Source organism: Chiloscyllium plagiosum, unplaced genomic scaffold (genome assembly GCF_037043375.1).
Source record: "Chiloscyllium plagiosum isolate Xiang-an unplaced genomic scaffold, Cpla_swu_hap1 HiC_scaffold_31, whole genome shotgun sequence".
NCBI classification, from domain to species: domain Eukaryota; kingdom Metazoa; phylum Chordata; class Chondrichthyes; order Orectolobiformes; family Hemiscylliidae; genus Chiloscyllium; species Chiloscyllium plagiosum.
The window spans coordinates 22,996,217-23,119,030 of record NW_028270169.1 but is presented as its reverse complement, the minus strand read 5'-3'; the positions used below and the strand labels follow the sequence as shown (position 1 = coordinate 23,119,030).

At 41.3% G+C, this 122,814-nt stretch overlaps 1 protein-coding gene across 1 annotated transcript; it reads left to right on the top strand.

Moving 5' to 3' along the window:
• Positions 1 to 4,241: 4,241 nt before the first annotated feature.
• blmh (bleomycin hydrolase) lies at positions 4,242 to 97,502 on the top strand. Its single transcript, XM_043718428.2, has 12 exons — positions 4,242 to 4,401; positions 7,804 to 8,001; positions 15,527 to 15,636; positions 16,831 to 16,984; positions 20,786 to 20,874; positions 25,799 to 25,891; positions 51,416 to 51,571; positions 52,478 to 52,636; positions 59,779 to 59,846; positions 69,411 to 69,528; positions 73,381 to 73,450; positions 94,308 to 97,502. The coding sequence occupies exons 1-12, from the start codon at positions 4,392 to 4,394 to the stop codon at positions 94,454 to 94,456; spliced, it is 1,374 nt and encodes a 457-aa protein (XP_043574363.1). The 5' UTR covers positions 4,242 to 4,391; the 3' UTR covers positions 94,457 to 97,502.
• Positions 97,503 to 122,814: the final 25,312 nt, after the last annotated feature.

The following is a 122,814-nucleotide window of genomic DNA, read 5'->3' as shown; positions in this document are numbered from 1 at the left end:
GGTCAGTGTGGACTTGTCGGGCCAAAGGGCCTGTTTCCATACTGTAGGGATTCTGTGAATTCCCTCCCTGAACCTCTCTACTTCTTGATTTGTTTTCTTCATTAAGAGGATCTTTTAAACTTACCTTTTTATGCACATTCTTTAATGCCTCCTTTTGTGAACTGATGTCTAATTTTGCTTGATAACATCCTGTCAAGCACATTGGGAAGTTTTGCTTTGTTAATGCAAATGCAAGTTGTTATTAATTGCAGATATAGAATAAAACATATATTCCTCCAATCCACGAATGGCTGCTTTAACAACTTGCTGGATTTTCTTGGACAAATGTACACTGGTGATCACAGCTCCCAAATGAAGCAAACAAGACCCTTATAAATGTATTTAAATCCAATCGATGATGTAGTGACATCATGTCATAGGGAAAATTTACCATTCTCAAGTCTTGCTAGTCAAACAAGCAAAGATTTTTATTCAAGCATATGCAAGGGAGGAGATCTCAGTCACCAGAAAAACTCCCCAGTGATACAAGAGGACAGTAGATACTTATAGTTCATAACTTCATAGTTTTGCTACAGTGTTTTACAATAGCTATTTACCATGGACCAAGTTATTCCAGCACATACATCACATGATGAATTTTACAACCTCGATCTGTCAACTGAGCTTTGCAGATCCAGCACATGATTGCTGTTACCTCAACTTTCATCTTGCTAATTCCAATGGATCAATCATCTTTTTTGACCTTTAGTTCCACTTATCTCCTTCTGCTGTGTAACAATTAATAACAAGTTTATGCTGGCTGTTATAAAACTATTATTGTTACATCTGTTGAGTTAGTACCACTGGACCACTCTTGGTCAGGTATTTGATCATGGACAAAGAGGCTCATATAACAACAGTACTTAAAATGTTAAAACATTTTAATATTAATCTTCCCTTATATCTGTACTTCAAACATAATTTATAAATTAATTTGCATGTAGCTACTTCCTACTTCATGTACCAAAAACAGGCCTTATACAAATCCTAAAGAAGCCAGTTCAAACATTGGTGCTTTCAAGCACCATCAGACCCAATGCCCAATTTTTCCTGTTAGTCAGTGACCATCCACATCCACAAGAACCTTTTTTGATGATATTTTTTCCCCAATAACATCTCCATGCCAAATCTAAAAACCATGGCCCGACATGAAATCTGTTCACCCTCAGGCATCTTCCTGCAGTCATAGAGTCATAGAGATATACAACATGGAAACAGACTCTTCAGTCCAACCTGTACATGCCGACCAGCTATCCCAACCCAATCTAGTCCCACCTGCCAACATCCAGCCCATATCCCTCCAAACCCTTCTTATTCATATACCCATCCAAATGCCTTTTAAATGTTGCAATTGTACCAGCCTCCACCACATCCTCTGGCAGCTCATTCCATACACGTACCACCCTCTGCGTGAAAACGTTGCCCCTTAGGTCTCTTTTATATCATTCCCCTCTCACCCTAAACCTATGCCCTCTAGTTCTGGACTCCCCGACCTCAGGGAAAAAACTTTGTCTATTTATCCTACTCATGCCCCTCATAATTTTGTAAACCTCTATAAGGTCATCCCTCAGCCTCCGATGCTCCAGGGAAAACAGCCCCAGCCTGTTCAGCCTCTCTCTGTAGCTCAAATCCTCCAACCCTGGCATCATCCTTGCAAATCTTTCTGAACCTTTTCAAGTTTCACGACATCTTTCCGATAGGAAGGATACCAGAATTGCACGCAATATTCCAACAGTGGCCTAACCAATGTCCTGTACAGCCACAACATGACCTCCCAACTCCTGTACTCAATACTCTGACCAATAAAGGAAAGCATACCAAACGCCTTTTTCACTATCCTATCTACCTGCGACTCCACTTTCAAGGAGCTATGAACCTCCACTCTAAGGTCTCTTTGTTCAGCAACACTCCCTAGGACCCTACCATTAAGTGTATATGTCCTGCTAAGATTTGCTTTCCCAAAATGCAGCATCTCACATTTATCTGAATTAAACTCCATCTGCCACTTCTCAGCCCATTGGCCCACCTGGTCCAGATCCTGATGTAATCTGAGATAACCCTCTTCGCTGTCCACTACACCTCCAATTTTGGTGTCATCTGCAAACTTACTAACTGTACCTCTTATGTTTGCATCCAAATCATTTATGTAAATGACAAAAAGTAGAGGACCCAACACCAATCCTTGTGGCACTCCACCAGTCACAGGCCTCCAGTCTGAAAAACAACCCTCCACCACCACCCTCTGTCTTCTACCTTTGAGCCAGTTCTGTATCCAAATGGCTAGTTCTCCCTGTATTCCATGAGATCTAACCTTGCTAATCAGTCTACCATGGGGAACCTTGTCGAACACCTTACTGAAGTCCATATAGATCACATCTACTGCTCTGCCCTCATCATGTTGACTATCCCTAATCAGTCCTTGCCTTTCCAAATACATGTACATCCTGTCCCTCAGGATTTCCTCCAACAACTTGCCCACCACTGAGGTTGGGCTCACTGGTCTATAATTCCCTGGCTTGTCTTTACCGCCCTTCTTAATCAGGGGAACCTCCAGTCTTCCGGCACCTCACCTGTGACTATTGATGATACAATTGCTGGCCCAGTAATCACTTCTCTAGCTTCCTACAGTTCTCAGGTACGCCTGATCAGGTCCTGGGGATTTATCTACCTTTAACTGTTTCAAGACATTCAGCACTTCCTCCTCTGTAATCTGGACATTTTGCAAGATGTCACCATCTATTTTCCTACAGTCTATATCTTCCATATCCTTTTCCACAGTAAATACTGATGCAAAATGTGGGCGGCACGGTGGCACAGTGGTTAGCACTGCTGCCTCACAGCGCCAGAGACCCGGGTTTAATTCCTGCCTCAGGAGACTGACTGTGTGGGTTTCCTCTGGGTACTCCAGTTCCTCCCACAGTCCAAAAATGTGCAGGTTAGGTGAATTGACTATGCTAAATTGCCCGTAGTGTTAGGTGAAAGGGTAAATGTAGGGGAATGGGTCTGGGTGGGTTGCGCTTCGGCGGGTCGGTGTGGACTTGTTGGGCCGAAGGGCCTGTTTCCACACTGTAAGTAATCTAAAAAAAAATTCATTTAGTATCTCCCCCATTTTCTGTGGCTCCACACAAAGGCCACCTTGCTGATCTTTGAGGGGCCCTATTTTCTCCCTAGTTACCCTTTTATCCTTCATGGGTGGGTTGCTCTTCGGAGGGTCGGTGTGGACGTGTTGGACTGAAGGGTCTGCTTCCACGCTGTAAGTAATCTAATCTAAGAACAATGTAGTATCAGGCACAACAAGTCACAGAGTATTTATTAGCTCTGAGTTGGGTGAAATCATCATTGATTGACTGTAAATCTGATGTTCCTGGAAAGGTAAGCAGCCTTTGTTTAGTCCCAGCAACAATTGCAGGGTCTTTCTTTGCTCTTTCTTCAGTTTTCCCATGGTTAATATTAACATTTATTATACAGCTACATAAGCTTTACAGCAAGTGATACCCCCATGGGAAGATGTTGTGCTACACTGGGTGTTAGGGAAGGAGCAGTGACGCTCAGTATGGATAACCTCCATAGCTTCATGCTTGTAGCTGCAGTTACAGTAATAGTCAGTCCGACTGGCGATGATGCAAATTGTTAATGTATTTATGAATGTGAGTCGAGTTCCAATTACTACTTTGTGGCCTTAGCTTTTCCTTTCCCCTCCTACTACCTGCACTGTGAAGGGTTGTTCCTGGTCGCCAGTGTTCGACCTAATACTCAGCTGGGTTTGAAATATGCTTTCCATGGAATGGAAATGATCCTTGGAAAATTTTGAAATTTTGGAAGCTCCAGTACATGCGAATGAATGGAAGTACTTTCCGCCCTTCCTATTATGGGAGTATCCTTCAAAAGCATTCAAAATGATCAAATAAATGCCTACTTTTTGTCGATTCTTGCAATTAGTTATGGATAAAGGTTTATTTGTGTTAAAGTAACACTGAATTGTTAAAGTTTTATGTTATCTCCCGCAGGCAAAGTGCATGCAGCCTCTACACAAACAGAATACATTCTGTCGTGAGGGTGTGCCACAGTGTTGGGTATTTTCAGTCTTTGCCATTTCAGCGAAATGATAGGAGCTCCATTTCCAAAGTAAAGGCGGTGTAGGTGGTCCCCACCCCGCAGTTAAATAGACTCCGGGGCTCAACCAGCTCCTGACAGATACCAGGCTGCACTCAAACCTCTCCAGTGCCTCAAGTTGTCTCAGTTTCCTGTTTCCGGTTATTCCTGTAAAACGCTGCAGCCGTTCGGACTCCTTAAAGTTGAGGAAATCAGCGTCTCCTGCAAGAAGGGATCTTTTGAGTTGCTCTCGTTATAGGATGCCGGCAGGTGAACCCCTTCTCCGAGCCCAAGTGGCAGTCCCTGTCCGCAGCCCGTCTGTGTTAGACAGCAGGAACTGAGGCACCCCTTTGTGTCATCCCTGATCCTGCTCCCTGTCTCTGTGTCTGTCTCTATCTCTGTGTGTGTCTCTATATGTGTGTCTGTCTGTGTGTGTGCGGAGATGTGCTTGTGTCAATGGCAGCTCCTGCTGCAAATGTTGCTTTCCTTTACCCCGGCAGACCGGCTGCTTCTGTTGCAAATGGAGCTCGGCAAATGCTGAGTCAGAATTAAGGCCTGCAGGCAGTAATAAGCATTTCTCAGACTTGTCGGGGGATACAGCATTTTCTTTGTATTGAATTCCCGGAGCACTGTTGCTTCTCGAACCTGCATCGCTCTCATTTTTTTTTTGCAACGGCCAGTGGCGTTAGCTTTCAAAGGGATAACGCTGGGGGGGAAGAGCAAAAAATTAGAGCACTAAAGAGAGGTGGGGGTATGGAACAAGTTAGTTTTCGGCAGTGCTTCCTTTCAGCTGGTCAATTTGCAACTCTGTTATCAGGGTCTTTTGAAGTTGGGAGGGGGAGTGGAAGTGTTCTGATCTGGGATCATCTGAGGACAGAAAGAATAGGAGCGAGGAACATTCTCTTTAGGATGTGGTTCTCCATGTGATGCATAATGGGTCAGACCAGATTTAGAATTAACAGCGAGGCAACAGCATTCAGTGCAGACGTGAGGAAGTTGCTTTCAATCAGCGACACTGTGAAGTTATGCTTGAACAGGAATCTCTGCGGGCCCGGTGTTCTGATACATTGAGAGTATGAAGGTGTTGTACACTCATAGATCTTGGCGTTCCGAGAGGTTTGAAAGAATCCCACTTTCAGAAACAAAATGCTGGAGCTTTCTTCAGACGTGTTTCCGAGATTTCCCCATGTGCTGTACCTGACTCGCTGAGTAATGAATGATGTGGGATTCTGGTTAGACATACTCGTTTCCAACTTTTAAGAATTTACCAGCTTCTCTTAATCCCTTAAATTTGTCAGAACAAGTTACAGCCTGCTTCTTCCCGTGCAAGCAAACATTTAACCGTGTGATAAATCTTAATTATTGCCAAGCAACGTCTGCAAACACTGAGAATAACTTCCGGATGTGTGGAGTTTGTTTCTTTTAATTTATAAAGTTTAGAGGTACTTTTCCTTTTTTTTTATCTGCTTCGTAATCCCATTTTTTTTTCCTTTTTTGTTCTCCGTATATAATTTGACATTGAATTAAATGTCGTAATATTAACTTTCTGCTCCAGACTGCAATGCATATTGATACTTTTGTCAGTCTGATCAGTTAAGGGGATAGACACTTGCATGCCTGTTTACACCTCATTGTAGGGAGTATCACATCAATCTCAAATCGCAGTGTTACAATCTGGTTGTCAAATGGCAATGCATGCTCGCAGTTTAACATTGGTGTAGTCCTTATAAACTATTATGTGACCTTTGAATAAAATAAAAATATATACTCGTAGCAACTAGTTTTTTTTAAAAAAAACTAGTTTACTTACCTCTTAATTCCCAGATATTCCTTGCACAACAATCTTAGTAATGAATTAATTATATAAAAAACTTTAATGTCTCATCATGCTACTTGATAAATAACTTTTTTTTTTGCAGTTGAATATTTCCAAACTATGACTGACTTATTATTAGATTACCTGAGATCATAGTGACCTGCTGGCCACGCTCTTCATATGATGTTTCAGATCATTTGATTTTGAGTCATTTATTTTGTTAGATGTAAAAATGTAGTCTAATAAAATTTGATATGTCTCCCGCACTTCCTTCCCCAACCATTGATCATTTCCAAAATGTGGAGGAATTCTCAGTGTGCTAAGAAATGCAGTCATTTGTTTATTTGGCTTTGCAGAAGACACCACCTTTCTATAGAATTCATGTCAGACACATGGACAATTGAATGTATTTATAGTGCACTGACAGATGAGTGTTGTCTTAGTGGGAGAGGCAGCACTGAGGCTACGTTTATGAATGTGCATCAACAGTTTGCAAGGCACTGTTCCTGATAAAGCAGTCCTGGGGGAGATTGTGGCCCAAGATAAGGCTATAGGGCTGATTCTGGAACCTTCTGTTTCCATCTAGCAACATTGCAAGCATTGCAAATTTTTCCTTTGTATATTGTGATGGTTCTTGTAAGGTGTTGCTCATTCCAAAATTTGTTGCTAATTAAATCCAAAGTTTTCTGACAACAAATATTTTTGTTTTATTTAGAACTAGGTATTTATTTTATAACTCTTGGGGTAGAGGAGTCCAGAACTACAGGGCATAGGTTTAACATGAGAGGGGAAATATTTAAAAGGGACCTTACGGGCAACCTTTTCATGCAGAGTGTGGTGCGTGTATGGAATGAGCTACCAGAGGAAATGATGGTGGGTGGTACAATTACAACATTTGAAAGGCATCTGGATTGGTATATGAATAGGAAGAGATTAGAGTTTAGATATGGGACAAGTGCTGGCAAATGGGACTAGATTAATTTAGGATAGTGTATCTGGTTGGCAAGGACGAGTTGGCCCGAAGGGTCAATTCCTGTGTTGTACATCTCTATGACTATAAAAAAACTTGAAACATCATGTGAAGTTTATGGTCAGCAGTAAGTCATTGCAGGTCACTGTGCTTTCAGGTGACCTAGCAATAAAAGGCAGACCCTGGAAATATATATCAGCTACATCATGAAAAAAAGTAGTCTATTGAGATGCTAATGAAAGATATTTACAAGTAAATGTAATTTTTTCAGTCATTTGGTACCAGCCTTTTTAAAATCTGAATGAATGGTTAAAGTTAAATCGGATCTAAATGTTGTTGCATTTGGTTATTATATGTGAGTTGTTAGAAGCTAGCTACAGTTGATCTATCTATAGATCCAAATACGTTCACATTGGGATAGAATTATGTCAGCATATAGTGGAAATTTTGGTACAGGTAGAAAATCTTACACAGGCAACCTCTTGATCCAAACTTCCAAATGTAAATTTATTTCAAAGAACCGTGATGAGATTTGAAATGTTAGCTCTGTTTCTCTCCCCACAGATGCTTCAAAACCTGTTGAATTTCTCAAGCACTTTGTTTCACAGTATGCCATCCTGGTAGACCTAGGTCTGTACTAAATGCTTAAAATTGCAAAAGAATTGCCCATCCATTTCAAGAAACTTAATCTGGTTTGCATCATTCCAAGATCCAAAACCATTGTGCAGTCTTAGCATGACATTCAGAGCATAGTTCCATGCTTGCTATAGTTAAGTGATAGAATATAACCAATAAATCCAATGCTTGTTAACTAGTGTTGGAAAGAACTTTATGCATTTTTCTGCAAGACATCTAACCTGACTGTCATTTTTGATACTTTTCATAGGTCTTTGTCCAGAGAAGTTGGTGGCTTTCACCAAAAACTTCAATGATGTGCCACATTATAACCTCGCGCAGAATATTGCAACCAGCGGTGATCTTTTGCAAGCTTACCTTCAGAGAAAAGTTGTTCAGGAAACATTGCAAGTGTTCAAACATGTCATTCCTGCTGAAGGAAAGCCAGTTACAAACCAGAAAAATACAGGTAACTATCATTTAATTAATTATTCTGCAATAGGTAGACACAGAGACCTGAACCTTTTACTTGGAATATTTAAGTTTATGTCCAATAAATGCTTTGTGATAATAATGAGTTGATATTTATTGTAAGTATATCCTAAATCATACTAATTATGCAACACAAGTATGCTGAGAAGTGGCAGATGGAGGTTAGTTCATATAAATGGGAGGTGCTCCATTTTGGGAAAGCAATCTTAGCAGGACATATAACTTAATGGTAAGGTCCTAGGGAGTGTTGCTGAACAAAGAGACCTTGGAGTGCAGGTTCATAGCTCCTTGAAAGTAGAGTCGCAGATAGATAAGATAGTGAAGAAGGTGTTTGGTATGCTTTCCTTTATTGGTCAGAGTATTGAGTACTGGAGTTGGGAGGTCATGTTGCGGCTGTACAGGACATTGGTTAGGCCACTGTTGGAATATTACGTGCAATTCTGGTCTCCTTCCTATCGGAAAGATGTTGTGAAACTTGAAAGGGTTCAGAAAAAATTTAAAAAGATGTTGCCAGGGTTAAAGGTTTTGAGCTCGAGGGAGAGGCTGAACAGGCTGGGGCTGTTTTCCCTGGAGCATCGGCGGCTGAGGATTGATCTCATAGAGGTTTACAAAATTGAGGGGCATGGATGGGATAAATAGACAAAGTCTTTTCCCTGGAGTGAGGGAGTCCAGAACTAGAGGGCATAGGTTTAGGGTGAGAGGGGAAAGATATAAAAGAGACCTAAGGGGCAACGTTTTCACGCAGAGGGTGGTACATGTGTGGAATGAGCTGCCAGAGGAAGTGTGGAAGCTGGTACAATTGCAACATTTAAAAGACATTTGGATGGGTATATAAATAGGAAGGGTTTGGAGGGATATGTGCCGAGTTCTGGCAGGTGAGACTAGATTGGGTTGGGATATCTGGTCGGCATGAACGGATTGGACCGAAGGGTCTGTTTCCGTGCTGTACATCTCTATGACTCTGATCCTACTTGTACTGCTGAACGTCTTTCCAACACTTGTAGATCTCTAGTTCCCTATTGCTGTTTACTGTCTGGGAAAGAATTCTAAAGTCAATATGTTGATTTTAAGTAACATAGACCTCCCCAGCCACTGACAAATGGTTCGCAATGAGTGCTGAAGTCAGCTGTGGCCTTGGTTTATATAAGTGTTCTGGGAGAAAAGATTATACCTCTGTGTCCAATGTTATCAAAAGGAGGTGTCTATATTTGCCAACTGCACCTAATGTGAGGTTCTTGACCTGGAAAGTTAACTTTTAGTTTCTGTCTGTAGTTACTGCTGGTATTTCCAGAATCTCCTGTTATTTCAGTATTTCAGCAGCATTTGACTTTTAATGTAAGAATGACTATTTGCCTCCTTTATGAAATATTCTTAAAATGTAGTGAACTCTGTTCAACCCCATCTGAATCTGGTACAAAATGCTTGTGCTGAAGCTGTACAGGGCTTTGTCACATCTTCAATTAGCTCAGCCTTCAACAATTTGTCATCTCTTAATATCCAGGCTTTTTTTTTCCTACAACCCCAAAAAAAATCAAGATATCAAGGAATATGGAGATAGTCTGGGAAAATGCTTTGTGGTAGAAGAGCAACCATGATCTGTTGAATGGCAGAGCAAGTTCAATGGGTCGAACGTTCCCCTGCACCCCCGGCTCTTTTTTTCCTATGTTCCCATTATTTTTAGCTTCAGTTGCAAATATTCTTGATGCTAAACACAAAACATTATTGTAACTTACTTAGGGAACTTGGCCTTTTTTTTTGAATCAGCGTGATTACAAACCTCCAGAGTCAATGCTCCAGTTGTAGGAATAAGGACAGGATTGTGTGAGGGGTGAAGCGTTTTGCAGATATTTCTATGTTTCCCTTTTTATTCAGTAATGGGATGTGGCCATTGCTGGCTGGGCAGCATTTATTATCCATCCCTAGTTGCTCTTGAGAAGATGATCGGATGCTGCCTTCTTGAACTGCTGCAGTCCATGTGCTGTTGTAGACCCATGCTATTGTGGAGGGAATTCCAGGATTTTGATCCAGCAACACTGAGGGGATGGTGATATATTTCCAGGTCAGGATGGTGACCAATAAAATGAGTAATTAGTAATTAATCTCAGTTCTGCCCACCAAAGCTATGCAAACTTGTGTTTGGTTAGTGAAAGCACAAGCAAGGTAGTGTCACTTCATTTGCTCTGGACTTGTGCAACACCTCTGTATGTTTACAGAAACAATGGAGAAAATGCGCAATAGGTTATAAAATGTGTACTCACAATGCGAGCTTTCATATATTAGAACGCCTTAACACTGGAAGTGACAAGGAAAGCATTGAGATCTTTAAGGGCTATGTTATGGCAGATAATAGAAGATAATCACATTGGTCAACAAGCTGATAATAAAGGCTGCAAACCTGTACACTCGCTGAGGAATTAAATGGGAGAGATTAGATAAAGTCTTTCCTACCGGATGATGAGATTGCAAAGTACAATGCCACATGCCATTGTTAGCACGGGGGCAATTAATATTTTTGAAAGGTAATTAACTGGAATATTCCAGGAAACTAGAAGTGTGCGAAATAGAGAGTTGATACTAAATGGTGCATGTGAAGAAAATAATGGTATAAATTTGATAGGTTATGAACTCTGTTTCTGTGGAGTTAGTATACTGTGACATCACATAGGAAGCAGTGGCCATTTTCATTCCCATGTCATTTTTCAGGTGATGGGGCTAATTGTAGCTCTGTTATTGTCATTTGAGAGCAGCTACCTCAACACATTTTGCTGGTCACACTGATTAGACTTCCTAAGCGATGGGAGGAGGGTGTTGGCTGAAAGTAGCCAATACAGTGGTTGGGCTACCATTTACTGCTATCTATTGGCACAATGTTTTCCTAACTGCCTTTCAGCAACTAATCTTGAGGTCTCTATTGGGTTTCATTTTATGGTGTGAGGTCATTTTAAGACTTCTGCTCAGGTGCTAGAGCATTGACGTCTTGTGATTTTTGATAAAGGGTAATAATTCATCAGCAAAGCTTTAATTTACCATTTAAGGATCACCTTGCATGCTGGTAGACAAATTAATAAGCGTCAGATCTAATGCTGACAATAATTCACTAAATTTGTTCTTCAAATCCAGCACTTTAACTTACCCGTCAATTTGAAGTTTTCACCATTAGTTACAGACAGTGTCGACAGGCAGGAGGCTGGAAGAACACAGCAAGCCAGGCAGCATCAAGAGGTGGAGAAGTCAACATTTCAGGTGTAACCCTTCTTCAGCACTGGGGGAGGGTGTGGGGGGAGCTGCAGATAAAAGGAGTATGGGGGTGGAGTGTTGAAGCGGGAATAGGTGAAGACAGGTCGATGGTATGACCTGGTCGGTCATTGGGAGGAATGAATCCGATTGGTGGAAGGGAGGGGGAGAGGCTAGGAAGGGAGTCGGAAAATGAGAAGGGAATTTGAAGTTGAAGAACTCAATATTGAGTCCTCCGGGCTACAGGCTGCCCAGGCAGAAGATGAGGTGGTGTTCCTCTAATTTGCGGTGTGCTTCATTGTAGCAATGGAGCACACCTCCAGTTCTGAAAAAGGATTACACCTGAAACATTGGCATCTCCATCTCCTGATGCTGCCTGGCTTACTGTTCTTCCAGTCTCCTGTCTGTCTATTTTGGATTCCAGCATCTGCAGTTTTTTTGTCCCTAACCCAGTTACAGACAATGAGCATTTACTAATTGAATCACTTGGTTGAATGGTATATGTTTTGTTAAAACTGATTTTAATTACCCAAGTTACAGCTCATCAGAATTTGTTATTTGAGATTTTTGTATTAGAAATGCTCAGCAAACATATTGTCTGTGTGGATTTAGCCTTTTACCCTGTTATCTCAACATAGGGACTGGCCTGTGATTTTCTGTCTCTAACCTTAGTCACTGTGATGACTACGGTAGCCATGTTCATGTTGGCATTGTTCAAATCGAAGTTCCACTTCAAGCATTATCCTTATGCTGGGCACACATTATGCCAAACAGGCGAGTGAAGCTTGAAGGATTTTGAGTTACCTGAACTTGTTGCCTTGTCAAGTCCTTAAAAAGCAAAGATCCTATGGCAGCACTCATAGCTTTTCTGAGGATGTGACATTGTGGATTATGAGCAGAAAAGTTTGCTATGTGATCTGTGTGAATCAGCTAAAGTGTCTCATGAACTTGTTATGCATGTGAGTCCGTCAGGAATGCACTTTGGGTTATTTGAAGAATGAGACAGGTATTCACCACTGAAATAAGGGAGTGAAATCTGCTAGCGCTTTTGTTTCTCAGATAGTAAACTAACAGCTCACGGGGGTGAATACTCTCTATAAAGTTACAGAACACAAAAGACTTGTTCAATTGATTCTTCTCCCTCCCCAAATTGAATGCAATAACATTTTTAATAAGGGTCAGTTACAACTTATGGGACTGTTATGGACCGTATCAGAACCTCCCAAAATATACAAAGAAGGTAGCCTCGACCCTAACTTTTTTCTTATTTTAAAGACAAACATGAAGTGTCTGTTCCCGATGCGATGTGACTGGTCAAACTACTCTGTTAAGCAAACCACAATTTATGTAGTTAAAATACAACCAAAGAAAGGAATTTAGAATAACTTAACTCTGTTGGAAACTTAAGAGAATAATAGATATATACTAACTAACTGTGCCAATGTAATAACATCCTGTAAACACACCTCTTGGCCAAAAAAATGGAAAATTCAGAGTCCCATTCTCACTTGCAATTCTGCAATCTAGGAAGAAGAAACATCAAGGGAAAATTCAGAGAGAGTAGCAGCTAGGAGACATTCACTGAAGCTCCCGATATCTTCTGTTGGTATGTGAGAGCTGGCCACACCCAGGCTGCTTCCATTGCTCCATCTTTTTTAAAAAAAACCGTACGCAAGACCTCAGAAGCTGTTTAGTTTCTTAGAGAAACTAAAGTTGTCTCTGCCCTACAACCTGTCTTCAAAAGAAACTAGGACAAAATAACTTCTTGAAAACCTCAGTATTGTCACAAATAAAAAGTACAGTAGTGAAATGGATCTGAGATTTGCTGAGTGACAGGAAGGTGGTCAGTGAATGGTGTATGACTGGAGGAAGGTCGATAGTGAAGTTCCTCAAGGTTGGTGTTTTAATCTTACTGATGTCGATACCCAGTTTACACCATTTCAAAACTTGTGAATGATATGAAATTTGGAAGCAATGTGAACAGTGAGGAAGATGGTGTAGAACTTCAAAAGAACATTGGATAGGTTGGCAGAGTGGGCAAGCAAGTGCAGATAAAATTTAATGCAAAGACTTGTGAAGAACATGGCAAAACAATTTTTTTATAAAAGTGATACGGTTCTAAAGAGGGTTCAGGAATAGAATGACCTAGGTATGAGTACATAAGTCATTAAATATGGCTGAGTATGATTATAAAGCAAACTGTATCCTATTTTAAGAAGGGCATGTAGTACAAATGCAAGGCGGTTAAGTTGACTTTGTATGGAACTTTGGCTTGGCCTCTTGGCAGATTGTGCAGTTTCCAGCACTACATTTTCTTTAAAGATGACAAGACACTTGGGAATGTCCAGAAAGGAGTCACAAGAAGTTTCATTGAGACAGATTGGAGAAGTGTTTATACAGAAAGCGATTGGAATCTTGAAATCATTCCCTGAGAGCATGTCTGAAGCAGGTTCATTCAAGGCAATTGGCTATGTCTGAAAGTCGAAGAGGAACCGTCCTTGGTGGGATGAAGGGCTCTATGGTCAGCTTGGGGGTACCGCCACCGGTCAGTCAGGGAGTTCATCTGACTCCAGTTCAGTGAGTTTGCCACATTCAGTCAGGGGCTTAGTCTCACCAGAGTCTGGGGATCTGTGCCCTTGCCATCTGAGGATTGGGCCATGGTCAATCTTGCAAGCCAAGTGCTACCAGACCAGAACGATAGGAAGGTCATTTGGGGTGCTTTGGAGGCATCAACCTGGATGAACATTTTTTTCTTGCAGTGAGACTGAGAGGAATTGATTATGATGGAAAAGGACTGAAGAGCAGTTTTTGGTGATGCATGAGCAGGAGAGATGGGGAATTGTCCCCAGTGAGAGTGTGGGAAATGCAGATGGCAGGTAGGGTTAGTAGTTTAATGAAGAGTACATGATGCATACAATAGTGAGAGTTGTCGGTTTTGAGCCTTGATGGGATGTGTGAGCAGTGGCACACCTGAAGTGAGTGATAGCCCTGTGAGGGAGAGGTAGCAGAGAGAAGATGAGATTTAGATTACTTACAGTGTGGAAACAGGCCCTTCGGCCCAACAAGTCCACACCGACCCGCCGAAGCGCAACCCACCCATACCCCTACATTTACCCCTTTAACCTAACACTACGGGCAATTTAGCATGGCCAATTCACCTGACCCGCACATCTTTGGACTGTGGGAGGAAACCGGAGCACCCGGAGGAAACCCACGCAGACACTGGGAGAATGTGCAAACTCCACACAGTCAGTCGCCTGAGTCGGGAATTGAACCCGGGTCTCAGGCACTGTGAGGCAGCAGTGCTAACCACTGTGCCACCGTGCCGCCCCTAGTAGGATCTTCCGACACTAGTCAGAATCCTTAACCAACAGGGACACAGCGTTGATTCGAGCCACTGTCTGGCTGCAGACAGTGTGTGTGGCCTCCTGTGACAGTCAGTAGGAAAATGATTGTCATCCTCTACACCATACCGTCCACCAGAGATCCAGCTCCCTCTCCATGAAACAAAGTCCAGGTTTTCCTTTCCAAGCCCTATCCTTGGCAATAATGGTCAAGCACTGCAGTGCACAGGCCAGCTCCTGACTTGCAACATTGGAAGTGGTGTGCAGTTTGTTTTTAACATAATATTAACATGGTGCTCACCACGGGGTCCTGGCAATGGTGAGCACTTGCACCTTCTACTCATAAAGCACATCTGATTCCATAAGGAGGCACTGAAGAGTCCAACTGCATAATTAATGAGGTGAGTCGTGGAAGTATAAGGTTGCTGTGAGTCACAGCCACCCAGGCTCCATGAATCTCACTCAACAAAATACCTCAGCCCAAAATGGGAAATTTCCGGCTGATTTTTCTTTTGACTTAGTGTCATGTTCTGCAATATCTCTTGGATGATACAGCAATTCCTTTTTTTTTGTTAGATTTTAGAGCTTTATATATTTTTTGAATTTTAAAAAAAATGCTCTGTCAGTTTAACTCAACTTTACCTGATTGAAGAGGTCAACATGTGATTCATACTGATAGCTCTTTGAAACCACCCACCCAGACATGGGCATGAATGGTTTGGGGATGGGTTTCCCTTTGAATTCTATCCTCGCTCCCTTTCTGAAAAAGCAGAGTTGTTGATTGACACTTTCCTGTCTTTGATAAATAAAATATAACCCATCTGAGTATGGATGTTCACACTGATCAATTTTTCATTGTTTTCCTCACTCTTCATCCTCCATTATTCTGCAAGATTCTGATTATTCCTATTAACCTTTTTTTAGGGCGGTGTTGGATTTTCTCTTGCCTCAATGTGATGCGGCTTCCATTGATGAAGAAATTTAACATTGAAGAGTTTGAGTTCAGTCAATCCTACTTGTTCTTCTGGGATAAGGTACCCTAAAAATCATTGTATCCGTAAAATGTATCTAATGTTTTTAGTGAAATGCTTTGGAAAGAGGCAATATAATCTTGTGTAATTTGTGTAGTGTATTGTTTACATCCCTAGAATCAGTATAAAGTAACCATGAAGATATGACAAGTGATATGTGGAAGCTCACTGACTTGTCTTTTTTTTAAATGTTTAACTATCTATTTAATGTTAAACCTTGCAAGTGCTTGAGAATAAAGAAGTACCCCGATGCAAATTTTTCAGATACGTTACAGTGATATCAAGTTAAGATTACAATTTAGGTTCTTTGATTTTATGCTGTACGTATTTACACAAAATCCTTCAAAAAATTTGTAATTCTCGCAAATTATTCTATAAACTCTGGGGTCCTCAATTTTAAACCTTTTTTCTTCTGTCTGTCTCGGGGTTTGAATTATGTGTCAGAGTATCATTTACCATTTAAAATTCTGTAGGTTTATTTATGAACTGTTGTTTTTGTTTTGGGTGGTATCACATTCCTGCAGAGATTTTGCACGTTGTACAACTGCTAATTTTTGCATGCTTTAGAGAATCCATGCAAAGATTTACATGAGTTGGTGTAGGGAGTCTAGGTGGTTTGGTAACATGTGATTTTGCACATGTACTACAGCCTGAAGAATGATGGTAGAAGCTTCAACTTGCTGTCTACCACATTCTGAGCTGGTGCTATCTAGCCTCTGGGAAACAGTACAGTGAAAGTAGGAGTCAAGTGAGTGCACAACAGATAAGGAAGGTTTGAGGTAGTGTATCTTAGATTAGATTACTTACAGTGTGGAAACAGGCCCTTCGGCCCAACAAGTCCGCACTGACACGCCGAAGCGCAACCCACCTAGACCCATTCCCCTTCATTTACCCCATCACCTAACACTACGGGCAATTTAGCATGGTCAATTCACCTAACCTGCACATCTTTGGACTGTGGGAAGAAACCGGAGCATCGGCAGAAACCCATGCAGACACAGGGAGAATGTGCAAACTCCACACAGTCAGTCGCCTGAGGCGGGAATTGAACTGGGTCTCTGGCGCTGTGAGGCAGCAGTGCTAACCACTGTGCCACCGTGCTGCCCACTATAGTGATATTCTTGGCCATTGTAAAAACCTGTGATGTTGAGCCATTGCAGCAATTTTGAACATAAGTAAATATTTCCTTCTTCACAGATTGAGCGTTGCTACTACTTCTTGAATGCATTCATTGAGGTTGCTCAGAGGACCGGTGAGAAGGAAGAACCTTTCGATGGTAGACTTTTGCAATATTTGCTAATGCATCCTACAAATGATGGAGGCCAGTGGGATATGCTTGTCAACCTCATTGGTAAGGCCCATTTTATTTTTCTTGTTTTTAAAACTGAAGTAATTATTATCTTGTAATAGGACAGAGGCTCCTCAACCTCAGCAATAAATGACTTGCACTTTAGACTTGATCGTTTAACTGCAGTAAGACCTATAATAACATATTACTAAGGGGAACAGGCAGGGTTGGTAGAGAGCATCTAGTTCTGAAATTTGGGAATTCTAGGACTGGAGACATAGACTGCAAACTAGAACCAGACCTTTTCTGGAGTAAATCGTTTTTTAAAACTTCCACATTTAAGTGGCAATAGAAATTTGGAATTCTCTTCTGCAATCATCAATTCATGCTAGATCAGTTCTTGAGAACTGAATGGTAGATTTTTGCTTGCCAACAATGTTTATGGTCATGGAACATATATGAAGTTGGGTCCCAGATTAACACTGGTTGGCTGAAGGGGAAAAGTGGCCAACTGATGTCCCTATAAGTTGCTGAACACGGGAGCTGATATTGACTCAGTAAGGGAACTCTGGGATTTGGGTCAACAGGCAACTGATTGCTTCAGTGTAATTTTTTAAGGAAATGTACATTGAAATTATCTGCACTGAGAGCCAAGGAGCAAAATATTGTATAGGCTGAAAATCTAAAAGAAAAGCAGAAAATGCTGGATGTGCTCAGCAAATCATAAAAAATTAATATTTCAGGTTTGTGCATCTGCACATAGTAGAGAAGTGAAAGAATGATTGATTGAATTTAGAGAAAAAGGAAAAAAAAACTTTTTAAACTTTTTTTTAAAAAAATCTCCAAGAATGGGACTCCACACTTGTAATGGTCAACATAATTGACATTGAACATTGACAGCAGTAATTAATGTTTATCAAATTGTTAACAATGGACAAGACTTGACTTTCTGTGACAATCTTTGAGGAGAAAGTGAGGTCTGCAGATGCTGGAGATCAGAGCTGAAAATGTGTTGCTGGAAAAGCGCAGCAGGTCAGGCAGCATCCAGGGAACAGGAGAATCGACGTTTCGGGCATAAGCCCTTCTTCAGGAATGAGGAAAGTTTGTCCAGCAGGCTAAGATAAAAGGTAGGGAAGAGGGACTTGGGGGAGGGGCGTCGGAAATGTGATAGGTGGAAAGAAGTCAAGGTGAGGGTGATAGGTCAGACTGGGGTGGGGGACAAGTTTACTTTATATCCACTACACAAATACAGCAACCTTATGCAATTTACTGCAAGTCAGTGTGAATCAGATATTTTTGCAAGAATAGTGTTGTCTTAACAATGGTGTGGCTCAGCTGCAACAACAACTTTTAGATTTCCATGTTGACTTGTGCATTTGTTCCTCATCCAAAGTTGCTGTGGCATTTGCATGTAAATAATGTTGAAGGCCATTTACCCGGTGTTTACTTAGTCAGCAAATTACACATTGCATTTCCTTGATAACACATGTAATGAGATTGGAGAAGGCAACAGTATTTTCTCACGCATTTTTACATTTTTATAGTTTCATTTCTCATCTCTTTGCCAAAAGCTCTTGTGTGTGATCTTGTTAAGTATTGACTTGGACCTATGGAATGCAAGAGTGCTGACATTGCAAGATGTCCTCTGTTTGTTATATCTGCTGTACAGATGGTACAATAACGAGATTTGTTAGGATGGCTACAGGATACGAGACAACAAGGTCATGTGTTCAGAAATGTTAAGACTGCACTCAAAGACCATGCAATCTTCAGAATGATGTAAGTCTGGCAAACAGTAGGTTAGAAAACTGTCCTTTCATTCTGGCTATGTGTCAGGATGCAACCTGGACTTGCAGAGCTAAAGTTGTCCCTCTGCTTACCTTGGAGGTTCTCTTTTAAATCAATTTGAGCAAACTCAACTTGGTTCTTACTGACCAGAGATGAAAAATCTTATTGTGTGAATTTAACTATTAATGGTCTGTATCAGAAAGCATAGTGGTATTAATGCTGGACTAATAATCTAGCAATCTAAGTAATGTTCTGAGGACTGGGGATCAAATCCAACAATATCAGATGGTAGAATATGATTTCAATAAAAATCTGGAATTAACAATCAAAGATGTGTAGGTCAGGTGAATTGGCTGTGCGAAATTGCCCATAGTGTTAGTGTTGAAGAAAACTCTCGAGACTCAAACCTTGAGAACTGATTAGTTTATTACATGATATATCATGGGGAATTTACCGTCCTAACTGTGGCTCAGTGTTATTCTGAAGTACATCAGGATACCACAGGATTATATAGAGAAAGCAGATAGGAGCTGATCTTTGATTACACAGTTTGGTATGCTTACAAGTTGGTACTAAATTAGAGGTTAGTCATTAAGGTCAAAACTAAAGCCCTATTGTGCATTCCACAAGTGGACAGAACAAATGGTATCACCATTTGTTCTAGTTACACAGATTGCTAACACTAAGCAGAGGTGTCCCTAATTAGCAGAATGAATGTGAAGTGGGAATAACTTGTGAAGGAAGTGGGACTAATTGACAAGTCTGTGTCAGCTTGGCTGGTTCTACAACCTGCACTGATCATTCATCAAAGGGAGGAAACACTATCTTGACACCTTAGGAAGATAAGGCCTACCTTTCACATTACCTCATACTAAGGAATGCACAGCCAGCAAAGTCCTGGGGACACAAAATGGCTTCTCAGCCCGATTAGGAAAATAGCTTCCAGGCAAACCATGTTAACTTTTTCCCAACAGTTAGGCACGTTAGTCAGAGGAAATGGGGTCTGGGTGGGTTACTCTTTGGAGGGTCGGTGTGGACTTGTTGGGCCGAAGGGCCTGTTTCCACACTGTAGGGAATCTAATCTAATCTAAAGAGTCTTTCAGATCTTTAGGTGCTACAGAGGAAGGTGTAAAAAGGTTGGTGATGTAGCATTATTAGTTAAGGAGTCAATTACTATTGTAAGACAATATGATATCTTGGAAAGGTCCTCAAACAAGGCTTGGTGGGTAGAACTTAGGAATGTTAAGAAGATAGTTACTTTCCTGGGTATGTATTATAGACTTCCCAAAGAGTCGATGGGAAATAGAGGAGCAAATACATTGTTTGTGTGTGTATAAGAGTAATAATTGGGTAAAGATGCAGGGGATTTTGATTTTCCCAACCTAAATTGGCATAGTCATAGTGTTAAGGGTTTAGAGGGGGTGGATTTCTTGAAATGTATCTGGGGAGTGTTTTGTATCAATACTTAGAGGCCACAGCAATGGATGGCACAGTGCTGGAAGGGGTTCTGAGGAAAGAAGTTCAGTGTAGCAGTGGGGGAACATTTTAACAATAGTGACCACAACATTATATGGTTCAAATTTGTTCTGGACGAGGAAAAAGATGGCCTGAAGAAGATGGATTTGGATTTGGGAAGGCAGATTTCATTAAAATAAAGCCGGATCTGGCCACACTAGACTGGGAGCAGCTTCTTATGGGCAGGTCTACAGCAGAGCAATGGGGGGGCATTCAAAAAGAAGCGTACAGGTCCAATAATTGTCCTTTTAAAGGGCAAATGTAAGAGCAATAAGTTCAGAGAACTCTGGATGTCCAGGACAATTCAGGAATGGATGAAAAAAAAGAGCAGGGATTTTAGCAAGTCCAAAGTGAGCATTTCAGCTGTGGCCTTAGAGGGGTACAGGAAGTACAGGAGGGAATTTAAGAAAGCAACTAGAGCCAAAAGAGAAAGGACTTGTGAACAGGATTTTGAACTTCTTGAAGTGAAAAGAGCAAGCAAAACTGATACAGGAAGCTTCTTATTTCGAACCAAACCTATTTCAAGATTATTAAAAAAAACTTTTCATCTCTGCCTTGTAGAAAAATATGGAGTCATGCCTAAGAAGTGTTTTCCTGAATCGTACAGTTCAGAAGCAAGCAAGGCCATGAATGATGTTCTGAATCACAAGGTATGAATAAGTTAAAGTGATTGCTGAAATATAGTCAGACTGGTTTTCTAGCATTTTCTTTTACAAATTGCATTCCAAACAGAAATCTTGGGGCATTGTACAAATGTCTGAGACTGAGAGCAGAAAACTGAGAACAGGTGAAGTTTTCCTCTTGCGAACATAAAACTTCAAATTATCATGTTGCAGAAAGTCTTATCTCAAGAGGGGAAAGTATTCGGAGGATTGTCTAATTACAGTTAGAGAGGAGATTAAAGAACAAACTGCAGAGAAATGATTACTATTTTAGTATGACCCAATTGGAAAAGACCAGAAGGGTGTAGGAAGGCATTGGAAGAGGAGACCTTAGAGGAACTGAATGGCCTACTCTATTCATCATGTTCTTAAATGGACATCAGAAGAAATGCAGAGATCACCTGAATCTTATTTAGATTAGATTAGCTTAGATTAAAATCTGATTCCCTACAGTATGGAAACAGGCCCTTCGGCCCAACAAGACCATACCGACCCTCTAAAGAATAGCCCATCCAGACCCATTCCCCTACCCTATATTTACCACTGACTAACGCACCTAACACTATGGGCAATTTAGCATGACCAGTTCACTTGACCTGCACATTTTTGGACTGTGGGAGGAAATTGGAGCACCTGGAGGAAACCCACATAGACATGGGAAGAACATGCAAACTCTACACTGACAGTCTAGTTTCTCCTCCTGGGTACAGATGGTGCTATTTTTGTTTCAGAGTCAGTAGTCTCCAGGTTCAAGGCCCACTCCAGTGCTAGAGCACATTAAATCAAAGCCAATACTCCAGTGGGGTACTCTAGAAGAGCTGAGATGTTAAAACAGAACCTCATCTGCCCTTAGAACCTGCTCCCTCATTCAATCAGATTATGGCTGATCTGATAATCTTCAACTCTTCTTTCCTGTCTTTACCCTATATCCTTTGATTCTCATACTATTTACAAACCTATCAATTGCAGGCTTGAATATACTTTAGATTAGATTACTTAGTGTGGAAACAGGCCCTTCGGCCCAACAAGTCCACACCGACCCGCCGAAGCGTATAGCACCCAGACCCACACTCCTACATTTACCTCTTCACCTAACACTACGGACAATTTAGCATGGTCAATTCACCTAACCTGCACATTTTTGGATTGTGGGAGGAAACCGGAGCACCCGGAGGAAACCCACGCAGACACTGGGAGAATGTGCAAACTCCACACACAGAGTCGCCTGAGGCGGGAATTGAACCCGGGTCTCTGGCGCTGTGAGGCAGCAGTGCTAACCACTGTGCCACCGTGCCGCCCACTTAAAAACCCAGCCTTGGTAAAAGTGCTACAGACTCTCAATTCTTTATCAACTGGTCTTAAATGGCTGACCTTTTACTCTGAGATTCTGACCCCTGATTCCAGACTCTCTCTCAACAGGCAACAACCTCTCAACATCTATCTGTCAAGTCTCCTGAGAATCTTGCATTTCAATAAAGCTGTCTCTCATTCTTCTAAACTCTGAGTACAAGTCCAACCTACTCCATCTGTCCTAAGTAAATTCCTCCACACACAAAATCAACCTCGTGAATCTTTTCTGGACTGCCTTCAATGTCAGTATATCTCTGTTTGGATAAGGAGACTAAAACTATTCCAGCTGTGCTCTAACTGGTGCCTGGTATAGATTTAGTAAAACTTCAATATTTTCCATCCCTCATTCCTTTGAAATAAAGGCCGACATTACATTTGCTTTCCTATTGCCTGCTGAACTTGTATGCTAGTTATTTGAAACTTATGCATAAGGACTCCCAAATCCCTCTGTGCTGCAGGTTTCTGGACACTTTCTCCACTTCAATAATATTCAGCTCTTCTATTCTTCTTGCCAAAGTGCATAACCTCACGTTTTTCTCACAGTATATTCCAACTGCCAGATATTTTCCCACTCATTTCACCTCACATCGACTCTTTGTACCATCCTCACTACTTGCCTTCCCACCTAATTTTTGCCATTCACGTTCACTTCCACCATCCAAGTCACAGTAAACAATTGTTGTTCCATCTCCCGTGGCACTCCACGAGTTACAGGTTGCCATCCTAAAAATACAACCCTTAATCCAACACTGTCTTCTGTTACTTAGCTAACCCTCTACCTATGCTAAATATATTATCCTTAACACCATCTAATTTAGTAGCTTTGTGTGTGAAACCTTATCAAACATCTTTTGGAAATCCATATATATTGCAACTATTGGTTCCCATTTATCTATCCTTCTATTCCTTCCCCAAAAAATTCTAATTTGTCATGCTTGATTTCCCCTTCAAGAAGAAGCCACATTGACTCTACTTGATTGTTTTAATGTATCTCTCAATGCTGTGCTTTTAAATAGATTTAAATCTATTTGTAATAGATTCTCACAAATTCCCCATGACAGCTATTAAGCTAACTGGCCCATTTTTTTGTCCCTCTCCTTTTTTAGATAACATTGGCAGTTTTCCAATTATCATGACTTTCCCAGGATGCTTGAAAGATTACAGTTCATTGCTCTCTCTGTAGCTACTTACAGATTTATAGAACATCGCGCCATACAGCATGGAAACAGACCCTTCTATCCAACTACTCCATGCCGACTATGTTCCCAAACCAAACTAGTTCCACCTGGCTGTGTCTGGCCCATATCCCAACAAACCTTTCCTATTCATGTACTTATCCAAAAGTCTTTTAAATGTTGTAACTGGAGAGGAATAGCACAAAACATTGTAGCTTAACATAGTTAGTTGTAAATGCCAATTGATTAAGAAATATAAATTTCTAAATTAATAGGATACAACCCATTAAATTCAGGGAGTTATTGGTCTTTCAAACTCAATGGTTTCCCTAGAAGATTTTCTCGAGTGATAGTTATTGTATTTATTTCTTTCCCCTCTGCGTCACAGTATTTAACTCTTGAATGTTTAGTAATTTTGAAATGCTGTTTTGTATTCTCTAATATGAAAACTGATGCAAAGTATTTATTCAACTTTTCTACCATTTCCTGGTTCCCCATTTTCATTTTGAGTGTCTTTCACATGCCTGGGGCCTGTTTCACTTTAGCTTCTCTTCCTTGTTATATATTTAAAGAAGCTCTTACTATCTGTTTCATATAATTTGCTAAACTGTCTTTGTGGTTTAATTTCCCCCTTTATAATTTCTTTTCTCATGTGTTGTTTTTTAACACTTTCCCAATCATCTGGTTTACCCCCTAATCTTTGCCACAATGTATTTTGTTCTTTGAATTTGATATTGTCCTTTAACTTTCTTACTTAACCATGGTTGGCTTATCCCCTGCCTACTTCCTCACTGGGATATATCTTTGCTGTGCATCATGAGCTATTTTCTTCGATCTCTGTCTGCCATTGTTCTTCGTCCAGCTGCTAAACCCTTTTCCCACTCCATTGCAGCCAACTCTGCTCTCATTCCTTTGTAATTAATCTTATTTATGTTTAACACAGTTGTTTCCAACCTACGTTCCTCACTCTCCAACTGAATGCTAAATTCTGCCACGTCCTGGTCTCTTAACTAGGGGATCTTTTACTTGGAGATCATATGTTAAATGTGCCTCACTACACATTACAAGATTCAAATTAAAGTGATCCCTGTCTGGATTCACAGCATGTTGTTCTAGGAAAATACCTGTGATACACTCAATGAATTTTTCCTTGTAGCTACCTTTTTGAATTTGATATTTCCAATCTCCATGACAATTACAATCACCCATGATTGACCTACTGCCTGTTTTTTGCATGCCCTCCTATTCTCTTTCAGGATGACTACTGTTAAGGGGCCTATAGACTACTGTCACAAGTGTCTACTTCCCTTTGTCATTTTGTACCTCCATCCAGATGGATTCTAGATATTTTGATCCAAGATAATTTCTTGCTGTTCTTCTATCTCATATTAGCAAGGTGTAATTCTGTATTTCTGTCCTGCTTGTCCTTTTGAAAGGCCCCCTTACCCCTGATTTTCTTTTAACCAGATGTGAACAGGAGGTGTAAGACTTAACCATTAATCCCAATTTGTGCCACTAATTGTTAATTTTGTTCCAAATATCATGTGCAGTTCAGTAAAGGGCCATTAATTTGCCTTTCACCATTTTACCCCGTTGAAGATTAGATTAGATTACTTAGTGTGGAAACAGGCACTTCAGCCCAACAAGTCCACACCGACCCGCCGAAGAGCCACCCACCCACCAGACCCATTCCCCTACATTTACTCCTTCGCCTAACACTACGGGCAATTTAGCATGGCCAATTCACCTAACCTGCACATTTTTGGACTGTGGGAGGAAACCGGAGCACCCAGAGGAAACCCACACAGACACTGGGAAAATGTGCAAACTCCACACAGACAGTTGCCTGAGGTGGGAATTGAACCTGGGTCTCTGGCGCTGTGAGGCAGCAATGCTAGCCACCGTGTTGCCCACAACCTATATACTTTTTTTTTCCATGTTTGTCTACTCTGTCCTTTCTGGTTGCACTGTGGGTTTCATTGAGTTAAAAGCTGGTCTGCAATGCCCCCATATCCTCTTGTCTTTTAAGCCTATGTACTCCCTCTCGAGACCCTTCAGTTTAGCTGAAGCCTGTTGCGACAATGCTGGTTATTCGATTTTTCCAGGATGCTGGTCCCATCATTGTTCAAGTAAAGCCCATCCCCTGGAACAGCTCCCTTCCACCCCAATACTGGAGCCAGTCCCTCATGAACGGAAACCCATTCATCCCACCCTGATCTTTGAGCCACACATTTAACTCTTAGATTTTTATTTACCCTGTACCAGTTTCCAGGCTCAGGTTGTAATGATTATTGCTGTAGCACCTGCTCTATCGTTTGGCTGCTAGTTTCATCAGGACATTACCTCCTTTTAAATTACACTGTTTCATTTCCTTTTCCGGTGGCCAGCTACGGGAGTACTGTTACCGTCTCAGAAAAATGGTGAAAAATGGATCATCTGATGAGGAGCTCTCTGCTGAAAAGGACAATATGATTGAAGAGGTGAGCTTCTCTTGATAAATATGTTGAATTTCCTTTCACTTATTTTGAACGTATGACTTTGAAGCAAATTTAGGGCAACATGTAGAAGAAAAGAATGTGACATTGCTGCTGTAGATCTGACCTACAGCAAGCAATATTGGATATCATCCAATGCTGTATGGATTCCAGTGATTCAAGAAGAAATTCACCACCACCTATGTGAGGGCAAATAGTGAGGGCAGCTATATTTATAACATTATCATATGAATAATGTTTTTTAAGATGTGGTCTTCCACAGCTGTTATCCACCATGTGTTGGAATCCATTCCACAGCTTAATGTTGAGAAAGAATCAGTTACTAACTAATGGTGACAAAGCCTACCGTTTTTGTGAAGTGATATCATAATTTGTTGGATACGCCACCATTCAAGATGTGTATGAGTAAACTTTATGTAAATATTGTGCTTCGTCTAATTCTTGGATTTGCCTTGTTCCTGTACCTGTTGAATTTGTGCGTCAATCAGCACAATGGTAGGCAATATATTAATGAATTATTAGGTGTTACTGTATAAATTTGTGTAAATGTTGAAATTTTTGAGACTAGTCTTTGAGGCTGAATTCATGAGGCATGTCTTAACACTGGTAAAGTTTTGCTTTTGTGGGATTGATATGTAAACTTGATGTAGGCCCAAAATTGAATATTACAATGGAATAAAACAAAAGCAACCCTATCCCCATAACACCACATTGCCCATGGCTAATCCACTTAGCCTGCACATTCGTAGACAATATGGGCACCTTTGCACGACCAATCCACTAATCTGCACATTTTTGGACTGTGGGAGGAAACTGGAGCACCCAGTGGAAACCCATGTAGACACGGGGAGAATGTGCAAATTCCTCAGTTGCCCAAGGTGGAAATTGAACCCGGGTCCCTGGTGCTGTGAGGCAGTAAATGAGCAACTGTGCCACCCTCAAGCCTGTCTTGAGCAAGCATGACCACTCCTTTCTAAAATTTCTCTTTGGCGATGTTTTACACTTGAATATCAACATCAACTTTAATTTTGTGCCTTTTTCCTTACAGTATGGAACAACTGTTCTCCTGTAGCTTCTTACAGGTAGTTGTCTCTACAATGATGGCTTTCTCACCAATCAGAGTACAGTCTTGTTTCCTGGCATGCTACAGCTCATTGATATTTTATCCAATTTTCAATGTTGGCCAACAATATGTACGTAGTTAGCGTTGGCTAATAAAGCGGTGGAATTTGATAATTTTCTTGTTGAGTTCAGGTGACAGCTTGTATGGGAGTTTTTTGTTCCTGACAGAACTAAATTGCAGCATTCCGCAGCGCCAAGCACCGGCTTTGAATTCTTTTCTTTTGCCTCTTTAAGGTGTAGAATCCGTTGGCTCCAAGGAGATAGATTTTGCCAATGTATGTTGACAGACTCCGCCGCTTTTTCAGATGAGGCTGCTAGCATTTTGCTGCACAGTTATACTTCCCCAATTTTAAGTAGGTTTTTATTTTCTGGGACAAGGTGCATAACATGCATCCAGATGTGAAGTCACTTAATATAGACAGGAGTTTTACAGAGAATGAGGACTGATACTGTACTGCATATGTATTTGGAATACACAGCCAACCAAGAACATGAACAGAATCTGGTGATGCATTTAAATAGATTTGAATAAGTATCAGGATAAAGTGGGGTCATATCTTTTCAGCTAGTTATTTCTCTTATATATTAATGGAAACTCAATAGGCAATGATATGAATTGCTTTATATGCTGTAGCTTTCAAAGAGGCCAGTAGGTGGCACAGTGAGATAAATAATATCAATATCTGTCAACATATTGTGTTGAAATGCTAAATGAGAGACTTCATGTAGAAATAGGGTAATGGTCTGTAATGATTTAATCCTCTTTCAACATTTATAGGACATGGAGCTAAAGTGTAGGCAAATTGCATTTTGATACAAATGGGCTATTTGAATGAATGGTAGAGGAAGCTCCAGGGGCCCACCTATATCTACATTTTGGTTCCTATAACTGTTATTTTTGTGAACTGCCCCAGATGCTTCAGCTGTACTATGTGATGTATTTTCTTTACCTAATTAAGCAAAGAAGGTCCAACATGGTGAGTGGAAAAAGAATGTTGTACTTGATGCAGTGAGAAAAAAACCTATGAATGAAGAACGATCATGACTTCAAACCAATGTTGTGCATATTTGTAAATGTAGCTGTACAATTCGCAGCCTGTTGTGTGTAGCAAACATTGAATCTTTCATACAGTATGACTGCAACAAGTGAGGTTTATCAGTCCAGATTACTTTCACTAAATAGTATGTATATGTCATTGGAATACATTATGTAGGTATTACAGGTATTTACTGTTTCTTTTGATTCTAACTTACAGACTGAGTTCCAAAAGCTGGTACCAGTAAACACTGCCTGTTATTTCACCTGTTCTTTAAAAGGTCCATTACGAGGACAGCTTTATCTGTTGGTCAGTTCCCATCAAGTGGTTCCGTGGAGCAATACTAGTATATCACTGTTGTACAAAACGATGGGAGCAGTAAGAGGAAGGAATTGTGTTAGGAGTTGTTATTGGCTGTTAGCACAAAGATACAAAACCCTATGACAGTGTTGGTAATCTCAGAAAAGTGTTCTTATTGAAAAGTAGCAGGATTCCAGGAGAGCTTTTCATGTGTGTATTACCAGCTGAGCAATACTGTTTCAGTATCATATCACATGTTAATTTGCATATTTCCTATATTTATATACAAACTATTTTCATAGTCAGCAGTATGTAAAACTGCATGCACTGCAGTATTATAGTGTAATGGTTACAGTATTTCCAACTGAAAGCTTACAAGTCCATATCCCATCCTGACAAGGCGTGAAATTAAATTCAATACATTTGATGGTTTGTAAACTTTTTTTGAAATTAGGGTTTTTGAATTTGAAACTTTGCTGGATTGTTGTAAAAACTCAATTGGCTTCTGAATGCCTGTTTTCTCCTCACTGGCTGCAGATCTGCATGCTATTTGATTTTTTTTTCCCCCAGCTTAAAAAGCTATTCACGTGCAAAGCAAATTCATTGCTATCATAGGAATACTTGGAATAGGTCTCACCAATGTCACTTGGCTATGAGCATATAGTACAAGAACAACCAATTTAAACCTGTAGTGGGTATTAGTTAAGTATTTTATGCATCAAATGGAGATTGACCGCAAATCTAGTCATAGTGTTGCACCTGATATGTGAAATTTATCTCTAAGATAATACTGAACCTGAAGGAGATAAAAATTGCATTCCACTTTTGATTTTGTAGAGAATGGGGGAAGACTGATGTAATCTATGAAATGCTGTGTACTGTGATGCTTTGCTTTAAATTATAAGACAGATGGTGCTCAGTTCGTTAGAGTGCTTAGACGTTTTTCTGCTGCACAAACTATACAGTGAAATGAAGCTGGAATGGTAGCACAGACCCACAGGATCTTGGCAACTGGTTAGTCCTTGAATTCCCCTCATACTTATGAACTAATTTGTTGTATGGGGGAACCATTCCCTTGAATGATTGATAGAACACTTTATAGTACAATTTAAGATGTCATTTGAGAACGGTCTGGGTAGAATGAAGCTGTTGCTTTTGACTTGGAATCCACTTCAACTGACTAGAATGAAAAAGTACTCTTATTTAATAGCTCTTTCGGCAGGAGAATGGGGAGGGAGTGGTGAGGGTTTGAGGGGCCAATACATCACAAAACCAACCACAATTTGACACTAATTGGACTAGTTTATTCAGAGAGACTTGTAAAGGTGGTTCCTGTGAACAATGGATAAAACTATTGCTCCTCTAAATCTTAAAGGCATTTCAACTTGCACAATGCTGACTTGTTTATCAAAGTAAATTCTTCAGTTCAGCTGAGTTAGAGACGTGTACAGAACCAAATCTTAGATTTTCAGATTTATTACGAAGAGATACAAAAACCTTACTTGTCTTTGTGGCATTGAAGCAACTTTACTGCAGCTCTCGAGAAACTAAATTACACTCTTGGCACAATGGTTTGAATATGGTTCGTGTATATTTCGATGCTGCCATTGAATTTGCCCTTTTAGAATGCTCTCCTTGTGCATTGGTGAAAGTAGCCTATTGTTTTATCTTTCTTTTTGATGACTATTTTCTTAAAACTAAAATCTGCATCTTTTTATTCTCTGGCCTAAGGAGTTATTACAGCTCAATCCTTTAGCATTAACTATAATCACTTTAAATTGCCGACTTGAGTTTAATCTTTTGCCTATGCTCAGCCGCTCTGTCTGGGCTAAAATCTAGTGACAAAATGTACCTAGATGATTCATAAATAGAAGGATAAAGTCAAATTATACTGAACACATCACAAATAGTAATTTTTGATGGCTGTAATGCTTTAAGAAATTTTACTTCTCCCAACAACTCTGTCAAAAATTTTGAATGACAGCCTCTTGTAATATGCAACTAGTTTAATCTCACATTTATGTGTTCTACACTAGAGTGGTAAAATGACAGACTCCTGTACTTAACAAAACTATTTCCCCCAAAACTTCCCTTTTCAAAGCAAAATCTTTTTAAGATTGACCTTAACAATTTAGAGGCTTAGTGATACAACAGCTTTGGTGAACATGGAATACTGGATTGGATTAGTTACATCTCACACTTGCAGTCCTCAAATATTTCAGCCAGAATACTTTCTCTACACATGACAGCAATTGAGAATTGCTTTAAATCCATTGTAAAAGGAGATGGAGAAGACAAAAACTGAAATTGCTGGAATAGCTTTGCAAGTCTGGCAGCATCTGTGAAGAGAAATCAGAGTTAATGTTTCGGGTCCAGTGACCCTTCCTCAGAATGGGGCATTTTTGGGACTCTGAAAGGATTGTTTTGGATTGTATTAAAACTGAGGTGATTCCCATTTAAAACCCAGTATCTATATTTTAAAACATTTCTTTGACAGCCTGTTGATTACAATGAATTCTGCAGTGAGTAACCTGCCTCCTGTCACCCCAAAGTCTGTCCACTATCATCTAAAAAGGCAAAAGTCAGGTGGCATACTCTCCACTTGTCTGGATGAGTGCAATTCCCAACAACAATTGAGGAGTGAGTCACCATCCAGGGCAAAGCAACCTGCTTGATTGACACTCCATCCAGCACCTTCAACGTTCACTCCCTCCACCATCCCGCACACATTGGTAACAGTGTGTACCATCTACAAGAGAGACTGCAGTTACTCACCATGGTTCCTTAGGCAGCATCCTTTGAACATGTACCTTCCACCATCTGGAAAGACAACAGCAGCAGGTGCATGGGAACACCATCACATTTTCGTCCAAGCCCTAGTCCATCCTGACTTCACCATTCCTTCATGCTCACTGGGTCAAAATCCTGGGACTCCACAACAGCTAATGGTCTGCAGTGGTTCAAGAAGGCAGCTCACCACCACCTTCTCCAGGGCTAGCCAACAACGCCCACATCCCTTGTGCAAATAAAAAGAACAGCAACAGAGTTGGGATATACTTTTAAAAATGTGGTTGACCAGCTGAGGCCTGCAGCAATCTTATAGCAGGCAGGTGATTCACTTCCAGAATTGCCCTTTTAAATGTTCGCATTAGCAGGTAACATTATGATTAGAAAAGCGTGTCTCACTATTATGATAACCAGGTAACCATATTCACAAGATTTCTAAGTGCTTGTGTATTCTGGAATGAAGTGAAGATTCAAGATGTTTCTTTGAGATTTTGCAAAAACTTGGCTCTGAGATGCGGTTCTTGTAGCTTTAATCATTGCAATCCTGAAAATGTGTTGCTGGAAAAGCACAGCAGGTCAGGCAGCATCCAAGGAGCAGGAGAATCGACGTTTTGGGCATGAGCCCTCATGCTTGAAACGTCTATTCTCCTGCTCCTTGGATGCTGCCTGACCTGCTGCGCTGTTCCAGCAACACATTTTCAGCTCTGATCTCCAGCATCTGCAGTCCTCACTTTCTCCTCATTGAAATCCTGACAATATTATGTACCCAGAATAGAATTTCCTTTTGTGTCATCAATTCCAAGTCGGGAGTAAAGGAGGTCTGTAGGTCTGCATCATAGGCTAAGTGAGCTGGATAGCCTTTTCGAATCTGCTCTTTATCATTTGTTATTTTGATCCTTTCCAAAGGTTGGTTTCCCATTGGTTCGATCCTTGCCGATGGGCAAAATACTCCAATAGTTTGTTGTGGTTCTGTTCGCCGAGCTGGAAGTTTTTGTTGCAAACGTTTCGTCCCCTGGCTAGGCGACATCATCAGTGCTTGGGAGCCTCCTGCGAAGCGCTTCTTTGATGTTTCCTCCGGTGTTTATAGTGGTCTGTCCCTGCCGCTTCCGGTTGTCAGTTTCAGCTGTCCGCTGTAGTGGTTGGTATATTGGGTCCAGGTCGATGTGTTTGTTGATGGAGTTTGTGGATGAATGCCATGCCTCTAGGAATTCCCTGGCTGTTCTCTGTCTGGCTTGTCCTATGATAGTAGTGTTGTCCCAGTCGAATTCATGTTGCTTGTTGTCTGCGTGTGTGGCTACTAAGGATAGCTGGTCGTGTCGTTTCGTGGCTAGTTGATGTTCATGTATGCGGATTGTTAGCTGTCTTCCTGTTTGTCCTATATAGTGTTTTGTGCAGTCCTTGCATGGTATTTTGTACACTACATTCGTTTTGCTCATGTTGGGCATCGGGTCCTTCGTTCTGGTGAGTTGTTGTCTGAGCGTGGCTGTTGGTTTGTGTGCCGTTATGTGTCCTAGGGGTCGCATTAGTCTGGCTGACAGTTCCGAGATGCTGGCAGTGATACTATGGTACTATGGCAGTGATAAAGTATACAAACCAGACATCCTACTCAGACCCATAGTATCACTGCCAGGGACACCATCATACAAACTGGCCAAAGAACTACAACCAAAACTGAAACACCTGGTCAGCGGATCCAAACACTCTATACAATCAACACAGGAATTCTTGGACATCATCAGAAATATACACATAGACAAAGAAGAAACCATGATATCATTCGACGTGACGGCACTGTTAACTTCGATTGACAAAACCCTAGCCAGAGAAACAATAGCCAACCTACTGGACATACAGAACAGAAAACAGGACGCTGAACCTATCAACAAAGACAGCATACTTAAACTACTGGACTTGTGCCTCACAACACACTTCACATTCAACACCAGATATACGAACAAATCAACGGAACACCCATGGGATCACCAGTTTCGGGACTCATAGCAGAGGCAGTTATGCAAAGGTTAGAACAAACAGTCCTACCACGAATTCAACCCAAACTCTGGGTCAGATATGTCGATGACACATTTGTAATCATTAAAAACACGGAAATAGAAAAAACACACCGGATCATCAACGCCACACTCACAGGAATCCGATTCATGAGAGAAGAAGAAAAGGATAGCCAACTCCCATTCCTAGACGTGATGGTACAGAGAACACCAAACGGAGAATTCACTACAAGGGTATACAGGAAAGCCACACACACAGAACAAGTCCTAAACTATGAAAGTAACCACCCCAACACACACAAACGAAGCTGCATCAGGACACTATTCAGAAGGGCCACAACACACTGCAGTATACCAGAACTGCAAAAAGAAGAAGAGGAACACCTATACAAGGTATTCGCCAAAAACGGATACCCGCGCAACTTCATCAACAGATGCCTAAGAGAAAGACCACAGAACAAGGACATACCACAATCAAAAGGACTAGCCACACTACCATACATCGCATCTTGGAACTGACAGCCAGACTACTGCGACCCCTAGGACTCATAACGGCACACAAACCAACAGCCACGCTCAGACAACAACACACCAGAACGAAGGACCCGATACCCAACATGAGCAAAACGAATGTAGTGTACAAAATACCATGCAAGGATTGCACAAAACACTATATATGGCAAACAGGAAGACCGCTAACAATCCGCATACATGAACATCAACTAGCCACGAAACGACACAACCAGCTATCCTTAGTAGCCACACACGCAGACAACAAGCAACATGAATTCGACTGGGACAACACTACTATCATAGGGCAAGCCAGACAGAACAGCCAGGGAATTCCTAGAGGCATGGCATTCATCCACAAACTCCATCAACAAACACATCGACCTGGACCCAATATACCAACCACTACAGCGGACAGCTGAAACTGACAACCGGAAGCGGCAGGGACAGACCACTATAAACACCGGAGGAAACATCAAAGAAGCGCTTCGCAGGAGGCTCCCAAGCACTGATGATGTCGCCTAGCCAGGGGACGAAACGTTTGCAACAAAAACTTCCAGCTCGGCGAACAGAACCACAACAACGAGCACCCGAGCTACAAATTTTCGCACAAACTTTGAACTCCAATAGTTTGCTGTTGCCTTATACAGGAAGGCTGATTAGAAATCTCTCTTGCTCTTACCATCTTCTGTAGGCAAATTGGAAGGGTTTCCAAACTGATGGTTAGCCTGTTCCGTGGTCAACAAATCCTGGCATGGGACTCGAGCCTGGAGCTTCTGGTCCAGAATCAGGAGCGCTACCCAATGTGTCATAGGACATGATCTTGGAGGTAACGCAAGTGAAAGAAATTTTACATTGGTGCACAGCCTTTGTCCCAAGCCCTTCCAAGAATGCTGAAGAAGGGCCTGTGCCCGAAACGTCGAATCTCCTGTTCCCTGGATGCTGCCTGACCTGCTGTGCTGTTCCAGCAATAAAGTTTCAACTTCCAAGAATGCACTCACTAGGTTAAAGGTTACTCAATGTTGTAATTAAGCAAATCTAGCAAGTAATTTGAGCACAGTAAGTTCCCACAAATAATCAGAGTGACTAGATAATCACTTTTGGTTTTGGCAGAGTGTTCAGGTATTGGTCAGGTCACTGAGACAGCCTCCCAGCTTCTCCCTAAATAGTGCTACAGGATCTTTTGCCACTGTCTTGAGAGCATAGACTGAGCTATGATTCAGTATCTTATCCAAGGCACTGCAGCATGCTCTTGACATTGAGCTGAAATGCCAGCCTACATCAAACCTATGCAATGAGGTTTGAATGCATAACTTTGAATTAAAAATCCTACCAAGGCTGATGTATGAATTTAAAAAAAAACTATTGCACATTTTATTGTTTTCTTTGTAGAATTCATGCATAACTTAATTAACAAGTGACTTTTAGTAGGAAAATATTACAACTATGCACTGCAGGCTGTTAACAATTTACTGGTGGTCATGGCTAATATCAAGGGGTTAATTGACCATTTCATATCATGGACATGGGCATGTTTAATTAGGGATAATGCCTTGTTGCTCTTTTTCTTGGCTTTGAAGAGATGGTTGCAAAAGGGAATGTTTCCGTTGTTAGGAGTGAAAAATTAAACCTGAAAGGGAAAAATAAAAGACTGCAGGTTGTGGTTTCTTTGTGGATGACCTGCATTCTGTCAGTGTTTGAACAGTGCACTTGGTAAGCACAGCTGTGTTGCAGATGCCATACACATTTGAAATAAAACATCAGGACTTTATGTGCTTTCTCTGGACTCTTGGATCTCCCTGCTGTGTTCAAGCACTGGCACTTATGTCCTTCCGAATGTACTTTTGGACTCTAGTACTCTGTACATAGTCTTAAAGTGGGTTTACACATTGGCCTTTCATCACAGGGATGTGGTTTACAATCCAGTCTGGGGCTGATGGGATGAAAGATTCTTTGTTTACTTCAGAGTTCTAAGCAGAATGAGTTTGCTTAGTTCCAGTGACGTTATTAGTACAGTGAAACCACAGTGTAAAGCTGGCAATTGGCACTTTCACCTGAAGGCCACTTGACCCTGCTGTGGGAAAGTGGAAAATGTCCACAGGTATAATGAAATGGATGTCTTGGGATCTGATTTACTGGTTTTCTTTTAAGAAATGACCATGAGGATAAATCTCATCAAAGGCCTTCATACAATTCCTCTGGAAAAGCTGCTACTTGAAAGGGAGTCTGTAGAAAAATTTCATGGTCAACTTAAAAGTTGCAATGAGTGAACCAATTTCAGATGGTAGTAAAAGCACAAAATTCAGCTGATGTAATGTGATCATCTTGCCACCTTTTCTATATAAATGGAGTGACTGCACATCGAATTCCATCCACTGTTCTGGTCACACCTTTATCACAATGATATTGGAGCAATTGAGAATATTGCATAGGCTTTCAGTACAATCTCAAACTAGCTGTGTGTCAGGAAACCAAGTAATGGTTAGTGGATACTTTTTGTACTTGAGGATGCTATGTAGTGGTGTTGCTGAGGAATTAGTCTGAGGATCTTTTCCTTTCCCTGATTTCTATTAATGGGCTAAATCTCAGTGGTGGAAGCCAGCTGATTTGAGGCATTCAAAAGGGAATTTGATTATTTTAAAAAAAAAATGATGTGTAGGGCTTCAGGATTGGATGGATGATTGGTATTCAGTCATGCTGCTCATTTGGAGAGTCAGTACAGACACAATGGGTAGAATGACCTCCTGCACCATAACAATTCTGTGATTTGAGAGGATGGAGGAACTGGATTTTGTGGAGTGATTATATAAGCATGCTTTCAAAAAAAGATTGAGCATTGATGTATTTGCTGTTTTAGGATTATAAAGTGACTCGATAATGCAGACAACGATGGGCTGTTTATTTTCATTCTGTAGAGTTGAATCAAACCAATCTGCAGAAACATTTCTGTGAACACATGCTATATTTATGGAAAAGTCTCTCTTAGGAGATAATAGGTGCAGATAATTAATTCAGGATTGTTTTTGAAAATAATATTTTACTATATAGTATGAGTAATTTGAAACATGCCAAGTACAAAATTACCTATGATTCCTAAACTTTTCACCTCTGGGAATTTGCTAAATACGTATAGAATAATTGATAGAGTTTTATATGTAGTTAAAGGGAAATCAGTGGATGTGCTATACTTATATTTTCAGAAGTAATTTGACAAAATATTACCTCACAGGTTACTGAACAAACTATGAGCTCATGTTGTAGAGGCTAATACATTCACGTGGATAGAGGATTGTTTTTGGCTAATGGAAAGGGTGGGAAACAGAGGGTCATTGTCAGGCTGGCAGGATGTGACAAGTGGTGTGTCATAGTGTTAGGACCACAATTATCTATAATCTGCATAAATAACTTGGATGAATTTGCTGATGATGAGAAATCAGTAAGAAACTAATTTATGAAAAGCACGGGTCCACAAAGCATTATGAATAGTTTCCTGAATGGACAAAAAAAAATTGGCAGATGGACTGTAATGTAGGACGATGTGAACTTGTCCACTTTGGCAGGAAGAATAGAAGAGCAGGATATTATTTAAAGGGAGAGAGATTGCAGAATTCTGAGGTACAGAGGGTTCTCGGTGTAGTGGTGCAAGAATTTCAGAAAGTTACTGTGTAGGCGCAACAAATGATTAGGAAGGCAGATGGAAATTTGCCATTTATTGCGAGGGAAATTGAATATAAAAGTAAGGGTGTGTTGCTACCATTGTACAGAATGTTGGCAAGGCCACATCTAGATCATTTTGTCCAGTAATCACCTACTTTATTCAAAAATGTTGTTTAAGAAAGGGCACTAGAAACAGCTCCGAGAAAGTTCATCCAAATAGGATGGGGTATTATCCTAGTTGGATGAGGGCAAGTTAGACAGACTGGGCCTGTATCCATCAGAGTTTAGAGGGACAAGAGAAATGAAGATCCTGAGGTGGACTTGACAGGTTGCATGCTGAAAGGTTGCATGCTTGTCAGAGAGTCTAGAAATAGGCAACACGATTGAAATATCAAGGTTTGCCCATGTAAATTAATGTCCGAGAGGGTTTTTGTTTAGTTCCGTTTCGTCTTTGGAACATGCTTCTCCAGTAGAGACTGGGGTCATTCGATGTTTTTAAGGCAGAAGGCAACAGTTTCTTGGAATTGAGGCCAAATCTGATCATTATTGGAAAAACAGTAGAGGGGCCGAATGCCCTACTTCCTTACCCTATGTTCATACGTTGGCTGCAGTGATCAGTCAGCAACTCCATTATTGTTCCCTGTTGTATCTATCAAGACAATGGAAGCAATATTAAATGGATTATGATTTTTGTTCATGCAGCAATTCCTAAGCTATTAGGAAGTGCTGTTCTGGAATTGAGGTGCGTGAGAGAGCAGTTCATTCCATGCAGATTCCTGAAATGGGAAAATCTCTCAGCACTGGTGTCCATTACCTCTAACACAAAATTGAACAAAGCAGACAAGATTTTTCAAAATGTGGTGAACTTTAGGCAGAATAACAACTGTTTGTCTGAAGATGAAAACCTGTCTGATGTGTACAAAGTTAAAAATAACACAACACCAGGTTATAGTCCAACAGGTTTAATTGGAAGCACACTAGCTTTCGGAGCGACGCTCCTTCATCAGGTGATTGTGGAAGGCTCGATCGTAACACAGAATTTGTATTTGTGTATTAGCCTTCACTAAAGGGACCTAAATTGGGCATCTCAACAATGTAAGGATTTCATTATCAGTAGTTGGATAAGTAAACAACAGCTGCTGTTTTTGTAGTGCCTTTTAATAGACAAAAACATTCCAAAGTTTTAATTGTTGGATTTTTTTTTAGGCTGTTTGCTCAATGAGGTACCAAGTAGCTCTGTTTGAAAGCAATGGTATTGAAAGGTTTGTAGCAAAGAAAGCTTTTTGAGCCTGGAGTAAATGGCCGGTGAAAACTAATGGTTTTTGAAGCTACATTAAAGCTTTAATTTGACTATCACTGAATGGAAGAAAAAGCTGGAAAATTTCCAACTTTCCCTGTTCTTGCATATTTTTACTGAAGATATTTAGGCTGTATTTACACGCAACTGTGGAATCAGTACAAACGTTATACTAATGTTACAGTTGTAATGCAGATGCATTTCAGAAAAGTCTTTATCCATTCATTTTGTATTGGAGCAATGAAGTTTGCCATGCTTTAGTTGTTATGTAACTAACAACACACAAAGTAAAATGATTAATTCAAGGATAAAATAGATTGATCAATATATGACAAACTTAAAACTTGTCAGATGATGAACCTACATGATGATTGTGTTGTAAGTGTGAAGCTACTTCTCTTCAGTTGCAGTGAAACTACAAAACAAATTCGAGACCTGGACTTAAACTGAACATGCTGCTTTGGTTTGACATTTGTTCCTGTCTTCACATCATATGCACACTAAGATGAGCCAACGCGTCTTCATTCTGGCACTAAACTTGCAGTGTGCATGCAGTTAAGAATGTGGGGCAGATTTTACTGGGGTGGCTGTTGCAGAGAGGTTGGCAGAGAAGAGTCCCTAAGCTGGGGAGGGGAAGTGCCCCTGATGGGTATGGAGAATCCCCAGAGCTGCTACCACCTCCTCCCCCTGGTCCTCTACTCCATCCAAATGCCCTTCCACCTGAGATGGTTTGGGAGCTGCCTGGCTTCCTTTGTTTCATTTTCCATGGCCATGCGTACTACTGCAGTGGGGGTGCAAACAAGTCCTTAATTAAGGGCCTGAGTATGCCTAAGAGTGGGCTGATGCCTTCGCCACCCACTGTATGACGTGGAACAGCTCCGGGTGGGTTGGAGGGAAACCAGTGAGCTAACCACCCATTTTATTGTTTTCACCCACTGCCTCAAATACACCGGCTGGAGAGGCCATGAATAGCCTACTATTTAAAATGAGGGACCTCTACACCTTAGATGTATTGCAAGTATCCGAATACAAGTATGTTAACAGCAACTGACATTTTCTGACTTGGAACTAATTTGCAATATCTACCATAGGTAGCTTTAAAAAATACCACATCTCTTCTTTTAAATTACAGATGGATTCCGAAACAGCAAATAAATGTGCCTAAAATGCTGTGCATGTAAAGTAATGCAAATAACTAATCTGCAAAAATAATGTATCCAGAAACATTCTAGAAACCTACGTCTGACCAAATAGCCAACAAGTTCGCTTTTCCCAGTTGCTGAGTGACACACTTTTTTGTTTTTCAAGAGTTTTATGTTTGTGCTTCAGATTTGCGCAGTTGGTGATTATTTTCTCTTCTGCTTTTCAGAAAAAGAAACCCTGTGAAGTGAAACACTATAGGCACTTCAGTTTTTCTTTTAAAGTAGCTTAACCTAACTGCCCTCATTAGGTCAGTAAGTATTTGTGGAGAGAACAGACAGGTTAATGTTTTGGATCCAGTCCTCTCTTCAAAACTGAAGAAAGGTTTTTATTTGAAACAGATGCTCACTTGTACTCTATACTTATAATGACGCACATTATGGGTTTCTAGCATTCTGTTTTTGGTTCAGATTTATAGCATCTGCAGAATTTTGATTTTTATTGGTTTCTTTATTGCTTGCAAGGTTCCAGTTATAGCTACTTGTACAATCACAGCTGCTCTCTCCAAATACACCACGACTGAAGTGTTCTGTGAAAGTCTTTACGTAATACAATACTGAGTAAAGACTTACATTTGATTTTCCTATTTCCATTTACGCAACTGAACTTTCAAAAAAATGTCAAGTTTTTCATCATTGGTTGAAAAAAGACTGCAAAATCCTATTGCTTTTATGTTGGGTGTGAGCTCCTCAATTCTTGCAATGAACAACTGAAATATGCAGTCAAGAAATCAATGAAATTAATCCCCAGCTTAGAACATAGAACATAGAACATAGAAGAATACAGCTCAGTACAGGCCCTTCGGCCCTCGATGTTGCGCCGATCCAAGCCCACCTAACCTACACTAGCCCACTATCCTCCATATGCCTATCCAATGCCCGCTTAAATGCCCATAATGAGGGAGAGTCCACCACTGCTACTGGCAGGGCATTCCATGAACTCACGACTCGCTGAGTAAAGAACCTACCCCTAACATCTGTCCTATACCTAACCCCCCTTAATTTAAAGCTATGCCCCCTTGTAATAGCTGACTCCATACGTGGAAAAAGATTCTCACTGTCGACCCTATCTAAACCCCTAATCATCTTATACACCTCTATCAAGTCACCCCTAAACCTTCTTTTCTCCAATGAAAACAACCCCAAGTGCCTCAGCCTTTCCTCATACGATCTTTCTACCATACCAGACAACATCCTGGTAAACCTCCTCTGCACCCGTTCCAGTGCCTCCACATCCTTCCTATAGTATGGCAACCAAAACTGCACACAATACTCCAGATGTGGCCGCACCAGAGTCTTATACAACTGCAACATGACCTCAGTTCTCCGGAACTCAATTCCTCTACCAATAAAAGCCAGTACGCCATATGCCTTCTTCACCGCACTATTTACCTGGGTGGCAACTTTCAAAGATTTGTGTACATGGACACCAAGATCCCTCTGCTCATCCACACTACCAAGTAACCGACCGTTAGCCCAGTACCCCATCTTTTTATTACACTTACCAAAGTGAATCACCTCACACTTAGCTACATTGAACTCCATTTGCCACCTTTCTGCCCATTTCTGCAGCTTATCTATATCCCGCTGTAACCTGCCACATCCTTCCTCACTGTCTACAACTCCTCCGACTTTCGTATCATCTGCAAACTTACTCACCCAACCTTCTAACCCCTCCTCCAGGTCATTTATAAAAATGACAAACAGCAATGGTCCCAAAACAGATCCTTGCGGAACACCGCTAGTGACGGCACTCCAAGATGAACATTTGCCATCAACTACTACCCTCTGTCTTCTTCCAGCCAGCCAACTCCTAATCCAAACCTCCAACTCACCCTCAATGCCATACCTCCGTATTTTTTGCAGTAGTCTACCATGCCGAGACAACTGCCATGATGCTGAAAATCTAACTCGCTGCTGTGATATTTTTGGTTGAAGAGGGGAAATTGGCTAGGGCTCCACTATGACCCATACATAGATTGACCGTCTTGATCCTCGGATGCTGCCTGACCGGCTGTGCTTTTCCAGTGCCATACTTTTCGATTCTGATTTTCAGCATCTGCAGTCCTTAGTTTCTCTCTGTCACTTTTAAGCCAGACTTGTCTTACGGGTAAGGAAAATGTAACCATCATTAATAGCTACTGATGCATGCTGGGACATAAAACTGAAACTTATTTGTAGGTTAATTGCAATGAGCTAAATGTTTTAACCAGAGCCACATTTTGGCAAACACCTTTTAAACATGTGCACACTCTGAATTTTGCAGTAAACTTATTTTTGTTTTATAAATCTTCAGCACTCTTTAGCACTGCACTGTTAATGGCATAGTTCCTGATTTACTAGGTAAGAGTAAATTCAACAAGAACAAAATACTGTTCTCTGTGGCATTTTGCAAAAACTCTTTGTATGTATGTCTATGATAAATACATTAACTACAGGTATATTTGAAAATCTTCAGTTGTTTTTCACAAGAATAAAGATGTGCTGCTTTAACAATTTACAGCATTTTTCTGACCGTTTTATATGTTTTCATTAAGTCTCTAAACAGTTACTGCTGTAAGAAAAAGACCCTTTAGTGCTTGTCCACTAAGTTGTGGATTCTATTTTGCTTCATTTTTCACAGTAGAATCAGCGAAAAGTATTGAGCGGCTATGTTCTTAAGCACTTGATGTCAAACAGCTTAGGTATTAACTGGTGAGATTTATCTACTATTTGAGTAATAGCTTGGCAGCACTCTTAATAACATCCCAGTTGTTTAATGTAACTACTTTTTATTTATTTCAACTCTCATTTTTCAATTTTAATGCTTCAACTTGGTTACGTTGAAAAAAGTAGTCTAATACCTCCGCATGTTTTCTGCCCATAAGTTTGTTTGTTTGTTTGTTTGTTTGTTTGTTAACTTCAGTTTCTAACCATCACCAAATCATGTTCTAGTGAAGTTCAGCAGGTGGCTTAGCATCTTGCTTAAGCTGTCAGTGAGGCTGGACAAGTTACTGAGCTTTGGGGGTGTATTACTGCGGACTTGATCCAATATCCAGACATGTGTATTCTCCAGTGGAAGTTACAGGATACTGAGCAGGGAGCAGGCTGTAATTCTTCACCCAACATTTCCACAGTCCCATCATTCAGGCCATCTGCTGTGCCATTCTGGGTGAGATCAGATCAATCAACATAAACCATGGATGATTTTTGCATCTGAAAAAATAACTTGTTCTCCCCACAGCCACAGACCTGTTTAATGTTTTTTGTTTTAAATAATGGTTCAAATTTTTAGTTTGTTTAGTTCAGCTCATCACTCAATGGTGTATTTACTAACTGGGGCCATTGGGGCAACCCAGCCACCTCTGACTTGGAGCTGCCATCAGTTACTTCAGAAATCAAAAGAGTTTACAAGATTAAAGCCAATGACTCTGCTTTGGATCTGAGTCACCTGTTGTCCATCCACTTTTATAGATATTGTCATTTCATAGTCGATGTTTCCCATGCAGAGCCAAAATTGAATTTTTAACCTCATGTAGAATTATATCTCCCTGGATTTGTAATAAATAACATGAAAGCAATGAATATTTGAGGATTAAAAGGATTATATTTTGAATCCATTTTTGTGTGGGTGAAAATTGAGTCGGATCAGTGATTCTATGTCAGTATTGAGAATGACATTAATTGATATCAGAATCCCTCTGGAATAGTTTAACTACTGTGTACTTTTGCTAAATAGGTTGATGTTATTTGTCAAAACAAGATTTAGGATGACATTAACAAGACATTAGTTCTTTTGTGTCTCTGGTTGTGTAGTCATACGTGAAAGAAGAAGCAGATTGTGGGCGGCACAGTGGTTAGCACTGTTGCCTCACAGCGCCAGAGACCTGGGTTCAATTCCCGTCTCAGGCGACTGACTGACTGACTCTGTGGCGTTTGCACGTTCTCCCCGTGTCTGCGTGGGTTTCCTCCGGCTGCACCAGTTTCCTCTCACAGTCCAAAGATGTGCAGGTCAAGTGAATTGACCATGCTAAATTGCCCGTAGTGTTAGGTAAGGGGTAAATGTAGGGGTATGGGTGGGTTGTGCTTCGGTGGGTCGGTGTGGACTTGTTGGGCCGAAGGGCCTGTTTCCACACTGTAATGTAATGTAATCTAATCTAATTGTGCAATGGGAGCTTTTCAAGTCTGCCTAAGTCCAATGCGGTGTCAGTGATTTCTAGCTAGACAAAGCACAGGTAATTATTATACCCCAGGAAACATTTTCACAAACTTGTTTTGAATGTCATGGAGTATTCTTTCGAGTTAAACCTTTCTATGTAGTTTAGTTTCAAGGTAAATCTGTAGTTTTCAGTCTCTCTATTAGTAAGTAATGCTTCCCTGCTGTGCAAACGTCAGTGCTGTTGAAAGTGTTTCTTTTCATTGTTTTGATTGTGCCATGCACTTACCAGTGCGGTCACCTTCAAAGTACCATCTATTGCTGGATGGCAAAAGATTACTCATAACGATGGCATCTCTTGAGTTCACAAATGACAGTAACTGGCATGAAACCCGATTTATGAAGTGAGCCATAGCTTTACGAAAATAGTGTTAATTGTGAATTTAGTTTATTAATGTGGTGTTATCACAATGGGAATCCTTTTTTGAAAATTTGGGAGCATTTTCCATTTTAAGTTTTATGATAAACTGGTTTTACTTCCACATATAATCAGTTGAATGGTTGTCTTACTTTCTGAATAACTTAGTACATAATTGAGCAATGAAATTAGGAATATCCCAGCATCAATGCTGAACATTGGGGAGGGTGCTGAGGAGACATAATTGAATCAGGCAGGGCCTTGGCAGTTGTTTCTTACGAAACATGCTTGCTGGAGCTGTCTCTTTTCAGAGTAGCTGCCATGAATAATTGTAGTTAACAATTGAAGCAGGTTGCCATAACGAATGGTGGAATCTGGCTTATTGGACTTTGTATCATGGCAGGATAAAGTGAAATAGGCTGAAGGATCAGCTGAAGAAGATCCTATCTTCACATCGGAGTCACAGTTTGTTCAGATATAATTTCGGGCCACGTGCTCTACCAAGAGCAACCCTCAGCTAAGTCTTTGGTTGCAGGCGTAGAGGTGAATTGTAGGACATGTCTTAATCACGATCACCAAGAGTGCTGCACGCAATATTTATAGAAACTTCATGTTTGCCTTTTTGGCAGCAGTGTTGCCAGGCCACATGCATATCCAATCTCCACTCAACTTGGTGTTCCAATTCTTTTTGACACATTACAAAAACAAGTGCTGGGCAATTGTAAGTGGCTGGCTGGATATTTGAACAATGACCTGATTAAATATTGATGGACGTTTTTCAGGCTTCTCTGAGAAATCAACCTGCAAAACTTGCTATTTGTGTCCTCATTTTCATCCAGAAAACTGGTACAACCATAACTAATATTTACGTCCATTAACTTTCTTACAGGCACAATTTAGATATGTCCTGTTTTTTGCAGCAGGGATTTTTAAGAAGTCATATCCCAGGTGGTTTGTTTGTTTTTTCGTTCATAGAATGAGTCAGTGTTTATTGCCTGACCTTAATTGTCCTGAGGAGTCTGGAGTCACCTGTTGGCCAGGCCAGAGATGGATGGCAGACTTCCTTCACTGAAGGATATTAGTCACACAGAAGATTTTACACTAATTACCAGGAGACTTTTTTTTTCAAATTTTTGAGTTCAAATTTCACTATCTGCCATCATGGATTTTGAAGCCATATCCTCAGAACATTAACACTATACCACCGCCTGCCTTTACAAGTTGATCTAATCAAGTACCTGAATAATGTTTGGAAAGATAGCTGGATATGGCCAGCAAATGAAATCCTGCAAATTCCACTTTCATATTATGACATTGTGAAGACTACCTTTCTTTCTTTTTAAAAAAAACCCACTCAAAGAAACATTGACAGGTACCCTTGAATATCAGAAATGCAAACTTGGCTGGTATTTACCTAATGGTCGAGGAAGTGGTGCTGGAAAAGCACAGCAGGTCAGGCGGCATCTGAACAGGAGTAGAATTGACATTTCGGGCAAAGGCCGTTCATCAGGAATGGTTTTTGCCCAAAACGTTGACTCTCCTGCTCCTCAGATGTTGCCTGACCTGCTGTGCTTTTTCAGCACCACACACTCTCCTCTCATCTCCAGCATCTGCAGTCCTCACTTTCTCCTAGTTAATTCACCAATTGGTATTTACATTTAAGACCATTCCTTTTTCAACATCTCTGCTATTTGGTACAAAAACACCATGTTTGGCTTGATATTTAATACTGTTTCCTTTAACCAGGAACACATTCCATTGTACAATGAGGGACTTTTCACAATATATGATTGTCACTAAGAAATTGCTGCTTTTATTCCTGTGTAAGTCCTTAGTTTGACGAAATGTAAGCAACTACCTTTCCGCAAGTGTTGAAAAAGTATTTCTCTTACTTGGGCTTCAGTAGGTTGAAGAAATGATTTATAATAGTTCAGCAACCTGACCAATCAATAAATCAATCAATGATCTCAAATTAATGTCAAACCATCACTGAGTGAAATGTAGCCCACAGCAAAGGAAGGGCTTGGAGATAATTGAAATGCATATGTAGCATGCACAACTTCTGGGCCAGGTGCAGGGGAATAAGATTCAGCCTAGGTTTTCAGCTGGTTGCTGTGTCAAAGTGAGTGTGAATCTGTATCTAGTAGAGATAGAAATGATTTAAGTTCGGCTGAGCTTGAGGCATGTAGGAAGAATTAGAATTAAAATTGTCATGTATATTCCAGTATAGAAGTCACCATCTTGGTTACAATATCAGAATTTTTAAAAAAAAGCATAAATGAAAGAAAGCCAAAAGGTAAGAAAGATGTCCAGATATTAAAGTGTAAGTCTTTAGAAATAGTTTAGAAACATGAGTAAACACATGTTTTTAACGAAGGCTGCGATGGCTGTGTTTTTATCACCAAGAAAGAAAGAAGACTTCTTTCAAAAAGCAAGAAATTTGAGTGCCCACTGATGCTCCGGCAATAGGCACAGTCTGGCACTTTCTTTGTATTTTGATCTCCCTCTCCTGAGAAGGCTCGATTCCATGGTTATGATCTTGGAATGAGTGGCCATGGGTGTTGAGATCTCTGTTTAGAAGTTTCATATTTTATAACTTGTCCATTTAGTAAAGTTGGAAAATGGTGAATATGGCCAAATGCTCTGTGTTGTGTATTCTTGAAACGATTGACTAATTAAAGTTCTGTCCCTCAATGTATTACCTGCTTCAAAATGGAAAAGAAAAATGCCAGTTAGTAAGGATCATTATTATTCCAACAACTCTACTCAAACACTGAGAATTGTGGAAAATGTATCAATAACCAGTGATAAGATGACACTGGGCAGATGAAAGATCTTTCCCACCAAAGACAATTACATCAATATTACTATATTGTATCAAATTTTCTTTGATATAATTGATCCTCTTTTGTACCAAATTGTTTTTCTCAGGCACCTGAGCCTTTCAGAGAAATCTCCAATTTATGTTGTTAGTTCAAAGGACCAGAAAAATAGTCATACGTCCAAGAACAGTGAAGGAGGGGTCTCTTAACAGCCTGTAAAATCAGCTTATTGAGGCAGGGTTCAGGGAAATATCAGTGTTTTCCATACACGGCTCCATGAGGAAGTTGTTAGAGATTTGAGGTGGATCTTTGCAAAGTAGCATCCAATCACTTAGGCCTCAGAAACAGTGCGATAAATTGCACAAAGTCATGAGTGCATTTTTGTTTTCAAAGCACCTACAATTTTCTGGTAAATCAACTGCATACATAGCCTTGCTAGTCTCATCGAGCTCAGAAAATCCATGCATCTAAACTGCAAGAAAATGATACCACTGCAGTTCTATGAATTCACAAGAATCTCTCCCCAGAGAATATAAATCTGCAACGTAAAGTATTCCAGTTAGATGCTAAGATTGTAGTTAAAGTTCATTAGATCATTATTGTTCATCTTCCTATAAATGGATTATTTTTATTACCTTTAATTCACTACGGCATGCAGGATCACCAATGGGCTGTTTTGAAGACTGATATCATAAAGCAGCCTTGACAAGAACTCCCTATATTAAAAGGTTAAAGACGTGGTGAAGAACTGTCTGCTCCTTATCAGTCTTGAAATGTTAAGGAACATTTTTTTGTAATTAGACATGTGACCGGAGATTAGAAATTCTACAGACTATCATTTTACTGCGATATTATGCACTTTGTTCCAAATTTTAGTTTAAAAATCTCTTGTCTCATCAAACCATTTTCCATTCGTGAAATGGAATCCTCCAGGCTGTATTGGACAGTTTATGGGAAATAACTGAGCTTATTGAAAGTTTAGAATAGCTTCTGCCTATTGCTGCAAATTATTATTTTATATTCTGTAACTGGCTTCAAACTCTGTAAAATAACTCTATAAAATGTCATCACTGTGTGGGGGTTCTTGGTGTTTCCTGTTACATTTGCTGATGTTACATCAATGACTATGCTTCAAAAAGTCCTCTTTATATCCAAAGTACTTTGGCATAGTTCGAGGCCATGTGAATGTGTCCTTCCTTTCAATAGGGAGCAAGCTTGTCAGAGAACGTTTCCAATTGTAGTAGGGGAGTTAGTTGGAATTTTGAAAGATGCTGAGCTGCTAAAGCCTCCCAAAGTCTGTCTTTGTTGATGAAGCAGGGAAAAAAAGTTTGCATTTCTTTTTCTCTCAGTATGATCGTTTTTTGTTTACTTTTCCTCAAAGGTCATTGATAGAATCCTTACAGTGTCGAAACAGGCCGTTCAACCCAACAAGTCCACACCAGCCTTCTGTAGAATAACCTACCCACACTCACTTCCCTACCCGTCTACATTTACCCCTGAGTAATGCACTCAACCTACACATCCCTGAACATTATAGACAATTTAGCATGTCCAATTCACCTAGCCGGCATATCTTTGGACTGTGGGAGGAAACCAGAGCACCCATTGGAAACCCACGCAGAGACAAGGAGAATGTGTGGAGTTTGCACAGCCCGAGGCTAGAATGAAACCCAGGTCGCTGGTGCTGTGAGACAGCAGTACTAACCACTGAGCCACTGTGGCATCCATATGATGTATGAGGTTATATTGCACAGATGGAATAATGACTTTTTCTTATCTCTTTACCAATGGATTTGTTTATAAATTGCTTCTCAAGGCTTAAACTTTAAGATCTGGATGTTTTTCTTACTTTTGGCTTTCTTTTATTTCTGCTTTTTTAAAATTTTGGTTTTGTAACCAAGGTGGCACTGGAGAATGAGGACTTTGGGCACTTTTTTTTTTCCCCCTGGTACTTGTGTATTCCTATATTTGAGTACATGTGACAATTCCAATTCTAAATCTAAAGTGAGGTGAATAGCACAATGCACATTAAAAAAAATTTCTTCTTTAGGCCATTCATCTGTAAGTCCACAGAAGAAAATAGAACGGATTTTTCAATTTACAGTCTGAGCATTGCACTAGCGCTGATCCCAATGGAAATGAAAATTGGTCATTTGTTACAAAAAAACCATCCTAATCAGCAAGGATATTGAAAGTCCACCCCATGGTGTTTAAAGTTCAATTTACATTTTATCACAACTTGAGACTCGACCAAATCTAAAGACCTGCTTGCTTTTCTTCATTCCTTTTGAAGGCAGATTTTGCGATGTGCAAATGACAGTGGTTAAGATGCTTGTGATTCTGCAGATTGTGATCTATCTCTTTTAAAGAAAATATAAATGCCTCTGTCACTATTTTACCTGCTGCTGAGTTGGATTAGTAAAGGAAGCTAGTAGAAGCCGAGGTTGTCAGAGGTAACAAGGTGTCCAAACAGCTGCTCTAGGTTTACTAAATATTACAAGAGAGTGCTTTGAGAAAGGGAGTACTCTCCATTTGAAGTGTAATGTGATCTCTGAATTATGGGGAGAGAATCTTTTAAACTCTGTGTGTCAGTCCAGAAGTGTTTTGTGTCTTGAACATTAATTAAGTTTTGCAGATTTTTTTTTTTACTTCTGATGTGTATTGTTTCAATTCTCACTTTCCGGAAAGAAAGCAAATTTGGCTGCTGGTAAAGTTTGCGCTCTCGTTCATGTTCTAACTTTCCACTAGTAGGCAAATACTGATTGTATTGATGAAATGTTTTATATATTTGATGTGATTTATTATTGCTACATGTACCTAGGTATAGTGAAATGCTTTTTTTTTTTACATACAGCACAGGCAGATTATACCATACAAAGTGTAGTAGGGTAATAGGAAAAACAATATAAGGATATGTATTTATAAAATACTCATTTATATCTGAGACTTTGATAACTTTATTTAACTAATGAAACAGAGGGAATCAAAGGGTATATTTGTTTCTGTTCCATGCTTCCACAGGTAGAATAGAGACCTAAGCATGCTAGCGGCACGGTGGCACAGTGGTTAGCACTGCTGCCTCACAGTGCTAGAGACCCGGGTTCAATTCCCATCTCAGGCAACTGTCTGTGTGGAGTTTGCACATTCTCTCGGTGTCTTCGTGGGTTTTCTCTGGGTGCTCCGGTTTCCTCCCACAGTCCAAAAATGTGCAGGTAGGTGAATTGGCCATGCTAAATTGCCCATAGTGTTAGGTGTAGGGGAATGGGTCTGGGTGGGTTGCTCTTCGGAGGGTTGGTGTGGACTTGTTGGGCTGAAGGGCCTGTTTCCACACTGTAAGTAATCTAATCTAACTGTAAGAGTTTACCAGTACGTGGTAAAGGTGGTGTTGGTCTGGAAATGGTAGGAGAATGGTAGTGGGTGCTTCAAAATCCATTTTGTTCTGGTCAGGAGCCTACATATGCAATGTGGTGTCACATTACCGCTAAACACAGATCCTTTTCCAGTATTGGAAAGGCTAAGGAACCAGAATCGTAAAACTTTAAATGACTTTAATGCAACCGCATTTGGGCAAATTATCACCTCACGTTGTTCTTATGAAAAACGTAAGGTCATTGGTAACACTTCCAAACTATTGTAACCAAAATAGCACAGTGAGATTGATTGACTTGTATATTTTATTTTCCACAGTGCATTTTTCTAGTTAAGGAAGCATTATGATTTTGAATGATTTTTGCTCATTTTCCAATTTAAAAAAAAAATTTTGAGTGATGTGAAGCTGACTGAACTGAATTTAGTTCCCCACTTATCCTCAGGAGTTGGTGATGGTGAGCTTTCTCTTGAACCACTGCATTAACCGATCAATGGCATTTCTGTGTTGATGTTCGGCAGGAAATCCCTGGATTTTAATTAAGGGGCAGTGCTGAAGCAGCATGTGCATTCCCAACAAAATAAAAATCAAAGATATTAAGAAGCAGGGCATCCACAGAAAACGACTCAAATGAAGCCTTTGTGTTGTAAAATGTTTAGTATAACTGTTTTTAAGCAGCGTTGTTTCTGTTGAGACTTTGCACATAATGTAGCCTTATCTCAATGTGTTGTTAATGCAGAACTTTTCCCCCAGAATAAAAGGAAAACATTCTTCCTACTTTAGCAATTCGTCCTAAGTAAGTATTCCCATTATTTGCTAATAAGTTAGTTGTTTAATATCTTTTTATAGGTCTTCAGAATAGTTAATATTTGCCTGGGCACACCGCCTAAAACTTTTACCTGGGAATTTCGAGACAAAGAAAAGAACTACCAGCACATCGGACCACTAACGCCCCTTCAGTTTTACACCGAACATGTGAAGCCAGTTTTCAACATGGAAGACAAGGTATAGGAGCAGGGACCTTTCGGCCTTGTTGAGTAGACCAGCTGTGCTTTCTGTTAATGGCTTTAATGTAGCACTGTCTTATCCAGTTTATTGACAGTTAAGCTCCGTTATTGACCAAATAGAAATAATGTTCTGAATTGAGCAGAATTCACAACTCCAGGGTATGCCATTTAGCTTTAATATGACCAAAGCTGGTGTCTGTGCTCCATATGAGCATTCTCCCATCCTCTTTCAGTTTTTCACAGTATCCATCTATTCCTTCCTCTGTCATGTACATCATCTTGCATCTTTCTGTGTTGCATTTAAAATCTGTTAATAAGTCTTTGAGCAGTAAAGTGGATCTGGCATGAGCTTTGCATTCAGTCAGATGTCCCCATGATGTGCTTCCATAAGACCATAAGCTATAGGAGTGGAAGTAAGGCCATTCGGCCCATCAAGCTCACTCTACCTTTGAATCATGGCTGATGGGCATTTCAACTCCACTTACAAGCACTGTCCCCATATCCCTTAATTCCTTGAGAGATCAAGAATTTATCAATCTCTGCCTTAAGACATTTAACGTCCTGACCTCCACTGTGCTCTGTGACAATTAATTCCAGTGCTCGATAAGTCTTACTGCAAAAACAATAATGGGAAAAGCTACTACTTTATGACGGATATTTAAAATGGCTTTCAACATTGACTAACATTCCTTGATGTTCATTAGTTTTGCCATCAAAAACAAAGGTGCAACTCAATCCTGTTAATGATGCTGGGCATAAAAGAACTGATGGGAAAGTATAGTTTGCAGTCAGTTATGATTAAGATGGCTGCTGTGTGTCATTTAAATTGTCCAGATAATTAAAATGCTTGTTTGTCCTATGCTAAAGAAGCATTATTGCTGTTTTGTTTTTTTTTATTTTGTAGGTGTGCTTGGTTAATGATCCCAGATCTTTCAATCCCTATGGAAAGCTATACACTGTTGACTTTCTGAATAACATGGTGAATGGAAGGCAAACCTTATACATCAATCAGCCAATTGAGGTGTTAAAGGAGTCAGCTGCTGCTTCCATCAAAGATGGCGAGGTTTGCATTCCTTTCTATAATTAATTTGTAGTTAAATTAAAACATTCCCCAAAGTACGGTGTATATCTATGGGAGCGGAGAGGAGGTAGCAAATCTCCATTTGCTTTGAATTATTGACCATAAACATAGTTTATACACTGAAGTGAGGAAATTCTGGGCAATGTTCCTCAGCCACCTATTGTTTTGCACCAATACCTTTCAATCCTGCTGGTGTTTGAAACAGGCCATGACCAAAGACCATTTCCACCTCCGGGGGAGAAAGGGAACACACAATTGGAGGGCTGCACATGTCATAATATTCTTGTACGGATTTCCTACCATGTGAGTCTCCTCTGGAGAGCAGTTCACCAACCTGTATGTTCAGCTGCAGTAAGCGAACAAGTCAAATTGGGTGCAAGGAGGACAAGAAGATAAAACAAGCAAAAATAGGAAGGAATTCCTCATCCAAGTCGGTGAGATTACAGGAGTGTTCCCTCAGCCTTAGAGTTTTATAGTGCAAATGAGTCACAGCATTTCCATCTTTGCCCATTAATGCTGGAGTACACATTGAGGATTTGGGAGTGAAAAGAGCTGAATTGTTTCTCAGAATTTGGAGGGGCCAGTGTTGGACTGCGGTGCACAAAGTTAAAAATCCCACAACACCAGCTCTCCGAAAGCTAGTCCTTCCAAATAAACCTGTTGGACGATAACCTGGTGTTGTGATTTTGAACTTTGTTTCTCAGAAGTGTGTGGGGGTGCTGGGATGAGTTCATCCCAGTTGGGTAGTAAAAAGAGCGTGGAATCTGAGCCAGAAAGCTGGCCCCACAAGGAAGGGTTTGAACTTTTTAGAAAGTGCCTGCTTCTTCCCTGCCAAGCTTCATTAAACCTGTTTCCTGCAGCCCCATCTGTCTGACTTGAATCGAGCTGTGAGGATGCACAGTTAATGTCTCCATCCTCTGACTGTGACTGAACTCCACTATCCTTCCTCATGCTCTCTGCAATCTCTCCCAAATTCCCAAATGGTCAGCGTTTCTTCCCTGTGTGATTCCATTCTTACATCTTCGATGGCTTCCCCTCACATTCCAGCACAGTTACTTCAAATCCCTCTCCAAGGAACACCCTACAAATCTACAACCCATGGTGATATCTTCTAGAAGCCTGGGACCTTCAGGATCCACATAGTTAAACTACACCTGCCTCTCACAAACAGCAGTGGAGCTATAATCTTAATGGGCAAGGCCAGGTTTACTGAAGTTCTGTCTTCCAAATTAAACATCACAATGTGGACCATATAGGAAACACACATTGTATCAAGTATAATTGTAACTCCACTTGTGGAGCACAACTTATGTGGAAATGAGTGTCATTGCTCTGAAATATTATTTCAACTTCTCCATTTTGTCTTCCATGGTATTACACAGGGCAATTTTGTTTAGAAAGTAACTCACCTCCTTGCAACCTGAAAATAAATGTAAAGTCACCAAAGTCTTCCTGGACCATAGGGCTGCTGTCTCATCTGAGAGAGATGACCAGTGACTCTTTTAAGCTGAGTGTCACCATGCCTTGGGCGAAGAGGGAGGTTGAGAAGGAGAGTCCTTCATGGTAACCTCAGTCGGTGTAGGAATTGAACACATGCTGTTGGTGTTGCTCTACATTGCAAAGCTGCTGTCCAGCCAACTGAGACAATCGATCCCTTCAAATAATTGTGATAAATTAATTAGAGCCTGCCTTTACTTTCGGAAAGATCACCGATTCTCTCGCCTTATTTCTTTTTCTTTCTCTCTCGTTGCCTCCCTCTCTCTCTCTCGCTTCCTCTCTCTCGCTCCTTCTCTCACTGTTTAAGAACGGCCGGAAAGACAAGCCAGGGAACTATAGACCGGTGAGCCTGACCTCCGTGGTGGGCAAGTTGTTGGAGGGAATCCTGAGGGACAGGATGTACATGTATTTGGAAAGGCAAGGACTGATTCGGGATAGTCAACATGGCTTTGTGCGTGGGAAATCATGTCTCACAAACTTGATTGAGTTTTTTGAAGAAGTAACAAAGAAAATTGATGAGGGCAGAGCAGTAGATGTGATCTATATGGACTTCAGTAAGGCATTCGACAAGGTTCCCCATGGGAGACTGATTAGCAAGGTTAGATCTCATGGAATACAGGGAGAACTAGCCATTTGGATACAGAACTGGCTCAAAGGTAGAAGACAGAGGGTGGTGGTGGAGGGTTGTTTTTCAGATTGGAGGCCTGTGAGCAGTGGAGTGCCACAAGGATCGGTGCTGGGCCCTCTACTTTTTGTCATTTACATAAATGATTTGGATGCGAGCATTAGAGGTACAGTTAGTAAGTTTGCAGATGACACCAAAATTGGAGGTGTAGTGGACAGCGAAGAAGGTTACCTCAGATTACAACAGGATCTGGACCAGATGGGCCAATGGGCTGAGAAGTGGCAGATGGAGTTTAATTCAGATAAATGCGAGGTGCTGCATTTTGGGAAAGCAAATCTTAGCAGGACCTGTACACTTAATGGTAAGGTCCTAGGGAGTGTTGCTGAACAAAGAGACCTTGGAGTGCAGGTTCATAGCTCTTTGAAAGTGGAGTCGCAAGTAGATAGGACAGTGAAGAAGGCGTTTGGTATGCTTTCCTTTATTGGTCAGAGAATTGAGTACAGGAGTTGGGAGGTCATGTTGTGGATGTACAGGACATTGGTTAGGCCACTGTTGGAATATTGCGTGCAATTCTGGTATCCTTCCTATCTGAAAGATGTTGTGAAACTTGAAAGCATTCAGAAAAGATTTACAAGGATGTTGCCAGGGTTGGAGGATTTGAACTATAGGGAGAGGCTGAACAGGCTGGGGCTGTTTTCCCTGGATCGTCGGAGGCAGGGGGTGATCTTATAGAGGTTTACAAAATTATGAGGGGCATGGATAGGATAAATAGACAAAGTCTTTGCCCTGGGGTCAGGGAGTCCAGAACTAGAGGGCATAGGTTTAGGGTGAGAGGGGAAAGATATAAAAGAGACCTAAGGGGCAATGTTTTCACACAGTGTAATACGTGTATGGAATGAGCTGCCAGAGGAAGTGGTGGAGGCTGGTACAATTGCAACATTTAAAAAGGTATCTGGATGGGTATATGAATAAGAAGGGTTTGGAGGGATCTGGGCCGGGTGCTGGCAGCTGAGACTAGATTGGGTTGGGATATCTGGTCAGCATGGACGGGTTGCACCGAAGGGTCTGTTTCTATGCTGTACATCGCTCGCGCTCTCGCTCTCCTTCTCTCTCTCGCTCTCTCTCCTTCTCTCACTCTCTCACTCTCTCAAACCAGGATCATAACCTTTCTGTTTGCGAATGTGGCCCCTCAGTCCTGCCAGGAGTTTGTTCCAGCCTTCCCCTCTTTGTTGAAGTCATTTCCTGGATCAGAAGATGGCTCTGTGAGATTGTAAAGATCTCATGACCAGAATAGACCTTTCTCTGGAATGTGGTCATTTATTAATAGTCAGCACTTCAAATATCCCCAACATTTGCAATGAAAACTCATCAAAACCTTTTCTGGGTTTTGTTAAAACGTTGGCTGAATTTTTCCAGCTTCTGAATAACATTGCAATGGCGAGTCAGTCAGGGGAAATATGGTGAGAACAGAAAAAGTGAGATTTGCAAAATTGAGTCCAGAAAGGCCAATTCTACAGTGAGGTTTTGAACAGTGTGACAAGAATCTTGCTTGTGAGCTGTGAGAGGCCTGTTTGCACACTTTAGCATATTATTAGCTAATATCACCTGTTTGATATGCAGTTTTCCTTACTGCTGTTGGTCAGGCTGAAAAAGATGGTGACAGTTCCCAACATTAAAGTCAGTGCAGGTTCCTCTCTGCTCCAGCCACTACTTTCTGCTTTTGGCCTGCAACGTTTAGCAGCAGTACCCAACATCTCTAGCAACTCTCTATGGCCAACAACTGCTGGTACACTCTGTCCACGGAGATTCGCATCAGATACGCAGCACCCTCATTACATCATCATGGCACACTCACTTAAAATGTGGTTCTCCATATCAGTACTGCAATTTGGTGCATGCTGGCACTTTTCACGGTAGTGCTGCTGCCAGGCAACTTTGCACATAGTGTTGGGCACCAATCACCTAGACTGGACCAGGTTGCATCTCCGGGCTCCTCACTCACCCTCTCAGTGCTCGCTCACTTGTTGTTTGACTTGGCAAGCTGCCAGGAAAAGCAAAATCGCCATAAAAGTACTTTATTCAAGCCCATGTTGACAAAGTCATTCTTGTCTGTGTACATAAATACATACAACTAACTCTGCAATCTTACCATCTTTTATTTGTTACGGGTCAGATATTAGTGACCTGATCAATTTGCCATCTGGTCTCCGTATTACATGTTCAGTTCCCACTGTGTGTACACCAGATATTGTCTGTATTTTACACGAAGCCTCATTTTTCTTTGTGGATTGTGTCACACTGCCTACATTCCTGGCTTTGTTTTTCTGTGTCCTTCTATATCTGTGGCTCTTCTTCTGCTTTTACTGTACATATTCCGAACTGAAAACTTAACCAGTTGAAAATCATTTGACCCCTTCACTCACTTTGCGCCTGGAATATCTGCCTTGCCTTTTTTTTAATGCTATGATGCCTCATTCAGAGTTTAATCTCTCTTAGTCCTCTGTCTTGCACAGACACAAAACCAGGCAGTTTATTATGTTTGTCCGCAGTGATCAGTCAAGGGGTGAATGTGTCATCGTACGGCACCATGCTACATTAACCTCACACCTACAGCATATGCCAGGAACTTGTGCAGCAAAGAGACTCCAGGTGCTTCAACCAACTGCCTGTGTCTCATTGTCTAAGGGGAGTAGTCTTCAAGTCAGGTCAAGGGAGACAGTCTTCAGTCGGAAGTAATGGTGCAGTTAGTCAAGAACATGTCTGATCTCGGGGTGGCACGGTGGCTCAGTGGTTAGCCCTGCTGCCTCACAGCACCAGAGACCCGGGTTCAATTCCCATCTCAGGCAACTATCTGTGTAGAGTTTGCACATTCTCCCCGTGACTGCATGGGTTTCCTCCAGGTGCTCCGGTTTCCTCCCAAGATGTGCAGGTTAGGTGAATTGGCCATGCTAAATTGCATGTAGTTAGGGATAAATGTAGGGGAATGGGTCTGGGTGAGTTGCTCTTCGGAGGGTCGATGTGGATTTGTTGGGCCAAAGGGCCTGTTTCCACACTAAGTAGTCTCATCTAATCTCAGTGCATGGATTGGACACAGTCAATCGACCATATAGTCAAGGCACACCATCACCCATCTTGGTTCTGTCTGTCCTCTTGTGAGATATTTTCTACTAGAATAAGACAAATGAGGGGGGTAGGGGAGACTGACTGACTGAGCTGAAAGTGATTGACATAGCTGTTGGTGCTGTTGCAGATGGGGAAAGATTATCAGGTGCCCCAGTGCAGAGGCAAGGTAGGATTGGGGATTGACAGCAAGTGAGGGGTGATCTTGCAGGCAGGGGAGAGTATGAACCTTGGTGCAGTCACAGAGAGCAACTGAGTGTGAGGTATTGGAGAGAAGGTGGCACTTACCCTGGGCAAAGTGGAAAAGATCACTATCCATTCAGCACCTGCCTCTGCTCCATGGACGTTGCACTGAGCTAGGTGGCATCCTCGGAGCAAGTTCCGTTGTCATGGTCACCACTAGTGGACCTGAGGACAGCAGATGGCCCTCCTTTCCATCACCCCATCCTCAGAAGGTCCAGATCCCTATTGGCAAAAAGGGGAATGGCTGTTTCTGGGCCAATGTTTCACACACAGCAACAGTGAAGGGGCAGCTCCTGATTGGTGCCTTTTGAGGTGGAGCTTGGCCATATGTTATATATGGCACTGGGATCCTGGGAGGACGTGGTACTGGTGAGTGCGTCCACATTGACTGCACGCCCAGTAACATGATTGGGCTTTAGAGGCTTAGTGTTTAGATAATGAGGCAACCTGTGGAGAATTGCGCAAGAACATGCACTTGTGGAGAGAAACTCTGTGTGAAACTCCACAAAATTGAGGCTTGGCCAATCTTTGGTAAAATTCAGCCCATTGCTTTGAACTTGTTGCTTGAAAAGATTTTTTTGTTTCATTTCAGAAAATTTCTCCACTTCCATACAGTTTCTTTGTCATCACAGCAATGTCTCCTTTTCCTGAAGAACACATTAAAAGTTTATTTGGATCGATGTCATTGTGTCCACATTGACAGATTGTGCAAGTCTGGAAAGCTGGAGCTGACGCTTGCTGACCGCTGTGGATTCCTCTCTGTGCTCTAAGTGTAACCTGCTATTGCTTTATATGCTAGCTCCTGCGGTTTTCATACCAACCAGGCAGTGTCCCTGTACAGTTCAAGTGCTTGCAGAGCTATAGACCCAACATCTGTAGCTCCTGTTCCTGCTGTCAGGTACTTCCTGTGTCAACTTGTTTAGAGATGTATTAGATATTGCTGGAACAGGTGGGATTTGAATCCAGACCTCCTGCCTCACAGGTAGGGAAGCTACCATTGTGCCACAAGAACCTTTACTTTGTTTGTGTGGACTGATCCTTTTCTGGAAAAGCTGCAAGTAAAGCCCCTGGTGCAGGGCCGTTTTGACCGGGAGAGACAGCCTCTCTGGGTGAATGTGGTCTCTGCGAATCCTGTGTTTTAATTCCCTTCTGCAAATGTGACATTTTTATTTGTATAAGAAATGAATAGTTGATCACTCTGATTACAAATGAGCACCAGCCTTGGATTAACACTCTTGTCTCTCAGATTGTGGGTTAAGTCTTTCTCCAGAGTCTTGAGGACAAAGTTGACGTTGACACATCAGTATCGGGGGAGGGTGTATTATTAGATGTGCTGTTGCTCAGATGAGCTATTAAACAAAGCCTGTCAGTTCTCTCGGATTCTATAGGACAGTACTATTGTAAAGACAAACAGAGGAGTTCTCCCTATATCTTTGTCAATACTTACCCCACACCCGACATCACAAAAATACATTACTTTGTTATAATTCCTTGCTGTGCAGTGATTGGCTGCCATGTTCTCTGCGTTACAATCGTGATTAGACTTGACAGCCAATGAGTTTGGTTTAGTGCATTTAACATCATCCTGAATTGTTTCCTGGGCTTCTTTCTGAGATTGTTCATTGTCTTTACTGTTTAGGCAGTCTGGTTCGGATGCGATGTGGGGAAGGACTTCTGCAGCAAGCTGGGGATTAATGATCCCAAAATGTAAGTGCCTCGCAATGAAGTTGTGCTGGAGTGATTAAAAGTGTGATAAACCACAGTGATACGTTACAAGACATTGGTTAAGATAATAGACCTATTTAATACCTACCTACTTTAGTTGCGCTAATTCTACCCTTGCTTTATGGAATTTCATTATTTTGAAATGGTTTCATTTAGACCCGCAAGTGAGAAGTGATTTTACTGGGAATCGCTGTTAGGAATTTTGCAGCATAGAAAATCCAAGAGATGAGCAACGATAAAATGCTTAGTGTCCTTAAGATCAGGTCAAGTCAGTCAGATTTTGTGGTCCCTGTTCTTTACTGAGGTAGCTGTGTGCCTGTACACCTCTGGATTGTGCAGCCACTGAGGACCCTTGCACCCCAAAAAAAAAACTGCTTGATGATGCCTCCCTTGGTGCAGGTCTCCTTCCCATTCGGGGTCACAGTGCAGGAACTCCCTTACAGCAGTACAGTGCAACAGTTCAAGAAGATAGCACAAAATCAACTTGTGCAGGGCAATTCGGGATGAGAATAAATCAGCCAGTGATGCTAACATCCCATGAATGAATAAAACAAAAATCTTCTGAAGGAGGGTCACTGGACCCAAAATGTTACGTCTGCTGTCTCTCCACAGATCCTGCCAGAACTGCTGAGTTTCTCTAGCAATTTCAGTTTTTGAAATGAAAAAAAATCTTCTTTTCCAGATAGCATTTGCAATTATTTATTATCACGGTTTATGCTGTTAACTTGACAATAGGGCAGGCCCCAAGTCTACCTTAGCCAGAGTAAGGATTGAACCCAGCACTCAGAATGTGCTAACCTTCTGGCTAAATGAGCTAACAGGTTGTGGGTGGTGTTCCTGCTCGCATGCCCAAATGCCTATCTTCGGCATGCTGCAGTGTTCCAGTGAATCACAGCGCAAACTGGAGGACCAACGTCTTATCTTCAGACTAGGCACTTTACAGCCTTCTGGACTTAATATTGAGTTCAACACCTTTTTTAAGTTGTGAACTAGCTCCCATTTCTTCTACCTTGTTATCATGTTTTCCCCCTCACTGTGGGTCTGTCTGTTCTTTCAAGTCTGGCAGGAGACGCACGATTGTTCTGCCATTCTCAGATTCTGATCATTTAATCTGAACTATCAACACCTTTTCTCCATCAGCACCCTGCACCCATTAACCCCCTCCTCCCAAACAATAGCATGAATGCTAAACCCTCCACACTTCACTTCGGCTCTGAAGAGTCATCTAGACTCAAAACATTAGTTTGCTGTCTGACCCGCTGTGGTCTCCTAGCATTTGTTGCCTTCAGTAAGGATGGCAGTCTTCTTAGATTTAGATTACTTAGTGTGGAAACAGGCCCTTCGGCCCAACAAGTCCACACCGACCCGCCGAAGCGCAACCCACGCAGACCCATTCCCCTACATTTACCCCTTCACCTAACAATACGGGCAATTTAGCATGGCCAATTCACCTAACCTGCATATTTTTGGATTATTGGAGGAAACCGGAGCACCCGGAGGAAACCCACGCAGACACAGGGAGAACGTGCAAACTCCACACACAGTCGCCTGAGGTGGGAATTGAACCCGGGTCTCTGGCACTGAGAGGCAGCAGTGCTAACCACTATGCCACCGTGCCACCCACAAAGGAAGTTTTTTCCAACATCAACAATGGATTTATAGTCATTATTAGACTCCTAATACCAGATTCCTTTTTTAACTAAATTCAAATTTCACCATCTGCTGTGGCAGGATTTGAACCCAGAACCTTATCTGGGTCTCTGGATTAACAATCCAGCAATAACATCACTGGGAATTGCTTCTCTGCAGTTGCAGGTTAAATAAGCAAGTGAATCCTTTTCCACATACAGTGCAGGTAAATAGCCTCTCCCCTACCCACTTCTGCACATAATTCATCTCCATTTTAATATCTTAGTCAAATGACGTTCTGAGTTATTTTTCCCTGAAAAAAAGAATTGAGTGGATTCTGCAAAATTGAACCAAGGTTTTAAGAAAAGTAACCAAAGAGAGGACTTACTTTGAATACCTATTTATTTTATTCAAACAAGATCACTATTTTGTTCCTCACTGATATTATTAAATTCTTTCTTCAATGCAAGTATTTTTGCATTCATAGTTTTTTTAAATTTTTCTTCATTTTTCCTTAACCCCAGTCAAAGGAAGGTTTGACTGCCCACTTCAGTTGCAGTCCTCATGTGAACAAGAGCTAGTTGTATGATTAACTATTGCGTGCTCTTGTGTTCACTCAGCTGCTGATGCTGAAAATTGATGTTCAGCAACAGTGGCATAAACAGGATGAGCTGACCAAGGCCCTCGAGTCCTTTGAAAAGAATAAAGCCTTGGAAACGGTGGCTTACCGACAGAGTTCTGTTCTGCTCTGTGGGACTTGATTGGCCAGGACCTGCTGAAGGTGTATGTCAGTATACTTCTGGCAGGTACCATGAATTAATCCATGAGGAAAGGCATCATCGCCCTCATCTACAAGCAGGAGGGGCAGAGGGAGGAAATTAGAAATTCGTGACCAAACTCATTGTTAAATAGAACATAGAACAGTACAGCACAGAACAGGCCCTTCAGCCCACGATGTTGTGCCGACCACTGATCCTCTTGTCTGCACCCTCAAATTTCTGTGACCATATGCATGTCCAGTAGTCTCTTAAATGTCCCCAATGACCTTGCTTCCACAACTGCTGTTGGTAACGCATTCCACGCTCTCACAACTCTGTGTAAAGAACCTCTGACATCCCCTCTATACTTTCCTCCAACCAGCTTAAAACTATGACCCATCGTGTTAGTCATTTCTGCTCTGGGAAATAGTCTCTGGCTATCGACTCTATCTATGCCTCTCTCATTGTCTTGTATACCTCAATTAGGTCCCCTCTCCTCCTCCTTTTCTCCAATGAAAAAAGTCCGAACTCAGTCAACCTCTCTTCATAAGATAAGCCCTCCAGTCCAGGCAGCATCCTGGTAAACCTCCTCTGAACCCTCTCCAAAGCATCCACATCTTTCCTATAAAAGAGCGACCAGAACTGGACACAGTATTCCAAGTGTGATCTAACCAAAGTTTTTTTTTTAAGAGCTGCAACAAGATCTCACGACTCTTAAACTCAATCCCCCTATTAATGAAAGCCAAAACACCATATGCTTTCTTAACAACCCTGTCCACTTGGGTAGCCATTTTAAGGGATCTATGTACCTGCACACCAACATCCCTCTGTTCCTCCACACTGCCAAGAATCCTATCCTTAATCCTGTACTCCGCTTTCAAATTCAACCTTCCAAAATGCATCACCTCGCATTTATCCAGGTTGAACTCCATCTGCCACCTCTCAGCCCATCTCTGCATCCTGTCAATGTCCCGCTGCAGCCTACAACAGCCCTCTATACTGTCAACGACACCTCCAATCTTTGTGTCGTCTGCAAACTTGCTGACCCATCCTTCAATCCCCTCATCCAAGTCACTAATAAAAATTACAAACAGTAGAGGCCCAAGGACAGAGCCCTGTGGAACACCACTCACCACTGACCTCCAGGCAGAATATTTTCCTTCTACTACCACTCGCTGTCTTCTGTTGGCCAGCCAATTCTGTATCCAGACAGCTAAGTTCCCCTGAATCCCATTCCTCCTGACCTTCTGAATGAGCCTACCATGGGGAACCTTATCAGATGCCTTGCTGAAGTACATATACACCACATCCACAGCTCGACCCTCATAAACCTTTCTAGTCACATCCTCAAAGAACTCAATAAGGTTTGTGAGGCATGACCTGCCCCTCTCAAAGCCGTGTTGACTGCATTTAATCAAGCCATGATCTTCCAGATGGTCATAAATCCTATCCCTCAGAATCCTTTCTAACACCTTGCAGACGACAGATGTGAGACTTACTGGTCTTAATTGCCGGGGATTTGCCTATTTCCTTTCTTGAAGAGAGGAATTACATTTGCCTCTCTCCAGTCCTCGGGTACGACTCCAATGGCGAGCGAGGATGAAAAGATCTTCGCAAGCGGCAAAGCAATTGCATTTCTCGTTTCCCAAAGCAGACGAGGACAAATCTGGTCCGGGTCTGGCGACTTGTCAATCTTAATGTTTGACAAAGTTTTCAGTACATCAGCTTCCTCTATCTCTATCCATTCCAGCATGCACACCTGCTCTTCAAAGGTTTCATTCACTACAAAGTTCGTTTCTTTTGTAAAGACAGAAGCAAAAAACTCATTTAGGGCTTCCCCTACCTCCTCAGATTCCACACACAAATTCCCTATGCTATCCCTGAGCGGCCCTACTCTTTCTTTGACCATTCTCTTATTCCTCACATAAGTGTAAAATGCCTTTGTGTTCTCCCTAATCCGTTCTGCCAAGCCTTTCTCGTGCCCCCTCCTGGCTCTCCTCAGACCATTTTTGAGTTCCTTCCTCGCCTGCCGGTAATCCTCTAGAGCTGAGCTTGACCCTAGCTTCCTCCACCTTATGTAAGCTACCTTCTTCCTTTTGACGAGAAGCTCCACCGCTTTCGTCATCCAAGGTTCCTTTATCTTACCCCTTCTTCCCTGTCTCAGAGGGACATATTTATTCATCACTCGCAACAACTGTTCCTTAAACAGTCTCCACATGTCTATAGTGCCTTTACCATGGAACAATTGCTCCCAATCCATGCTTCCTAACTCATGTCTAATCGCATCATAGTTTCCTCTTCCCCAATTAAATATCCTCCCATTTTGCCTAATCCTCTCCTTCTCCGTAGCTATGTAGAATGTGAGGCAGTTGTGGTCACTATCACCAAAATGCTCTCCCACCACAAGATCTGATACCTGCCCCGGCTCGTTTCCGAGCACCAAGTCTAGAATGGCCTCTCCCCTTGTCGGCCTGTCAACGTACTGAGTTAGGAAACCCTCCTGAACATACCTTACAAAAACAGCTCCATTCAAATCTTCTGCTCGAAGGAAGTTCCAATCAATATTGGGAAAGTTAAAGTCACCCATTACAACAACCCTACTACGTCCACACTTTTCCAAAATCTGCCGACCTATGTTTTCTTCAATCTCCCTGCTGCTATTAGAAAGGCCTGTAGTAAACCCCTAACGAGGTGACTGCTCCCTTGCTGTTCCTAATTTCCACCCATACTGACTCGGTAGGCAGATCTTCCTCGACAATGGAAGCTTCTGTAGCTGTGATACCCGCTCTGATTAGTAGTGCTGCACCCCCTCCTCTTTTCCCCCCTCCCTATTCTTTTTAAATGCTCTAAACCCTGGAACATCCAGCAACAATTCCTGCCCCTGAGAAACCCATTTCTCTGTTAAGGCCACAACATCATAGCACCAGGTACTGATCCATGCTCTAAGTTCATCACTTTTATTCCTGATACTCCTTGCGTTAAAGCAAACACACTTTAACTGATCCCTTGGTTCCTTCCCAGGAAAATCCTTCCCACTAGCTGGTCTACCTCTTACTATTGCCTCATCTGCATCAACTCTCCCCTCCGGTATACAGCTCAGGTTCCCACCCCCCCTGCCATACTAGTTTAAACCCTCTTGAACTACTCAAGCAAACCTTCCACCCAGGGCATTGGTCCCCTTCCAGTTCAGATGCAACCTGTTGTTCTTGTACAGGTCCCACCTTTCCCAGAAGGCATCCCAATTATCTACATATCTGAAGCCCTCCCTCCTACACCAGCTGCGCAGCCACATGTTAAGCTGTGCCCGCTCCCTGTTCCTCGCCTTGTGGACTACAAGATCGTGTCAAAGGTCATGGCCAACTGGGTCAGGTCTGCTCTGGGATCAGTGATTCAACCCGACCAAACCTGTACAATACTGGGCAAGAAGATCACTGAGAATCTCTCACTTCTCAGGGATACGATCGCCTATGTGCAGGACAGAGGGGTGGACACATGCCTGATCAGCCTGGACCAGGAGAAAGCATTTGACAGAATATCGCACACGTACAAGAGAGATGTTCTGTCCAAAATGAGTTTTGGGGAGGGAATCTGTAATTGGATCTGACTGCTCTACACCAACATTGTCAGTGCAGTCTCAATGGGTGGGAATCAGACAGCTTTCCAATCAAATCTGGAGTCAGGCAGGGCTGCCCACTCTTCTGCCTTGTTTGTGTCCATTTACCGATTCTGTCAGGAAGGATATGAGCCTGAAAGGGGTGACTATTTCTGGCAGCAGGTGTCTACAGGTTATGGCCTCCCTGTATATGGATGATGTCGCCATTTTCTGCTCAGATGCGCTGTCCGTGTGCATCTGTCACCAGTTTGAATGGGCCATGCGGGCCAAAGTAAATCGAGGCAAGAGCGAGGCCATGCTTTTCGGAAACTAGGCCAACCAATCCTCTATACCCTTCACCGTCAGGACAGAACACGTGAGGGTGCTAGGTATTTGGTTTGGAGGGGCTGCACCAAGACTTGGGAGGAGCCTGTCACCAAAGCGAGGCAGAAACTGGGCAGATGGGAGCAATAGTTGCTCTACATCGCAGGTAAAAACCTGGTCATCCGGTGGGAGGTACTCTTAGTGTTGTCATACGTGGCACAGGTCTGGTCTATTCCCCGAACCTGTGCCACTGCAGTCACCCTATCCATTTTGCACTTCATGTGGAGATCAAAGATGGACCAGGTCCGAAGAGATGCCATGTATAAAGATCTGGGCAATTGGGGGAAAACACCCACCCTCACCCTCACCCTTTGTGTATGGCTTCATCAAGCTGTGAGTGAATCCCCGGTATGCAAACACCAACTGTTACTACGTACTGAGGTTCTACCTGTCCTCGGTGTTGCGAGGGATGGGCCTGGCCTCACTACCGCGGAACGCTCCAAGTAGTTGGACTGTTCTGTATGCCCTGTACCTCATGGAGAAATTTATGAAGAAAAGCACCTTTGACCACAAGTCCATCAGGAAGTGGTCAGCATGCAGTGTCCTTGAGACCCTTCGGGAAAAAGGAGAGAGCGGATTCTGTTGAGCAATTCCCTGAGCAGACTGTCAAAGTCATTTGGCAGAATGCCTCCTCACCAGAACTTTCCATCATGCACCAAGACAAGGCTTGGCTGGTGGTGAGAAGGGCTCTGCCTGTGTGATCCTTAATGCTTGCCTGGACTCTCTGCGCCACCGCACGCTGTCCTTGAAGTGGCTGTGGAGGGAACGAGGCTGTCACACACTACCTTCTGGAATGTGCCTACGCAAAGGAAGTCTGGAGAAGAATACAGTGGTGTTTGTCGAGGTTCGTCCCAAGCAGCTCTTGACACGGGACTCCGTGCTCTACAGTCTGTTCCCTGGGACACACACCGAGACGAACATTATCTGTGCCTGAAGGATCATCAACTCGATCAAAGACTCTCTTTGGTCTGCCCAAAACTTGCTGATCTTCCAGTTGAAGGAGTTAACCACGACTGAGTGTTGCAGACTGGCACATTCCAGGGTCCAGGACTATGTGCTGAGGGATGCGCTGAAGCTTGGGGCCAAGGTGGGGTGGGTAAAGACCACTGTGTAAAGTCCCTCTGCTGCAGAATAAGCGGGGCCCATTCAATAATTGGGCCCTGCTATTGCCTCATCTGTAGACCAAGAGGTTGTCTGTAAGTATAGAGAATGGTGGCCATCAAAGACTTAATTTGTTGTCTGTAAATAAAAAGAGTACAGATGTGAGCGGGTTCATTAACTGTCCATGTACCAAATATTTACTTTCTATGAATAAAATATATTTTTGAAATAAGAAAAGGGGATAGTGAGGACTATTAAGATCCAAGATACCCTCATTGCCTTAACGGGATGTTAATAGTTTGCTTGAATTATAAGAAAATGTTTTTTGTTGCAATTGGATGGAAGTGCTGAGGAATGTAAAATTTCAATTACTTTTTCTGCAAAGTCTGCACCCGGAACTGTTTTTAGACCTTTGTATGTGGTTATAAATAACTTATGAGTAACGTATATTTTTGCAATGTAAATAAAACAGGATACTCCCCAAGCCTCCTTTGATAACAACTTGAAAACCTGTGATTTCTATCACCTAGAAGGTTAAGGGCACCACCACCTACAGATTTTTCTACACAACAGCCTCATGTAGAACTATATCACCATTCCTTTATTGTCACTGGATTAAAATCCTGGAACTCACTTGTGGGTGTCCCTATTCCCCGAGGTCATTAGCAGCTTCATAAGAGCAGTTAGGAATGAGCAATAAATGTTGACCCAGCCAGCAATGCTGGCATCCCATGAACAAAGTAAAAAGGATAGTTAACTGAATCAATGAACTGTTGAAATGTCAGTGTTATTCTGCTGAAAACCATAATGTACACTCCATAACTGTACGTATTGGGTACACTGGGTGGTCTCTGAGTCTCACCATGGAGTGCCCTTAAAGAGAAAGGAGTGTGTATTATCGGTGCTTGCTTCAAGTAGGGAGAAAGAAATAAGCCTGATTTTTTTTTTTAAATGATACAGTAAAATCTGTCAGTTGGCATGCCCAGAGCATGGGTGGTGCCAGTTAATCAAAAAGACAATCTTGCAATTTCCTGGGCACACAAGATGTCTCTGAGGGGTTGAGGGAAGGGGAGCACTAACTGGGTAATCAAAGCACCAGCGACACAGTAAAATCCCCATAATCGAGGACGAGACTGAAACCACAACCTTTGGAACGGCTTTTTAAAACAATTTAAGCTGACAGTTGTTCTGAATGGTATGTTTTTATTCAGAGTCAAAATGTGTGGCGTTGAAAAGGCTTCGCAGGTAAGGCAGCATCGAGGAGCAGGAGAGTCCAATGTTTCGGGCATAAGCCCTCTCTTTGACTTTGACTATCCAGCATCTGCAAGTCCTTAACTTTCTCCATATTTTTATTCAGACATTGTAACCAAACTGACCCAATAATTTAATCATTTCAATATACAGCCTAAGAACAACTTCCCAAATGCGCACTGCGCTGTTATTAACTAGAATCATTTTTAAAAGCAGCATTATCTGAACACTAAAAGAGGTTGGCCTTTTTTAAACAAAGAACGTTCAGTTATTAGAGACTTTGGTTGGTGGCATGGTGGATAATACAAAGTTTACTGCATGTGAATTTCTATCACTGACATGGATTCCATTTTCTGAGAGAATCCAAGAACTAACTCCAATCCTTGGTGCATTTTAAATATTTGTAAGTTGTAATCCAGAACTTTATTACTGGAAGCATGCAATCAATAAAGCAAAAAATATGGATTGTATAACTTCAGAAGGTGTGCTTGTAATAATCTAAAGCTATCAACGCCGTTTTAGTTAAAAGTGCAACTTATAGTTTGCAGTTATTTGTGTTGTTTTTGTTAAATGACCATAGCTTAATACTTGTGACGAATGTACTAGGTTTTAACCAGTGTATCCGTTTTTATGGTACATACTCTTCATGTACATTTCACAACTGCAAAGATTGTTTAACATGTATTGTGGAGTATGCGCAAGTGCATCTTGTCACAGAGAATAGAGGCAATGCCTACTAAATGCAACTGAGCATATAAACATGACCAAATGATAACAGAATGCAAGCATCAAAACATACTGGTTATTCATACAAGTTTGTACTTGTTGCAGATTTAACCGAGAGCTGGTGTTTGGAGTCTCTCTGGGTAACTTGGGCAAAGCAGAAAGACTGATGTTTGGTGAATCACAGATGACTCATGCCATGGTTCTAACTGGCTTCTCTGAAAAGGTAATTCACACTCAACAGTTAACAGTTCCCCTCCCCTCACTCCACGCCCTGGCTTTGTTTGCGCAGGTGATTGGATCTGTCCAGAGCCATTTGATTTGTAGCAATGTTTTCTAGAGCAAGGGAGTGTAACTGTGTGTAGCCACTATTTCATTCACAATCATGCCCATTGTTCTACCAAAAGTGAATACATTAGTTTTGAAATCTGACTGGAACACATTGCTGTTGTGTACTTTCAGCTTCAAAGAAGGCAGGGTGGTGTCATGAACTTGCAAACTTTGGATTTGCCCATAATAAAACTGCATAAACAACAGGCTGACAATTGAGTGTTCTCTTTAAATCTGGTACTGCCAAAAGTCTTGTGCTTTTTAAGTTTTACCAGTGTATACAAAATTCCTCAACATGTCATTGCATTTTACACTTTGTTGTTGTTTCATCGTTGCCTATGCATTCTGCTTCAATTGAAATCAATAAATTGACTTTTTTTTTATTTGATTGGACCTTGTATCCCCTTTTACTCATGTTTACATAAACTGAATCAACTGAAAAAATGTTTTGAAATTGTAAACTCCTTTAATACAACATCTAATTTGGCCACAAGCATGCAATGCCAAATAGGCATGGTTCTAAAGGCTCATGAAGGCAACGAAATTGGAGAGAAGCAAGCAAATGGGAAGGTATTTTTAAAATAAAAGACTGAATGTTGTCAACAAATTGGCAAAGTTAAAACACTGGCTGCTTTCCATTAAACCACTTACATCAGTATAAGAGTCCAATAAAGTTTTAATGCCCATTCATAAACCCGTCTCAATTTATAAATATCACTCTCCGTTTTATCATTTGAATGATGCTGAGTATAAAATGTTGCTCATGTCCATTTCAATAAAACTTCTTAAACCTGTTACAGCATGTTTTGAATCTGTTGCACGTTTTCACTGATAACTTTCAGAATCTCCGTTTTCTTGGAAGTTTTCAGTCCCTAATTCTTGAAATGGGAGAGAGCCCAGTTCCATTTCTTTCTGCTGTAGCTTCAGTTTAAATACTTCAACACACCCAAAGCTCCTTGCAACAAATTCTGAGATGATTTTAAGGAGATCCCAGGAATGAATTGTCATATTGCTGAATCACTCTTCTTTAGCCAACATTGCAGATACGTTATAAAAGGGGGCTGGTTTGACACAATATTAGTATCCTTACTCCTAAACCAGGAGGCCTGGCTTCAAACCACACCTGCTCCAGAGGTATATAATAACTTCTCTGATCAGGTTGATTTTTTTTTTGAGTGGTAGTCGGGGTTAAGGCAATGGACCAGAAATCCTTGGGGCAGCACGGTGGCTCAGTGGTTAACACTGCTGCCTCACAGCACCAGGGTCCCAGGTTCGATTCCAGCCTCTCGTGACTGTCTGTGTGGAGTTTGCACATTCTCCCTGTGTCTGCATGGGTTTCCTCTGGGTGCACTGGTTTCCTCCCACAGTCCAAAGGTGTGCAGGTTAGGTGAATTGGCCATGCTAAACTGCCCATAGTGTTAGGTGCATTGGTCAGAGGGAAATGGGTCTGGGTGGGTTACTCTTCGGAGGGTTGGCGTGGATAGGTTGGGCCGAAGGGCCTGTTTCCACACTGTAGGGAATCTAATCTAATCTAATCTTTGACACTTCTATATATCAGGTTCCCAGAGGACAGAATCTATGGTATTTCCATTTGCATCTACATTTCCAAAGCAAGTCCCTTTTTCTCGAAGCTGGAATTGTAGGCAGGTTTTTGTGAATCTGGAAAACAAAATGAGGTCTGCTTGTTCATACTGGCACCATTAACTAAATGAAATCATACATTTTCGATTGGTTACACTATTAAAAAGAAATGAAGTCCAACATGCTGTTAATGAGCCAATTGCCCTCATTGTGTCCTGTGATGTACTCCACGACTTAATGATTATGAAAATACATTCAAGACAACGATTTGGGATTGTCATCTGAAATTGTTAGTTGAAACATATGAAGAAAGAAAATAGTCCTTCTCACTAGTCAGAGAGGAGTTTCCCAACATCAAAAGCAAGAAGTCCCATTTTTCAACTAAAGGTTAAGTGGTGAGACAAGACTCTTACTAGTGAGCAGTGAGATGCGTATTCAGATGCAGTTTCCCACCTGCCACAAAAATTAGACAGTGACAATTCCCGACGGGAGAATTGGAGCAGTAATCTGGTGACTCCAGCTCATCTCTTACTCCACTTGACCTCCGTCACCTACCAAGATCTCAAAGCACGCTCCATGGGTATCCAAGTCAGTAAAGTGGGGTGCTAATTTCCCCTTGCACCAACAGGTCTGGAACAAATGACAGGAACTGGGTGGGGCAGCTGCATCTTACAATGCTTGACTGGATGCGTGACTGGGCTTTTAAGATGGTGTCAGTGCTAGGAATCCCAGGAGGTCTTGGCAGTGGCAGTACATTTGCCTGAGATAAATGGGTGAATATGATGAGTGGGGCATCATAGGAACATTGTACATAGGTGATGAGACAAGTTTAGAAAGCTAGCATAGACAAACCAGTTGGAGCTTACAGAATTGTGTGAAACTCACCAAAATAGACACTTGGGGCTGAATTTTACCAGAAATCATCTATGTTAGTGACCATCTGGCTAATTGTACAGTAAAACCAACATGTTGAATAGAGCTTATGAATGTAATAAACTAAACAGCTGTGGATTCGGGGCCCTCTTGTTGCAAAAAGCAATTGTTAGTCACCTTACTGACTCCTATCCTGGTCATTCTCCTTCATGGACCCTCAATCTTTTTTTTCCTTCAATCCACGGCATGCAGATTTGAACACTTCCATCATACCGTTGGTTTAATCATTGACCTTAGTAAGCACATTTGGACCCTGTTCTTCTCTGTCAAAACCACTCATTATTGTTGTGTTATATCTCTCAGCCAGTAAGGCAGGAGTCGTGATCAAGATATTGTCACTGTATGTGATCCAAGACCATAACAATCGCGTATTCAATTTCACTGTGCGATCACTTGGAGAATGTTCTTTTTTTTATTTCAGTAGTTTTAACATTAACCCAATACTTCTAGACATGTGTGAATGATTTGCATCGTATGATAGCTAGCCATAATAAACGTATTTTGGACCTTTCAATATCATGATAACCACTCCTAGTTTCTTATGTTATGAAAGATAACAAACATTGCCGCATCAGGTAAAATACCATGTTGGAGTCAAAACTCACATCATTTAACTTGTAACTTCTTTCCAACACTGTCAACTGTCCTTAAAGATTCTCCCCTGCACCCGACACGCTTTTGGCCACAATTCACCTTGGAAAATTAATTTTACCATTAGACCTTGTAATTTGAGATTGAAGTCAGGCGAACTGTGTTGTGAAAGTGCAGTTTAGGTTCCTGAGTTGTCATGTAAAGCTTGATAGTCCCAATGCAATCTGAAATGAAAATGATGCTGATGTTAAAATAAGAGATTTTGAGGAGAAATAATCATAATTTTGGAAAAATCATACAGAATTAGATTTGTTTTTAATGTACAGAAAACAAAACCTAAGTAGGATTTAAAATTAATCACTCGTGAAATTGTGTTGTCATTGCTAATAGAGCCACAGGGAGACCAGATGGTATCAGTCCAGAGTGAATATAGATTGCCATCTCAACCAGAAAATTCTTTGAGGGCTAAGCACCCCAAAATCTATTTGCCCAGTTGTTTGTAACTTAGAATACTCTACAATTTGTGGAAAAAGGCTACTGCATTACACTATCTCCCAAAACACTTCTTCATTAAATTAATATATATTGAATGTTAGAACTGAAATCTTGTTGACATTCTGTTATTGCGTACTTTGGCATACAGGTTGAAAGTGAAGCCGAATTTGAAAAGTGGAGAGTGGAAAATTCATGGGGAGAGGAAAGTGGGAACAAAGGTAAGTTTTAAAGAAAATATGTATATAAAAGATTGACTCATATCACTCAGTATGAATCCTGATGAAAGTATGGCTGTTAAAATAAATGTTGTGCTTGGATCAGGATAATCAGATCAAAAGCAAACATTTTATGTAGTTTTGAATGATTGGAAATGTATACTGTAATCAGGAATATGGCTCTGTAGAATGCTAAATAAATGTTTGCAATTTGTTATTTTTGTGAGATTTATATACCACAAGTAAATCTTCAAAAAACACTTGAGGAGCAGTGAAAGCAAGGTTTAACATTAGAAATTAAATGTGTCCACATTGATCTCTTTTTTTTTTAAATTAACATAGGAACAGTAATAGATCATTCAGCCCTCCAGTCTCCACAAAATAGGAATATGGCTGATTTGTATCTTAACTCCAGTCAAGAGTGTGGTGCTGGAAAAGCACAGCAGGTCAGGCAGCATCTAAGAAGCAGGAAAATCAACGTTTGTGGGCTCTGGGGTCACATGTCAGCAGTTTCCTTCTCTAAAGGGCATGAGTGAACATGTGTTTCCAATAACTGACAAGTTTCATGATCATCATTAGACTCCTAATTCCAGATATATATTGAATTCAGATTCCACCATCTACCAGGCCCCCAGAACATTATCAGGGTCTTTGAACTAATAATCTAGTGGTAATACCACTAGCCATCACCGCCCCAGTAGTTGACTGTAGAAATTATTTCTCAAGGGGTAGATTTTGAAAAATAAAGAATAGCTTGTTTTAGTTTGGAGCATTGGACAATGCAGGATCGAAAAGAACAATGTTAAAAGCCCACTTAGTTCTCACATAGACAAAAAATGTAGGCGCATAATTTCATTATTGGCAAACTGAATTATCACATGATTTTTTGAAGAGCAGAAATGTGTACTGCTTATCGTTTGACATCCAGTCATGGAACTGCAGCCCATTGGAAGTATTAATGGAGGCATCTGTCTGCCCCCATTGCTTGTTTAATTGGAATTTTGGAATCTGTTCACATTTCAATTCCAAAACGCTCTGATTGCTCACTGGCATGCTGTGTTTTAGGAAATGGAAAGGATGGGTTCTATTTAAAAATGTAACTATAAAATAGTAAATCTTGGAAGTGAAAAGATTTTGTTTGAGGCCATGGCACATTTTGTGTCAGAGTTGCTGCAGAGTTTTAATTGCCGGCTGGCAGATGTTTGATACCACTTTAGATGTTGGGCTTGATCTCCTCTTACAACCCTTGAGCTTGTGGCTGTAGACCTTTGCTATATTTTAAAAATACCTCGATGCATGATTTGGAATCTGTTCAAATATTTATCGTTGCAGATGAAGATTCACCAATGAAATAAAAATAGTTTGATCTAACTGTAATTGCCTTAGAATGAAGGGGTGCCAATTTAAGATTTGAGATAAGGAGGAATTTCTTCTCTGAATGTTGAGTCTTTGGAACTCCTTGCTCCAGGCAGCTATGGGAATAGAGTCTTTGTTCATGGATGGGGATCATTAGCTGTCTTCCTGTTTGTCCTATGTAGTGTTTTGTGCAGTCCTTGCACGGGACTTTGTACACTACATTGGTTTTGCTCATGCTGGGTATCGGGTCCTTCGTCCTGGTGAGTTTGTTGTCTGAGCAAAACCAATGTAGTGTACAAAGTCCCATGCAAGGACTGCACAAAACACTACATAGCACAAACAGGAAGACAGCTAATGATCCACATCCATGAACACCAACTAGCCACGAAACGACACGACCAGCTATCCTTAGTAGCCACACACTCAGATGACAAGCAGCACGAGTTCGACTGGGACAACACTACTATTATAGGACAAGCCAAACAGAGAACAGCCAGGGAATTCCTCGAGGCATGGCATTCATCCACTGATTCAATCAACAAGCACATCGACCTGGACCCAATATACCGGCCACTGCAGCGGACAGCTGGAACTGACAACCGGAAGCAGCAGATACAAACCACTACAAATGCCAGAGGAAACATCACAGAAACGCTTCACAGGAGGCTCCCAAACACTGAGGATGTCACCTAGACAGGGGACGAAACGTCTGCAACACAAATTCCCAGCTTGGCGAACAGAACCACAACAACGAGCACCCGAGCTAAAAACTTCTCACAAACTTTGAACATCTAGCCCTCTTGAAATGAATGCTAACATTGCATTTGCCATCCTAACTGCCATCTGAACCCGCGTGCTAACTTTAAGAGAATCCTGAATTAGGAATTCTAAGTCTCGTTGTACTTCAGATTTCCAAACCTTTTACCTCTATTCTTCCCACCAAAATGCATAACCTCACACTTTCCCACATTGTGTTTCATTTGTTACTTCTTTGCCTGCTATCCTGGTCTGTCAAAGTCCTTCTGCAGCCTCCCCACTTTCGCAACATTGTCTGTCCCTACAAACTTAGCAACAATGCCCTCAATTCCTTCTTCCAGATTGTTAATATATAATGTGAATAGTTGTGGTCCTAACACTGACCCTTGTGGAACTCCACAAGTCCCCTACTGCCATCCTGAAAAAGACCCCTTTAGCTCCACTCTCTGCCTTCTGCCAGTCATCTTATATCCATGCTGTACCTTGCCCCAAACACCTTACCTTATTGAGCAGCCTCCTGTGCAACGCTTTATTAAGACCTTCTGGAAATCTAAACAGATCATGTCGTCTTGCTCTCCTTTTCTAACTTGTTTGTTACTTCCTCAAAGAATTTGAACAGGTTTATCAGGCATGACCGTCCCTTGACAAAGTTGTGTTGACTCAACCCTATTTTCCCATGCACTTCCAAGTACTCTGCAATCACATCTTTAATAATAGACTCTAAAATCTTACCAATGACTGAGGTCAGGCCAACCTGTCTTCTGTCTCCCTCCCTTCTTAAAAAGGGGTGCTTCATTCCTGAAAGATCTTCTCCATCTCCTCAGCTATCTCCTTCAGAACTCTTGGGTGTGATCCATCTGATCCAGGTGATTTATCAGATCTTTCAGTTTCTCCAGCACCTTCTCCTTAGTGATGACCACTACACTCATCTCTGTCCCCAATTCTCTTAAAGTTCTGGTGTCTTCCACTGCAAAAACTGATGCAAAATACCTATTCAGTTTCTCCGTCATTTCTTTGTTCCCTGTTATTAATTTTCCAGCTCATTTTCCAGTCGTCCAATGTCCACTCTTGCCTCTCCATTTTCATGTATTTAAAAAAACTCTTGCAATATTCTTTTATATTATTAGTTAGCTTAACTTAATATTTCACCTTCTTTCCCTTGTTGCTTTCTCATTCCTCTGGCTTCCCAATGATTTTCACCACATTGTTTGCTTTTTCTTTTGCTTTTATGCTGTCCCTGAGTCCCCATGTCAGCCATGGTTACCTTATCCTCTGAGTGTGTTTCTACTTGCTTGGGATGAATTTCTGCTGTGCCTGCCATGACTCCCAGAAACTCCTGGCATTGCTGCTCCACTGTCTTCCTGGCTAGACTTCCAACAGATGAAATACAATGTGGGAAAGTGTGAGGTTATGCACTTTTGTGGGAAGAATAGAGGGAAAAGGTTTGGAAATCTGAAGTACAAAGACACTTACAAGTCCTAGTTCAGGATTCTCTGTCCTTCCAATCAACTCTGGTCAGCTCTTCCTTCATGTCTTTGTAGTCACCTTTACTCCAATGTAATACCATTATATCTGATTGAATCTTCCCCTTCTCAAACTATAGGGTAAATTCTATCATATTGTGGTCACTGCCTGCTAGGGGTTCCTTCACCTAAAGTACCTAATCAAGTCTGCCTCATTACACATCACCAAATCCAAAATTGCCTGTTCCCTAGTGGGCTCTACCACAAGCTCCTCCAAAAAAACATTTTATAGACATCCCAAGAATTCCTTTTCTTGAGATTCACTCCCAACCTGATTTTCTCAGTTCACCTGCATATTGAAGTACCGCATGATTATTGTACTAGTGCTGTTCATACATGCCTTTTCTAACTCCTGGTTTATTTTCTGTTGCACGTCCTGAGTATTGCTAGGAGGCTTGTGCATAACTCCTGTCAAGCTCTTTTTTTCCTTTGTGGTCTCTCAACTCCATCCAGACAGATTCTACATCTTCTAACTCTGTATTGCTTCTTGCAATCGATTTAATTTCATGTTTATTGACTAACAAAGCAACTTTGCCCCATTTCCATAGAACTCATATCCTGGGATATTTAGTTCTCTGCCTTGATCCTCTTGCAGGAGAAAGTGAGGACTGCAGATGCTGGAAATCAGAGTTGAGAGTCTGGTGCTGGAAAAGCACAGCCGGTCAGGCAGCATCCGAGGTGCAGGAGAATCGATGCTTCTGGCGTCGTTTCCTGATGAGGGTCTTATGCCCGAAACGTCGATTCCCTTGATCCTCTTGCAGCCACATCTCTGTACTGCCTGCATTTAAATACAACACCTCAGTCCTACGTTGATGGGCCCACTTCTCATAGTTGTCCCTTTATCTGCTGTGCCTGAAGTTAGATTCCTAAGCCTTCCATACTCTCTCTCCTATTACTTGTTCTGGAAACTTTGATAACCTCTGCTGACCCCTTCCCCTCTTCAACGTTTTCCACAATTTTTCATACAACTGAACCTAACTGTTTAGTTTATAGACCTATCCACAGCTCTAGTTATGAAATTTTCCAGAACTCCGGACCCGGCATGATTCAGATGGAACCTGTCCATTGGGACAACTCTCTCCATCCCCAGTCCTGGTGCCAATTTCACATGAATTCTAACTCATTTCTCCCACACCAATCATTGGAACATTCAATGTTTTTAATGGACCTTTGTGCAAATTGACTGTTGTGTTTCCGGATGCTGCAGCAGTCGCTACACTTAAAAAAAAAAAACACTGACTTTGAAGTGTCTTGCGTTCTCCTGAGATCAACAAGTACAAAATAAATACAATTTTTTAAACTATTATTGTAACCACATTCTACCACCATCTTAATCATTCAAACTGCTAATGATAAAGCTATTGTCATACAGTCATAGAATCATAGAGTCATACAGCACAGAAACAGACCCTTCGGTCCAACTAGGCCATGCCAACCAAATTTCCCAAACTAAACTAGTCCCACTTGCCTACATGTGGCCCATATCCCCCAAACCTTTCTTATTCATTTACTTATCCAAATGTCTTCTAAATGTTATAATAGTACCTGCATACACCACTTCCTCTGGCAGTTCATTTTGCAGACAAACTAACCTCTGTGTGAAAAAGTAGCCCTTCAGGTCCCTTTTCAATCTTTCTCCTCTCACCTTAAAAATATGATTAGATTAGATTACTTACAGTATGGAAACAGGCCCTTTGGCCCAACAAGTCCACACTGACTCGCCGAAGCGCAACCCACCCAGACCCATTTCCCTACACCTAACACTACAGGCAATTTAGCATGGCCACTTCACCTGACCTGCACATTTTTGGACTGTGGGAGGAAACTGGAGCAAACCCACACAGACACGGGGAGAATGTGCACAGTCATTCACCTGGGGCAGGAATTGAACCCGGGGCTCTGGCGCTGTGAGGCAGCATTGCTAACCACTGTGCCACCATGCTGCCTGTCTGGTTTGAACTCCCTCACCTTAGGGAAAAGACCTTTTGCTATTCACCTTATCTGTGTCCCTCATGATGTTATAAACCTCTATAAGGTCACCCCTCAATCTCCCATGCTTCAGTGTAAAAGGTCCTGAACAGCACAGGTAGCTTAGTGGTTAGCGCTACTGCCTCACAGCACCAAGGACCCAGGTTCGGTTCCAGCCTCGGGTAACGTCTGTGTGGAGTTGCACATTCTCCCTATGACTGCAGGTTTCCATCAGATGCTCCAGTTTCCTTCCAAATTCCAAGGACGTGCCAGTCAGATGGATTGGCCAAAGTGTCCAGGGATGTACAGGTTGGGTGGATTAGCCATGGCATATGCAGGATTATAAGGATAGGGTGGGGACAGTGAGATGCTCTTTAGAGGGCAAGTGTAGCCTCAGTGGCCTGCTTCCACACTGTAGGCTGCTTTCACAGCCTATCCTTATAAACTCAAACCCTCCATCCTGGTGATATTCTTGTAAAGTCTTCTGAGCCCTCTCCAATTTACTCATATCCTTCCAATAGCAGGGCAACCAGAACTGTGCATAGTACTCCAAAGGTGGCCTTACCAACATCCTGTAAAACGTCAACATGATGTTGAGCTCCTAAACTTATTGGTCTGAGTAATGAAGACAAGTGTGCTAACCCACCCTGTCTACTTGTGACACAACTTGCAAAGAACTATGTTCCTGAAGTCCTAGGTCTCTTTTTTTTTTTGACAACACTACCAAGGGCCATGCCATTAACTATTTTATTCTTGCCCTTGTTCATCTTACTAAAATGCAATACCTCATTATTTAACCCAAATTAAACTCCATCTGCTACTCCTCAGTCCATTGGCCCAATAGATTGAGATCCCTTTGTAATCTTGGATAACTTTCTTCACTATACCACCAATTTTGGTGTCACTGCAAACGTACTAACCGTGCCTCTTAAATTCTCATCCAAATCGGTTGTTTAAATGACAAACAGTGGGATCTAGCACCGATCCTTACAGACCACTACTGGTCATAGCTCTCCAGTCTGAAAACCAACCCTCCAGCACCACCCACCATCTGCTAACTTCAAGCCAATTTTGTATCAAATTAGCAAGCTGTCCCTGAATCCTATGTGATCTAACTTTACGAACCAGTCATCATGTGAAACCTTGCCAAAGGCTTTACTATAGTCCATGTAGACAACTTCTACCGTTGTGCCCTCATCTATTGTTTTGGTCATGTCCTCAAAGAAAATCAGGATTGTGAGACATGACTTCCCATGTACAAAGTTGAAACTTTATTGCTGGAACAGCACAGCAGGTCAGGCAGCATCCAGGGAACAGGAGATTCGACGTTTCGGGCACAGGCCCTTCTTCAGGAATGAGCAGAGAGTGTTCAGCAGGAGAAGATAAAAGGTAGGGAGGAGGGACTTGGAGGAGGGGCGTTGGAAATGTGATAGGTGGAAAGAGGTCAAGGTGAGGGTGATAGGTCGGAGTAGGATGGAGGCGGAGAGGTCAAGAAGAAGACTGAAGGTCAGGAAGGCGGTGCCGGGCTGGAGGGATTCGGCTAAGACAAGGTGGGGGGAGGGGGGATGAAGAAACTGGTGAAGTCCAAGTTCATCCCCTGTGGTTGGAGGGTTCCCAGTCGGAAGATAAGACGCTCCTCCTCCGACCGTCACGTTGTTGTGGTTTACAAAGCCGTGGTGACTATCCCTTTCCAAACGCGTGGAAATCCTTTCTCTCAGAATCACCTCCAACACCACTGATGCCAGACTGACTGATCTATCGTGCCAGGCTTCTCCTTACAGCCTTTCTTCAATATAGGCCCAACGTTAGCCAAACTCCAGTCCTCCAGCACCTCACCGTGGCTGTAGATGACACAAATATCTCTACTAGGGGCCCTGCAATTTTCTTTCCTAACTTCCCACAACATCCTTGGATATGCTTGATCAGGTCCAGGAGATTATTCCAACTTTGTTTTTAAGACCTCTAGTACTTCCTCCTCTGTAATGTTGACCATTCAGTTCAAGAAGAATGTAAATGTGTTCAATTAATCCTGCACGGGCTTGATTAAATTATTTTCAATGTATTCAGTAAATTAAAGTGTTGACAATGTTGCAAATCATTAATGATAAAAATCACTGATCCATTTTTTAAAAAAAATTATAGACTACTCTTGGCACAATTTAAATTAAAGCTGATTGACTTTGTTCTTTTAGATTATTACTTTTTGGACATCTGTAGAATTTAATTTCTGGTATTAACTTGTTTTGTAATCACCCTGTTTGAAAGTTGCCTTTCAAATGAAGTCAAAGTCTTGTTCTGGCCTTGTGGGAAGAGCTGTGAGCCTGTGTTCACACAGCCATATTGCTGTTTATCCCTTTACGTGCATGTATAAGAGGACCTTCAAACACTTTCTGGGGGCCAGGAGTGGGGATGAAAGGCAGGGAAGGATGGCAGGACAATGATATTACTTGAAACAAACACGATTTAAAACCAAAGTAGTTATTCCAGATTCAGAGCAATTATTGTCAGTTCTCATGGTGTCGGGGTGTTTATAATTAACTTGTAGGACTGTGGTAGCCCATTAAAATTACAAATCATTTTGGACACTTTTTCAAATATTTGCCATTCTATCAACTATCAGATTACTAGTGTATGTGTGGTTTATTAGGAAATTTCACACTGAGACTGTAGAATGTTAAGCAACATAGCCAAAACATGAGAATATAAGCCAAGGGAGGTCACGATCAAACTGTACCGCACTCTAGTCAAACTAAATTTTGAGTACTGTGTACAGTTCTAGTCACTGAGAAACAAGGCAATATTCAAGTGCTGGCAGAATTTCAAAGTTGATTCCTAGTAACAAGTCTGAGTTACGAGAAAAGATAAGAGACATGGACTTTCTGCCCTGGATAGCAAGAGGCATGGGTTTACACCCTGGGCAGTAAGCATCTGAGAAGAGATCCAATAGAGGCTTGCAACAATCAATACCATGAGTGTAGGATAAAGGGAGACAGAAAGAAATTAATAGCAGTAACCTTAGGACTGATTTCAGGAGGTTCTTCATAATGTGCAGCATCAGTCCTTGAAAGAGGCTTCCGGGCAAAGTAATAGGAATAAATGTCCATGGATCAATTAGTCAATTAAATGGGAAACAAACATTTGTAGTTAACAGCTGAATTAAAATGATCCAAATAGCCTTAGTATCTTGAGGTTTTGTGGAAATAAATCCATCTGTCATTGTGATTTAACACCAAATGTAGGCTTTAAGTGAATAAAGATTGGAGGTTTGAGATAATTTGGTCAGGATAAGGCGACATGAGTCAAACTCCATTTTAGAATTATACATTGTGTATTTTTACATTCTCATTATAAATTACATTGTCCACACTAATAATGGAAATTGTTTAAGTGAACTTCTCATGCTGCAATTACATCCTCTGCCATTGGTACTGTAATGCTTCCAATGGCAGGATGTAATCTGGGTATGACAGTTGTATAAAGCCAATTTCCATTATGGGTATAGAGTGTGTGGTAATTAATACTGGAAAATAAGGAAATGGTGAATATTTTACATTTGTCATCATTGTTGAGGATACAAATAACATCCCAGAAATAAAGGTGGTTCAGGAGGTGAGAGAGCGCAGAATAAAACAAATAAACAAGAGAAAGAGTAGAACATAGAACATTACAGCGCAGTACAGGCCCTTTGGCCCTCGATGTTGCGTTGACCTGTGAAACCAATCTGAAGCTCATCTAACCTACACTATTCCATTATCATCCATATGTTTGTCCAGTAACCATTTAAATGCTCTTAAAGTTGGTAAGTCAACTACTGTTGCAGGCAGGGTGTTGTACACACTACTCTGAGTAAAGAACCTACCTCTGACATATGTTCTATAATCTATCACCCTTCAATTTTAAACTATGTTCCCTTGTGCTAGCCATCACCATCGTGGAAAAAGGCTCTCACTGTCCATCCTAATTCTCTGATCATTTTGTATGTCTCTAATAAGTTTCCTCTCAACCTTTTTCTAATGAAAACAGCTTTAAGTCCCTCAGCGTGTCCTTGTAAGACCTTCCCTCCATACCATGCAACATCCTGGTAAAAAACAGGGAGGTGGGCAGAGGGGGCGGGGTGGCCTTGTTAGTTAAGAACTAAATTAAATCTATAGCACTGAACGACATAGGGTCGGATGATGTGGAGTCTGTGTGGGTGGAATTGAGGAACCACAAAGGCAAAAAAACCATAATGGGAGTTATGTACAGACCTCCTAACAGTGGTCAGGACCAGGGGCGCAAATGTACCAGGAAATAGAAAAGGCATGTCAGAAAGGCAAGGTCACGGTGATCATGGGGGACTTCAATATGCAGGTGGACTGGGTAAATAATTTAGCTAGTGGATCCAAAGAAAAGGAATTCATGGAATGCTTACAGGATGGCTTTTTGGAACAGCTTGTCATGGAGCCCACAAGGGAGCAGGACCTAATGCTATGTAATGAACCAGACTTTATAAAAGATCTTTAAAGTAAGGGAACACTTAGGAAGCAGTGATCATAATATGGTAGAGTTCAGTCTGCAGTTTGAAAGAGAGAAGGCAAAATCGGATGTAACGGTGTTACAGTTAAATAAAGGTAATTACGAGGGCATGAGAGAGGAACTGACAAAAATCGACTGGAAGCAGAGCCTAGCAGGGAAGACAGTAAAGCAAAAATGGCAGGAGTTTGTAGGTATAATTGAGGTTCATCCCCAAGAAAAGAAAGATTATGCGGGGAGGGATTAGACAGCCATGGCTGAAAAAGGAAGTCAGGAAATGTATCAAAGAAAAAGAGAGATCCTATAAAGTGGCCAAGAGCACTGGTAAATCAGAAGATTGGGAAAGCTACAAAACAAACAGAGGATAACAAAGAGAGAAATAAGGAAGGAGAGGATCAAATATGAAGGTAGGCTAGCCAGTAATATTAGAAATGATAGTAAAAGTTTCTTTCATAAGAAACAAACGACAGGCAAAAGTAGACATTGGGCCACTTCAAACTGATGCTGGAAGGCTAGTGATGGAAGATAAGGAAATGGCTGGAGAACTTAATAAGTACTTTGCGTCAGTCTTCACAGTGGAAGACATGAGTAATATCCTGAAGAAGGGCTAATGCCCGAAACGTCGATTCTCCTGTTCCCTAGATGCTGCCTGACCTGCTGCGCTTTTCCAGCAACACATTTCCATCTCTGATCTCCAGCATCTGCAGACCTCACTTTCTCCTCATGAGTAATATCCCAACAATTAAAGGGAGTCAGGGGGCTGAGTTGAGTATGGTTTCCATTACAAAAGAGATAGTGCTAGAAAAGCTAAAAGGTCTTAAAATTGACAAATCTCCTGGCCCCGATGGGCTACATCCTAGAGTTCTGAGGGAGGTGGCTGAGGAAATAGCGGAGGTGTTGGTTGAGATCTTTCAAAAGTCACTGGAGTCGGGGAAAGTCCCGGATGATTGGAAGATTGCTGTTGTAACCCCCTTGTTCAAGAAAGGATCAAGACAAAAGATGGAAAATTATAGGCCAATTAGCCTAACCTTGGTTGTTGGTAAAATTCTAGAATCCATCGTTAAGGATGAGGTTTCTAAATTCTTGGAAGAGCAGGGGCGGATTAGAACAAGTCAACATGGATTTAGTAAGGGGAGGTCGTGCCTGACAAACCTGTTAGAATTCTTTGAAGAGGTGACAAGTAGGTTAGACCAGGGAAACCCAGTGGATGTCGTCTATCTAGACTTCCAAAAGGCCTTTGATAAGGTGCCACACGAGAGGTTGCTGAGTAAGGTGAGGGCCCATGGTATTCGAGGTGAGCTACTGGCATGGATTGAGGATTGGCTGTCTGACAGAAAGCAGAGAGTTGGGATAAAAGGTTCTTTTTCAGAATGGCAGCCGGTGACAAGCGGTGTCCCACAGGGTTCAGTGTTGGGGCCGCAGCTGTTCACGTTATATATTAATGATCTGGATGAAGGGACTGGGGGCATTCTAGTGAGGTTTGCCGATGATACAAAGTTAGGTGGACAGGCAGGTAGTACTGAGGAAGTGGGGAGGCTGCAGAAGGGATCTAGACAGTTTGGAAGAGTGGTCCAGGAAATGGCTGATGAAATTCAACGTGAGCAAATGTGAGGTCTTGCACTTTGGAAAAAAGAATACAAGCATGGACTACTTTCTAAACGGTGAGAAAATTCATAAAGCCAAAGTACAAAGGGATCTGGGAGTGCTAATCGAGGATTCTCTAAAGGTAAACATGCAGGTTGAATCCGTGATTAAGAAAGCGAATGCAATGTTGCCATTTATCTCAAGAGGGTTGGAATATAAAAGTAGCGATGTGCTACTGAGCCTTTATAAAGCTCTGGTTAGGCCCCATTTGGAGTACTGTGTCCAGTTTTGGGCCCCACACCTCAGGAGGGACATACTGGCATTGGAGCGTGTCCAGCGGAGATTCACACGGATGATCCCTGGAACGGCAGGTCTAACATACAAGGAACAGCTGAGGATCCTGGGATTGTATTCGTTGGAGTTTAGGGGAGATCTAATAGAAACTTACAAGATAATACATGGCTTGGAAAGGGTGGCCACTAAGAAATTGTTTCCATTAGGCGGGGAGACTAGGACCCGTGGGCACAGCCTTAGAATTAGAGGGGGTAAATTCAGAACAGAAATGCAGAGACATTTCTTCAGCCAGATAGCGGTGGGCCTGTGGAATTCATTGCCGCGGAGTGCAGTGGAGGCCGGGACGCTAAATGGCTTCAAGGCCAAAATTGATAAATTCTTGATGTCACAAGGAATTAAGGGCTACGGGGAGAATGCGGGTAAGTGGAGTTGAAATGCTAATCAGCCATGATTAAATGGCAGAGTGGACTCGATGGGCCGAATGGCCTTACTTCCACTCCTATGTCTTATGGTCTTAAATCACCCCTGCGGTCTTTCCAATGTTTCCATATCCTTCCTATGATGCGGCGAGCAAACTCTATGCAATTCTTCAAATGTGGCTGCACCACAGATTTGTACAGCTGCAACATGACCTCATGGCTCTGAAACTCAATCCTTCTACCAATAAAACCAACACACCATCTGCCTTCTTAACAACATTATCAACCTGGGTGGCAACTTTCAGGGATCTATGTACATGGACACCAAGATCTCTCTACTTATCCATGCTACCAAGAATCTTACCATTAGCCCAGTGCTCTGTATTCCTGTTACTTCTTTCAAAGTGAATCACCTCACACTTTTCTGCATTAAACCCTATTTGCCACTGCTGAGGAAGATTATTCGAACTATAAATTCCCAGGCCTTGATGGGCTTCAATCGCAGTTTATAAAATAGGTGGATGCATTGGTTTGAATTTTTCAAAATGTTCTATATTCTGTAAAAGTCTTACATTTTGGAAAATAGCAAATACAGCTCCTCTTTCATGAAGGAGGGAGACAGAAATCAGAAAAACACAGGTCAATTGGCTCAAGCTCTGTCCTAGGGAAAATACTGGAATCTTTTATTAATGAGGATATAGCAGGACACTTGGAAAATCTTAATGTAATGTGGCAGCATCTGATTTTGTTTTGCTTTGATGGTTTTGTGAAATTTGATGAACTTACTGAAGTTTTACTTTTTGAGGAATTAACAAGCAGTGTGGGCAGTGGGAACTTATGGATTTGCTGTACTTAGATTTCCAGGAAGTATTTGATACAGTACCACATAAAGGTTACTATGTAAAATAAGTTGATGCTGTAATTGATAACATAATGCTGTGGATGGAGACTTAGTTAGCTGTCAGGAAAAAGAGAGTAAACATAAAGGGCTTAGTTTTGGGTTGGCAAGCTGCTACTGGTGGAGTGCCAGAGAACCAGAACTATCTACAATTCACGTTAATGACTTGGATGAAGGGACTAAATGTATTCTTGCTAAGTTTGCTAATGACACAAAGAGAAGTAGGAACGTAGCTTATGAAGAGGACATAAGGAATCTAAAGGTATCTGATATGTTAAGAGTGGGCAAAAGCTTGTAGTATAATGTAAGTAAAATAAAATAGAAAAGCAGCATATTATTTCAATGGAGGGGGTATGCAGAACTCTTAACACACTGTGGAATCCTGATGATGACAATGTGAACATTGTTGATTGTTGTCAAAATCCATCTGGTTCACTAACATTCTTTAGGTTAGCTGTCCTGACCCAGTCTGGATTTGGAGATGTCGGTGTTGGACTGGGGTGTACAAAGTTAAAAATCACACAACACTAGATTATAGTCCAACAGGTTTAATTGAAAGCACTAGCTTTCGGAGCGCTGCTCCTCCACAACGACCTGATGAAGGAGCTGTGCTCTGAAAGCTTGTGTTTCCAATTAAACCTGTTGGACTATAACTTGATGTTGTGTGATTTTTAACTTTGCTGACCCAGTCTGGCTGACATGTGACTCCAGACCAACAACAACATGGTTGACTCCTAACAGACTATGAACAATAAATGCCAGCCTAGCCCATACCTAATGAATATTGAAAAAGAACTCTAGCTCCTAAGGCCTAGATCAGGAGAGTGGATAGGGACACCCGGCTGTTCCCCTCCATCAAGTTCACTGACAGCGTGGTTTGTTCTCAGGCCCTTTAACCGGAGATATCATTTCGGAACTCCCAGTTCAGAGTCAGACTTCCTATTAAGGAATAGCTTGGTCAGCAACCAGATCGTAGTGACCCCAGTAGATAGTTCATAAGGAAAAATGAAGAGCTACATGAATTGAAGGAGGCCAAGCTAAAGCCTGCCAAAGTAAATAGGGTCATAGAGGATCCACAGGAGAAAAAAAAGCTGAGCTGTACAGGGTGCTGCCTGGCTCCTGGGAAAGAAATGCTGAACCACTTTACCGCAAGATTCTGTGAAGGTGCAGAAAACTGGACAAGATTTACGTCCTGCAGAGGGCAGTAGATCCAAAAAAGATTGGGATAACCCTGGTTATGCCCTCCGAACCCATCTGTAAGCAATGGAAGGGGTCGTGGGAAGTAAAGATTGAAGGAAGTAAAGCTGAAGTTGAATTAACAGACCCCTTCATAACCGAGTTGAATGGGAGTCCTGGGGTTGGGCTGATGGTGAATGATCCACCAGCCAGTGAAAAAAGATGCAGCCAAAATATGGTCAGCAGACAACTCTCCAGAAATAGGAAGGGATGCAGCAGGAAGTTCCCAAAACAGGCAAAGGATTGTGGATGAAAAGAAGCCCATTCCCTTAATGGCCCAGTGAGGAGTCAAGGTAACCAGAACATTCACACAGACAAGGTGAGAGTGAGAGATGCCTAACTTGGTTGAAAACCTGTAATGGAGTACAACAGGGACAGAACAGTCACATGAGGGCAGTAGTGTCCTAATTTCTCTTCAAAGCCACAGGAAATAGAAAGTTAGCTGTACTGAGGTTCAGCCACACCAACAATGTTTTCCTAGTTCTTTTCCCTAGGGTGGGTAAGTCCAAAACTATGATGCATATTTTTTAAGTTGAGAGGAGAAAGATTTGAAAAAGGACATGAGACGCAACTTTTTTTTACGTAGAGTGGTTTGTATGTGGAATGAACTGCTGGTGGATGCAGGTACTGTTACAACATTTAGGAAGATATTTGGATCAGTACATAGATAGGAAAGGTTTGGAGGGATGGGGCCGCAAGTGGGACCAGTTTGGTTTGGGATTATGGTCAGCATGGAATATTTGGACCAAAAGGTCTGTCTCCATGCTGTATGACTCTATAACTGCCACTAGTACAGTTCAAGCGTAAGTACCTCTGAATTAAACACAGATCCCAAATCCCTCCCCTCCAGCCACCAGCCCCACCTCCAGGCTCTCGTCTGCTCCTATTCCTGCCTAAAACTTGCAGCTCAGTTTCCCAAGGAACAGAAGAGGCCCAAAGATCACCACAGAATCCTGAAACCAATACATCACCCCCACGACCAGCTCAGACATGAACCTTATCAGGGAATCTGACATTAGATTACCAAGCGCCAGGATAGGGACGCAGTCCTGAAACAATTAATAAATGTTTGATAGTTTCTACAAGCAGTGAGGGAAATTTTCAGATTAAAAGTAATCCCTCAGAAGCACCCTTTAAGGGAAGTAAATCAGAACTTTACAATATCTCCAGAGTTGGGAACTACTTCAAGATGGTTCCTGATGGCATAGAATCACCCATTAGCAAGTTTCAACTTCTCAGGAGATTTGCACAGAGTCAGCTGCATAGCGACATAGCTGCACCAGGACTTCCACATGTCCCAATGGGATATGGTGTTGCTAGCAATAATAGATGGGGCCGCTGCTCCAAAGAAAATAATATTGAGTGCGTTGAAATTGTTTGCACTATTCAATACTGACCCACTGCAAAAAAAACAATTCTCCAATCATAATAAATGGCTGAAGTATCTGACACCAGGTTGCATTATTTCATTGTTGCATTGATTATTTCAGCTCCCCAAGTACATAAATATCACCAAATACAATTGTTGACAATGATATCAGATCAGTGGTAACAGTTATGATTTATAACCAATTTGTCATTTTCTGACATTTTCTTCATTAGGTTCATATTCTGTTGCATCATGGAGAAGCTAGATCTTAAACAGTAGATAGTCAATTGTTTAGTCTGGGAATTAGTTTATTTGTATGTTGGAGTAGAGTGAATCATTACTGTCAAACTTGATAAATGTTCTTCCATTAAGTTATCTAATTACAATATGGAGGAAATCCAAATGCTGGAGAATTTGTGCAAAAACTCTTGCTTTTTTCCATAAATAACTTTTGCCAGGATCATTGTTCGCAGTCCTAGCAAAAATAGAACTGTTACTTCCAAGTAGACTTCAAATTAAGTTTTGAACATCAGTTAAAAATGATAACTAACAAGTATTTTGTTTAAAATAATATTATAAAAATCCAAAAGGTTTTGCAAGTGTCTCAGTTGGACTCTTTGAATCCAGTGCTTTGCACTCCTTTTGACTCAAGAATATTACAGCTTAGAGTCAATAGGTAATGTTTACATTTAAAATGGTGCATTTTCCAGCTCTAACATCAGTCGTGCAAAAAGCCCATTTAATCTACAAAGACCTCTCTAGCCAGTGCCAGATTATGCTAACATGGGCTCTCAGTGTTTGTGATTTAATCAGGTGCTTGCTGTAGCTCAGTTGATAATTTTCGCAGCGCTCTGAGCAAGGAAAGTCAAGACTTCAAATCCCACTCTAGAATTTGAACACAAGAATCAAAGTACACTGGCGATGTTATCTTTCAGCGCAGTCCCATTGCATCACTTTAAAGAAAAGTTATTCTTAGTTGCTTGGCTACTATTTCAACATGAATTAATATTATTCAAAAACAGCTTGACCATTAACACATTGCTGTTTGTGGGACTTTGCTATGTGCAAATTGGCTGCTGCATTTCCTACATTACAGCATTGACTACACTTCAAACTGTTCTACCGGCTGTACTTATGAAAGGTATGTAAAATGGAAGATTTTTTTAATATTGATCTCATACTTAAGGGAATGCTAATTTTCTTCTCCAAATCTCTCTAAATAGCTACCAATCCGACTTCTTTTCAAAGGTGTGATTATGCTTCAATTAACTACTTTCTCTGCAAACATATGCATACCCATGATGTTGTGGGAAATTTTATTTTCTTACTCAAGTATTGTTCAGAACGCTTCTAACTGTACAATCTAAATGTATTCTGAGTTTTATTTCACCGATAATATCACAAGCATAAAACAAATGAGAAACAAATCAGTCTTGTAATTGAAAAATAGGCTCTACAGATTTGCAAACAGGCACTGTTTAATTATTTTTTGTAAAGTGATTTGATAATTAGCAGTTAAAAATGATATTGAATTAGATTCTAAACAGGTGCTGGAACAAAGTTTTGAAAATATGCAATATTTTAAAATATTCCTTTTGCAGTCAAGAGTGTTCTGAGTAGAAAAAACACAGTAAAATAAATACATGGAGCCAACAGAAGCTGTTCTGAATGGATTCCATGATACAGTAGTAGTTGTGTGTGAATAAACTGTAACTGCTGGAAAACTGGAAGATTTTATTTAACAATATATAATACATTTTGTTCACATTGCACTGTAAAAGCTGACACCTGTTGTATAATAAATGTGTGCCGTTTACATAGCTGGAATATTAACTGAGAGAACAGATGCAGGAATGTTGACTTCGGTGTCACAACTGGCCCTGTTTTCAATTTTTGGCAAACCTACATAGGAATTGACAACAAAAGCCAAGCCCAGATGAGAACTACTCTGTTTTTAGAAACTCTCAAAATTACATTTTATCTGTCGTGTAAAAATCTTAACTGTGCCCTGGAACTAATATAGCAAACTATTAGTTTGCTAATAATGAACTGCCGTTAAGTTTTGATAAAAATTATTTTCCTATTTTAAAACGGCTGCTCAGATGGTCACTTTTTAAAAATTGATTTTAGAAATATTCATGTAGAATGCAAAGTTATTTTCTTCACTAATAGAATAATATAGGAAGGGTGTTAAAGGGTGCAAAAAAAGATTTACAAGGATGTCACCTGGACTGGAAAGTTTGAGTCCTAAGGAGAGGCTGGATAGGTTGGGACTTTTTTCCCTGGATGTAGGAGGCTAAGGGGTGACCTTATACAGGTTTATAAAATCATGAGTGGCATACATAAGGTGAATAGCCCAAGGTATTTTCCAATGATAGGGGAGTCCAAAACTAGAAGGTAGTTTTTTACATCAGTTTTAAAGCACAGTGGTCAATAGGCAATTGATAATTTGTGTTTCTGATGAAAAACTATAAAACATGACAAAAGACTGCAGCCTGCCTTTAGGAGATAATATTAAATTCTACAGCATGTGAATGTGGTATTAAAAATTAAAATTCTCCTTTTTATTTTTGAGGATTGCAATGCCTTTTACAAAAGAGAAACCGTATTAAATTTCCCATTAAATTCATTCATTTATCTATAGCAGTGAGTTGGAGATAGGGACCAAATGTAGTGTGTCAAATGCGTAGATGACCTAAAGCTAAGTGGGAATATTAGTTGTGAGGAAGATGTGAACTGGCTTCGGGTAGATTTGGGCATGTTTAGTGGAGCAAGAACATAGCATATTATGTGGAAAAAATGTGAGGGTATCCACTCTGATAAGAGATGCAGATGCACAAAGTATTTCCTAAATGGTAAGAGGCTGGCAAGTGTAGATGTACAAAGGACCTAAGTGTCCTTGTCAGTAATTCATTGAAGGCTAAAAAAAGAGATGCAGCACAGTATTAAGAAGGCTAATGGGATGGTAGCTTTGCTTGCGAGAAGATTTGAGTATGAGTAGTGAAGTCTTACTTCAGTTATATAGGAGCTTGATTAGATCACTTCTGGAGCACTGTGTGCAGTTTTGGTCTCTTTATCTCAGAAAAGATATTGCCATAGAGCGAGTGCAACAAATTTTCACCAGACCTTTTCCCAGGATGGTGAGAATATCCTATAAAGAGAAATTGGGTAAACTGGACCTGTATCCTCTTAAAGTATTGAAGAATGGAAGGTGACCTCATTGAAACCTGCAAACTTATTAAATAGAATCAGAAGTCAGTCAGTCTCATGAACTTTTGTTGCAATTCCTCTATGGCAATTATCTCCTCCTTTAGGCAAGGAGAACAAAAGTGGACACAATAACTGTGGGTGGCACGGTGGCTCAGTGGTTAGCACAGCTGCCTCACAGCACCAGGGACCCGGGTTCAATTCCAGCCTCGGGTCACTGTCTGCGTGGAGTTTGTACATTCTCCCTGTGTCTGTGTGGGTTTGCTCCGGTTTCCTCCCACAATCCAAAGATGTGCAGGTTAGGTGGATTGGCCATGCTAAATGGTCCACAGTGCTAGGTGCATTAGTCAGAGGTAGTTGGGTCTGGGTGGTTTACTCTTCGGAGGATTGGTGTGGACTTGTTGGGCTGAAGGGGCTGTTTCCACACTGTAAGAATCTAATCCAGCTGCAGTCTCACCAAGGCTTGATCCAATTGCAGCAAAACACTATTACTCCTGTTCTCAAATCTTCTAACAATAAAGAGCAATATACCACTTCCTTTCCTAACTGTTTACTGTACTTTAGTGTTGTCTTTTCATATCTCATGAATCAGGGCGTCTTGATTTTGCGCAATTAGTCTGTGTAAATCCGCTTGAAGCATCTTTGCATCCTCCACACAACTCACATTCCCACCCAGTATTGTGTTGTCAACAAACTTGGAAATATTACAGTTGGTTCCCACATTCCAATAAGTCATTGTTATTGACTGCAAAATGCTGGGGCTCTCTGTGAATTTAGATATTACCCATTTATTCTTGCACTTGCCGTCCATTAAGCAATTCTCAATCCATGCAAGTATGTACGCCTAATATCATGCTTCAGTTGTGTGGGCCCTAACAAAAGCATTCTGAAAATCCTAACATGCCATATCCACTGACTCCCCCTTATCTATGCCACTAGTTACAAATCCATCAAACTCCAATGTCTATTAAACAGGGGATTTCTTTCCATTCATCCATATTGACCCTGCTGAATTTTGTCATTTTTAAAAAATGTCCAGTTATCACATGCTTTGTAATAGATTTTGATATGTAAGAGCTCTTGTGGTGCATTGATAGTGTCCTTAGCCCTGAACCAGGAAGCTTTGGTTCAAGTCCTACTTGCTCCATATGTGTATCACAACACATCTCAACATAGAAATATTGAGATTCAGGCACTTTCCCTGTCATTGATGTCAGGGTTATTGAACTGTCAACCCAGTTTGCTTTCTGCTTTCTTTCAAAAATAGTGTATCCATGTGTATCCTTCCAATCTTCAGGAACCATTGCAACATCTGTTGAATTTTGGAAGATGACCACCAATACATCCACTGTCGTGTGCCAATTCATTCACCCCCCCCCCCGGGATGTAGATCATTAAGTCCAGGGGCACCAAACTTCAGTCACAGTAATTTCCACACTATTGCCTCCTAATTAATTCTGGGTAATGACATGAGAGCAACAGAATATGCACATGCTTAGGGTTTTTAATTAAAAGAATTTATATAAACGAGCAATTGATAAGTGGTATCTCAGGTGAAAAAGTATTAATCAAGAAGTAACAACAGAAAATCAGACAGCAAGAAGAAACAGTCAATAAATTCCATAATATGTAAACGTGATGTGTACATGATGAGATGAGTTTCAACAATCTCTGCTGTCTCACAACAGCAAATAGTTCTCATGCCAGATGATTGATTAAGTTGTTTTTGTTTTGAAAGGTTACTTGGTTTTATTGGACGATTGGTTCACTGACTACGTCTTCGAAGTGGTTGTGGACAAAAAATACGTATCAGCAGAGGTTTTGAAAATAATGGAGCAGGAACCCAAAGTTCTTCCAGCCTGGGATCCAATGGGCGCTCTGGCATGAACACCCAAGATGCTGTACAAGGATGATTTTACATTACACAAGCAAATCTTTTAAAGTTACGAAGAAAAATATATTCATTCTTACACTTAGCTGGAACTTTCTTCTCACTATTGTGAACGATCGTTGGAAGAAACAAAATTGTTGACTTTTCACAGAAGTATTCCTCAGAAAAAAGACACATTTTGCCTAAACTACTTAATCTCACAATCATCAGCATCATTTACAAGAAATACCAATGCAAAGGGAAATCAATATACTGTTTGAGAGGAGAATGCTGATAGATTGGTAAGTGGACTCTGACTGTACAGCGTGGGGATTGCACTATTTTGATAATGACTGACAGTTAACTGCCAAGCTTTATTTACATTTTAAACCAAGAAAGTTTACTCTGATAAGGCATTGACTCAACAAGAGAAATAAATCAGAGAATGGCTGTCACCTATTTGTTGATTTGATACAGATGCAATGTATGTATACATTCAAAATAGGTATATTAATATACCTATGTTTCAGTCTGCGCAAGTGCACCACGCTGCACAATTAATTGACAATCCTCAATTGTTCCTTGCCTGTTGCAACAGAGCAGCTCCACCCTTCAGCCATTCACTGCCAGCAAACTACTGACCACATCCGACCAGCATGTGCTTACAAAAACCCCAAAACAGTTTCCAATGCTAGATATGATTGGATAACATTTATGAAATAATTGCGTGTGCAAGAATTAATCCTAAAATTTAGGATGGTCAGTCAGATCTGCAATGTAGTTGCTACATGCTGGAAGCTACAAATGTTAATGTACATGGATCTGCACTTTGCAGACAGTAACAACATGTGCATATGATTCACTTGTTTCAACTCAAAAAAATAGCAGCTATTCTCTGGAACAATTCTCAGATATATTTAAGAAAGAGATCAATAAATGTTTGGATTCTAAAGGCATGAAGTGATATGAGGAGAAAACAAGAATATGGCATTGAGATAGAAGATTAGCCATGGCACTATTGAATGGGAGAACAGACTTGAAGGGCCAAATGGTCTGAGTTTCTATGTTTCCTTGTCAGTGTCTTGACCAGTCAGACACACCCTCTTGGTGTAAAATATAAACAAAGCTTGGCAGTTGGCTGTTAGTCACCATTAACTGGTGCATTGCCCATGGAAGTACCAATCCCCTTGTCAATCAGTCAGCACACTCCTAAAGTTTAAATCTTGTTTTCGCTTTCCACAGATATTTCTTGTGAATGGTCCTAACGAGTGCAAAATGAAAGACTTTGACAAAATGTGTATTTTTTTCTCAAATTCCATACCACCAAATGACTATTTGTATTCCTGTTTTGTTGTCCTAATGTTTAATGTCATTCAATAGATTGCGTCCTTTTACAACTTTGACAAAACCTGGTCAATATTTTCAGTAAATATGCCTCAAGTGTATTATTTGCTTGTTAATTAGATTTGTTATGTTTCTCAAGAGAAGGAACAAAGATGTTTCAGAACAAACACCCAGCGACTGCATCAAGTCATCTCTGATCAAGTGTAATGTGAGGCAGATGCAGTGAAAGCTGCCATTTTATGTCTCTGAGTTGGTGTTTCTCTATTCTAAATCATGAGAAAAGTCTATGTCAGGTAATGACTATGTAAAGTACTGTCTGTTAGCAAAAGACGTTTTTAAATCCCTGTTTTTTTTGTAACTGCATTCTGGTACATATTCCTGAAGGAGAATGTGCATGGTGAGGAACATTATCCCCTCTGTGGTGTGTCTGTAGCTGGAAGGACATGTTATGAGGTGGGAGGGCAGCATAGCAACATTCTGTTGTCTTCCCACCTCTGCCAAAATTAAGTCTGGGTGAGAAGACCCATGGACAACTTCCTATCTTGCAGCCAAAGTGAGGCCTATAAATGGGCACTTACCGACCACTTAAAGACCTCACCTTGCCACTATTAGTATTAACCCAGTGACAGAGAGGACAAGAAGCAAGCCGTTGCAGTCTGCTTCTGGCCTCCTCCTGGGTGCAGTTAAGAAGTCCTTTGTGCAAACGATACTCGCTGCCTGCTCAAGGGATCTATAAGTGAAGAAGGCCTGCTGAATGCTACACCTTACTGCGGACACAACCCCGCACCTTCCACAACCCCCAGTCTGCAAAATCCCTCTCACTATCACTCACCTCTGATCTGGATGGCTCTGGGCTTTTGTCGACCATCGTGAACGCCTCCCCCATTGACAATGCTGAGCACAAAAAGCTGCTGGCCTCTGATTGACTGGCAGCTCCCTGTCAACAGCACTTTCTGCCCTGGGAGCGTCTTCCAGTAGAGGTCTCCTAATTGCCTGAGTAGCATATATAATACTAGTGGACATTCCCTGGAGAGTCAACTGCTGTTCCTACTCTCTAGTTGACTGGCAATCCCCCACATCCATGCTGTTTCATATCTCATCTCATCACATTCACATTTTCCATTGCTCCTGGTCTGAACTTGTAACAAAAGAATTTGTTCCAATCCGTCAAACGTTTTTTTTTTAAAAAGAACCAACCATTTTCTACCAATTTTCACCATTCATTCATTCTTTGATCATTGTTCTTTCCCCTCTCCTTGAATCTTCCAAGGGCAATGACTCTCCGCTCCAAGGGAGGGTGAGAAATCTTGTTCCTGGTCACTGCTAAGGCCGCAATTAAGCCAATTGCTAGGATGGGTACAAATGATCATGTATGATGCACCTTCAAATTCCTTACCTACCTCTACCTGACATCCTCTTTGAAGTGTGCAACAGGAATTCTGGAACTCGCAACATGGGAATTGGAATTATTTGTTGTCCCAATGGATTGCAGAGTGTCATTCTTTGTTTACTTTTAACGTGATACAAATAAAAGTCCATTCTTAGAAACTGAGTTTGGGGAAACAAGAGAGGAAATCTGACAATCAGATTGCCACACTAACAAGTTCCATACTGTGCATGCTTGTGTAAATGTTGGTGCTGTTTAGAGTGTGTAGAGACAAAGATGAGAAGCATGACATTGCTATTGAAGTACTAGAATAAAGATGAAAGCTAGGCATAGCAACTTCTTCCTGTTTTTATTTGGTATTTTGTTGCCATTTAAAACTGCAAGCCTTCTTCTAAAGCATTAACTATTCACAAGGAATTCTTCTCTTTGCCTTAAACTCTTAAGTCTCTTGGCACATCCAAGATCCAGGAGTAGGCCAATTGATCCAATATTCCAGTTGGTCAAGAGCCCATATAATCAATGTAAAACAGTAATAGAAATGTAATGCAGCGGTTATACACATCACTGTTTATTTACAGCTATATCACTTAAATAATAATGCAACTCTGTCTTAAATAAAACTTAGTGGCAGAGAGCTTTCTCAATCGCACTCTCAGCTGACTATTTGAACTTCGTGGAGATGACGACGAAACAGTAAACATCACAGTTCTATGTTTTGCCACTTTATCGAGAGTGCCAGTTCATTAAGGTGCCTATTAAAACAAGGTTGGCTGTACTGTAATAACTGAATTGGCCTTGTGTGCAAAATGTTTTTTTTAACCAACGCTCACCACCTGACAAGATAGCTGCCTTGTGGTTATATGGTTAGGTATTTAGATATATTAACCTGTGTAGAGATGATTACACATCTCAGGGGCAGGTGGGATTGGAACCTGGGACTGCCTCACATGAACCCCTAAATTTTTTAAAAATCAAATTTGTGTGATTCTGTTATGAGCTGCACAGATCCCATGTTATAATGTCTTGTTCAGAAATGTGAAAACATACCCCTTGAGCAATAGGACTTGAACTTGGCGATCCTGGCTCAGAGAGAGGGACACTACAATTGCACCACAAGAACCCATGGATTATTTTGTTATCATGCTTCAACTGTTCAATTGCAAGTTTGCTGAATTAAATTTACAAATGGAGCAAGTTGAAAAAGAGCATTCGATCATTTATTGTTGAGAGAAATGCAATGTTAAAAATCGCAATTAGCCAGTTTTCAAATTAAATTATAGAGGTCAACAATATACTGAAAAAACATTTTTAATTTAAGATGTGCTACAACTTACAAGGTAAAGGACAATTAAATAGATGAAAAATACAGGTTGTCTGCGTAACCACTTTTGAATGCGCTTTTAAAGCAAACCCCATGCTGTGCTCTCAGGTGGATGAAAGGTTCCCATGGCAACAAAATAGGCACAAGTTGCCAATGGTGTCCTGGCCAATTGTTAGACCAAACCACCATCAATTAACCAGACGTTTTGGTTATTATATCATTTGCTCTTTGTGGGACACTGATCTGGGCAAAACGGCTGCCAGGTTTAACATGTTACAATCCTACCTGTAAAATGCATTTGGGTATGAAGGAAAGAAAGAACATGCTTTTGGGACTGTCTGCTTCTCTTCCATAATTATGTTCATGCCAGAGGGAGAGGGAGCGTGCGGTGTCCATTGAGGTCTCGATCCCTTTAGAGCTGGGCACCATGGGGGTTCAGTGATTTATTTCTCCTTCCAACTCCATTTTGATTTAGTCTCTCCCCACTTCCCCCTCACCTTTTTTTATATAGATATTGGAGAAAAAGGAAATGTTTTTAACATTTTTTTACAAACTTACAAAATAACACAAATATAAACACTAATATACTATTAAATAAGTAACAGCCAAAACACAACAGCCACAAAAAAACTCAACTAAGTACTAATCTAACCTACAAATAACCAAAGCATATAATAGAATATCTTACATTACTCTAAAAAAACATAGTAATTAAAAAATGAAGTACATGCTCAGAATGAATTAAAGTCAAGTCATAATAAAACCCGTATTCATACGGGATTCCTCCTCCCGGGGGCCCCCGGACCAGCCAGAACCACTACCACAACTAGATAAAAGCCCTTGACAGCCATATTTCATAGTATAATTCAGTTTTTTGGTGTACCATATTTGTAAGGAAGTTGAGGGGAATACATTCCGTGATTAACCTATGCCAAATCGAAAGTCCTGGAGGGCCCTTAGCTACCCAATTACTAAGATATTTTTCCTTGCACACAAGGAGAGAATGGAAGATAATTTCCCCCTCACCTTTCATGGTTTGCATTGCCTGTAACAGGCTTTGCATGTAAGTATTTAATTGACTGGCAATGGTTAATAGTAAAAACAAGAAGCACAATGCTGGGGCCAAAAAAAAATTCAGCTGTGTGTAAGAACACTTCTGGTTATAAACAGTACAAAAACCAAAAATAGTAAAAAGATCAAGTGCTTTAGGTCACAGTGATTTGGTGGTGGGAATAAACAGTTCACTTGTGTGTAAGAGCATTTCTGGATTTAAAATAAAAGTGGTGTCTTGAGGTCATGAAAGGTGCAATGTAAAATGTAAGACTTATTTTTATGTTTGGAAGGGTGCCAGCTCATGCTTTTAATTTAAGAGTTCCACTCCACCTATCTGTGCCAGTATTAAGTCACTTTCATAAAACCTCTTCCATAGAAATGAGCTATTGAAACCTGCACAATGTTAAACACAAGAAGCCAAACTACAAACAACACTTTCTTTACATTTCAGAGAAAAAGAAAGCAATAAGTTGCTTGCTCTTCAAAGTGGCCAAGGTGATTCAAAGCAATAAAAATACACCGACAGCATCTATTATTGATCAGCTTTGCCTCTGCACCATGGTACCAGCAGGTACAGCCTGCTGCTGAATTACAGGTTCATAATTAAAAGTTGTAAAAACAAAATGAAGAGACCTGTTTGTCAAAGAGCACGTTATCGCATCCTTTTCTGCATTAGGTTAGCGGGAATGGAAAAAAAATTTTGTAAAGTGCTTAACGACCTGTATGAAATGCTTGCAAGGTTTCTCAAACTTTCAAGAAGTGGCTTTTTTTTTACCTTCAATAAAATAAGATACAACGCTTAACTTTGTCCATCTCTGAGCAACATGTGTGATGGTGAGTCAGATAGCAAAATTTTGTGAAATTTGGGAAAATAAGATTCTCGAGGAAAATAACATATGATTGTGTTGCCAAGGTTTAAATGGTGAAATGTGAATCTCAGTACAGGTATCCCCCACTTTTCGAACGTTGGCTTTATGCAATTTCACTTTTTTGAAAGACCTACATTAACACCTGTTTTCGCAAATCTGAAGAGGATTTTCGCTTTTATGAAAAACGGCAATACTTTTCCCCCTATAAATCATGCATCTTCACTTTACACCATTTCCAGCTTACGAAATGTTTCCTGGAAATGCTGTACTTCCGGATAAGGGGACCTACCTGTAGTGACTAGTGAAAGGCTTATTTGCATGCATGTGATTGCTATTCATACCTAATCTCTCCTAATCACTGAAACATAGTTTCTATTCTCTCTCCTGTCAGACAGAATCTTGACAGCCACAATTTCCAAATGGAAACCAGGGAGGGTACCTGATTTACATCCTAATGGCATATCTCTAACTCACTCAGGTGTTCTCCACTTCAATATTATCATTTGCAGTAATGCTGCACCAGCACCATTCACTGTAATGCTGCTGTCAAACAACTTTGTGCACGGGGAGAGACATCTGTTTCATGAATATGACTGAGGTTCATCTCAAGTATCCTCTCTTAGTGCTCACTCACTTAGCTGTGACTTGGATGCTCACAGCATCCTTCTTGTCTTGTCTTGCGCTTTGTTGCCTCATTTGGAACTTACAGACTTGCATTCCTACCGTTTCACTTGCCTTTTAACGCAGACACAAAGCCAGGCAGCATGTTATAGTTATCAGTAGTCAAAAGAGTGAACATGTTACTGTATGGCTCTACGCTCCAGCATGTGCCAGCAGTGTATGTGACAAGTACACACTGAGAATGTGTTTCAACCAAATGGCCATGTCTCAAAGTGTCGGAGGAGCAGTCTTCATTCAGGTCATGGGTAACTGCCTTTAGTCAACAGTAATGGCACAGTACATCAAAGACATTGACTGATCTCAGCCCAAAGCTTGGACATGGTCACTTGGCCAATTGGGGCATTCAAGGTCAGAGTTTGAATGTTTACAGTCCCGGGGGTAGTCCACAGCCAGTCCTGCATGTCCAGTTCAACCAGTCTGGATTAGTGGTACAGGTCTGTTCAGTCACTAGCTGAGGCTGTCTTTCCCAGATGGTGAGCTGGGCTGAGCCCCACTTGATCCAGGGAGTTGAAACCCTAGGGGGTTCACAGGATTCACTGCTACACTGGGGACATTGGAGAATTCACTTGTGCAAATTGGGGGCAGAAAGCTAGGCTGCAGAGGGAATAATAATTGCGAAGGTGAAGGAAACCCAACATGTACAGGAGGGTGATGACAGATCATGGGATGACAGAAGTTACAGCAGGAGAAGTCATTGATTGTCACCACTACCCTGGCTTCGTTGTGGTGGGGTAGGGTGGGGGAGGGGTTGGGGTGGCACATGACTAAGTTTTATACCCAGGGCTCTAATAGTGAATAGCAAGATGAGAAGTTAAGTAAATATGTTGGGTGAGAACTTGGGAAGATCAAACAGTGGGGCAAGGAAGAAAGCTACATGGAGGTTTGGGGAGGAGAGGGACGTGTAGCCTGAGAGGCTGAGCCTGAAATTCACTCTGTCAAACACAACTGGTGTTGTCATTCATCTTCATCCTAATCACAAAATGAGCCATAAAAATGAGAATGGTCTGCCACCACATCGGGAATGGGAAGAGTGTGTTTCTTTTTCTGAAAGACAGGGGTCTACTTTCTGCAATTTGAGGCCCTTCAACGGGAAATAGCATTAAATAGACACCCACCCAGTAAAGATGAAGGGCATCTGTTATCACAGAATGCTGTCTTTGAACCTCATGCATCATCTTACAGAATTGGTTAAACATCTTGCCCTCAAGCACTCTTGACTACCTCACTCAACATTACAAATTAATCCTACATGCAATGTCTTGAGGGATAGAAAAATTCACCTTCATTGTGAATGTAGCAATCATTTTCCCAGGTTCCACAGTCTGCAGGAGATGCCCACCTCTCTTCTGGGATCATAAAACACTCACACCTTTCACCCCTGCACAATGATGCCTTTCCTGGGTACTGTGGGAGTTTGGGTGAGAGGTTCTCATTATTGCTCCCATATGCACAATCTGCTACTGTATGTTCAAAAAGCTTGAATGGGCAGCTGGATCAGGACAATGATAGATATAGTCCATACAGAGACATTCCATTGGCCTCCATTACAGGAATTACCATGTGCCAATGTTTGAAGAATTCTGTTCAAATGTTATTTTTGTGGGTGCTGTGACTGCTGAGGAAGTGCTTCGTTTCTGCACATTACTGAGGAAGTGCTTCGTTTCTGATTTTACCCTCATAGGCTGATTGGCACCAACCCCAATGGTCGTATGCCTTGGAAAATATTTGTTCCAGGCTCCCCCACCAAGTGACCTACTTGGGTTAAAGAGTTGACAAGACCAGGTGACACCTGTTAAAAGATAAAATTAGGACAATCAAAGGTGCCCTGGCTCTCACATCTGTCCATGAGCTCAGGTCTTTCCTTGGCCTGGTGCATTATTATGGAAAGTTCATATATAATCTGGCCTCCACCTGGCCTGTAATCACTTTTGTATCAACTCCTAAAAAAAAGGTCAGGCTTTGAAATAGTTGCGTAGAGAAGCCCTAGCTTTCAGTGAAGTAAAGAAACAGCTATCATCCTCTAAGGTGTTGGCACACTACAACCCCAAGAAAGATTTGGTATTGATGTGCAATGCCTTCCCATTTGGCATCGGGGTAGAGTTAGCTCATAAGCGGCCCAACAGTGTATGCAACGTGGACTTGGCTGATGCAAATACACCCAGGCAGAGAAAGAAGGATTGACAATCGTATTTGGAGTCAAAGGTTTCACCAAAACCTGTTTGGACTCGAGAGACCAACTTACAGTTGAGGACAGCATATTATTATGAAGACCAAGAGCGATTGTCCTGAGCAAAGGTTGTCACCGGATACTGACTGAACTCCGCTGCTGCCACCCAGTGGTCTCCAAAACGCAAATGCTAGCGAGGATATTATGTCATGTGGCCTGGATGCAAATGTGGTCGTGTTGATGCGGCAGTGTCCAGCATGCCAACAAGGACAAAAAACACCACCAGCAGCTTCCCCACATTGTTGGGAATGGCTGGGTAAGCTTTGGATTGGGTTATACATCAACCACACAGGTCCTTTCATAGGTTCAATCTTAGTCATTGTGGATGCCCATTCAAAGTGGTTGGAGGTGCATAGGGTCCATTCATCAAACACATGACAGAAAAACTGCATGTATCTGTTTCAATACACAAAGTCCCAGAAGTGCTGGTCACAGATAACGGGCCATTATTTACCAACAGGGAATTTGGTGTTTCCTAAAGTTGAATGGGGTTCAACATATAAGGACAGTTCCATATCACTCAACATCGAATTGTCTGGCAGAAAGAGGAGTCAAAACTTTGAAGGCTGTCTTGAAGAAACAGCCCACAGAAACCAAATTGTTCCAGTTCCAATTCAGTTAGAGGACCACCCCTCAGGCAACTACATGGATAGCTCCAGTAGAATTACTAGTGGGTAGAAGACTCTGCACTAGGTTAAGTCTGATCTTCCTAGCTCTGCCGGTGGAAGGGGGGGAAGGTGAAACAATATTAGGAACACCAATGCTGGATACAAGGCTCCGCCAAGCGAGAAAGATGGTTTGATGGTGGTGGGGGGGTGACAAAGATTGGTGGAAGTGGTCGCACATGGGTAAGAGGTATGGTCAACACAAGGTCAGGACCAGAATTGTATAATGGTCCTGAACAAGCATGTGGACCATATGAACGCTGTGAATTCACTAAGAGTGTGGGAGAAAAATGTGCCCTACTCCTTGGAACAGCCGGAAAGCTACCAGCACCCTCTCCATCAAGTGTTGACGAGTCTTTGTAATCAGCGATGGATATGATGGATGTAGCTGCCTTGGTGCCTTTGCCGCTGGAAGAAGATAGTAAAATTCTACCAAAAGGTGCTCCTGTGCGTTACCCACTACACGACGCCAAGTCAGAGGAGCCCAACTCAATGCTAAAACATCTCAGGAGGCTCTCTAAGGAAAAAGGACTGGTGTATGTCAGAGGAGGAGGGTTGTAGTTTCAGCCCCTCTGTTGCTGTTTCTCGCCCTCTGTTTCAGCCCCACTGTTTCTGATTGTAATGAGGTCAGTCAGGTAGACCTCATAGAATATGAGTTCCCCGATTGGGCTGTAAATCAGGTCCAACCAGGGAGCCCTGGCTGACAGAGATACTGCTGTTGTGATAGTTGACTCTGAATGAGTCATGCTCTTCCATTCAGTTACTCCCAGTGCTACGAGCTAGTGAGGGCAGGAATAGGAGGACAGAGTAGATGAATGCATGGCTGAGGAGCTGGTGTATGGGAGAAGGATTCACATTTTTGGATCATTGGAATCTCTTTTGGGGTAGAAGGACGGATTGCACCTAAATTGGAAGGGGAGACAGAGAGATTTGCTAGAGCTGCTGGGGATGGTTTAAACTAGTAAGGTGGGAGATGGGACCCAGGGAGATAGTGAGGAAAGAGATCAATCTGAGACTGCTACAGCTGAGGACAGAAGCGAGTCAATCAACCAGGGTAGGCAGGGACAAGGTAGGACTAATAAACTAAACTGCATTTACTTCAATGCAAGGGACCTAACAGGGAACGCAGATAAACTCAGGGCATGGTTAGGAACATGGGACTGGGATATCATAGCAATTACGGAAACATGGCTCAGGGATGGGCAGGACTGGCAGCTTAATGTTCCAGGATACAAATGCTAAAGGAAGGATAGAAAGGGAGGCAAGATAGGAGGGGGAGTGGCCTTTTTGATTAGGGATAGCATTACAGCTGTACTGAGGGAGGAATGTTCTCTGAAATACATCCAGGGAAGTTATTTGGGTGGAACTGAGAAATAAGAAAGGGATGATAACCTTATGGGATTGTATTATCCACGCCCTAATAGTCAGAGGGAAATTGAGAAACAAATTTGTAAGATCTCAGCAATAATTGGTGGGTATGGTAGGGGATTTTAACTTTCCAAACATAGACTGGGACTGCCATAGTATTAAGGGTTTAGATGGAGGGAATTTGTTAAGTGTGTACAAGAAAACTTTCTGATTCAGTATGTGGACGTACCTACTATAGAAGGTGCAAAACCTGACCTGCTCTTGGGAAATAAGACAGGGTGACTGAGGTGTCAGTGGGGGAGCACTGACCATAATTCTATTAGATTTAAAATAGTGATGGAAAAGGATAGACCAGATCTAAAAGTTGAAGTTCTAAATTGGAGAAAGGCCACTTTCGACGGTGTTAGGCAATAACTTTCGAAAGCTGATTAGGCACAAATGTTCGCAGGTAAAGGGATGGCTGGAAAATGGGAATCCTTCAGAAATGAGATAACAAGAATCCAGAGAAAGTATATTCCTGTTGGGGTGAAAGGAAAGGCTGGTAGGTATAGGGAATGCTGGATGACTAAAGTAATTGAGGATTTGGTTTAGACAAAGAAGAAAGCATATGTCAGGTATAGACAGGATAGATCGAGTTGATCCTTAGAAGAGTTTAAAGGCAGTAGGAGTATAAGTGAGAGGCAAATCAGGAGGACAAGAAGGGGACATGAGATAGCTTTGGCAAATAATGTGACGGAGAATCCAAAGGGTTTTTACAAATACGTTAAGGACAAAAGGGTAACTAGGGAGAGAATAGGGCCCCTCAAAGATCAGCAAGGCGGCCTTTGTGTAAAGCCGCAGAAAATGGGGGAGTTACTAAACAAGTATTTTGCATCAGTATTTACTGTGGAAAAGGATATGGAAGATATAGAATGTAGGGAAATAGATGATGACATCTTGAAAAATGTCCATATTACAGAGGAGGAAATGCTGGATGTCTTGAAATGCATGAAGGTGGATAAATCCCCAGGATCTGATCAGGTGTACCCTAGAACTCTGTGGGAAGGGAGGGAAGTGCTGGGCCTCTTGCTGAGATAATTGTATAATTGATAATGACAGGTGAGGTGCTGGAAGACTGGAGGTTGGCTAACGTGATGTCTCTGTTTAAGAAGAGTGGTAAGGACAAGATAGGGAACTATAGACTGGTGAGCCTGACCTCAGTGGAGGGCAAGTTTTTGGAGGGAATCCTGAGGGACAGGATGTACATGTATTTGGAAAGGCAAGGACTCATTCGGGATAGTCAACATGGCTTTGTGCGTGGGAAAACATGTCTCACAAACTTGATTGAGTTTTTTGAAGAAGTAACAGAGGATTGATGAGGGCAGAGCAGTAGCTGTGATCTATATGGACTTCAGTAAGGCATTCGACAAGGTTCCCCATGGGAGACTGTTTAACAAGGTTACATCTCATGGAATAGAGGGAGAATGAGCTATTTGGATACAGAACTAGCTCAAAGGTAGAAGAGAGAGGGTGGTGGTGTAGGGTTATTTTTCAGACTGGAGACCTGTGATCAGTGGAGCACCACAAGGATCGGTTCTGGGTCCTCTACTTTTTGTCATTTATATAAATAATTTGGATGTGAACATAAGAGGTATAGTTAGTAAGTTTGCAGATGACACCAAAATTGTAGTGGTCAGCAAAAAGGGTTACTTCAGATTACAACAGGATCTTGATCAGATGGGCCAATGGGCTGAGAAGTGGCAGATGGAGTTTATTTCAGATAAATGGGAGGTACTGCATTTTGGGAAAGCAATACTTAGCAGAACTTATACACTTAATGGTAAGGTCCTAGGGAGTGTTGCTGAACAAAGAGACCTTGGAGTGCAGGGTCATAGCTCCTTGAAAGTGGAGTCGCAGGAAGATAGGATAGTGAAGGCGGCGTTTGGTATGCTTTCCTTTATCAGTCAGAGTATTGAGTACAGGAGTTGGGAGGTCATGTTGCGGCTGTACAGGAGATTGGTTAGGCCACTATTGGAACATTGTGTGCAATTCTGATCTCTTTCCTATCGGAAAGATATTGTGAAACTTGAAAGGATTCAGAAAAGATGTTGCCAGGGTTGGAGGATTTGAGCTATAGGGAGAGGCTGAACAGGCTGGGGTTGTTTTCCCTGGAGCGTTGGAGGCTGAGGGGTGACGTTATAGAGGTTTACAAAATTATGAGGAGCATGGATAGGATAAATAGACAAAGTCTTTTCCCTGGGGTCAGGGAGTCCAGAACTAGAGGACATAGGTTTAGGGTGAGAGGGGAAAGATATAAAAGAGACCTAAGGGGCACCTTTTTCACACAGAGGGTGGTACGTGTATGGAGTGAGCTGCCAGAGGAAGTAGTGGAGGCTAGTATAATTGCAACATTAAAAAGGCATTAGGATGGGTATATGAATAGGAAGGGTTTGGAGGGATGTGGGCCAGGTGCTGGCAGATGGGACTTGATTGGGTTGGGATATCTGTTCAGCATGGACGGGCTGGACTGAATGGTCTGTTTCTGTGCTGGACATGTGTATGACTCTATGACCAGCAATATCCTTGACATCCACAACTCAGGTTTCTGCCTGATGAAGGGCTTATGCTCAAAATGTCGATTCTCCTGCTCCTCAGATGTTCCCTGACTGTCTATGCTTTTGCAGCACCACACTCTTCGACTCTGCCTCGCTTCCCCAACCTTGATTCACCCCTCTTCCCTCTCACTACACAACCCCCTTTCCTTCTGCCCTGACTTTCCATTAATAGTCTCCTCCCTGCCCCAGGATGGACTGGTCCCTATTCGACTTTGACCATCTTTGATGGACAGCTCTGGTGAATGACTGACCAGAGTCAGTTTGGTGAACAGTAAAGGAACTAAGGATTATTGTGAGCGGGCTGGTTGGTGCAGTTGAGTCCACAAAAAGATCAACCATGATCTTATTGAATGGCAGAGCAGGCTTGTTAGGCCAGATGGCCTACTCCGGCTCCTAGATCTTATGTTCTCCAAAGTGAAGTAATGGAGTGCAAATGTGTACAACATCTGGAGCGGAGATGTGCTATAATGGAACATAGAGGCTGTCATGTGTCAGATGCCAAGGTCTGTCGACATGCCCAGGAGCGTACCCTGAGAGGGTTACATTGGATATCCACGATAGAGGTCCAGACAAGTAGTCAGCGCGCTAGTGTTGCCAACTGCTTGCTCTAACCTTCATGTCTAGTTTCTATCTGTTCTATGCTGTGAGAAGAAGTTAGATTTAGTTAGACGATATTTGGTGAGAATGAGGAATGATCCCCATTAACAGCCATCTCACTGCTCCCTAGTGAGTACTCTTGTCTTAATGTCGGAAAATGCAGTTACTTGCTCCCAATGTCAAGAAAGTGCTGACTTAAATTTTCACGTAATTCTCTCAGAATTCTCACAAAAGTCCCCGTCATCAGAGCGCTAGAAGATTCCGCCCATCTTTTTTTTTGTCCACTCTCACTTTCCATGAAATATTGCTCAAACTCCACTAACTGCCTTGGCCAGAGGATGCTATTTGTATCAGAACATATGTGGAAACCTTTAGATTCTTGTATATTCTACTCATATCAACCAAAGAACCATAAAGCAGAACACTAAAGATATGACCTGCCTGTCTATTGAAAGAAGAATGATAATGTTGATTGTGCCAGGCAAGTGGGTTTGTGGCTTTACAACAGCTGTCTGCGCGGATCAAGTAAGGTATTACTGTTTAAGTCAGAGAATACTTTGGCTGCGGTTGAGAATGACATCATTATTCAAGTGGAGTTGAAAATTGAGATTTAAACACACAAGGAGCCATCCAGAAAGTTCTTGACTGTCTTCTGGTCAAGTATTTTACACAGAGCCATCTGACAGTTGGTATATTCATCTAAGAATGATTTTCTGTAAATAAAAAACTTGTTTATGAGGGCTTTACTAAAGCTCTCCACTATCAGAATGGATTAAATTGATCTGAGACAAAGCATTGGATTATAGCCTTCAATTTTCATATTATCGGTGAAATGAAATGTGCCTTATCAACATGATAAGTCAGACTCCCTATGAGAGGTGCTGGGACAGAGACCCACTGACACCTTGAAAGAAGCATCAAATTTGTTGCAGAAATATACTTTTTTTAGAAAGGTATGGATGGCCCTTGAGGCAATAAGTTTGCAAATATATTGTCTGTTTTATTAGTGAAAATGTTTTACTAATCTTAAACATGCCTTTTGAACAAAATGGGCACTTGACAGCAAGAACACTCATGTTGGTGTTGTTCAGGTATAATTAATAAAACATGAGTCTGAAGTACTCAAACATCCTATCAAAGTCATGTGCCAAGCTGAGTGAGCATAAAAGTTAAATGTACCCCTTTCTGATCAAAGGTGCCAGTAGTTTCTTCATTGTACACATCTTTTTGATGAAAAAGCCTTTTCGATCTTCAAACACAAACTAAGCTTTTTAACTGAGCTGTTGGCATGCGTCAGTTGAAGGAATAAGCTTCAAAGCAGTAAATGACTTTATAAACTCCTTTCTGTGGAACTGAGCATTGAGTTTAACTCCTTCATTTCCAGTCACAAATATGTTGCCTAGTTAAGTTTTAATTGCATATGAAATAATACCTTTACTTCTTGACAAGAAACATTATTGTCAGATTAGAAACACATTTGTAATGCAATTGCATTGAAAAGAGTTAAGAAACAAGTTCAGTATTAAGAAACAGAACAGTTTTCAGCAAAAGTGGAATCCCAGGAAGTTAAGTTTGAAACAAACAACCCCATTGTAAGATCAATAAAGAAGAAACAGAATTTAGCTTGGATTTCAAAGATCTGGAAGCTTTTAGAGTTTACAAGGCATACGTTTGAAGAGTATTATGTATGCACTGTTTACAGAAAGATAAATAATTACAAATTTGTTGCAGAAACACAATGTGTCCTTTTTTTTAGAAAGATGTGGGTGGCTCTTGAGGCAATAAGTTGCACCTGAACTGGAAGGGCACCAATATCTTGGGTGGGAGGTTTGCTACAGCTCTTTGGGAGGGTTTATACTAGACTAGCAAGGGGTTGGAACTTGAGCTACAGATCTTATGATGGAGTAAGTAGTGAACAGCCAGATACAGCGTGCAGAGAGTTGGTGAGAAGGAATACGCACTTGATAGGGAAAAGCTGCAGTCAGTGTGAGGGGTTGAAGTGTGTCTATTTTAATGCAAGAAGTATCAGGAATAAAGGTGATGAACTTACAGCATAGATCTGTACTTGGAACTATGATGTTGTGGCCATTACAGAGACTTGGATATCACAGGAGCAGGAGTGGCTGTTGGATGTTCCAGGGCTTAGGTGTTTCAAAAGGAATAAGGGGAAGGTAAAAGAGGTGGAGGAGCGGCATTGCTAATCAGGGATAGTATCAGAGCTGCAAAAAGGGAGATCGTCCAGGAGGATTTGTCTACAGAGTCAGTATGGGTGAAAATCAGAAACAGGAAAGGAGCAGTCACTTTATTGGGGGCTTCTACAGGCCCCCCCAATATTAACAGGAGGAGCAGATTGGGAGGCAGAGTTTGAAAATGTGCAAATGTAACAGGGTTGTTGTCATGAGTAACTTTAACTTCCCTAACATTGATTGGAACCGATTTAATTCAAATTGTTTGAATGGAGCAGTTTTTGTTAAGTGTGTCCAGGAAGGGTTCCTGCTGCAATATGTAGATAGGCCAATTAGAAGGGAGGCCATATTGGTATGGTGCTTGGCAGTGAACCATGCTAGGTGTCACATCTCTTGGTGGGAGGTCATTTCAGTGATAGTGATCACAACTCCATGACCTTTACTATAGTCATGGAGAAGGATAGGAGCAGATGGTATGGGAAAGTAGTTAATTGGAGGAAGGGGAATTACAATGCTATTAGGCAGGAACTGGGGTGCCTAAATTGGGAACATATGTTCTCAGGGAAATGTACAACAAAAATGTGGAAGTTGTTTAGGAAGCAACTGGTGATAGTACTGGACAGGTCTCTCCCACAGAGGCAAGGAAGGTTGAAAGAACCTTGGGTCACAAGGGATGTGGAACCATTGAGTCAAGATGAAGACAAAAGCTTACTTAAGGTTGAAGAGGCAAGGATCAGACAGGGCTTTATAGGGTTACAAGGTAGCAAGGAAGGAACTAATGAATAGACTTAGGAGAGCTAGAAGTAGGCATGAAAAAGCTTTACTAGGTAGGATTAAGGAAAACCCCAAGGCATTCTCAACTTAGGTGAGGAACAAGAAGATGGCCAGAATGAGGGTAGGATCAATCAGGAATAGTAGAGAGACCTTGCACCTGGAATCGGAGGAAATAGGGGAGGTCCTTAATGAATACTTTGCTTCAGTATTCACTATTGAGAGGGACCTTGATGTTTCTGAGGGCAGCGTGAAACAGACTGATATGCCAGAACAGGTTGATGTTAGGAAGGAAGATGTGCTGAAAATGTTGAAAAACATAAGGATAGATAAAGCGAAGATTTGTAGCTCGGGTGCTCATTGTTGTGGTTCTGTTCGCCGAGCTGGAAGTTTTTGTTGCAAACGTTTCGTCCCCTGGCTAGGCGACATCATCAGTGCTTGGGAGCCTTCTGCGAAGCGCTTCTTTGATGTTTCCTCCGGTGTTTATAGTGGTCTGTCCCTGCCGCTTCCGGTTGTCAGTTTCAGCTGTCCGCTGTAGTGGTTGGTATATTGGGTCCAGGTCGATGTGTTTGTTGATGGAGTTTGTGGATGAATGCCATGCCTCTAGGAATTCCCTGGCTGTTCTCTGTCTGGCTTGCCCTATGATAGTAGTGTTGTCCCAGTCGAATTCATGTTGCTTGTTGTCTGCGTGTGTGGCTACTAAGGATAGCTGTTCGTGTCGTTTCGTGGCTAGTTGACGTCAACAAGCAACATGAATTCGACTGGGACAACACTACTATCATAGGGCAAGCCAGACAGAGAACAGCCAGGGAATTCCTAGAGCATGGCATTCATCCACAAACTCCATCAACAAATACATCGACCTGGACCCAATATACCAACCACTACAGTGGACAGCTGAAACTGACAACCGGAAGCGGCAGGGACAGACCACTATAAACACCAGAGGAAACATCAAAGAAGCGCTTCACAGGAGGCTCCTAAGCACTGATGATGTCGCCTAGCCATGGGACGAAACGCTTGCAACAAAAACTTCCAGCTCGGCGAACAGAACCACAACATAGATAAAGCCCCTGAGCCGGGCGGGATATTACCTACATTACTATAGGACGTGAGGGAAGAGATTGCTGTGCCTTTGATGATGATCTTCTCATCCTCACTATCCACTGGAGAAGTACCAGATGATTGGAGAGTGGCAAGTGTTATTCCCTTATTCAAAAAAGGAAATAGGGATAATCCTGGGAATTACAGATCAGTCAGTCTTACGTCTGTGGTGGGCAAAGTATTGGAGAGGATTCTGAGAGACAGGATTTTTGATTACTTGGAACACCATAGTTTGGTTAGAGATAGCATGGCTTTGTGAAGGGCAGCTCATTCCTCACAAACCTTACTGAATTCTTTGAGGATGTGACAAAACATTTTGATGAAGGTAGAGCAGTGGATGTGGTATACATAGGTTTTAGCAAGGCATTTGATAAGGTTCCCTATGGTAGGCTCATTCAGAAAGTAAGGAGACATGGAATGCAGGGAAACCTGTCTGTCCGGATACAGAATTAGTTGGTCCTACAAGACAGAGGGTGATAGTAGATGAAAAGTTTTCAGCCTGGAGCTCAGTGACCAGTGGTGTTCCGCAGGGATCTGTTCTGGGATCTCTGTTCTTTGTGATTTTTATAAATTACTTAGATGAGGAAGTGAAAGGCTGGGTTAGTAAGTTTGCTGATGACAAACGTTGGTGGTGTTGTGGATAATGTGGAGGGCTCTTGTAGGTTATAACGAGACATTGACAGGATGCAGAACTGGGCTGATGAGTGGCTGATGGAGTTCTACATGGAGAAGTGTGAACTCATTCACTTTGGAAGGTTGAATTTGAATGCAGAATACAGGGTTAAAGGGCAGGATTCTTGGCAGTATGGAGGAACAGAGGGATCTTGGGATCCATGTCGATATATCCCTTAAAGTTGCCACCCAAGTTGATAGGGTTGTTAAGAAGGCGCATGGTATGTTGACTTTCATTAGCAGGGGGATTGAGTTAAGAGCCACAAGATTATGCTGCAGCTCTATAGAGTCCTGGTCAGACTTGAATATTGTGTTCAGTTCTGGTTGCCTCATTATAGGAAAGATGTAGAAGCTTTAGCAAGGGTGCTAAACTTTCAGATCTTTATTTCTCATGGATGTAGGTCCTGACAAACTTGGAATAGGCAATCACTTAAATTATTCATAAAAAACAAAAAAAGGTATTGATCAATTTCCATAGTTCAATCCATGATGATTGGCTTGTTCTATACTTTAAGAGGTGATGAACATCTACAAACTGGTTTCAGATTTAAATTCGTAAAAATACTTGCATTCATTCAGCCATTTATCATGTCATGATGTCTTGAAATACATCAACAGAATTAATGTCTTGAAAACAAGCATTATTTCAAAGCAAGGAAGATTGTTTCATGCATAGTTGCTGTTCTCATGTACTGATGGCTGTCAAACACATTTGACTGAATTTAATTGCTTATATTAATTTATACCTTGCTTGATGAGAAAACTTGAATATCATAATGAGAATTGGCTATAAAAGGATCACCATAGAAAGCTGGTATCTATCTTTAGTTACTCAACTCTCAGCCAGTCAACTATGAATAGAGACTTGTTGGGTGGGGTTGTCCAATAGAGCACAGAAAATTGAAGGGGATCTATTGAGGTGTGTTAAGTTCTGAGATGGCATAGGCAGGCTAGAAAAGGAGAAGCCTTTCTCCTCCTGGCACAGTTTTCAGGTGCAGAAGGTTCAGAAGGATTTGAGAAAATACTCTCTCACCCAGAGGGTAGTGGGTATCTAGAACTCACTGCCTAAAAGGATAGTAGAGGCAGAAACCTCAAGACATGTAAGAAGTATTTAGATGAACATTTGAAACACGTTGGCATGCAGGCTCATGGCCAAGTGCTGGAAAAGGGATTAGAAAAAATAGCCTTGCATGCCACGTTGTGAGAACTCTGACTCTCTAACTCTCTGACTCTCTCATTTGCTTTGCAAGTGATGGCAACTTGCAGCTAAAATTGACAAAAATGATGAATGTACTAAAAATACTACAAGACTTGAAGCATGAGGTAATTATGACCTTGGTCTACATCCAGCATTTAATTGATTCTTTCAGGGTGGCTAATTGCATATTGTCTTGTGACATAGCTGACCATAAAGACCTGAAGTAGCATGTGGTTATTTTGGACTGGTATACTAACTACTATTCAAGTGTCAAATCAAAGATGAAGTGCCACATGTTGATTAATGCATTCCACTCATATAGCTATAAATGGGCATGAATTCAGACTCCTGAATTAAAAGGACAACTAGCTAACAAAATACAATTATTTGATAAGAGGAAATGAGTAGGAAATCAAAAATTCAAGGATATCACGTGGAGTGAATCAAATTGTCTGATGACTGGCATATGTGATATGGGGACCTCTGGAAGAGTTTGAGATGGATCACCCACTCAGGATTCCTGGCTGAAGATGCAATGAATACTAATCTTTTGCACTGATGTGCTTGTCTCCTCAACCATTGAGGATGAGGATATTTTGTGTAGCTCCTTGAGGATAAGGTGAAATTTGGCTTTCCCTCTTGTTTGTTCCCCCACCACTTGCCATAGATCCAGTCTAGCAGCAATGTCTTTTACTACTTGGCCAGTTTAATCAGTAATGGCATTGCCAAGTTATTCTTGGTGGTGGACCTTAAAAGTCCCATCCAGAGTATATTCCTTGTCTGTGCCACCCTCAACGTTTCCTCCAAGTGCTGTTCATCATAAAGTTGTATTTACTCATCAGCCGAGGGAAGACAGTACATGGTAATGAGCAGGAAGTTTTATTGTCCATGTTTGACCAGATGTCATGATATGGTGTCATGATATTTGAAATCAATGTCAAGGACTCCCAGAGCAAATCCCTCCCGACTACTTGCCACTGTGTCTCCACCTCTGCTTTGTCCACTCTACCCATAGTCCAGGAAATATCCAGGGATGGTGATAGTGGTGAGACATTATCTGCAAGGTATGATTCCATGAGTATGACTACATCAGGCTTGACTAGACTATGGTCAACTCCGCCAATTTTGGGAATATGTTAGTAAGGAGGACTTTACAAGGTCAATAGGGCTGCGTGTGCCATTATCATATGCGGAACCTTAGTCGATGCTAGGTAATCCGTCTGGTTTCATTCCTGTTCAGAGATTTCCTAGCAGTTGATACAAGTGAGTAGATTGCTAGGCGATTTCAGAGTGCAATTAAGAATTAGCCCCATTACTGTGGATCTGGAGTCGCTTGTAGGCCAAGCCAGGTATAGGTGCCACATTTCCTTCCCTAAAGCACATTCGTGAGCTAGGTAGATTTTTACAAATATCAAAAATGGTTGCATTGTCATCACCAGATTTTTAATTTCAGATCTTTATTGAATTCAAATTCCACCATCTGCCATGATAGGATTCAAACCCAGTGCCCTGGAACATTTCCTGGGTCTCTGGATTAATAGACCAGTGGCTATAATTCTATACCATTGCTGCCTCTAAATGGATATTAGAGGTGTCTCGATTCATAATCCAGTGGCATTAGTAATAATCAGCCACTATTTGCTGTTCATGATTGTCTTCCATTTATTCCACTTTGGCTTTGTTTTAATTGCTAGAACACCTTCTGTGCCATTGCTCATGGTACTGCAGTGGAGATAATAATCCATTGTATTGTGGAGCGACAGCACCACCTAGAGACACCTACCTTCAATAGTAGTGTTCAGGATCAGTTTACATAGGAAATTCCTATTAAAAGGGGGAGGGAAAGAATTCCTTAATTGTCTCTAACCTGTAGCCCTGATGTTCAATGTTAAATCAATTTTAAGGATTTACAGAGACTGGTCATTCCAATTGTGTAGTAGGTTGTCATCTTCAGTTCTGAAAAAAAACATCAGATTGACCTTAAAACATTAACTTTGTTTCTCTCTCCACAAATGCTGCAAGGCCTGCTGAGCTTCTCCAGCATTTACTATTTTTGTTTCAGATCTCCAGCATTCACAGCACTTTGCTTTTAGTTGAATATATACCAATGCACATGCTGGTGGGACAGGACATATTTAGGAATGGGAATGTGAGGCTGACTTCTGATTCTTTAAGTAGGAATCTGTCGGGCTGTTGCTTGACTGATTTGTACCACCATTCACACAACTTTGATACAAATAGTTGGGTTAGGACAATGCAGAGTCAAATATGCTGGAATGTCATGAATCCTATCTTGATCTGATCAGACACCTGGATCTTTGCTAACTGTGTTTTGAAGTGGATGTTTCACATCTGAATGGACAGCTTCAGAGATCATTAGAGGGTATATACTTTTAATCAGCATGTTATAGAGTAATTGTCATCAGTCATACAGCATGGAAACAGACCCTTCGGTCCAACTTGTCCATACCGACCAAATCCACGCACCTCTGGTCATTGTAGGACTTGAACCCAAGTCCCCTGTTTCTTAAATTCATGAAGACAAGTCTGTTTCCAATGCCATAACCTCTGGACCACCGTAACTTATCAGCTAAAACATAAATACACATTTTAAAACTCATTTTGCTGAGAAAAAGTCTTTAGATCAGTGCTGAATCCAGATAACTTGCCCAAATATGCTTACCAATTTCCACAAATTACTTGTTACTCAGCCATCTCTTCCAGAAAAATTGATAAGGAGGAGAAATGTTAATTGACTAGCAATGGACTGGCATATATGTGGCCTTTAGTTTGATAAGTTAATGTCATTTTTGACCAGGAAAATAATTTAACAGAATAAAAGTTAAATTTACTATCGTGTTGTAAATCAGATAATAAGTTTATTTATTTGTAAGAACAAAAATACAACCAAATAGTGTACAGAAACTTGCAGATTATTTGTCTATTAATATTAAATACAGAGACATTGTAAGTCAGTGATTGAAAGATGAAAATGTACTAGTTGAAGATTCATAATAAGATTCGTCCACTTAGTCAAGGAAGGGAAGAACATAAGAGCAAGGGTAGACCATTCCGTCTGTCAAGCCACCTCTGCCATTCAGTTAGGTCATGGCTCATCACCTACCTCAATGTCGCTTTCCCAAAGTATCTCAAATCCCTTGGTGTCATTTTTCTCTAGAAACCTATTGATTTCTGTCTTGAACATGCACAATGATTGAACTTTCTTAGCCCTCTGGGGTGGACAGTGCCAAAGACCCATTGCTTTCTCAACGAAAATATTCCTCTTCATCTCAGTTTAAATGGCCTACCCAATCTCATGGGATGTGGGCATCGCTGGCTGGCCAGCATTTCATGCCCGTCTCTGGTTGCTTTTGAGAAGGTGGTAGTGAGCTGCCTTATTGAACTGCTGCAGTCCATATGCAGTAGACAGACCCACAATACCATTAGGCAGACAATTCTGAGACAATGTTACTTGATTACTGACTCATCAGCTAATGGAAACAACCTACCTACATCCACCGTGTTACATCTTGTAAGAATTGTAAGTGTCAATTAGATCACCTTTCAGTCTTTGAAATTCTACAGAATTAAAAGGTACTCCATTATTTAACACTATTTGCTGTCAAACTTTGGATCCAGCCTATGAGACCTACTGAAGTCAGCTCTCCCCTGTTAAATATTCTTATTCTGGATTGTTCATTGTTCATTTCTATCATTAGGCTATGCCTTACAATATAATGACTACTGTCCCCCATATGTTATCCCAATGACATTTGATCTACTTGGTCCATCTCATTCCCAAGAACTAGGTCTAACAGTGTCCCCTTCGCCATTGGAGTGGATACATACTGCTGTAGAAAATTATAGGTCATAGAGTGAAGGGACAGTCCAAGTCATAGAATCCCTGCAGTGTCGATGGAAGCCACTGTGCCCTCTGAAGATTATCTCACCTCCCATCCCACCCATATTTATCATAGTTAACCAACCTTGCCTGTACACTACAGACCAATTTACCTAACTTTGGACTGTGGGAGGAAACTGGAGCAACAAGAGGAAACCCACATACACATGGGAAGAATGTGCACTCCACACAAACAATCACCCAAGGTGTGAATCAAACCTGGGTCCCTGGTGCTATGAGGCAACAGTGCTAACTACTGAGCCATCATGCCACCCTGAATATATCCTGAATATAATCTAGAAACACTTGTGCACTCTGCTCTTTCTAGTACCACCATCTAAGTCTACATTTCGATCATTAAAGTTCCCACTCTAACTATTCTATAATGTTTGCAATTCTCCATAACTTCCTTGCAGATTTGATTCTCTACAACCTTACTACAAGTTGTTGGCATAAAGACGACATCAAGAAAAGTAATTGAAAATGTCTTTGCTCCTTAGTTCGAGCCAAATTAATTCTACCCTTGAACCCTTGGGACATTCTTTTTTCTCCAATATTGCAATGCTATTATTAACCAATACTGCCATACCTCCTCTTTTCTTCCTTTGCAGAACACCATGCATTGAGATATATATATATATCACTCAATCCTGCTCCTCCTTGAGCAATGTCTCTGTTATAGCCACAAAATCATAACTCTATTGGCAACTTGCAGCTGTAACCTATTAATCTTGTCTACTATGCTTTGTGCATTCACATATATTCACAAACACTGTAACCAGGGTTTAGAATGTCTCAATTTCTCTCATTCCAATTCGACTCCAACTTGCTTGTGATATAGGCAGTTTGTCCAGACATTACTACTTTGGAAATCCTATTTGCTAATTTTCTGCCTCTTTTAAAATTCTCTTGTAGGATGTGTGCATTTGCTGGCTGGCCAGACTTTATTGTCAATCCCTAGATGAAAAGGTGGTGGTGAGCTGCCATCTTGAACCACTAGAGTCCGTGTGCTGTAGGTAGACCCATAGGGAGAGAATTCCAGGATTTTGACCCAGTAACAGTCAAGGAACAGCAAAATATTTCCAAGTCAGGAAGGTAAGGGTGGATTCCCCATGTATCTGCTGCCTTTGTCCTTCCAGATGGAAGTGTTTATGGGCATGGAAGGTGCTGACAAAGGGTGAATTTCTGCAGTGCATCTTGTAAATACACACTGCTGCTACAGAACAGTGGTGGTGGAGGGAATGGATGTTGGTGGGTATGGTACCTAGCCTTCTAAATTCCATCTGGAGTACCAGATTTCCCTTCCTAACTCTGTTGGCTAAGTTTTTCACTCTTCCCAGAATAATGTCCTGCAGTAGCAAAAGTAACATCCTTAACCTGAGCACTAGGGCATAACATATCATCCTGGAATCACCTCTACAGCTACACTCCTTGCACATATGATTCTACTAATCACTCACTCAACATCTTACTTTCCTGTGGAGAAAGTGAGGACTGCAGATGCTGGAGATCAGAGTCAAAAAGTGGATGATAGAATTCACCGCTTCTGTCATAACAATTTTATAATCAGCAAAAACCTCAATTATGCAACTTTAGAAAATCATGTGATTTGGAATTGCTGCATGAATCCATTATTGAATGTTCTTAATATTTCAGGGTGGGGCACAGTGATGTATGATAACCATGATACTTGCTTAATTCTAGTGTTTAATTCAAATTTATGTGAATGCCTCACACTTGTACATCCTGAGAAGATACTATATTGCACAACATTGTTTAAACATGGCTGATCTGAATCCAATCTTAAACATGTATTCCCACCTGCTCATGATAGCATTTCCTATGTTTGCTTTAAAAGATCTATCAGCCTCTGCTTTAAAAATAGCCAAGGGTTCTTTTTCCACCACCTTTTCAGGAAGAGAGTTCCAAAGGTGCATGAACTTCCAAAAAGAATCGTCTCATTTCTGTTTTAAATGGGCAACTCCTGATTTTTAAAGAATGAACCTGGTTCTACATTCTCCCATAAGAGGAAACAATCCCCCAAATCTACATGCCAAGCTCTTCATCAGGATCTCATATGTTTCAATCAAGTCACCTCTTACTCTTCTAACCTCTAACAGATACAAACCTCTCTCATAAAACAACCTGCTCATTCAAGTACTTGTCCAGGAAATCTTCCCTGAACAGTCTCCAATGCATTTACATTCTTCCTGAAATGGGTTCACTAATACTGTGCATAGATGTGGTCTCACCACTTCCCTGTATAACTGAAGCATAGTTAATCTCTATCATTGGGTAGGGGCTCCCTTGGTAACCATGGAGTGGCCTGCTCAGCTGGAACTCATCATCTGAACCCTTTATAAAGCAGATACAGAGGGCTCTTGTAGCTCAGTGATAGCATCCCTTCCCCCAGATCAAGAGGCTTGGGTTCAAGTCCCATCTGTTCCAAAGGTGTGTAATAACATCTCTGAACAGGTTGATGAGAAAAAAAATTAGGTTAGTTTTTTTTAAAAAAGGCAGACACAATATCACAGTGAGTTGGCAGTAGACAAGTTGTTCGGTTGTGTGTGATAGCAGATGTGGGTATAGAAAAGAGGAAAAAAGAAAAAGTAAAGCAGAGCCAGTGAAAGTCTTTGGGTTGTCTGTAATAACACTTCCAGATATAAAAGAAAGATCACTGGTTAACTCTGCTATCTCTCCATAGGTGCTGCCATAGTTGCTGAGATTTTCCAGCAATTTCTGACTTTGTCCTTCATTGTCTAGTTTGAAGATATCATTTTTAAACACAACACTACTGTTTCTAACATCTTCCTTATGACAGATGGTAAATTAACTGGCTTCCTGCTTTCTGTCTCCTTTCCATCTTGAATAAAGGAGTTACTTTCAGCATCTTCTCATCTAATGAGAGTTTTGGAGAAATGGATCAATGCACCAAATACCTCATCAGTCATTTCTTTTAAGACCCTCAGATAAAGTCCATCAGAACCTGGGCATTTGTTAGCTCCCAGCTCCAACAATTTAGAATTAGAATCCCTTCAGTGTGAAAGCAGGCCCTTCAGACCAACAAATCAACACCAATCCTCTGAAGAGTAGCCCACCCTGACCCATTCCCCTAACCAATAACCTACATAATAAGCAATATAGCATGGACAGTTCACCTAACCTGCGCGTCTTCGGATTGTGGGAGGAAACTGGAGCACCCAGAGGAGAAAATGCAAACGCCACACAGACAGTCGCCCTAGGCTGGGATCAAACCCAAATCCCTGGCACTGTGAGGCAGCAGTGCTAACCACTGAGCCACCATGCCACCCCAGTACAGACAGCACCACTTCTCTGTTGGTTGGATTTTCCTGAATTCCTCGCTTTATCCCTTTTCCAGATTTATTTTAGATATTACTTATATCCTCTGCAGTGAAGACTGATGCAAAAAAACTGTTAAATTCATCTGCCATTTCCTTATTTTCCATTATTAATTCTCCAATCTGATGTTCTATGCAATCAACATTCACTTCGCTAACTCTCTTTTCCTTTACATATTTATAGAAATTCTTATTATTGTTTTCATATTTCTGGCTAGTTTACTCATGTACTTTAATTCTCCATCTTTATTAAGTTTTTGGTTATTCTTTAATTTTCTTTTATATTAGGCTCAATTTTCTGACCTGCACCTGTCTTTGCAGAATTATTTTTAAGTTTGATGTTATCTTTAATATTTCTAGCTAACTGTGGATGCTGGTTCCATCCCTTGCAATTTGACTGACTTGTTGTGATGAATCTATCCTGAATATTCTAAAGTATCCCCTTAAATCTCTGCCATGACATCTCTATTGACCTATCCTTTAACCTAATTTGCCAATTCACTTTCGCCAGATCTGCTTCTGTATACTCATAACTGCTTTTAACTGAAAAAATAGCCTCAGACCCACTTTTCTCTCCCTCAAACTAATGCAAAATTCTGTCTTATTATGGTCACTACCCAGGAACAACTTCATGATTAGATCACTAATTAATCCTATTTTATTTCATTTCATTTCACAGATTTGTACAGCTTGCATGCTGGTTGGCTTCAGAATGTGCTGTTCTAATAAACTATCCTGTAAACATCCAATGAACTGTTTACCTATGCTATCTTTTCTTTGACTTTCTCAGTCAAAATGTAGATTAAGATGTCCTATGTTCTTCTCCAGCCCTGAGCAGATGTGTTGAATCTCGCCATTGGACAAGCAACACAATTGGCTGGATGCATGCTCTTTGCTGCAAAGAATGATCCCGCTCACTGTACTGTCCCTTACTGCAACTACATTCCTTCTTAATTCCCCCTTTTGCAGAGGTCCTTTACCATACTACCAACATCAGTTAGCTCATTCTCCCTGCAGCCCTCATTCACATTTAGACAAGTTGAATTAACCTGAAAGCAGTTGGACAACTGCAAAGGCT

What these genes read in the sequence shown, in the direction of transcription:
- blmh (XM_043718428.2), top strand. An exon ending in ATGATGTTCTGAATCACAAG is followed by an intron (nt 20,875 to 25,798) that starts GTATGAATAAGT and finishes TCCGGTGGCCAG; the next exon opens with CTACGGGAGTACTGTTACCG. An exon ending in AGGACAATATGATTGAAGAG is followed by an intron (nt 25,892 to 51,415) that starts GTGAGCTTCTCT and finishes ATCTTTTTATAG; the next exon opens with GTCTTCAGAATAGTTAATAT.